Source organism: Athene noctua, chromosome 1, assembly GCF_965140245.1.
Source record: "Athene noctua chromosome 1, bAthNoc1.hap1.1, whole genome shotgun sequence".
Classification (NCBI taxonomy): domain Eukaryota; kingdom Metazoa; phylum Chordata; class Aves; order Strigiformes; family Strigidae; genus Athene; species Athene noctua.
The window spans coordinates 133069954-133194767 of NC_134037.1; the positions used below are offsets into that span (position 1 = coordinate 133069954).

General features: G+C 39.2%; 1 protein-coding gene across 1 annotated transcript; it reads left to right on the forward strand.

Annotated features, from left to right (window-relative positions):
- The first annotated feature begins 2841 nt into the window (after positions 1-2841).
- Positions 2842-119304, forward strand: SPAG17 (sperm associated antigen 17). Its single transcript, XM_074896797.1, has 47 exons — positions 2842-2951; positions 11356-11496; positions 11876-11935; positions 27858-27989; positions 31734-31938; positions 33100-33294; positions 41953-42134; positions 45141-45296; positions 46001-46082; positions 46427-46545; positions 47439-47576; positions 47660-47773; positions 50246-50396; positions 52043-52273; positions 55115-55206; positions 55882-55998; positions 57501-57655; positions 61688-61872; positions 63481-63575; positions 64885-65118; positions 66332-66443; positions 66994-67122; positions 70240-70353; positions 73914-74122; positions 79793-79913; positions 82685-83049; positions 84107-84236; positions 85774-85994; positions 86288-86432; positions 87248-87402; positions 89175-89351; positions 91465-91592; positions 93420-93550; positions 95168-95295; positions 95680-95862; positions 98171-98284; positions 100296-100341; positions 101915-102017; positions 102425-102478; positions 106178-106280; positions 106888-106984; positions 108237-108332; positions 110274-110425; positions 110915-111084; positions 114915-114975; positions 117445-117589; positions 118787-119304. The coding sequence occupies exons 1-47, from the start codon at positions 2856-2858 to the stop codon at positions 118921-118923; spliced, it is 6606 nt and encodes a 2201-aa protein (XP_074752898.1). The 5' UTR covers positions 2842-2855; the 3' UTR covers positions 118924-119304.
- Positions 119305-124814: the final 5510 nt, after the last annotated feature.

The window sequence follows — 124814 nt, forward strand, 5'->3', positions numbered from 1 at the left end:
TTCAAAACCTTTACTAGTTCTTTAGTCAACTGTAGTCTTTCAGGAAATATCAAGTAGAGAAGACATGACTTTTACAACTAGTAATGCCTTTCCACTCTCCAGTGCAAATGTTCTTTAACTCACCCAAAAATAAAAGGCAACCAATGGTTCTTTTTCCTAAAGGAGGTAAAGAGTATATCTTATTTTTAAATATTCCTTTTATATTGTTATTGAAGGTGTGGGCACAGGAACTTGTTATTGTGTCTAGCTACTTTGCAGTATTAATCATGCATGCTTTCCCACCCTGCTCTGTAAGTTCAGAGTATACAGGCTTGTTAACCCTTCTCCCCGGGAAAGTCAAGCTACATTTTATTTACAGAGTATTATTCAGAATTTCAAGTGTATTGTAAATTCATGGCTTTGGTTACTCCAATCATGTATTCACAAACGATGTTTTTTAATAAGCCAGAAAATAAAAGGCTGACTTTATGATTTTTAGGTTGCCACTCTCCCTGAAAATCTCACCATAAATGTTCTCGTCATACACAAAGTCAACACAGACAGGCCCAATAGTTCTTGCACTAGCAGTAGACCCGATTTCATAACATGGAAATATGAGGCTTATATCTGCACCTTCCTTTTTTGTGCAGAAGGTACCACAAACTGAGTATTGGTTCTCTGGATCCTTAATTTGACTATTCCTCTCATCTGCGGCTTATCAATATAGTTGAATTACATTCAGCTTTGCTAATACAAGTTTAAGATTGCAGCAACTTCATCTTTTAGTTGTCAGAAGGAAGGTGAAGGTTTTCAGATGTCTTCGTGACAACTGGCTGTTTTGCAGTCCAGACCATTTGGAGGAAAAAAAGTTTGTTCTTTCCCAATATTTTTGATTAGTCTCTTTTGTTTATTGGAGAATTTAACCAAGAGGGTTTCAGTGATCTGGTTTACAGCTTGGCCTACAAGCATCTTTGGCAGCACAACCGAGTGAACAGGATCAAGCAGCCAAACAGGAGATGTCTTTAGCTGACTTCGCTACTGGAGAACTTATTTTAGGACTATACGCTAGGGCCCTTTGTAATAGGGAATAAGTATAATTTCTTTCTCTCCTTTGTTCAGGAGAGTGGTGGAGGTAATTTTAAATGAGCTCGTATAAGCTCACAGTGATCTGCTGTCCTACTTCTGCTTGACTCACTATCTGCTCCAGCATCTAACAACAAGTTGGAGTAAGCAGTAAGCAGCAGACAAAACAATTTCCGTCAAATAATCCTTACGCATCCAAGCAAACACACCATAGATATAACCAGGCCGGTTCATGGTTGTCACAGCTATTGTTCATGTTCTCAGAGATGTTTGTAGGCTAACATCAGTATTGCTGTTTTTTAACCTTCCTAACGATCCTGACCATACAGATCCAGGTGTGGGCATAATTAAGCAGCTGTCATCTCCCACAGGTATCACAGTAGTGCGTACTTCCAGGCATACCATCAAGATCCGGGTGCAAAACCCTCTCCTGTTGGTCCTCCTGAAGATTACATCCAGCCCTGAAAAACTGAGACATGAAAAACCAGAAGGGTGGTTCTTAGTAAGGATATTTGGCACAATTATTTGTGCATTCTGCCCCATACCTCTGACCTGTTCTGCTGCATCGACTGGTGATTCTGCCCTGCTCCTTCTTCCCGTGCTCTCACAGTGCACCTCAGCAGGCACAGGCTGCATATCCAAGACTTTAATGAAGAGCAAGGGTATGGTGGGAATGTCACACCGGCTGTTTCTGTGAACAATTGAAGTCTGATGTTTTTTTCTGGACAACAAAAGAAAACCTCAAAAAGAGAAAAATGGACACCAGCCAAGAAATGGGGTGGGGGAAAATGTTTATGGGTGTTGGCAAATCTACTGTGCAGCTTTCCCATGTTATAAACTACATCACTGTCTGCAAACCCAGGGAAGACACCCTTCTGCAAACTGAGATGATGAGACTTGCCTGTTACGTCCCCTATGAACCTAAATTCCTACTTCTCCACTAAAACCGTGTAATGAAAGGTGTTTTCTTCGGCACATACGCTATGTCAGCATCAGCCCAGAATGAAACTCTGACTAAAGCAGTCATGCGCTGCACAGCCGGGCTTTAAGGCTCCGATGAAATTAAAATAAAGATCTGGAGGGTCTGAGCAACCCTGGTCGGTATAAGAGGGTGGGGGAAGGACAGCATGTGGTTTGGGATATTTTCACCAAATGTTAAAGCACACAGAATATTTCACTCGTCTCCAGTGTGAGATCACGACATGACTCCTCTGTAATGAATTCTTTATCTTGGCAGCTCTCCTGCTTTCTCCCAACTGTGCCTCCCTCTCCCCTTCTGGTCCCAGGGAGTCAACATATGGTAGTATTTGGCGGGCAGTCCGGCCCTGGGAGCGGGCCCGGCTGCCCACACCTGTGCGCTCCCCCGCCTCGCTGCTCCGCGGGCGGCCGCGCTCGGGTCGCTCCCCCGCCCTCCTCCCCGGGCAGGTCCGGGGCTTCGGGCAGCCCCGGGGATGCGACACTGACTTTGGTGGCTGTGGAACCGCGCACAGCCCGGAACCTTCCTGCCAAGCCTCTCCGTCAGGCCGCCTGGCCCTCCGGCAGCGCCCAGGCCGCAAGGCCGCCGCCGGCACAGGAGGGGCCCGGCCGAAGCACACGCAGAGCCGGCCCCGCCGAGCACGGAGGCTCCCCCCGGGGCGGGGCCCAGGGCCTCCCGGCGGAGGGGCCCGGCCGCTGCCCACGGGACGTACGACACGAACGGCCCCGCTGGTTGAGCGCGGCCGGAAAGCGTCACCCCGCGCGGAAGCCGGTTGCCATGGCGACGCGTGGGGCCCTGCCCGCCATCCCGCACCGCCATGGGCCCGAAGCGGCCCAAGACCGGCGGGGTCGCCTCGGCGGGGGCCGCGGTTAAGAACTGGGAGGCCGCGCTGGTGTCCGCCCCCCTTGAGGAGGTGAAGGCAGCGGAGGGGCAGGGCAGGGGCTGCTCGGGGCTGCCTGAATGTTGGGGTGGGTACGGGGGAACGACACACGGCACCATGCCGGAGGCGGCCCTCACCGCCCCTCTGGCCTGGTTGTCGCAGTGTCACTGCCGGGGGCCCCGCGGGCTCACCAGGGTCGTCCCGCAGAGGGCTGTGAATAGTCTCGAGGGGCGGTGGAGCTGCCCCCACCCCCCTCCACCACCACCACTGAGCCGCAGCCCAGCAGGTTTTTTGCTTTTTCGGCTCGGCACTTTTCTTTCTGGGGCTCTGGGTGCCAAATTTCGGCTCGGAGTGAACTTTTATAAACTGCTGAACAACGAGGTTTGATGGAGGTGCTGACACAGCATTAACTGTAGCGTTGAAAATGTGAGGCTGTAATTTTCCTGCTTGAGTGTGTGCAGCTAAAAGGCACTTTTCTTTTTCGTTTTTTATTTTTTTCTTTTACAGCATGTGAGGATCTAAAGGCATATTTAAGTTTCCAGGTTCTATGTAAGCAATGTAATTCTAATAAATCTTGACTTGCAAGAGAGAATTTGGTTTCAAAATAGGGTAGTAGTTTAGCAAACAATAATATTTATCTAGTGTGTGTTTATCTAGCGCTGTTTCTGCAAGTGAGACAAATTACTTCCGTGGCTTCCTTGTTTGGTGGGTTCCTGTTGTGCCCTGGTAAAAAAACGAACGTGTTTTTTGTTGTTGTTGCTGAGGGTTTGGTTTTTAATAACATGCCAGCTGTTCTGGTTAAGTATGAAGACTTTCAAATTCAGGAGGAGGCTTTGAAACTAGCTAATCAATTTTCCTGAAAACGCCACAGATGTCCAAAAAAATCTCTTAAATACTTGCTTTTACTTGTATTTGGTAGTAACCGTATAGTACAAGTTTAGCCAAACAAAATCACTTTTTGAAGTAAGCTGCTCAGCTAAGGCTGCTGTTTCCCATTTTTCCCTAGAACGTAGATTCTTAGTAGAGTTCAAAGGCACTTGAGCCCTTTCTTACTTGCGAATTTCACCCTGACTCTAGGAGAACCTTCCTGAAGCATGAGAAGGGGGTGGAGGTTCAATCTCCATCACATACTCGGTTCCTGACCTTTCTCCTGTGCTTGCTAGCAAGGTGCCAATTAGTGATTTATTTATTTTTTTATGGTGGAGTTTATTGTGGTTGTGGATATTGTCCATTGAATTCACTGAACGAAGTGCTTTGTTTACTCTGCTGCTTCCACATGTAATTTATTACATTTGTTAAATGCAAACCATTATATTGAAGTATTTTAAAAGGTAGGAAATAAAGTGCTCAAATTTTAGGAAATGCCAGAATTCGGATTGTTCAGGACCACACATTGAGGCAGATGGAAGGAAATGTTGAATATGTTCACTGAATGGGGCAAGAATTCTGTGAGAAAAAAATATGTGATCATCTAATTAAAGATTATCATAATGCCTATACTCATGGGGGCTGAATTAAGATTCCTTGGTTCCTTCATTCAGGTATTGTCCAACTGTTTTCTGTTCCTGTTAAACTAATTCTACTTTCTGTGTCTCGCTGTTAGCAGACAGCCTTAGGAACATGGGAAAAACTGTCTCCCTGCTGCGATCAGCTTGATCTCAGGCTTCTGTGATTCTGGGCAGCCGCTGAAATTTCGTATTGCAGGAAGATTCTTATTCAGTTCTTATAGTCATGGGCAGGAGCATACTCGGTGCAAAACTGTCAAATGCCAACAAATCTCTTTGAGCATGTGTGAATCAAGATTCATCAAGTCTGGCCAAATGTGGGTATACTTAATGTATATAAATGTGCTCTGTAAAAGCACATCTTTGACTCAAGTATGTCTGTGCTGCCAAATTTAGTTCCTTCCTCTTGAACACAGAGGGAATTTAATATCTTAATTACTTAATCACATAGGGTTTTTTATTAAAGGATAAACATGATTTTTAAAAATCAAATCTCATTCTGCAGGTAGTTTAACCACACTGTCCCCACCACCTCCCCAGTAATCTTGTAGCATACAAGATTTAAAGTCAAATATATAAAGGTCAGGAACTGAAAGCAGCCTGTAAAAGAGAGTGTTGAGCAAGTTTAATTGTAAGTGTCACCACACACTGCACAAAATTATTTCTTACTCCTCAATATTGTATGTGATATACCACATCAATCTGAAATTATTTGGGATATGACAGGAACTCCTATCAATTAAATAAATTTCCTTCCTTGTGATCCATATATAAAGAATTTTAAAATTTTTCACTTTTATCAATTTAGAGAATATTCTTTCCCTTTAGTGGAGTCAAAGGGAATTTACTAGAACTGGTTTTAAATTGTACCAGATAGACTGAGCAATGAAATTTCACATTTTAATGTGTGTTTATGACTTATAATATTTTATTAGTCTGATCTATGAAAAGGAGTCATTTTTCCAGTGGTGTTAAGATTTTATGGACGGGTATGCTAACTAAAATATGATTTAAATGGTATTTACTAACCAAATAATTGCTTTTACTAAACACACTGTGAAAACTGGCAAACAGACAACTTAAAAACATGTACAGAGGAAATATGGATTTTGCAGAGCCCCACATTATAGTTTATATACATCGTTTTTGTTTCTGATGTGCTACACAGAAGAACATGGAGCTGCAAGTTGTATTTGCCTTCAGATGTTTTATGAAGATATTTTCATTGGGTTCACCGCAGAATTAAATTGCAGCATATAAATTAAGATTCTTGGTTTTAAACTTTGCATGCTTTAAGTAGTTAAAGGGTACTATTTGCGAAGTGGAAGGTGAATTCTGGGCAAATGGAGCCCTTAATTGAAATAACTGTTATCTATTACATGTTCTTATTAGATAGTATAACTAAGCATAGCAACTGGAAGCCCTGTACTGCTCTGACTTCCCATCTTTATGGTTTCTCTCATTTTACTGGAATCTCAGGGCCTGAAAGTTGAACTGAAATTAAACCTTACAACACTTAAAATGTTCTGAATAGGATGGCTCCACTCTTGATTACTATTCACATTTCTTCTTCCTCGGAGAGGAATTAACATTCAGTTGAGCTTTGATACTCTCTAACCTGCTCATATTATACAGCCAAAGCTCAGGCTCTTAAAATCAGAATCCATTAGTAATATGGGTGTATGTTAATCAACAGATAATGAAAGTGGACTTGCAGATTTCTTAGCAGTGATGCCCTACACAGTCACTATGTCAGGGCTACAAAATTGCTGATGAGCAACCAACCTTTCCCAGTAATGCAGCTGTATTTACTGATTTACAAGCTTCCTCATTGTTGAAAGCAAAGAGTGCTAGAGGTAATACCACTCTAAGTGTTCATAAATCACTAATAAATCTCATTATTTCTGAGGCATTACTTAAAAATCAGGAGATTAAACAAAAAAAAAACAACCAACAAACACCAAAACACCCCAAAACAAACAAACAAACAAAAACCAGAAAAAAACCCGTTAAATACCACAAGAATAAGTGATGGTGCAAAATGACAGATACTGAGATTGCCTGGAAATGGGGCGGGGTGTGTGTGTGAGATGGCTGCTTGGCGCTTTTCCTGGCCAAGGAGATCTAGAAACTGGTACTGCAAAAAAACCTCCAATATACCTGACTTGTTCAAATGTATTCTCTAAAATAGCCCCCCTTTTGCGTCTAGGAAATGCAGCAGAAAAAACGAGGTATGTTTGAAAAGGAAACAAAATTTTGTGAGCTACATCTGCTTTTTCTTCAATGTGAATTGAAGTTAGATATTTTTTAAATATACCTATGTTATTCCAATACTACTGTGACAAAATATATAGTCTGCATGTACTGGTTTTTAATGGTTGGAAAAATCACATTACAGAGGGATGCAATGGAGTCTTGAGAACAAAATCAGAAGATGATGAGATACCTTCTGTGTTTTGTGAAAACAAGGATTTTGGAAAACTGCTAGCTGCTTACAGGGAGCTTTCAGAGTTAGGTGGATGGACTGGTGCCTCTTCACCCATGGGACATACAAGCTTCCCACATAGATGGTTATTTCTAAGAGAGTCTGGTGCATTTCAGCTTTTGTCATGGGCAAGAGTGTTAAAATGGGGGAGAGTGTCATTTGTGACAATGATTGTCACTCGATGTTTTCCAGTGAGAGAGGTCTGGCGTCCACTTAATTGGTACTTGTTTCAGATTGTTTAAGGAGTATTCATTCAGTTACCAATGCTACATTTTCAGTTTCAGGTTGTTTTTTTCATTTATGTTTGAATCAGCATTGTAGATCCTGTGGGCTGTCTGCTCCCTGCATTTTGGTCTTTGTTCACAGTATGTAGCGCTTGCATTATACTCTCAATGACAGCTTCCCTAGACTGTTTCCATGCTTTTCCAGTAGTTATTTTTATGGCTTTCTCTATCCTGTTCTTTAAGCTGGGAACCTCATTTGAGGTAGCCTTAGGGTCACTAATCTATCCTCTTTCAGATCCTTTCTCAGGTCTCACTTCTACAATAACATTTGAAAGAATTAAACTAAGTAGAGGAGCAGTTGTATATTGAGGGAGAAAATATTTTTAAAGTAACCATATACATTTTACTGCTTTTCCTTCTCATTTTTATGTTGTGATTTTAGGTGGTGAGCTGTAGAAGCAGGGTCTGTTTCTTCTCTATCCTTTCAGTGCCTTGAACATTAAGGATAGTGTTACAATATTGATAATATAAGGGCAATATTACAAAAATAATAGATTTTTTGAAGGTCAGAAAACAGCATAGTCAATTAAACACCTTAAACTATATACTAACACTGCACATTCACTGTCCTTACTACTTCAGTTGCTGTTCTCAATGCTCAGCTTTTCTGAAAAATGATCTTCCAGGGCTCCAAAACTGGTCAGTCTAGAAACGGATGACATGCTTTTAATGACACTGGGAGTTCTGGATCATTATTCCCTGTTGAAGTGCATGTGGCTATTTCTGTTATTTATCTAGCTCCAGTTCCCAGGTATTGCACCTTTTTTAGAAAAGGTATATATTTTTCTTCATTTTGCAGCTAGGGAGATATGGGCTATCTTTAATACTGTTTGAATTTTTACGCAAAACACCTTCTATCAAGTTGCATATACTTCTGTAGAATTAAGTTAGGTTGGGCTATAATTTTCTATACCAGTTATCTTGTAGAGGCTCATTCCATGTATTCTGTTTTTGATATATTAGCCTGTGTTTTGCCTGTGCTATAAATATTCTCATAGCTGTTGTGGAAAAGCTGAAGCAGCTTGTTTCTTTGAAGCAGAGAATTTAGGGAAGGGGAGGGATGTGGCACACTGATGTCAAGGGCATACATTTTTTTCTGAGAATGTTTGTGTTTGGATAAATCGAATTTTTTTACTTTGGTACTTTGTTACCGGCTGCTGTGAATGTGGGCACCACAGTGAAAATCAGGAAAATTCTTTGTTGCTTATAGTGTCTTTCCAAGGAATGCAATAAGTATCATGAAGGAGAGTCTTATTGCTCAAACATAACTCTGAAAGTGCCTGGAAGGTATTGGAGGGATGAGAGAGTAAGAGTTTGGAGAAGGGAGTCTGAGGATGGTGAAGACTGGAATGGGATCAGATAATGAAACTAGGGACTAGCTGGACAAGGAGACTGAGGACAAGAGCTAGGGGAGCAAGTAACAGATGTGAGAAGCATTAGAAGTGGTGGAACTCAGATGAGGAACAGAGTGAAAATGGAAGGAGAAATGAGTTAGGGACAGTTGTGACAAGAAGAAACAGGACTATATGGAAGGCAGGTTTCACAGACATCGTTGAAGAATGAGGTTAATCAGCACTAAGCAGGTTTAATTTGTGGGTACCAAGATACCGGCATGTTTTAAGGAGGAGCTGAAGAAGGAGTAGGCAGAAGTTTTAGGATACTCTGATGGAGATTTCTTTGTGTATCTGAAGAACTGCAGGAAGTCGTGGGAGCAGGTTCTATCATGCTGCTGGACTATGCTTCCCCTAGCATCTGCAGTAGTACCTGACATTCCTGAGTCCTGCTGCTCTGGTGCTGTCAGCATCTGTCTGTGGGACTTCTTAGGCCTTGTTCCTCTCTTTTGGTGCTTCTCACTGAACTGGACAGAGTAGTGATATAAATTGCTCCATTAGCTCATGTTGTAGGTATTCTAAAGGCTCCATCTCTGCTGGTGAGCCCTGGAGACACCCACAATACTGTCACATGAAGGCGTTTCAATCTCAATTCTGAAAGCCTAGAAAATTATGCATTTGCACACAGGTATGGACATCTAAATGCTCTCTGTTCAAAGAATGGTGACAACTTTAACTTGAATTCAGTTTAACTGCAACTCCTGTGCACGTATTTTGGCGACAGTATTGGAATACCTAGCTCTTTCATATTGCTGTGCACTGGTAGATACCTTTACAACTTTAGGCAGGAGAAAGTATTGTCCCCTGTCTTCCCCCCAACTAGAAAGGGGAAAAAGAAATTCAATGTACTTGAGGCAGTCTCCACACAGACTGCTGCTGCTGCTGCTTCTCTGTTGAGCAGTGCCTGCTGCCCCGGGTCAGTTGGATACTCCTTTCATAAATTCCATTGTGTTTGCATGCTCCTAGAGCATCAGTGACATGCTTGCACTCTCCTGCATTTTGTAATTTAAAAAAACTTAAGATTTCTTTTGTGCTGCTATAAAACATCAAGGAAGTTTATGGTATGTGGAACTGTAGAGGCCCTTTTGGATTAGGTATCTGTTCTGTAGCTACTTGCAGTTTCAGAAGACTACGCTTAGTGACCTAGGTGATCTTTCCATCTTTTTTGTTTCATGAATATTCTGTGGTTAAAAAAATGAGGCATGTATGTATAATCACGTCATGCCGTATTCATGTGAGGTTATGCTTTGTTACCTTAATAGTATGACAAATTGTTTCCCTCCCTGCAAGCATTTATTAGTTTGAAACTTAGGTCAACTGTTGCTTTCTCCTATTCCAACTATTCATTAGTTACTCAAATTGCATATATTTAGGTAGGCTTTTTTTAATCTAAGAGAAGAAACAAATGAAGAAGGGTACAGTAAAATGGAAAAAGAAGCTTCTTCTTTTACCATTTATATCTAACTTTTTTTTGGAGCCGTCCTTTCCCTCACTGTTTTTGTTCCTCTTTTCCACAAGGACTTTATATATAATATATATAATTATATGTATATATATAATTATATATAATATACACATATGAAAATATTTTCACCAAATTCCTAAAGTTACCACCCTCTCTTGAATTTGTCCTTAAAATCTTTCCTTGCTATGATGCACACTGGACTGGTATGTGACACCACTTAGCCTGGTCCTGATCAGCATGACAGTGTCTCAGGACTTGGTCTTACTGAAGCTCTTTCCTTTTTTACCTCTATGCAGTTTTATTGATGTCCTTGCATTTTACACATGCAGATGTGCAATGAAAAAAAAATATTTGGTGGTTATCCTAAAGAGTGTACAGCACAACCATTGGAAGTGGTTATGGTTCAGGTGCCACTGATGCTGATAGAGAATACTCTGGAGTGAGATGCAGATGTGCTGGAGAGCCACTCATTTTGTGAAAGGGATTCCAGTAGGTTAAATCCAAAGAGATGGGAAGGAAGTGTAACCAGTGAAAGTTGCTTAAATTACATAATTTTGAAGCTTTTGTGGATGTATATCACTAAATAATATGTTCCAGGCTTCTCTTGTTCTACATTTCTTTAATGCCGAAATCAGACTTTTTTTCATAAAAATATGTGTATTTTACTGCAAATGTTTGAAAACCGCTAGTGTTTTTCATTTGTCGATTTGTAGTGAAATGTAACTTGCCACTGATAAATGTTTTTTCTTAGTTTACTTAGTGAAACTGTGTAAGAACCACGGTATGCATAAATATACTCTCATAAAATATAAATATATATACAAATAATGCTACAATTTTCAGAAAATAGTATCTGACCGTTATCTAATTCTTGGGATGAGGGAGCTGAAATCTGGTTGTTTTTTCCTACAGCAAATTATCACAATAATACATGTGTTCAATGACAATAATACATACATTCAAAATTCACTTCTTGTTTGCATATATTGCTGTCAAATCTGCAAATAACATTTGAAAGTTACTTTATCTTTGTGCGCTGCGTTTGCCTGCGAGGAGGTTTGAAGGGGTTGTTGGTAGGCATTTGTGTTTTCCATAGCATGATGCTGCCACCTGATGGCAGAAAGAATTGGGACGAGGTAGCATGTGCTTCGGGTTGTATACGGTTTATTTCAGTGTGATTAATACGGTGATGTTTAATATGTCTTAAAGGGAGTAATCATCTCTACAGGATTACTCCATGAAACTGCAGAGAAGCACTTTTGTTTGCTTGCGTATTAATACATTAAATGTTTTATTTTGGAAAATAGGATGACTGGAAGCCTAGCATTGCTTTTGTTATTGGGACCAAAATTGAGGATGAAATCCACACCAAGGCCCTGTCTCTTGCCGTGCAGGTGCCACAGCGGAAGCTCTTCAGCGTGGTAAAGCGTGAAGACATTTTCAGACAGGTATTCCAAGAAAGGAACTTTTAGTAACAAACCAAACCCTACATCTTACTTTTAGATACTAACTTCTTTGGCCTATGGTAACTATAAAAGTCATACTCAGTGGAAGTTTTAAAACTTACACTAATTCATAGACGTTAAAAATGGAAAAAGAAAAGTTTACTGTGTAAGCTGGTCTGCTCCCTGTAAATAGTGAGGTTTTCTTACAGACTTTTCTTCAAGGTGCTGATCACAAAAGCTTCCTCTGTAAGGTACAAGGGTACCGTAAGATGATTCCTCACTCTTTTGGAGTGAGTGTAGTGTTTGCAAAAGGGAATAACGGGTAAAAGAGCTTGTGTAAACTTAAAATCTTCTCATAATAGAATGCTTTATTTCCTTGCAGATCAGAGAATCTGGGAATCAAAAGGGAAAAAAGGTTAAGAATGTATCTATGTACTCTGAGGTAGGTTAAAACATGTATTGCAGAGTCAGTGTTCTTTTACACTAAAATAAGTAGAGCCGTGTGTTTGTGTTATACATACCTGAGTAAATGCAAATCTATTGGCTGTTGCTGGTAAAAACACTCAAGCATTCAGATATGTAAACTGCTTTATTTTTGTGATACCAACAGTGTTCTGTTTGACTACTAATGAAGTGAGGATCACGATGTCTTAGGGATATAAGTTTTATTATGTTACAAATATGTTTTGTAGTCATATTTTGATGGTGGTGTCACAAATTATACAAAGTGATTGATTAGACTCGGCTCTCTCAGATGCTCAGATAATTTAGAAACTTATACCTTCATTTATGGGAATGCAGTCCCATAAATGAAATACCATCTCTGTGTGCTAGTATCCCTTATAATCTCAGTTTGATGTTAAATTCTAGCCTGGTTCAGCTAGTGGGATGTGTCAGCAGGATTAGGAATCATGCTTAGTACAAAGAGTACTTCCTCCTACCTTGTTAATGTTTTACTTACATCTTGTGAGAGGTTATAAAATCCTGTGATTAATTAGAAGATTGTTTAAAATTTTCTCAGGTAGAGTTTTATGGCTCTACAGACCTGGAGCATAAAGAATTTTGGATCCCTCTAAAAAGATCTTGTTTGCCTTTTAGTCCTGCAATGACTATTAAACTTTTTATGTGTCTCAGGTTTTGGTGTACTTTATAACAGGTCTTTTTACTTGCAGTCTGTTTTTCAGTAATTCCAGACTACTATCTGAACAAGTCCCTTTGGAATTATTTACCACTGACATGACTGTGAATTTTATGCAATTAACCCTCTTCATTTAGGACTAGCCTCCCAGGCAAATTCACCCTTGTGTTACCTGGTATGTAAAACCTCTCCAGTCCTACTGACAGAAAGATTTTGAAGTCTAGCTCTAAGCAGAAGCTTTGTATGATACCTGTGTTTAATTACTAAGAGCAATTTTGCTTGTGAAGTGGATACTTATTAAATTCCAGCTGTCAGTGCTGTGTCTCATTAGCTACTTACTTTACTCCTCAAAGACATTTTTTTCCTCCCCTCCTTTAACAGAGAATATAAAATGCTTGTTCTGACCTTTTGCTTGGACTCAGTTTCCGTTCTGGCTGTAGCAAATTAAAAGATTGATCATGTTGCCACAAGCATTAAGATCCTGCCTCTCTGGGCAACATTTTCTCCTGAGCATTCACTTAAAGTCCATGTGCAGTTTGTGCATTCAGAGCTTTCACTGCAGTAAGGAGTACGAGGTTAGCACAACAGAGGGTTGTGAAATGCTCTTCTGAGAGGAGCATTTCTGTCTTCACTGCATACAGTTCTGTTCTCTGTGGTAGGATTCCATGCACTGGCATTTCCACAAGCGCGTGTTCATTTCGAGGGAGACTGTAAATGAGATTCCTGATGTTTAATGGTCTTTGAATATAAGACATGTTCATGTGTGTGAATTTGGAGCTGATAACATGCATAGTAATGCAGTTATTAATGGTATTTATAGTAAATATTTATGTCATTGATCTTGCACACTGTCTACTGAAATGCAGGGGTTTTAATAAATTTCAGTCTGCAGTGCCTGCAACTCAAGAAACTTTAACTTTTCTTAGTATATTGCAGGCTAATTATATATCATATATATATATTTATAATTAAAGTAATTCCTGTTGTCTAGTCTAAATCATTTCCCTTCAGGGAATTTGCTCTTATTGTACAGAGTGAAGGGTAACAGGGCAGGATTTATGAATATGTAGCTAAAAGATTTCCACATCCAGAATCAGGTGTCTTAACACCTTTTCTGTCTCTTAAGTGACTTGATGGGAGTAGGAGTCCTGACTGGTAATTCTGTGCTAATTCCAGCACATAATTAAATGACGTTAGGGTGAGACTCTCATGCAGATGCTGTGGAAATTTTTTTGTTGTTGTTGTATATGGAAGGGAAGATATTACGCTTCCTGTAAAATATCAACAGAGTTCATAATGAATCAGATTAATTTATCATGTACCATTTTTCCAATAGATAAAACCCAAAACTACAGTATGTTTGAATAAAATATATGCATTTTATAAACAAAGTATGTATCTCTTATTGTTTATGTACCTTTTTTTTTTTCAGCTTTCTATTAAGGTTGGTAATGTCATGTGTAATTAAGGTGCTTTACCACTACTAAATATGAGAGTGTTTGAGTTTCCAAACTTTGAATTTTGAAAATCTATTCAAGGCTAAATTTTCTGTACTGGATTTATTCATTAGGCCGATTTGTTTCTCCCGCCCCCCCCCCTCCCCCCGCCCAAAAATTTCGTCGAGATTGACTTCAGGGGCTCTGTGGATGGAATGATTTTTTTTGGTGTTGTGGGTTTTGTTTCCTCCTAAGAGTTGTTTTCCAGTTTTGTTGGACTTACTGGGATGGGATCAGGAAAGTTGCTTTTATGTTACCTGGGAAATTTTGAGGAGTCTTGTTCCATACTCATAAGGGAACAAGCTGAAGATGGGGAGTAGTACCATGGTGAAAAAAGGCTGTGAAGGAAGATGGAGCCTCATGTGGCCTCTTCATGTGAGAAGACTGGAAGTAGATAGATAGCACTGCTGAAAATGGACAGTTGAGTAAGGGATATGGCCATGAGACAGAGAGGGGTGGGAGGGAAAGAGATGTGGAACAAATTTGTGGTTCTCTCAGATAAGCTGGGATGCCTGGGAAAGATGAAAAAGAACAAGTGGCAGAGAGAAGAGCAGTTTTGTTTGGATGTGGATCCCAGAACGCTGCCTTCAAAATGTGTCCCAATGAAGACACCAAAACTGAAGGCTTGTAACAGCAACACCCTTCCACACTGCTCTGGCTCATCTCCAGGACAAGAAAGCTTAAATGCAATTTAAAATATTAATTCTACTACCTGTCAAGAATCAATATATTAATTCTGGTTTCTCACAGAAAGGCTCCTACCTATAGTTGTCAAACTGAAAATTATAATCAAATCAGGTGCCAAATCCAAATCATGTCCCACTCTCATCCTGGAATTCTGTGAGACTGGATCAAAATAATAAATAAGCTGTAAATAAGTTTTTCCCAGTTGTTAATTACTGTGTTGATAGCTAACTCTACTGATGTCTCCTGCATTTTGAGGGTGGGAGGCAGCATGAGCAGTGCGCACTGCACTCCAGAAATCCTTGCTAGACTTACAATTCCTTGAAGGTGGATACAAGTTAGAAAAGCTCCTAGGCATGGCAGAATTTTACAAATATATATGTAAAAAACCCAAACCGACGAAGTAAGTTAATCTTCTGCTAGGCTGTCTATAGAGCTGTGGAAGAGTGGAAGCATTCTTTAAGTAGAAGAGTTGGGCACAACCCAGGGGAAGAAGCCATTACACAAGTGGAGTGAAGTCTGTGATAGCAGCAAATCCTGTAACGTGCATGGGGTGGGAGGAGGATGTGGTTGGAGAACTGAAATGCTGGGGTTTCAACCCCAAGCCCTAAATTAAGGTTGACGTATGGGTGATTCCCACAGCCCCTCACAAAGGGGGGGTGAGTTTACCTTTAAGCTTCCCTCCAGGGTGCGGCCGGCCTGGCAGGGAGAGCCATTGGGTAAATGAGCTCCAGGTGTCCCGCATGAAGTAACCCAAGGTCAGGTGTCCCACTTAGGGATAAAAGCTGGGACCACTTGCAGGAAGGGGCAGTGTCTGTCTGTGAGGTGGATGCACTTTGCAGAGTTCCCTGTTGGGGAAGGACCTCCTGTGTCCCTGGAACTGGGCTCTAGTCAGGTCTGGCTTTTGTACATGTGGGCTGTGTAGAGATTCAGTATGTGGCTTCCTTGGTCTTATGTGTTTGGCTTGTTGACTTGGTTGTCTCTTGTCCCTTCTATGGGAGACTGCATTTCACCATTTATTCCACCTGTTGTTGGGGTCAGTGGGATTGATGTCAATTATGTATAATCTGACTTGTTTGTACCTCCAGCACTCACCCATGTACTGACCCTTTTGTATCAAATACAGTTTGGTTATTGGTTCATCTTTATACTGGCTGTGTCCTTTATGCTAGGCCTAATAATTGGCAAAACAAGAATACAATCATACTGGAAAGGAGAAGGTAAACAGATTATCTGGGCTTTGGACTTCAAATGTAGTGGAACTGTTTGGTGTAGTTGAGAGTTTCCTGTAAGTGATGATTAAAAAAATTTTTTTTTTTTAAATGCTGTACCCTGTCTTTAATGATTCCCTTTTTCTCCTCTTTGTCTTTCCTTCCCCTCTGAGACACAGCTTTGAAAAGAAGAGTTTTCCTTCTCCTTTCATTGGTTCAGAACTGACACAATGCTCTCTGTGTAGGACTTGGTAAATACCTAGTATCTTAGGCTTACATTGTTATGGTTTACACTGTTGGCTTATAAGAGGATTTAAATGGGAGTTATGTCCCTTCTCTGAGAGCTAACTTTTCTGGTCAGGTTTGAAAACTTCAGACTTGTTTTTCAAGTGCAGATATGATACGGTTTCCCATGAGACCATAGTGAATGCTGCAGAAATAAATAAATGAATATGCACAAAATGAGAGTACTACATCGTTTTGATTCTTTTTTTTTTTTTTTTTTTTGTGAGAAAGGCTATTGACAAGAAAATTTCTGAACACTGTAGCCCAGGAGTTGGATTTCTTACCAATGCTGGCATCACCAGTTTGGTTTATGTTCTGTGAAATTAGTAGAGAGATACATTTGCTTGGCAGAAGAGACTATTGTGAACTGTAGCACGTATCACAGGATTTTTTTCAAAAATCATCTGTGTGTTGACATTTTTAAAATCAAGATTGGGTGTTTTTTCTAAATAATTGGAAACAATTGAGAGTCTGCTACAACTTAATTTGTTTCTGGGGAGGACCTTTCCTGATAAGTTACTTCTAGTTTCAGTGTCAATCTATGTTTCAATGTGTGGCTTACAGCTATATTTACTAAATTAAATAAAATCTTGCAATTAATCTTCTCTGTGTAGAAACTTTGAGATTGTGTTCAAATTGTCCCTTAAGTTTTCTATTTAGCGATGTGTAATAAATTCCTTCATGTTTTTTTTAAATTCTTTAATAATTTCTCTGAATCTTCTCTAGCAAACATTTATGATTCATTAGTTTTATTTGATTGTGGACAGTGAATGGACTTAGTGTTTTTGTTGAATGCATATCAAATACAAGCATAACATAATGCATGTACTCCTTTTGGATAGCTTGCTTTATACAAATCTGAAGGTTGCATAAATTATTTTGGCTGCTGCCTTGACTGAGAGCTACTTCTGATTGATTGGTTCATCCTTGACCAGTGAGTCCTTCCCAAAGTTACCACTTCACAGGTTCTCCATCCTCTAAATTTGGCCTGTTTTCTAAGTCTTGTAATTTAACAAAATCAACTCATGTTGCTTTCTTGCACTATACTAACTACATTAACCAAATTTCTGTTGTATGAATGAGTTTTCCACTACATTCTTTGTATCTCCCATGGTTATAGTATCTTCTGAAGATCTTATAATTGAAGACTTTGTCTTTTCCCAGATCACTGACAAACTTTTAAATAAAATAGTCTTAGCATGTTGTATGCTTCAGACCCTGCAAGAAATTTACCCATTTGATGATGACCCTTTGTAATTGCATTTTTAGATCTGTCAGTTGATGAGTTTTAATCTTTGTTACTACTATCTGGATCAACAGTCAAAAATACTTAGGGAGTTCTGCTTTTCACTGTATCATATTATCTGTTTCAACTACAATTGCAGTCTTACCAGAGAAAGCTATTCCCTCTGTGAAAAGGCCGCCACCTTTTTTTTTTTTTTTTCTCCCAAAAGGAATGAAATTGATAGTAATTATTTCATCTTCCTTTTATTTGTTGTTCATTGAATACTCTGTTAGGACATCAAGGAAATAATACCATCTTTTCTGTTATTCTGCAATGATCAGCTTTACGTTGCCAGTACTTAAAATACTAGTTTCCCTTTCTTAAGCATTAATGTGACATTTGGTTTTATTTTATTTGCTTTAAAACTGCCCTTGTTCTCCAAGAGTTGGTTAAAGTCAGTATTCATCATGTAAAGAACTCCTCAGCTACCTGTTTTTAATACTTCTTTATGTTGTCCAGGTCTACTGGTTTTCAGTATGCTTAGCTTTAAAAACTGACTTTTCGCAGCTTTCTATTGATATGGTATGAAATAACTGCTTATTAATCAAGTGATACAACCATTTTATCTGTTGTTTTTCCAAATATAGAGCAGAACAATCACTGATTAGCCCTGCTTTTCCTGCATCTTTTTTGATTCTTCTACTGTTTCCATTTAATATCAGAACAATGCCATGTTAATGATATTTTGATCTGGCTACAGTTTAAAAAAATGAAATCTATTATCCTTATCTCTGGGGAAATATGTTGTCTTTGTCTTTTTTCTTTCTTTTCTTCCTTAAATCTGAAATAGTGAGAACTCTTATATCAGACTATCCAGGATCTTGTTACCCTTATGATTGGACTGAATGATCTCTATTTGCTTCTTGTATGTGAGAAGCAAGCAAACATTAGCTTGCATGTCACACGCTGGAACTGTTAATATTTCAACAGAAGAGAATATAGAATTTTGATTACAAACTGTTCGGCTGCTTGTCATTACTGGCTGAGCACAGGACCTGTTTGATTCCCCTGTTGACTTCCTTCCAAATGTGTGTGGTAGATGGTTCTCATACAAAACCTCAATTTATTTTACCTCCTTACTAACAGGGAAGTAGAATCAACTCAGATACTTCAAACTTCTGGATTGATAAAAGCAGGACAAGTGCCAGTTTTGCTGTCTGAGTCACGACACATAACTGCCAACCCATATCATCAGGCATTTTGAGATACCAACCTCATTGTGCAGTTTCAACAAACAAACCAAAGAGACCCCCCAGATTAAATCCTTCTACTGCCAAGCATAATATGCACAGTTTTGCCATTAAAATACATGTTCAGTTGAGTGCTTGCATGTAAATCTTAATTAGGTCATGCTTTGTACAGCTTATTTTGAGGACTAAAAGGTTATTGGTTAGAAATAAAATCTTGCATTGTTTTAAAATCTTTTATAAGGTACATGGGATTTCTCTTTGGTTTGGTTTTTTCCCTAAGATTGTACTGTCAGAATCCTTGGGAAATTATGTAATGTTCACAGTACTTCTTGTCTTAACAGGCAATAGGCTGTAACAGAAACAGAAGGATCCTTGGCTTTTCTAGGTGTAAATGACACAGGTTCCTCTCCTGTCACTCCCGACAAAAAATACATAGCCCAAGACATTAAGAAGTTCTGTAGGATAGTAAAAACAATAATAAGCTAAAGTGCAAAAAGGTGAATTAATTTAGCCAGGAAGCAGTGGATCTAAAGCAGTCTTGAAACATTTCTGTGAATTAGTGCTTTGTTAGAAGTGTGTAGAATGTGGACTTAGGAAGTGAGGATTGCTGCTCATAAGACTATTTGAAGTGCGGGTCATGTCATGATGTAAAGACGTCCACTTTAGACTGGAACTGAGCATATCTTACTGTATTATGAACTTTTATTTATGATTATTCATAAATTATTGTATTATGAAATTATATATGCTTTGTGTATAATTATTTGGTATAGAATTATATATAGTTATTTAATAGATACACTTAAAATATATATTAAAAATGTATGTGCATATGCCTAATTACTCAGAATTCTATTACTCACCCCAATAGCATGAATTTCATTGAAGAAATCAGTTAAGAATAGGTATTCTATTTCTAAATAATTTTTATGTCCTTTCTTCAGTAGATCTTAAATACCTCATACCTTTCAATTACCTTATAGTCCCTTTTTCAGACTCTCTCATCATTGTCTCTAAAAATATCTTAATCCCTTTTTTTTAAGCTCTCTCACCATTTGTGGCTTCAGTGTCCTAGGAAAAAAAAGGCAGCACTGGGGACAAGGAGTATGCATTTATTTTTAAGGATGTTATAATAAATTCCTAGGGTAGAAAAATCAAGAGTTTTTGTTTCAGCTTGATGTGAAAACTGAACTCTTAATGTCACAGACATAACACTTAATGGCAAGGAATATTTTCACCCAAGAAGTACAAGCTGTTGTGAGTTTTGTGGAATCTGGAGCAGAGCAAAGACTTGTTAGTAGCCAAGATATGTGTTACTGAAGAAAGGTTTCAGAAATAATGTTAATCAGCAGTATTTTTTTAAGAAACCTTTTGGTTTCTTGTGGAAACATATAATTAAAGATGACATTTTTGTGGAAGTGCATGGATTTTGACAAAACACCATCAGAGAGGTTGTGGTCAAGAACAGGCTTTCTCAAAAGTAGAGACAATCACGTTAAAACGCAACCTTCTCAGTCTAAAAATGCATGTCAATAGAATTCTGTTTTTTTAATAGAAGTTAGATTTTGTTTTCATTGCACTGTAGAACAAAATTACTTTTTAAAGTTATTGTAAAATGGAACAGCTTGGGAGCCAAAATTTGTCTGGTGTCATTGTTTTGATGAAAGGGTTTGATAGTAAAAACAACTTTGGCAGCCATGCTGAATGGTCAGAAGGATAGAAAGATTTAAATTTATTTTTCATTCCAGTACAGAGCAAAATAAATAGTGCAGTCTTAAACGCCATAATAAAAGGAAACAGTTCTCCAGTCAGCCTTTGTCAAGTGCTGTTGTGTGGATGCAAGTTAAGAGAATTTTATTGCAGAAGGACTTGGCCCTTACGCTGTATGGATATGCAGGGGATCAATGCTCAGGAAACAGTTGGCAACTGTTATTAAATTAAGTTGTCTTTTAGGGATGTACTGGCTCCAGGGAAGGGTAAGGGACTTTAAGTCCTGCTGTGGGCACTTATCTACTCATCTGTTTTCAGCTCTGCTCTATCTGTTACCAAGTTCCTACCAGGTACATCATGGTACAGAATGCAGTATGTTTTGTAAATGATCACACCACATGAGATGGTACATTTACCCAGGATATTTATTGTCTTCTGAGGAGAGTTTAACTACTCTGCCTCCTGGGTCTAAGTATTTAGGTCAGTTTACTTAAAAGGATGCTAAAAAAACCATTAGCTTAGGTTTAGCAATTTTCACATCTCCCACTGGTCTTCAGCAGTTTGTAAATACCAATATGAGTGAGCCTTATGAAAGACTACCAGTGTCTGTGTTATCAGCTGAGGTTAGATTTACCCCCCTCTTTATCTCACAGGAGACCTTTACAGGCAATTCAGTTTGCTCTGCTGCCAATTTATGGCTATGCCAAACTATTCCAAACAGATAGTGTCACACCTCAGGTCACTAATCTTTGGCATCTTCAGATGAACTTCAAACTTGCGTTATCCACATTCCTCCTAGATAATGTTCAGGTAGTCCAAGGTTTCCTACATCTTGAAGATTTTACTAGAACTCACTGAGAAAAAGTTATGTGAGCTTCCATCTGTCCTTCTCACCTTAGTTCTAACTTCATGATTCCTTTTACTGGTGGACTTCTTAGTGTTTGCTAAATTGCTTGGATAGACAATTGCCTTGCTAGCACAAATATCCAAGACAGTAGAATATCTTGTCAAATGCTTTCTCATAACTCAGCCAAACTGAAACAAAAGAAAATGTCCTGACCAAAGAAAAAGCATTCACCTGGATTCAGCTGCCTTTCCAGAACAATAAAGAGCAGCTTAGTCCTGTGTTCCATATGCCAGTCCAGTACAGATGTCTTCATGACCTAGATCATCCTAGAGGCATTGGAGGGGTCTGTGTAAGATCAGGTAAGTAGTTCTAAGCCTCAGATAATGGCAAAGGGATTTTTATTTCAAATATAGGAAACCCATGCCACATAAAAGGAATAAAATACTGCTCAGAGTAAAGACATACCATCATGTCTTTGCATCAGGCTTTGCCATTGTCAGAGCATCTAATGCCACTTAATGATAAATAGTGGCCTGTGTAGTCCTTTGAGTTACTAAATTATATGCCTTCCCTCTGGCATTTATTTATTCTATGAGACTGAACTGTTGTTGCTATGAACCAGTCAGTCCTAGAAATTGTAGTCAACCCATTGCTAAAGTCTCTCCAGTATCCCTTTTCAGGGACCTCTCAAAGGTCAATATGTCATGTTAAGTACCACCAGGATTTCTAAATTCTGAAACTGAGGCAAAAAGTCTTGAGCTCCTGCAGGAAAACAATCCATGTCTTCTAATTTTCCATTTTCTAAAATCTGAGAGATCAGGTTCTATTATTTACATCGGACAATTGAACAGGTTAATCTTTTCTTTCCATTTCAGAATAGCAACTCTTCTTCATAATCCTGATTCTAGAAGCAATGCCCTCTCCATGTATTATTATTTTACTACTGTTAGTTGTAATTATTTGGGATGAGGTCATTCTTAAAACTTAAAATTGTTGATGATTTATTTTCTAGGAAGGAAACTTGATACCTTTTGAAATTCATCTGTCTGTTTAAAACCTGCTTTAGAACACTGGTGAGACCTTGGTTTTTTTACTTCCTTGATTAAAAGGTTTCCTGCATGCATGCAGCTTGGTATAAAATCTCCTGCTTTTTCTGTACACGGTTTGTTGAAATTTCTGTGTAACTAGAGCAAACAGCAATTATGTCTGTAGGAATGTCATCCTTAAATTGGTAGAGGCACCCTCTGGAGTAACCAGAGGAAATGCTATTCTCTGTTTTGTTGCCTTCAAAAATTGCAGATGACTAGAACTGGTTGATTAAGGGCAATAGTGAAAGACGTTTTTCTCAAGTAGAGGAACTAATCCCAAAATTGTTTGTTACCAAAGGAAATAAAAAAAAAAAAAAAATGCCCAAAGCTCTGTTGCAAAGCTGGACCAAGGTGGAAAGATCCTGTCTAGGAGTTTTGTGGTGTGAAGCCTGCAAGACCATTGGGACTTTGAGGCTCATGAGTTCAGAGGTGGCTTAGGAAACTCTGGCAAGATACAGATAGACAGGTTCTGCCAGCACAAGGGTTGATGAGACAACTTTGCTTCTTAAATCTTTTTGTTACCCTCTGATTGGGTTCTCTTCCTAGCCAGATGCAATGTTAGAAGCGTGACTAAATCCATTAGCTTTGTAATGTTCATTGTACGGATCCAGTTGGCTGGAATTCCTAGAGACAATTTGCTTCTTGGAAGCATAAAATATTCTACTCCATAATGGAAAGACTTGCTGGGCAGTTTCATACCACTGAAATGTAAACATTTCAAGATTTGATCATAGCAATATAACTTTTCTTCTGAGCACAGATCACAGTGAACTGGTCTGTCCTCTCTTTGTAAAAAGGTCTGGATTCTGTAGGAGTTCTTCAGAAATCACTTAAATCCTATTTCAACTATCTCCCCCAATTGGAGTGTTAAAAGAAAACAGGTATCTGAAGGGTCACATGAGAACCTCTGTGCATAAAACTCCTTCTAGAGATCGCAATGCTAGAGGCTGATCTTTGGAATCACTGGATATTTGTATTGTATTTTGTCCTCCCTTAAAACAATTCATTTTGATTGCAGTTAGGTGGCCATAGGAGATACATGTCATAGATGGTGAGAGCTCTTTGATAAAGCCAAGGTGAAACATCATCCTAATTTATATGTAATGTATTTTTTTATTTTTACTTCCCTTAAAGCATTTAAGTACTTGTAACACCAAGACACATATGCTGAACCCAGGTCTTAGAAAGTTCTCATTCTGCATTGCTGAGATTAAATGCCCTCAGGTTGCACATTTTCTGTAGAGAGAGGTTTAAAGAGCAAATGTTCTTGCAGTGGATATTTCTAAATAGGTTTCTGCTGACCAGAACATGGTGTGTTGTGCTTTGGCAAAAAAACAGACTCACTCGTATGAGCACCAAGACATTTTTCTAGGGCACAAGCAGCCATTGCTGCTGCTTTCAGAAGTGTTCTCACAACTGAAAAGCAATTATTTACTACATAAACAATATGTAATTGCTCAGTGCTGCTCAATAGTGAAAGTGTCCTATTCTTATTTTAGTGGGTTTGTTCAAAAAGGACTCTGAGGGGCAGGAGGAGTCATCAAATTCACTTTAATTTTTAGTTCTCTGGAATACATGTTGGTAGTCTTCACTGATTAATGAAGATGATTCACTGGCTTAGCTTAAGTTTTACAGTCTACCTTGTTGGGTATGTAAGTTCTATATGGAGCTCTGTTCAGATATGCAACTGATTTACATGAGTCCTTAAGCTCAACTCAGATTGTGAGTCATTGATTCACCAGTGAAGGATAATGATTAAGCAAGTGATCTTTTAACATCATAGTTGGGAAGAGGTTCTGAGAGGACAAATGAAAGTAGGTGAATGGTCTGATAGCGGAGACTAAATTGCCTTTCAACACACTGCAAGTGTGATCTGAAAGAAGTTGTTTCAGTTAAATCAGTGCCTGCCTGGTATTCTTTCAAAATAATTGATCTATATGCTATGGTCAGTGAAATGAAATCAGCAGATTCAGAAATATTTAATAGTATGTGTAAAGTCTTCTTTGGACAAAAGAGATTTGTCGGTATGACACATGCAGCTTTTGTTCCCTAGTCTGTCTTGAAAGCTGCTTGTGAGGGATTCATGATACTGATGGCAGATTGTAATAAGTGAAAATCACTTTTTTTCCCCCCTGCTTTTATTAGCTTGCTCAGGAAAGTACATCTGAACAGTAAATAATAACTTGTTTGGTACGTATAGCCTCTTGACTGATAGTTCTTCTGCTTCAAATTGACTTGAACTGTGTCAGTTACTAAGGGATTTGAATTACTGAGAAGTTCTTCTAGGAACCATTATGTTTCTTTTAGGAAGTGTTATGTGAGAGAGATATATGTGGTGGCCTGCATTTCTTATTGTTTCAAGAACAAGAGGGAAGACAGGGCTTTAGAAAGCTCACCCTGGATATGGGAGAACTACACTGTGAAGTGGGCTGACCACTATTCATAGCCAGTGATGTTACTGTTTCCAAGTAGTGATAAAGCTGTGGAAGTTGGTAATGCAATTTATCACTTTGAAAGCTATTATGATTTAGCAGCCACAGTGTTTATATTGAAAAGGAGGCATTTCAAAGGATACCATAAAGACTTTGACTTTAAATGTTTCCCCAACTTTTAAGACCTGTCTCCTATCTGGTGCTAGCATCTGCCAATAGTATAGTGTCGCTTACAAGCACTCGTGCAGTGTTTGAATGGCTTGAAATCTATGCCCTTTGCACCAGGCAGCTAAATCTCTGCGTGGTTCATGCTGCCACCATATGAGACCAAATACTGCACCACTGAAGACTTTCTGCACTTCACAAATGTGACCCCTGCTGTGTGAGGAATGCTAAGTTTCCTCTTCCTTTAAAGGAAAAGAGGCCCTACCTAACTGAGTTTGTCCATCCAAGTTTCCATGGTTTCTCACACAAGTAAAAGGTCATCACTGGCGGGATGAAGTATAGCCAATCTGAAATGAATCCACTTTGTAGTATCTGAAAAAATTCCCTCTGTACTCCTACCAAGTCTTTGTCTTCAGCTTTTTTTTTATTGAGGCTCTCTGGGTTCTTAACTGTTTATGCCAGGTGCCTTCATAATTCACAGGACCACAGATGAAGTAAACATGCATAAATGTACTAAATTTAATTTATTTACAGTGCATGGATAGATCCATGTTCTGTCTCTAAACTAGCAGCGATGAAGGATTGCTTTTTATTTGCTTATGCATAAAACAGATTTTACATTGCTTTCTTCGTATTGCCAAATGTCGTGTGCTCATTTTGTTGTGTCTTATTTGTCTGACCTCTCTCTGCAGTCATGGAATGTACTCCTGTTAAATAGTTTGGTGTATGCCTCTCTAATGCCTCATGTAAGAAAATTTGTCCTTCCCACCCACTCAGAGTTGTCCAGCTCACTATAGACTTTGGACAAGTCTCTTCATTTCTGCATTCTCTCTCTACAAAATAGGAATAGTCATGATGCATTGCTTTTGACTGGTAAAATGCTTTGAACTTCTCAGGAAGAATGGGTTGTAAAAGAGCCTAAACGTTCCTTCCTTCTTCCATGAACAATAAATCAGCAGCTGCCATCAAGCCAGGTTACTATGTATATGCTTCTCAGGAATCCTTCCAGAATCCCTCCATTTTCCCTCTATTGTGTTTCAAGAAATGTGTAACTTGTCTAATTAGACAATTGGGAAGCATTGCTTCCCATAGGCTGTTAATACCACTTCTGGAAAAAAAAAGAGAATTTTTCTCTCTAAGGGAAATTACTGTGATATTTCTACCTAAGTCTCTGTCTTTCAGAGGGCAGGTTTGTGTAGCTAGCTCTGGGTGACTATTTTTTGTTGGAATAGCTAGTAGTTTCTAGTGTGCCTACGATCTTTGGGAGTTTTTAAGTCTGTTCTTATCATACCCTTGATTTTCTGCTGTGACTCTGAAGTCAATGGGGGTCTTTACAGAAGCCACCTATGGATGGCTTGTTGAGATAGTGACCAGTAAGTAATCTTAGTCTGAATATGAAAGATGCAGAGTAGAACTGAGTTTAACCATGATGTATTTTCCTGTGTGTATGTTAAGATCATCAGGTTTATTAGTGTTGGAGGGGCAGGTTTGTTTTGGGAGGATTTATAAATGCAAATATTTTGGTGGTTTTGTCTCCCTGTTACATGATTCAGAAAAATCTGAATTTTAAGAGATTACTTTTTCTGCACTTTGCTTTCATTTGTATGAAACAGTGATTTGGCATATAATAGTCTGGATTCATTTTGCCTTGATTCAGAGAAGCATTTTTAGTGGCTGTGTTTGCTTGCCTAGGTTTTACTTGAGAAGTGAAAAATTTCTAAGCTGGCCAAGAAGCTATGAAAGCTCAAAGCTAATGGTGGTGTTTGCATTAGACAAGACACAGTTCAGTGAGATGCAGTGTACACCTTCATTGTCTGAATGTTAGCAAGCAAAATTGACACCATATGTGCCCAACTGTAATTGCTCCAAGAGGGGAAAAGAGAAACATGTCAGAATATTTGAGCAACACCTAATTCAGTCCATGGTTATAAATAAAGCTGATGGTCGCTTAAAAACAAAAGTAGGAAAATATTATGGTTATATTATTCCTCAACATCCCTTCCTACATAGGTGAACTTTATTACAGAGACAACACAAGTGAAAAGAAACATATAACAACTTTTTATGGTATTTTTATGTTATTTTATTTTTTTCGCAGTAAATAAAGTGGTTATGAGGCTCCAAGGAAAACGGCCCAGATGTTAGTGAGTTGTATGAATTTTAGTGGAAACAAGCTGTAAAAAACATAGTCATAAAACAGCCTGTCAATGCCACACATCTGGACAATGCAGCTGTATGTTCCCGCTGCTGTCATCACCCTAAGAAAACTCAATAGCCTTATTTCACCCCAATTAGGCTGCATACCAACAGAATCAGAATTACACAGGGAGGGGGGGTATATTTTCACCAGGAGAGACCCTCTCAGATTCCCTTCAAGTAGTTTTTATCTTTCATTCAGGGCTGGTGCCTCAGACACTAGTCACTTTGTAAACAGGACTCCAAACTATTCCCCTTGATTTGCTATCTGTTAAATGCTTTTAAATTTATTACTTTATAATAAGTAGTTGCTTAATATTGCTTCTTTGTTTAAAACCTAAAAAAATGACATTTTACTCTGAGAATTGTGTGTCTGTTGGCCTTTACATAAATCAGAGACATTTTCTCCATTATAGTTTTATCTCATAATACAGCAGATATAACTTCATTAGAGGTCCTAGGAACCAAAGAATAGCTATTCATCTTACTGATATGTTGTTTTTCTGAAAGTGTGGCCTTTTTGACCCATGGATTGTACAATGTGAGATAGCCCTTCCTCATTTCAGCATGCAAAATATGTCAAATGCAATATTAAAAGTATACAGTAGTTATTTTTGTCTTTTTTTTTCCTCTGCAGGTGATAGAAGTAGCCAAAGCCATTCTGGATAGTGGTGAAGAAATTCCTGTAACACTAACTGGAAAGCTGTTGAAATTTCAACTGCTTTGTCTCAAACAGAAGGACCTTCAGAGAAGAGAAGCTGAAAAGAAGGTACTACAGTATGCCTTGGAGAGGATGTTTAATTAACTTTGTGAAGACACTTCTCTTCTAGTGTTGTTTACATAAATTCATCTTTCTCCTCATGCTTGACTTCCTAGATCTGTAATTGAAAAGAACTGTGAATAGAAATTTATCTTTTTGAGTTAGATTTTGGGGAAGAAGTTCTCAATTACTCAAATGCAGGTGAGACAGGGAAAGAAAAATTAAAATAAAAAATACTGTGCAAGAACTGTTTGCTAGAGTGAGTAGTAGTAATGTCTTAGCTGAGTCTTAGGACTAATAGGAAATAGAGCTAGAAACTTGCTTCACCTGAATATATCTCTGCTGAAGTAAAGGTAGGAGAGGTATCAAGGATAGATGCAGAGCAGCACTGGGAAGAAGTTATTACCATGAATCACCTCTCTGGAGGAAATTTGGAGAAGTTATCTATTCTATCCTCTGGCACTAAGGCAGGATATAATTTACATAAACTGTTCCTGGCAGATGTTTGAACCTCTGCTTAAAACCTTACATTGCTGTACTTCCGCTTTTCTGCAGCAACCAGTATTACTGCTCAACTATCTCTGCAAATTAGCCATTTGGAAAAGTTTTCTAACTTTATCAATATGGCTTTAACTTAAACTGCTTCACTTCTCACTGTGTGTGGGATAACAGTTCTTACCCTCCATTCTACAGAAATCTATTACATATTTAACTAAACAAACTCAAATATATGCCATGGTTTCTAGTTTTTGATTATGCTTGTTCCTCTACTCTGAACTATCTCCAAATAGTTCATATCTTGAAGTCTGCTTTTCAGAACCGAGTACTACATTTTTGAGTGTTCCCAAAACTCACTTTCACATATTCTCCAAGATTGTCACTACTAGCTCCAAGATTGCCTTGGTCAGATTGCTAGGAATAATTTCACCAAGCTTGCACAGAATCACAATCAGATCAGAACTTGCTGTCTAACATCTGTAATTAAAAAAAAAGTTGTCAGTGGTACATTTCAGCAACTTACTGAATAATGGGTCTTTGCTATAGTCCTTTTCCAGCAAATGTACGTGCAGCTGAAAACCATTGTCAGAAATTCATATAATTGCTGCAATAACTTACCCTGTTAGTTGATCAAAAACTATAAGGCAGAACGTGATGGTATGAAGACCTAAGCAGTCTATGCATGTAAAAGAAACAAGAAGAGAACAGTTTCATGAGTTTCTTGTAGTTTAAAAGTCTGTAAATTTCTTTATCAATAATTTTATTTGTGGGAATAATTGGTAGATGAAGTATAGCACACAAGCACAAGAGCATTAAGTGCTAGGTAGTAAATTAAAGTTTTATCTTCTTCCCATATAAGTCAGTTACAAAATTGATTATCAAATGATAACATGAGCCACGGAAATACATGAAGAATCTTAGGGAAAAAAAGCTTTTTCAACCTGAAAGGGAATTGAAAGGCTGAAGCTACAGAGCAGATGTTTTGTAGTGAATGGAGAAAAAATGGCTTCTCTTAGATATCAGTCAATGCTGATAAGTAAATTGTAAAACAAGGATTTGAAGTTTAAAGATTAGGCCCTTCAATATTCAAATGGAGCCTTTAGCTTTGATTTGGTGAGGTTACTCTTATAACTATAATTTTATTTCCCTGAAGAATCTGAAGATGGTCGATATGGAAGGTTGAAGAATCTCTGGAACTTATAATTTCTGCTCTGTTTTAGCCAAGAACTCTGGACTAAGTTGTCACCTCCTCTCAATTATATCTACATCAAAGCATGACAGGCAAATATGAGAGCAGCAGCTGAAGGACAAAGACAGAGTCAAGATTTGGGAAAGCTTTTGATTATGAGATGCTCTGTAGTACAGAATGGGCAGAAACTGGCTTTTAATTTAGAATTCTAATTCTAAAATTGTCTGCCATAACATTTTTAATACTTTCCAACTAGCTTGTACAGTACAAGTTTGATTGCCAACAACTCAGGGGTTGAAACCAGGATTTTACTAGCAGATTAGTTCTCAGAAAGCCCATGTAACTGTTGTTTTTTAGAATAGACACTGGTTAATACAATGTATTGGCAGAAGAAAAAGAGCAAGTGAATAAACAAAAATAATTATGAAATTTCTGTAGTTCGTTAGGAGCAGAAGCTTGTCCTAAATTGACAGGTGTATGCATTTAAATTAATATGAAGATGACAAATATGTCTGAATTGGAAAACTGAGGTAGTAAGATTCTGTAACATGAAGCTTAAAATAACAAAATTACAGAATGTAAAGCTAATAGAAGATTAGAAACTCCACAGAAAGCTGTACCTTGTAGGGAAGGAGAAATACGACACTGAAAGGAAAATGAAAGAATTCTAGGAAGGAGAGGCTTTTACTTCCCGAGGTATTAAGGTCAACTAGTCATCTTCGTTGGAATCTTGGCAAGTTCAGAAATGTCTCTGCTTACCTGAGACTTATTTACATAAAATGATGCAGATGCAATAGATAAAGCTTGTTGTGAATTTTGTAGCCTGATGATTGTATCATCTGTTTTGATGTGTTCATCAGCTTAGAATTCAGAGTAGTACTATCAAAATCTTTGGTTTGAAATGTCCAAAGACAAATAACTTTGAAATAAAATAATGAAAACATCCAATTCTCCCATTTCACAGCACAAATAGTTTTAAGAATCTCTTTAAGTTGCTTCTAAATTTTTCAGAAAGAAAGGTATGATGAAGGGAGAAGCAGGAAAATATTTTCTGCTTGGTTTTGAATTTGTACTAAACACAACTTCTACAGCTGGGAAGTCTACTTTTCCAGCTGGATGTAGGGAAAGCAACTCTGTAGAGTCAACTGCCTTGTCTCATTTGCATGGAGAGCTTTTCTCCTTGCTTTAATAGCCTTTAAAGTGACACCAGCAGGATGGCAACAGTAAGTTAAGTTAATATCATTTTATTGTATTTAATTTAGCTTTACAACCCTTAAATGTCATTCTTGCATAGTTAGTGTATAGTACTGCTGCTGGGTAAAAAATAATGTGGAGGCTTTCCTGCTCTTACAGCACCTTGCTTTACCTTAATATAGTTTGGATTATTTTAATTTTAGACTGGCTCTGAGCTTTCTGGATTTATAGTGTGAGGCTTTGGGATACCTACAAAATCTTTTTTCATTCTTTACTTTTAAATTACTGAGCAGGACTTAATGTAGGTGTTTTTGTTTGAAAATAATGAGAATGGCTGAGTAATATCCTGTGTGAAATGAGCACAAGACTCCTGGTTTAAGTTTATAGTAGACAGATATTTACATCAAAGAAAAATAATGCTGGTACCATTTTACACCATACTCAAGAGTGCTAACAGAGATGCTAAAGACTTAATAGAAATTGAATTTTTGTCTTATTTTCCTTCAGTCCAGTGAAGGTTTCTGGCTGATGCAAGTGCTGCAGTGGTAGTAACTGAAACGCAGGGATTCTTTACTCGTCTTTCTACCAGTATGCGTTTCATTAGTTTTGTAGATATAATGTCTACCTACATCTCAAAGTTCCTTTTTAATGTGAAGTCTTAACACTATGATTTATAAGAATATAATAAACTGAATGGTGTGTTTGAGAAGGATAAAGCAGAGTGTTCAAGACAGCTTTGCCACATCAACATTATAGTGGCTGAAAGGGAAATGTATTCAAATAAAAAAAATTGAACTACTAAAATTTTCCAGCAGTCTGCCCCTTGTTCTGCATAAAGGCTACAATGAGAACCTAGTTTATTTATCTGTCAGGCCAAAGAAGAGCAACGAAAGGAAAAATATGGAGGGAAAGAGAAAGCTAAAACCCCTGACAAGAAGAACACCCATAGTGCTACAACAGCCGAGAAAGAGAAGAAAGGAAAAAAGATGGAAGGAGGCCCTCTAGTACCAGTCATTGTTAAAAAGGACACCCAACTGAAGCGACGAGGAGAAGTGGAAGAGGAAGACAAATACATTAGTATGTAAAAAAAGCAGATATACTCCTGGTAATCTTGCTAGAAATCTTGCAACCTAGCTTCAGAGTACTTTGTTTTGTTCCGTGTTGAAAAGCCAAGATCTGTTTGGCAATATTAAGGCATTGCCACTTTGCATTTGCAGAGGGCGCTGTGTTCTGTTCAGTATTAGGATTGTACAAGCCAAGAAATAAAATACAGATGTGGTATATGTAGCATGTCAACATATTTTAGCATGTTTAAGACTAAAAGAAGGTGGCTAAACAAATCCTACATAAAACCTTTCTACAGAAAGATTTCAGAGTAATTAAATTCATTTGTGTCAGTATCCAAAGGTGTCTTTCTCCTTGTATTACCTGCATTCCTCTATGGGCTGTAGAGGGGATCTATACAATTAACTTAGACTAGAGTTCTGGAGGACTCGTTTTTCCTTACATAATGCTTAACCTTTTGCTTTGGTTCTGAAATAATGCTATGCATATTTCTACAGAACTAATAAGACCATAAGGCAGGCACTCAATGAAACATCTTATCTGCACTTTAGGATGAATTTGGATAGGCCCCTTGCCAACTGAAAGGGCTAGGGGGAGCTGGTATTACCAGCTGATGAGGATTTTGACAGGGAGTCCATCTAGCAAACATGAACCTGTTGGGCAGGGAGCAGTCAGCAGTGAGTCAGGTCATACCTGCAGCTTAATCCTTCAGAATTATTACAGATAATGTAATCTCTCATCTAAAACACAGTAACTTTGTGTGTGCTCCCTGGCCAGTTTTATGCAGGATGAAATAGGATAGCTTAAACTATCATTAGAGCATGTGAATATGTCCTGACACTAACACGAACTCCTCCTTAAAGAGAAGCAATTACAGAAATGCTGCTACAGCTAGCATTCTGGTTATAATCAGCTTCTCCAGTTTTTCTTTGGTGCTTTTCCAAGCAATTATTACTTCTGACTTGTATTCTTCCTGCTGAGTTCTAGGTGGTTTCCTACAGAAGACTTCAGTCTAATGCACATAATGTTTTGAAACTTGTAATTATCCCAATGAAGTTATAAAAGGACTGTTTCTCTGACCTTAATTTGCAGCATCCTATACAATCAAGAAAAAAATCTTGTTTAGCTGTTGAATGTCCTTGCTCTAATCTGGTTTTGTTGTGTTTTGAGCAGATGATGAACCAGATGATGGTGCCCATCATTACTTTATAATTTTGGATTTCCACAACCCTCAGCTGTTGCCTGTGATGTCTGATCTTGGGATTAATGTTTCAAGTGTAATTAGAATTTCTTCTGAGAATTATAAACCGTTGCAGACATACCTGGAAGCAACTAAACTTCAAGGAGAATCTTTACTTTCACGTGAAGGTAATCTGGTCATAAGAACAAAATTTGTGCGGAAAAGACTCTTTTATATCCAAGTAAAGACTATTCCTGCTGTATTCTTCTCCCTCTCTGTGCCTTGTGTTTGTGCATATTACCTGTGAGCATCTGTGTTTGTCAGTGCAGAAATGATAATGCCCTTGGCAGTCACCAAACCAAATGGTTTGCCAGTGTTTGAGAAAGCCAGCTCCTCTCTCTACTTTCTAGCTGAGACAAGTTAAGCAGGCAGTGGTTGCAGCCATAGCTTACTGCAGCAGCCACCAAAGAGCAATGTTTATCAAATGTATACTTATATGAATTGTTAGCCAGGAAGGTGTATTGCTAAGCAAACTTTGCTCATTTGGTAACTTCAAGGGAAGTGCACAGGTGGCTACTTGGGGACTGTGGCCCCAGCCAGAGAAGAATACACCACAGAATAACACCCTGTAATTGTAGTCAGTTGTCCCCAGGCTGTAACACCTCTCTTGAACTGGGATCCTAGTGAACAGCAAGCTAAATAGGAGTCATCAGTGAAGGCTAACCATACTGAGCTGTAGTAGTAACACAGCCAGTAGGTTGAGGGAAGTAGTTATTTCCTGTTACTTGGCTCTCATAAGAACAGAGTTCTGGGCTCTATAGTACGAGAAAGATACTAATAAACTTGACTGAGTCCAGCAGATAGCCACCCTATAAGGAGTGACTGAAGAACCTTGGCTTGCTTGATCTGGAGACAAGAGGGCTTACAGGACACCTAACAGCATCCTTCTAACACCTCTGAGAAGGTTATCAAGAACACAGAGCAAGACTCTTCATTTTGAGGTACATGGAAGAAGAAAGTTGTGATCGTGAACAGCCTTTGGAAATCCCAGGCCCAGAGACAAGGGGAAAGTCTGGAGCAAGGAAGATAAACCCTTGGTGGAAGAGGATCAAGTCAGGGAACACTTAAGCAAATGACATGTGTATGTCCATGGAGCTTGATGGGATGCACTCACTAATACTGAGGGACCTGGCTGTGATGTCACATTGAGGCCACTCAGTAACTTTTTGAACAATCATGGCAATTGGAAAAGGTGCCTGAGAACTGGAGGAAGGCAAGTGTCACTTCTTTCTTCAGAAATGGTAGGAAGGAGGACTCATGGAACTAAAGGCTGCTCAGACTCACCTCAGTCCCTGGGAATATGGTAGAACAACTAATCCTGAAAGCGATTTCCAAGCACATGAAGGACAAAAGGTTGGTCAGTCAGCATAGGTTCACAAGGGGAAGTCATTCTTAACCAACCTGATAGCCTTCTGTGATACCATGACTGGCTTGGTAGATGAGGGGAGAGCAGTGAATATTGTCTGCCTTGACTTCAATAAGGCCTTTGGCAGTGTCTTTTCATAAAGAAACTAATGGAGTATGGGCTGGGTTAGCAAACACTGAGGTGGATTGAAAACTGGCTGAGTGGCCTGGCCCAGAGCCTAGTGATCAGTGATATGAGTCCTGCTCAACATCTTCATTAATAATTAGGATAGTGGGGCAGAATATACCGTCGGCAAGTACTCTGATACAAAACTATGAGGAGTGGCTGACACACCAGAGGGTTGTGTTGCTGTTCAGAGGGACCTTGACAGGCTAGAGAAATTGGCTGGCAGGAACCTCATAAAATTCAACCAGGGCAAGAGCAAAGTCCTGCACCTGAGGAGGAATAACCCAGTGCAGCAGTTCATGGTGGAGGCTGACCAGCTGCAAAACAGCTTGGCAGAAAAGAACATCAGGGTGGTGGCACTAAATTGAACATGAGCCAGCAATGTGCCTTTGTAGCAAACTAGCTAATGGTATCCTGGGCTGCATCAGGTCAAGGGAGTTGATCCTTCCTTTCTCCTCAGCACTGGTGAGGCCACACCTGGAGATCTGTCCCCATTTCTGGCTTCCCAGTACAGAAGAGATATGGAGCTACTGGAGAGACTCCATCAAACAACCACAAAGATGTTTAAGGGATTGGAGCATCTTTCATATGAGCAGAGGCTAAGAGAGCTGGGAATGTTTACCCTGGAGAAAAGGAAGCCCAGAGGGATCTCCTCAATGTGTATAAATGCCTGAAGTGAGGGTGCAAAGTAGAGGAAGCCAGGCTCTTTTCAGTGGTGTTCAGTGACAGGACAAAAGGCCGTGGCAAAAACTGAAACATGGGAGGTTTTACCTGAACACAAGGAAAGACTTTTTTACTGTGAGGGTGACTGAACACTGGCACAGGTTGGCCAGAGAGGTCCTGGAGTCTTCAGAAGTCATCTGGACATGATCCTGGGCAGCCTGCTCGAGGTGATCCTGCATGAGCTGAGGCGTTGGACCAGATGACCCCCAGAGGTCCCTTTCAACATCAACCATTCTGTGATTTTATAACCGGAATAGAAGAATCCGGCAACATGGAGGGGGGGAGGAGTATGGGGATGTGGGTGGATAGACTGATGGACAGAAATTACCCCAGAGGCAGTCAAGCATTGCAACAGGTTGTAGGATCTCTGTCTTTGGAGGCTTTCAAGACTGAGCTGGATAAAGCCTTGAGCCTGTTGTCTGAATTTCCTGTTGACCATGCTTTGAGTAAGAGTTTGAGGTCCCTTCTGCCCTTAATTATTTTAAATATAAGTCAAAGTATGGTGATAAATAAGCATAAGTGAAAAAACTAAGTTGGTAGCTGTCCTGGTTTGCGTAGGTGGTGGGGGTTTTGGTAGCAGGGGAGTGGGCTACAGCAGTGGCCTCTGTGAGAAGCTTCTCAAAAATCCTGTGGCTCCAAGGCAGACCTACCTCTGCACCAAGGCCAAGCCAGTTAACAATGGTGGCTGCACCTCTGCGATAACGTATTTAAACAGAAGAACCTGGGAGGGGGAGTTGGAGTTGTGAGGAAGTGTTATGAGGGGGACACCTATGCAAACACTGAGGTCAGTGGAAGAAAGGAGAAGTGGGGGGGAGAGTGCCAGAGCAGAGGTTCCCCTGCAGCCCATGATGAGACAGCAGGGCTGCCCCCCCTGCCACCCGTGGAGGTCTGCAGTGGAGCAGAGACTGACCTGCAGCCCATGGAGGGCCCCACACTGAAGCAGGTGACTGCGTCTGGAGAAGGCCAAGACACACTGGGAAGCCCCTGCTATTGTAGTTTGGCACTGGGAGGATTGTAACACGCAGGGGTGACCCACGTGCCTGTGGAAGGGACTGATGTGGGTTTGTGGAGGACCGTCTCCTGTAAGAGAGGGACCACGCTGTAACAGGGAAGGAATGCCAGAAATTTCCCTTCCCTGAGGTGGAAGAAGCAGCAGGACAGAACATACCCCCCATTCCCTGCCTCCGGGCTGCTGGAGGGGAGGTGGAGAAATTGGGAGCAAAGCTGAGACCGGGAAGAAGGGGGAGGGGTGGGGGAAAGTGCTTTCAAGATGTGGTAATGCTTCTCATGGCCCTACTATAAGTATTGTCATTGTTAGCCTTTATGTTCTTTTTTAAATTATTCTAACGAGTCTGTCTTTTGCTTGTGCCTTAAAGTATGAGATCATCCCTCTTTGTCCTTACCTCAAGTTCCTGGATCTTTTGTTTCCCTCCTTCTCAGCACTGGAGAAAAAGGGGGAGTGAGTGGCATCTCTGCTTATTTTCTCCTTCTCAGTGCTGAGGGGAAAGGGGAATGTGAGCAGCTGTGTGGTGCTCAGTTGCCCTCTGAGCTCAAACCCAGACAGTAGCTGTGATTGTTCATACGTGTGGTTTTTACTAATAATTATGGTTCCAATTGTAACTGTGCATACCGACATTCTGCAATGTTCTCTGTGGTGCTGGGAAATCCCTTGTGATGGATTCTGACAATGTTGAGATGGCACAAGCAACCCAGTAAATAAAGACATGATATGGGACGGTGTGACTCACTTCTGACTGCTGATGAATAACAAACCATTTACTTGAGTGTTGTGAAGGCTGAACTATCTTGGTGTGCTGTTCCTTCCTTCCCGTTCATATTGACCAACTGAGATACTCATATTGCCTCAGGGCAAATGCTACAGGTTACACTGTGTGGACTCTAGGGAATCTGCACCCCAAAGGTGCAGAGGTGAGCCAACATCAGTCATAGAGGAGGTTAAGACTTAGGCAATCAACACCAACTGATAGACTCAAGAAGTAATGTCATGTTTGAATTCATATGAGCAATCTTATCTCTGGGAAAAGAATGAGAGGCAAATATTATTTTCAGCTTCTTGTAGTTTTGTTAGAACTTGTAAAATTTAAAGGTAGTATCTTACTAGAAAATAGTGGGAAGTGCAGAGAGCAGAAAGCATAAGCTGGTTTATTTTCATTTTAGTTAGAAATACCTGCTGGTGTTGAAGGTTTCCCCAAATATGTCCAAAATTGTATTATCTTTTTGTCATGTATGTGTAATAGCAGGAAGACTTTAGTAAACTTAGATAATTAGTAAGTAAAATTTGTTAGGAAACTTTTAGAAGGGGAAAAAATTTAAATATAGATGATAGTATTTTGTGAAAGTAGTGTTATAGGTAGTAAAGTAAGTTTTCCTCATTAGTAAAAAAAAGATAGGTTGCATAGTAAGAAAACATCTTGACTAAACCATGCATTCTTTGTGGACCTCAGATAGAAGGAAGCATTTAAGAATTAGAAATAGGTCAGATCACTAGGAATAAGAATATATGTTTATTATGAGCCTATTAACACAAAATCAGAAACACCAAGATACAAAACAGGATGCAGGAGGAGGACCAAGAGAAACGTTTGTCTGTTGCTCAACAGAGAGGAAGAACTGTCAGGAGGTGATCCTAGGAAGGCTGGCTGTGGGTAGTGTTTTGGGCAGCTTTTTGTACTTGTTGGCATGTGTGTTGTGGGGGGACTTATCTGTTCACTACAAATACCATTGCAGACAGGTGATAGTTATAACTAACCACAATTAATGCTGGTAGCAAAAACATTCAGCTTCAACAAATTGTGGAGGAATAGGTAAAACGACTGAATGCTGATCAGGTAAGCTAGAAAACTTTTCAGATCAGCTGATTCAGATTAACTTAAATTGTATTCTATTTAAAGAATTGCCTGCCATTCTCATTTATATTTGAGAACTCATAGAGAACACGTAAGATAGTGGAAAAAGAGCTGTGAGGAAGAAGGAAAGGAACACAAATAGCCAAGACACCATAATCTGCTTAATTTCTGTTTCTGGAAAAATACGGGAACAAATAATTTATAACCACTTAAAAGAAAAATGAGGACATGAGTAACAGCTAGTGTACGCTGTTCAAGGGAAAACCATGCCAGACAAGTTCAATTTCCTTATAAAATGAAGTACTGACCTTCTGAGCAGAGGAATAGTCTGTATTGTATATTTGGATTTTAATAAGGCTATTTCACATGGCCTATGCTGAGAAAGGTAGGTCTAGATGAAAATATATAGTAGGCGCAGTCTTATTCAAAACTCTTAGCCTCTGTAGAGTAACTGTTAAAGGCTTGCTATCAAATAGAAGGATACATGAAGTGGACTCAAGGGGAGTTTGTGCTGGGTCTGGTATTATTTGGTATTGTTGTGGGTGTTGGAATAAAGCGGTGTGATTCAAATACAAAATATTCTTGGAAGAATAGAGAATGATCTGGAAAAAAGACTATTCTGTTTAATATGGACAATACAGTATGCTTATATAAGAATAATTAAATGTACAAATAAAGACTAGGAAACATGGCTAGAGAACAGGTTTGAAAGATAAGCTGTCATGCTAACTTCACAAATGAACATAACTCAGCAATATCACTATGCCACAAAAAACCAAATACCATCTCCAGATTATATATGAGAATATATCCTTAAAAGTACCTGATCCAGATTATATATGAGAATATATCCTTAAAAGTACCTGATCCAGATTATATATGAGAATATATCCTTAAAAGTACCTGAAGTAATCTTATCATGCAAATCAACAGTGATGTAAGGCCTTGTAAGAAATGTGTGCCAATCAGGAAAATTCCAAATGGTGGTGAAGAGAATTATTAGGGTTCTATAAAATTTTATCTATGAGGAAAAAAATGAGAAGAGTAGGCTTAACGATGTAGTGGAGTAATTATAAATGTTTTCAAGTCTGTAAAAGGCTAGGACAGAAAAAGAGTTTAAGTTGCAATGGAGAAAATATAATGTAGCAGGTAGAAACTTTCCACAGGTGAGGTTAGTGAAGTACTGAAGTACACTGGGTAGGAATTATTGAGTCTTTGAGGCTTTTAAGGTTGTATTAAGACAAACATCTGTCAGCAGCGATACAGGTATAGTTAATTGTGCCTTGGAGTAGGAATTAACTCAAGTATTTCATAGCTGAATGACTTAAAAAATAGATTGTGGTTGATCATTTCAGTAATGTACAGAGAAACTTTTAGACAGGAAGACATTAGCCTGTAAGTGCAATTATGTTAGTGTTTCTGTTCTTAGCATGAATACACATGAATCATGGATTAGGGACCACAGCTTTCATGTTCTTTTCCTTCCCAGGTGTTTGCATCCCCTAGTGACTTTTATTTTGTGAAGTTACCAAGTCACGAGCTTAGTACCCTTTCATACTGTTTTTCTTCTGTTCCTCTAATCACCCTCATAACTGTGCTACTACTAATTCAGCTTTTCTGAGAGCTAATGAGAGAACTCAGACCAATCTCTGAGCCTGACAAAATGGAATTAATTTTTCTCCGTTTCTGCTGGAAAAATGTGACTTGGGCACATCCTAGTGATTCTAGGATTTCTGTTTTCACAGTGGCTTGAATTTGCTATTCAGTGTATTAGTATATACTAGATGTTTTTCTTCCACTGTTATATGGTGATAACGTTTTTTTTTTTGTTGATGTTTTTCCAAAATCATGTAATGTACTGCTGGGTACAGTCTTATTTCTATTATTGATGATTTCAAGGTAATTCAGTTCCTCTGTGGGGATGTGCAAAATCTCTTCTGTATTGACAGTGTCTCCCAGCTCCTGCACTTTTTTGGGGGGTTACTCATGAAAACTTTAATGCATTCTGAGACGGTTTACATGTTGAAAATATACTTGAGGAAAGAAAAGCCCTAGGATTGCAGACAAAAAATGGAGGAGGCAGTCAAGGGTAAAGCATCTCATGGTTGATCCTGGCAAACTGTGGTGTTTCTGTGAAAGGGGAGGCCTAAGTGTTATACACATTTTTGTGTTGTTTATTATTAAACTATAGGACAGAGTTAGTAAAATGTTATTACTATTCTATTGTAAAACAGGAATGTCTAGCTACAATGTTATTAGAACAGTGCCATTCACCTTTCATTCAAAAATGCAGAGGTGAATCCATTGACAGAGCAGCCCTAGATGCTGTTACACTGTTGAGATGTATCTTCAAAGCTGAGTTTGTTAGGGGAACATTGCCATGGGTGAGGAGTTATCCTGAGTTAGAGGATATCTTTCATGAGCAGATGAAAAACTAAGAGAAAGGATGGTCCTGTGACTGAGATGAGCTCTTATGAGCATAGAACAGATCAAGGGACCATCCAGTCAAGAAGTGATCTATCTCCAGAAGTGCTCATAAATTAATACCCAAGGAAAAGGAGATGAAAGGAATGGAAGGAAAAGGGTAATAAAACATGTATGAAACTTCTCAATACATACATCACTTAGCCACCAGTTATTTTCAAGTCAGTGAATTTTCCTAATCCTGATGTGTTTTGTCTTTTTGGTAAATGTCAGTGGATTTAGTTTGTTTGTTTTCTAAGTACTTCTTTAGTCTTGCCTTGAACTCATGAGAATGTCTTATGCCTACAGAATCTTTTGGCAGAGAGTTCCCAGGTTTTCTACCCAGTTTCTCAATGGGACATATCTTCCAAATCATGATAAAACCATTTTATAGGTTAATTGGCAAACATTTCTGATGGCTGCTGTAGGAGGTGTATGTAACTTGGAAAACCTTAAGGAGATCAGCATTTTTTGAAGAGTCCACAGTCTCACCGAGTTGTTTTGTTTTAAACCTGTGGGATCACTAGAATTATACAATTGAGGTATTTGGCCTTCATACTTAGGTTTTAGAAGTGCTGAGCACCCATAAATCCAAATGAAAGGAAGTCACTGCAGGGTTAGTGTCTTTATATCTCTTAAATTAGGTTATAAAAAGTATGGTTGATCTTAGATTCCAGAGTGTGATTATAAGAGAGAACTTCTTTTCATTGTAACTAGAATATCTTCAAAAGTTGATCATTACTATGCAGTAAAAATGGAAACAACCATAGTCATACTGTACCTTAATCTCCTTTTGCCTCGATTTCCACACCAATAAAATTTGTTATAATAAGGATTGCTTACCCTATAATTAAAGAACAGGTTTGTCTGTCAGTGTATGTTCTGGTAGCTTTGGAAAAGTGCAACCTGGAATTTTTATATTTCCTGGGTTTCAAACATTCACTGCTGTTGTTTAGTTTGGGGGGGGAGGGGTAGGGGTGTGGTGTTGGTTTTGATTTTTATTTCATCTGAAGGAACTACCATGTTTTACTGAGGATTTATCTTCCTGGACATTTTTAATCGCAAAGTTGGGTGTCAGATTTTGCTGAGACTTTCAGGATAAGAATATTTTAACAGTGCTTATGGAAGGCTAACGTATGATTTGTGCCTTTTGTAAAAGGGAGACATTGTATCATGCTTTACCTAATACTTATAAATGTTAGTTGTAGAAGCAGAGAAAAGAAAGAAAGACGAAGCTATCAAAGACCTGGAAACATTTTGGAAATACCTGGAGCCAGTTTTGAACAGTGGAAAGCATGGATCGAGTCTCTTTGATGTTGCCATACTTCATCACTTAGTTAAGGAGAGTGCCTTTCCCCTGGATTGGTCTGATGGAGAAATGCTGGTCAGTAGATTCTGCTTTCACAATCCATGGCATGCTTTGGGGTTTGTAACATAGACCAATATAGAAATGACAGGACTTTTAGCTTAGTCTTCTATGAAACAGAACAAGAGTAGTTAGTATATTTGTAATCTTAAAAAAAAAAAAAAAAAATTTCCTATATATCCAGCAAGTTTATTCAGCATGTATTTGCAAGGAGTCCTTTGTATAAAAATACCTGACTTTAAGTTTCTTATATCGTAGGCCACGGCAGCTGGCTTTTAAAACAGTTTGTGATATTAAATTTATTCAGCATCTTTACATAGATGCAGTTTGGATCTCATTAGAGAGTCAGATGTCCATATGAAATAACAGAAAAATTAGATTTTTGTGCTCATAACAGCAGGTCTACTTACTGTATCTCAGAACAGTCACATGAGAACAAATTAAATGAATGCAAGAATACTTTTTGATATAAAATTTTGTTTTATCATATGCAGTACTGCCTCTTTTTGTCCAACCCAAAGCATGGCTTAGGCTTATTACTCATTATAGCCTGCTGGGTCAGGACTGTTAACTGGGCACTGCAGAGAAAGTGAACCATTAGAAAATTCTTTCAGCCTCAGATCTCAAGTATAGTGAGGTGAAAGGGTTCAGTATTTTTCAGTCCACAATGGCAGCAGTAAAAATATAAACTGCTAAATCAAAATAAAGCAACATTCCATAATTTAGCCTGCTGTATTTGTGGTCTATATTATTAGGGTTAACAGACTACATCCTCATAATGCCTATTTTTAGTACACTAAATCCTGTATATAAACAATCAGGTGAGCTAGGAAGTACCCTTGATCCTGAAGGGATCAGAACTGAGTTTGGCTAAATCCACAGTGGTTTCCAAACCATCCACTAAAAATGCCTCAAATTGTGGAAACATGTAGGCTTGCTACTTACAACATTACTTATCATTATACTCTTGATCTAATCTTATAATATTAAGCCTATTTGGAAAAAAAGGTTTTTTTATCTTGTGTATCTTCCCCATAATCACATCTTGTAGGGGACTGTTGCCATTCATGAATATCCTACTAGCAGCTATATTATAGCTGAAATAGAAGAAAAATGATCTGTCGCTGAAAGTATTCCAGCAGACTGTAGCTGTAATTTCACATTCTTCAGTATCTCAGAATTCAGCAGTGCTCTAAAGAAGTAGGAATATTTGTAAGCTTTCAAAGAAACAGATGGCAGGAATGTATGTTGTGAAATCATAGGTGGATAGAGTAAGTCTGTTCTGGTGGACTTGCTGGAGAGTCTCCAAGTCCTAGCTTGCTGCATCTCTAAAGTCCAAGAGACACAGAATAAAAACTCTTGTGGCAAATTGTTAGACATCAGTATAAAAATGGAGTATTACATACAGCAAGTAGTCTCCAATTTCAGATATCTAGGAAGGAAAATACTTTCAAAAATATTTTTCTTGTTCAAGAGGCACTAATGGTTAGACTCAGAAAACTTTTGATAAGCATCTGTGTCTGTCCTGAGAAGAGGAGAGAGCAAGCAAATTGTAATTATACTAAACTTTGCATGTGTCCCATTAAGTAGTGTCAGGTATTGTTACTTGTAACTTTGTAAAAGATCTTTTTTTGTTTAAAATATTGCTCATTCAAAACAATCCAGTATTTTAATCAAAATGTTCATGTGCTCTAGTGATCTCTTAAGTAATATATGAATGAAATGCTTTTATACTAACCCATTTTTCAGAAGAGTATTGAACTGGAAAAACAAAGATGCAGGAATATTAACTCTGAAAATTCTCTTTTCACGAATAGAAATTCTCTCCCAAATATCTCACCAAGTCTTTAAATGTTATGAAAACTGAGACAAGTATTCCATAACTGATGTAACAATGATTTGGGGTTCTTGTTTTGAAGTGCCATAAAGAGGGTCTGAGTTGAAGAAAACAGATGCTTAATACTTCTTAAGGGTCAGTGCTGATTGACACTTGTCATCCCTTATCCTCACTGTGTTTTCTTTTAAGAAACTTAAAATTGGGACATCCAATTTTGATAGCCACCTGTTAGAGGCAAACTTCTTCATATGACACTTCCCCTACTTTCACAAAAGTGAAAGAATCACTCAGAAAAGGGTTGATGTCAGAAATTGTTTAAAAATTAGAATAATTTAATCTATTCCACAATGTGTAGGGTGTACAAGGGAAGACTGTGTCCATTAAAGCCACTGAAACTTGAGTGTGTGGCATGTGGCCTCAGACGGGGTTTTGGTATTTGTACAAAAGCATTTCACATCTCAGATAACAGTTGCTGCTATTCTTTTTATTCCTCCCAAGCTTCAGTGAAAACCATAGTACAATACCTCAAGAACCTTGACTCTTTCCTTGTCAAACTTTTGCAGGTACAGCACTCTGCCTTCAGACATTTGGGCCAGTATGCTGATACTCCTTTGCTTGCACAGCTATGGATCTCAGAGTTCAGTTCTTGAGCCTTTCTTTGTTTTAAAAGGGCATCAGAAAGGAAGAAAATAATATGATATTACATTTATTACTTGGTCAGGGTTTTATTTTTTGATTTTTATTCTTCAAGGGCAGGAGAATGGTTGACATTGTAAATATGCTGCGGGTTGATCACCAGGAGAAACATACACATATGATATAGAACAGTTATTTTAAGTTACCTCTCCTGTTCCTTTCCATCCAAAAAAATGACCTAAATTCCAGTTGCAGGAGAGCAGACCTGTTAAGACAAGTTAGACTTTATAACAACTGAAGCAGTTAGTTAGGCAGTACTCAGTCAGTCCATACTGTGGTGTGGGAGTGTTTACGCAAACAAAAATGAGGAGGCCTTGTTTTCTTAGAATAATTCTATAAAACATTTTGAATTAGTGGAGAAAAAAATCCCTTGGAAGTTTTTTTTAAACAGCTGTAGATCTGCTCAGTAGAGAGGTAATGACTCATGTGGCAAAGTTACATGACACTTTTGTATGCAAACTTCACCCTTTGTATCTGATTTTCTGTCTTAGCTTGCATTTGGCACTGCATTGTTTGAAAGCATTGCTTGTTTGATGTATGACTGTCTGGACTGGAGAAGACAGCACTATAACTACTTGGAAAACACCAAGTTTATTAATGTGCCCATATTATCGGAGAGCAATTCAACGCAACCACCTGTAACTGAGGCAAGGATCCTTCTCTTCTTATAGAGAATGATTAGTTATAGGCTAGAATTGCCTGTCTGTAATTCTGCACTCAAAAATTCACCTTGAACTGTCACTCCACGTGTGATTTTCTGTGAATGAAAATGGAATTTTTATCTTCAGCATTTAAAACCTCAAAAATGGAAAAAAAATTAGCAAAGCATTGGGGAAATAGAAAACAGAAAATTTAAAGGATCATACAGGCATAAAGTATGACAAGTGTAAAAATTCCTTGAATAGCTCCTGATGACACCTTCTTGTGTCTGAAAAACCAATATGCATAAACAGCTACTGTTTCTTGTTGCAGATCTGTGAACTGTCAAAAAAAGATTATTAGTTCCATGTAAGATCAATTGCTTTATTCATGGTAGTCAAAACCTTAAGTGATCAGAAGAAAGTGGCTTATTAGGACATGTACTAGTGACAAGGGGGAAAAAATGGGCTTACTCCCATCTGTAGCAGTATTACTGAATGCTCATTTAAAGCATTCATAAAACTGCGTTCTTACTATCTTGTTCCATTCAGAGTTGGGTGGGATTTCCCTCCCCTAATACCAGCCATTTAAATGTTTAGCATCTAGGGTAAGTAACCAGACGTAAATGAAATTAACTTCTCCCACCTATTTGTGCAATCCTCACTTGTCTTACTGTTTCTCAGGTTTTTTATCTTTATTTTTGTTCCTTTAGGTACAATCAACATCACAGATTACACCTTCAAAGAAAAAAGGGCAAACAGAAGAAATTCTGCCAACAGTAATATTACCACAGGGTATGTCTGAAGGATTAAAGCATTTGTCTGTAGGTGTTCACTCTGTCGTACCATTCATTCATCTGACAGCACAAATCCATGAAATTATTTACACAGTAAGCTGAAGATGTGATTTGTGTTGTAGGAGTAGTCTCTTGGTGAATACATTGTGAAAGTCTCTGGAAACTGTAGTGGTGATAATTAAGTCCTTTAGAAAATAATTATGTCTGTTTCTAGTGACAGTCATATTTAAGAGCTCTACAGTAATGGACTTTGTTAGTCTTTTTAAGAAAAATTGTCTGAAGGCTGAACTGCTGGTAATATAAATTGACATTTCAGAAGAAATTGATCTTTTATTATAACAGGGGAAGAAGATTTTTTTTTGGCTCCTTTCGTGGAAATGAGGTATTACAATGACTTGCTGAGTCAGATTCCTGAGGAATACTTTTCTGTACCCTTAATGCTGAACTGCATGTTGGAACAGGTGGGAATATTCTCTTTATAATTTCTGTGGCTAATTCGTCTTAGACCTGGTATGATGAATTGATCAAAGATCAATAAATCCATCTGTTTCAGCCTAAAATAAGAGACTGTATGGAGGCACTGATCAAGGAGATTCCAAAAAATAATTTTGGAATAACATTGTATATACAGGAAAAATGCTGCACTTTTCGTGTATATACTATGTTATTCCAAAATTATTGTTTTGAGACTACAGATCCAGTATAATCAAATGAGGAAAAAGGTGTCATTCTTAGTTAAGTCAATAACAAGTTTTCGTGTCCTGCAATAATATTTTGATACTGAACTTTACTGTTTTACTTGGTACAAAGGTCTTAGGGCAAGCCTAATATAAAAATGGCATAGACTGATGCTAGTGCTAGACGGATCTGACTTGTGTTGAGCTCAGGCACAATCTATGAATTAGCAGACACCCACAGTATGATTTGGAATCCTCCTTCTTTCAGAAATAGAATTTCAGCACAATCTTCTTTTTTTACTTTTGGCAATTTAGTCTGAAAATAGACTCAGCAAAAATACTCAAAATAAGATCTGACACCTGATACACAGTCAGTTTTTAATTATCTGTGTTCACCAGCAGTTCGTAACATTGAAAATATTTTTCTTCTCATCCTTCCAAAAGTGAATAATAGGAGAAAACATTTAATTCTGTTTTCCATAATTTTTGTTTTGGGCAGGGAACTAACATGGAAATAGCATTTTTGCTACTTCTAGAAAAAAGTTATGGTTTTCTTTCCTGAAAAAATTTATGGATGTGTGTTTAACTTATAGCAGGATCTGCTTGGCAGATTATTATTAATAGAGTTAAGCAGCAGTCATACTGTAATGAAAGCTAATGTATATCATGTTTGGCAGGTTATTGCAAGTGAAGAAGACCTTATACCTCCTAGTCTGGTGGTACCAGAGCCTCGGGCAGATGGGCTACATCACACCATTGCAGATCATATAGCCTCTGTCCTTCCTTCTCTTTCACTTTCTGAGAGTGAAAAAAAGGTTTGTGTTGTCTTTTGTTCATTTCCGAAAATGACAAATAAATGTGATTTTGGAGGGTTTAATACATCTTTCTTTTTTAACAGAATCTATATGACTACTTTTCTCCTGAATACAGTGAAAAAGAGACTGTCACTCCCAAGTATCCTCTGTTATTTAACTACCATGATACCCTGGCTCAGCGGTTGCACCTGCTGAAGGTATAGTGCTACCTATTAGATCTAAACAGTTCTAAAGTCCACAGGCAGTGAATACTCAGTGCACTAGAAAGGATGGAGCGGTATTTCTACAAAGCAGAACAATATAGCCTAGTTTTTTTCCTACTGAGATACACACAAACGTGTGTTTAGTCTGCTTAAGAAGCAGTGAGTTACCTCTGCTGACAGAGAACACATCACAAACGTAGAGCATTATATTGATTTCAGTGATCTGTTTGCATTATTAATAAGAATGTTTAGCCTTTGGCATAGATGAGAGATATTACAGAACCCTGTTGATTTACTGTAGTCAAACACTGATGTAAAACTGGAAAATGAGTTACTAACTTGATAACAGTGATTTAGCATGTAGACTAGATTAAATACTAAGATGCAGAGAAGTATAAGAAAATACAGAGAGGCTTTTAGCGAGCACAAGAAGTATATTCAGGTTGGCTAAATAGTTGGAGCATAGTGTATAACCAAGACATTGCCAAATTTTGACAAAGGCAGAAAGGTTCAGAGACTGCAAGGTTTGGGGTTATTGCAAAGTAACAGTTCCCAGACTTTCTGAACTGAAAGACCACTGTGAATTTCTTAGATTTTTTCCAAAGCCAAGATATAGTTTTACCACTGAACTTTGAAAATACTCTGAAGGCAATACAAGTGATAATACAGTTTTAGATTTCACAGCTAAGGTATGTCTGCCTGGCTTCATGAATTATGATTGGTCTGTGGAATACTTTGACAACCATTGATTAAAACAGTATTCAGAAGCAAAATGAACTTGACACATTGGAGGTATTTGAGCACAAGACAGGACTGAGTAATCACTGAGAAAGATGCTCTTAGCAGGCATATGCTTGATGTATATGATGTACTTGCTGAAACGGAAATGTAGCGTATAGTACAATGTTTGAGGAATGGATAGAGGAAAAAAAATTCTAAGATGAGGTCCAAGAAAAAGGTACTGTAAGTGCGTAATACTAATAAGATTGTTGTGGTTTAAGCCCAGAGGGCAACTGAGCATGATGCAGCTGCTCATTTGTTCCTTCCCCCTCAGGAATAGGGAGGAGAAAATAAAGCAAAAGTCTTGGGAATGGAGAGAAGGACAGGGAGGGATGACTCAACAGGTATGGTCACAGGTGAAAGACCAACTCCATTGGGGAAGAAAAAGAACATCTAAGTAATTTGAACACCACCAGCACCAATGCTTCATTTACCAGTCAGAGTGAGACATTGAGAAATACTCCCACATGTTAAAAACACCTTCCTCCCACCCCTCCCTTCTTCCTGGGCTCAGATTTTTCCCTGTTTCTCTACCTTCTCTCCCCCCCACCCCAGGGCAGGCAGGGAATGAGGGTTGTGATCAGTTCATCACCCATTGTTTCTGCTACTCCTTCCTCCTCAGGGAGAGGACTCCTCACACTCTTCCCCTGCTCCAACATGGGGTCCCTCCCATGGGAGACAATCCTGCATGAACTTTCTCCTACATGGGTCCTTCCCACGGGCTGCAGCTCTTCACAAACATCTCTAGTGTGGATCCCTGCCACATGTTTCAGTCCTCCCAGCAACAGACTGCACCAGCATGGGCTTCCCTCAGAGTCCTGACTTTCTTTGGGTGCAGCCACCTGACCTGGCATCGAGTGCTCCAAGGGCTGCAGAGGGGCATCTGCTCCACCAATGACCTCCATGGGTGCAGGGCACAGCCAGCCCTTCACCAGGGGCTGCAGGGGGGTCTCTGCTCCAGTGCATTTCCCCCACCTTCTCCTTTCTTCCACTGACCTTGGTGTTTGCAGAAGTATCGCCCTCACCCCTCATCCTAGGTTCCCCTTCTTAAATACATTATCACAGAAGTGCAGCCACCATCATTAATTGGCTCAGCCTTGGCCAGCGGTGAGTCAGACTTGGACCCAGGGGAGCTTTGAGAAGCTTCTCACAGGGGCCACCTCTGTAGCCCCCTCCTCTGCTACCAAAAACCCCATCACACAAACCCAGCACAAGAGAAAATCTTTAAAATTCTCAAAAAAGTCTCAAAGATAAATCCTTAAATATATAGGGATGCTGCTGGCACAGATTGATCAATGAGTTTACAGGCGTCATTACTATGAGAAGTAGCACAGACCAGCTAAAAGATACATGGAAGGTACCTGCTGCCTGCCTGAGTAGATCAGTACATGTTTCTGCATTCCAGAATTTTTGAATCAAGCTAGCACAGGCACATATTTTCTAACAAGTGTCTGTTGTTATGCTGTCAGTTATTCTCTTATGGATCTGATTTTTTTTCTGCCTAAAGTATCTGACACCATCATTCAAAAACACACTGTGGGCACATGCTCAAATTTAAGTTTATATCCAGCTGACTTAATCACATGGTTATGTCTTTTGCTATAAAAAACCCTTCTTTATTCAGACATAATTTTTAGAAATCTACTGGTGTGGAAGTTTACTTTGGTACTTTCATTTTTGTTCCAGGTCCAGGAGAACTTAAATCCAGAAAAGATTGAATGTGAAATGATGGATAAGCTGCCTCTTAGAGAACTTATCCATTTCACCTTTCCTTTAACTGAAAACAACACTAAATGCTTGGCCAGAGTTCATGAGCTCATGCATTATTGTACCAGTGGTAAAGTGATTTTCATTTATATCGGTTCCATTTTTTTTTCTTGTGGTTGACGATCCTATTAAAGAGAAGTGATTTTGGGACAAGTTTCTTAAGCTGCCTAAAACCTTTGCAGAACTTCCCATTTTCACATTCTTGCTTATACCTTTAGCCTACTATACAAGTTAGGGTTAACTTTAGACCTCAGTTTTATAGTTAATGGGAAAGGCTATACAAGTATTAAATATTGCATGACTAAGAGCTGGAAGTATGTTAGAACTCATTTATTTATATTCATAAACATACAAACATTTACTAAATCTGAAAAAAAAATAATTGTACAAATTGTTATTTTGATCCTAGGTTGCAGAATGCATTTTAGGAGACACTGATATAGACTGTATGTTTATTTACCAACAGTGTTTTGGTGGAGGACCACACAGAAGATTTTTATTGGACAATAAATGGCTTTCAGAATGTATTCTGTGTAAGCTGTTGGTGTTAATAATGAAATGGCTTCTATAATAGTCCCTTTATCAAACCAAGAATACATTCAGTTCTTCAACCATGATCACTTCTACGGTTACCTTTTCTTGGAGTGTGCATACCACCATGACATACACTGTGAAACAATCCCAAAAGCTAAATAAATACCCTTAAGTAGTTTTGGAGGTTTACTCTAGACTGCTGAAAAATACAAATATCCAAATCCCTTTGGTTACATTATACCATCATATAAGGCATAAAATTTGAAAGTACTTTCCTTTTCAGTCCTGAAATTCCATGTACTGGATTAATTTACACTCACTGCATTGTTTCTAGTTGTTGTTATGTTCGTTTTGGACACTAAGCTATTAAGGTATCCTGTATTGCTGGAGAATTCCAGCTGATGGGTATCAAATTTGATGGTCTTCACTGGACCATACTAAACTATCAAACTCTCCCAACTGTTAACTTCGCTAGCAATGTTTTCACTTATATCAAGAAGGTGATTCATTTGAACAGGAGATGAGATATCCAACATTTTCAAGATGGGTGACATGCTTGGGTCTTCAACTACTGTAGAGAGAATACATTTCAAGATACTCTTTGTATGATTTGGGCACCAAACTACCTGTCTTAAAATTCAGTCCTTGTCGTGATTATTGTTGTTATGTGAATACCAATGCACACAACCATAAAGAGGATCTATTAATGGCTTTGCACCTTGTGTACTTCTGTGTAAATTTCTTGTAAAATTTTGTCTGAAGAGAAAAAAAACATTTGATACATGGTTTGAGAAGCTACAGATAGTAAAAATGTTTATGATAATGAAAGCCTTTTCAAAAACTGGAAATAACTACTTAACTGGCTTGATAAAGTCCACTCAGTATTTTAAAATCAGTATCATTTATATAAAGTTAATGAGCCAGGACGTATTCAGATGTAGTAAGCACTTCATTTAAACTGAATTAATAGTTAGGCATATGACTTTGCAATTTAGAAGCATTCAACTTCGAAGCTCACATAATGTAGCTCCATGTAGCTCACATAATTTGATCCAATACCATTAAGGAAATTGTTGTTGGCTTTTGCAGAATTGCCAAGAACAATACACTTGCATAGTCTTCTATTTATCTTCTGCTGAGCTGTAAGGACACTGTCAGTTAATTATTGTAATTCTTTTATAGAATTTCTGAGCTGGACTGAAGTAGAAAGAGCCTTCAGAGTGTTTACTTTTGAAAGCCTGAGGCTGACTGGGCTGAGTGACTCTGGTCTCCTGCAGAGCTCTGGATCTATGGTTGAAGGCGATTCTGAAGTGTCTTCTATCCCTTGGGATAATCCAGCCAAGTTTGCAAGACAGCTGAGACAACTCTTCCTTATGGAAAAGAAGCTTAAGAGGAAATCTCCAAGAGGCTCTGGTAAAAACCTCTCAATTTACATTACTCCTGAAGAATTTGAAACCACTATTTATGTTACCATATAGCATTTGCTATTGCAGGGCTGTGATTTTTCTTCCTTCTACAAATCACTGAATTTTCAAGTATTGTAAAGTCTGTTCATTAAGTATCTTTGTAGGAATACTAGATAAAGACAAAGGCTAGCTATTTTGTATGACAACATAAACAGTTTATTTAAGCAACTATTTAAAATATCGGTAAAAATGTCTAGAAAACTGTTTTATTGCTTATGACATCAAATATATTTTATAGGCAGAAATTACTGAAGACGTGATTCCATATGTTTCTGAATACAGGCTCTTTTGAGTTACTGATGGCAGACAAGTCTTTACAAAGCCAGTAGCAACCATAGAGTGAAATCAAAAGTGATATTAGATGATCACCAGTTAATGGTTGCATCCTGGCTTGCATCGGCAAGATCATGGCCAGCAGGGACAGGGAAGGGATCTTACCCCTGGACTTGGCACTGGTGAGGCTGCACCTTGATTACTGGGTTCAGTTTTGAGCCCCTCACTACAAAAAGGCCATTGAATGACTCAAGTATGTCCAGAGAAGGGCAGTGGAGCTGGTGCAGGGTCTGGAGCACAGGTCTGATGGGGAGCGGCTGAGGGAACTGGGGGGGTTTAGTCTGGAGAAGAGGAGGCTGAGGGGAGACCTCATGGCCCTCTACAGCTCCCTGAAAGGAAGGTGCAGATAGGGGGAATGAGTCTCTTGAGCCAAGGAACAAGTGATAGGACAAGAAGGAATGGCCTCAAGCTGTGCCAGGGCAGGGTCAGAGTGGCTCTTAGGAAGTATTTCTTTGCAGAAGGGGTTGTTGGGTGTTGGAATGAGCTGCCCAGGGCAGGGAGGGAGTCCCCATCCCTGGAGGGGTTGAAGAGTCGGGTTGACCCAGCGCTGAGGGATCTGGTGGAGTTGGGAACGGTCAGTGTGAGGTTAATGGTTGGACTGGATGATCTTCAAGGTCTTTTCCAACCGAGATGATTCTGTGAATGAGTATTAGGAAATGCAAAAAAAATATTTTATATGAGGACTCTAGAAGGTGATATAAAAAGCTGAAGATTAAAAACCGGTGTGCTATACATTATAATTACACGTGCATACATACCTTTTCCCCTTAAAGTTTTTTCTTCCAGGCTTCCCTCAACTTTCACATCCAGGTTAATCCAGCATAGAGTTTTGACATTTAAAATTTTGGGCCAAATTCAGAAGTAACAGGGAAAGAGGAACTTATCTGTTAGGTGCTGAAGAAAGTGAGATGAATGAAAAGAAATCAGAGTAAGGCAAATATAGTAAAACTGATGTCATAAGGTAAAAGTTTAAACATCCAGTTTTCATAGTCACATTAGACTCTGTATTTGGCCAGAAATATGTGAAAACCCTCAAGTTAAAATAATAAAGAATGTCTGAGCTATGTTCCAACTTCATCAGCTTCTCTTAATTCATTCCAGCCTGTGCAATTAATATATCTTTAGCAGGTTACTATGTGGCATTTGAGCCATTATAACATTCTCATTCATATTAGAATGGGAACATTTTAGAGATCAGGAACAGAGAATGGAGAAGACCTCTTGTAGACAATGCAGAGTGACTTTTCTGAAATTTCTGAATTTTCTCCTGCAGTTTCTAACATAATGCAAAGTTGTTGCCCTGGTTAAAGGAGGTTGGCCAAGAAGCAACATTAAAAACGTGATTATTTTTCTGGGATGCAAGAAAAATAGAAATTAAGTCAATTTAAGCAGCTATACCTTTAGGTTCATGATGTTGCCCATGCTTTCATAATGTAGATATCTAGACAACCAGCTTAGATGGGATCCTTTCCTTAGAAGGTTGGAACAGAGAAAAATGTATCCTGCTTATCTGCCTCTCTCCTGAATTTTGGGTGTTAGTTTATTTTACTTTATAATAGTCACAGTACTAGCTATTGCAGTTACAAACATAGCCATCAAAATTCCAACACTTCTGCAGCACAAAAGCAGATACCAGGAAGAGAAAACATTTGCTTTCAGATTTCTTAAGTCTTCTCAAGGCAGTCAGTAAACAGGTCTAATATCCTAGAGAAGCAGGGTTCTGTTTTCTCCCAGGAAGTGTATTTTTCTTGTACATGTGAATTTTGATCAAACATTAGTGATCTGTGCTCTAACTCAGGTCATAAAGAATTCTATTAAAATGAGATTATTTCAAAAAATTATGAGAATATAGATGTTAAAGCCTGCATGTGATCCTGTTCATACCAGGTGCCCATTATAACAATGGAATGACTGGTAAGATCCTCAGCAGAAGTATTTTGTCAGTAGCTTATAAAACTCTATAAATCCAATTAATTTAAAGTTTAAAATATTCATTTTTCAAAAATATGTGAAAACAGTTGATTTTGCCTTCTTTTTTAATGCCATCTCTGCAAAGGAATGCTTGTTGTTGTTTGTTAGTATGCAGATAAAAAGGTTCTTTATGTATAAATGTGGAGGACACTTAGAGTATTTTTAATGGTTTTGACAATGCAAAGCCAGCATAGGACAGATAAAGAGGGTGAGTTGAGGGAGTCTTATAAAGCAACGTTTTTGGTGGGGTTTTTGTAAATTATTTGACTGTCTGACACTTGCTCTCCCCTGGATTTTAAAGTGCTCTTTTATGAAAGAAGTATAGAAGAGCTGATCATGTATTTATAGCACTAGTGTCATATAAGGAAGCTTCAATTTGATGGCAATCTCATCAGGGAGGCTAAGGAAATTGCATCACTCCAACCTTAGTGTTTAGGGCTGAAATTTCTGGAACACTTCTTAAAATTCTGCTTTCAATTTCCAGGACATACAGAAATGAATAGCAAAGGTGGAAGAGATGGTCTGGCCAATGCCGTTTTGAATGAAGAATCGGATCTTATTTCTGATATGACAAATGTGAGGAATAGAATAAACTGTGCTCTATAGCATGAAACAGCAAAAGATATTGTTCAAAATACTGTTACCGGGGATTCCTTTGCAGTGCTGCGTGCACATGTTAATTTTGTGGTGTTTGGCAAATAGTGCCAAAACTTTTAAGCACTATGAAATCACTTTCTTTGAATTCTAAGGTGATGGGTCTTGGTGATGCTACTAATGACAATTCTATTCTGGTTTCACTGAATACCAGGGGTCTAATATTAGCATGAGAGTTTGAGAGAAAATTGCCAAACTGTGTCACACTAATAAACTGTGTAGTCTGGCATCTTGAAAAACACCTGCCTGCCATACAATCCTGGATAAATATAGCAATTTTTAAATTACTTCACAGGACATGTTTAAAAATTCATGATTGCTTACAGAATTCAAAAACATCTAACCTAATAATAAAAATATTTAGATTATGTTTGCCATAAAAAAGCCAAGACCAAAAACCTTTGGGAGTAATTGTGTTTTTTATTAAATAGTGCCATACGGGTCTACACATGTGCAGCATTATGCAATTAAGTGTGATGCAATTAAGTGTGGTGCAACATGGGATGCTGTCTATTAAGTCACCAAGATTACAGTTAATTTAATACAACTGACATTGAAATGTTGATACTCATTATTTTGTTTTGGTGTATTTTTGAGGTGAGTCTGGAAAATTATGGCCTAGGACCAAACTTAGAAGAAATAAAAAAGACACAGAGGCGTTGTTTGACAGACTGGAGTTTTGCTGAGCATTTTCAACCCCATGTTCTTCTTCAGGTATCTGTGAATGACAATATTAAACATACAGGCACCCCTCAGAATGCTGTACAGAGAATTAGTAGCAGAGTACAGGGTATTTTCTTGCTAGATAATTGAGTCAGTTTTATCCCTTTTACATTTCTACCAAAACCTGTTGTTCTTCATCTGCTTTTCAGTTTCTTGTATGAAATTTAGCTGGTAATGGGTTTTTATTTCCTGGTTTGGCCAAACTGCAGCTGTCGGTTTTTGTAGTGAGCCTTTTAGCTAAATGTGTGATATGAACAAAATAATCTTGCCCTTTGGGGTGATCCTCCCTGGCAATTATGGGACTCATTAGTGCAGTGGATGTGAAAGCATGCTTTGCAAATACCTATGCAGTATATATTTTATGGGCAAATAGAAAATTTTCTTGTAGTGGTACTTCACCGTTTCAGGGCTACATGCTTCATTTATAGAGATCTCGCAACCTAAATCTTGCAGCAAGACAGAATGACAAATGGGAAAGAAATTCAAGTGTAGATGGCTTGTGTTGATAGACATTCTCTTGGGAGGAATGGACTATTGGTTCCTCTGCTGCCTTGAGCTTCATATACTACAATTTTTATTTGATCCTGACACACACTGTACATGGGTGAAGGAAAGGCTGCTTGGACTTTTAGCACCACTTCAGTATCACAGCTTTAAAGTCTGGTCATACATGTCAGTACATGGCGAATTCCTTCTTAGGCAATATAAATAGCCAGTACTAACTGACCTGTCAATAATTAGCAAATCTAGTCAGAAGATACTGATGGAAAATAACTGCAACAGAAAATAACATTTTCTAAGAATATTTCCTTATACTTCATGTGACATCTGAGCATAATTTTTAGACCAGCTGCTATTAATGTTTTTTATGTTCAAAGAGAATATTTGTTGATACAGAATTATTTTAGTTGTACTTCAGTTACATAGTTCTGTAAAAATAATAGTTTAGAAGAAGAATTTCTTCTAGCTATAAAATAAGTTTCAGCCTGAAGACAATGTAAACATTGAAAATGATGAGGCAGTATAGAACAGAGTGGGATCATGTAGAACATAGTAAATCTCAGAGATGCACAGGTCATAGTACAGCAAACTGAATACCATATAAATTGAACTGAGCTAAAAAAATATTTTCTTTCTTTTTACCTGGTATATGGTAGTTCTGCTTCTATTTACTATTTATTTATTTAAATACTTTAAACTTGTTTAAGTATTTAATATTTAGATTTATGTGTTTATTATTTAGCCAAACTTTTTCATTCATGGTCAGTCTGTGAAGGTGGAGCATAGTGACTACCTCTTCTGGATATGGTAGCAGTGGAGTTTAAAATTCCACCTTCCTGAACACTTCAGATTGCTGGAATCCAAATGCTTTGCGTACGTCTTGCAGGAGGGTGAAGTTCTGAAGGACCTTTTGCTGAAAGCTGTGCTGTGTAGCATCTGTACATATGCTGCTGTCTGCAGGAAGGATGTACCTTTATTTCTTTCCTTTTCAGGTTCTTCATACTGCATCCCAAGAATATAGATGTATTGATTCCTTTCATCGTACCCAAGATAACTCTTTGCTAATGGTTCTTCACAATCCTATGAATCCGTATCGTTTGTGCCAAGAGACTTGGGATATTGCATTGCACTCTAATGTTGGATTCAGGTAATTAATTTTTATCTTTCATGTCTCATTCACAGTCATTTTCAATTAAAGTCTGGATGGCCATGCTTGGGGCAAAGCTTTGAAAATAAAAGATATTGCAGTGTAACACATTTATGAGAAAGCAAGTCATGCAGGTGGAAACAGTGCTATATCAGAAGAATTCTGTTGAGACGAAGCTTTTCTGACTAAGAACCATGCAGTAACTGTATGTGACTCTATATTGCAAACTATAAAAATATATATAATGCACACACAAAGTTATATTAGGATATCCACAGCAAGGAAATTACTGAGGACACATAGGTGAGGGAGGTTAAAAAGAAAATTCTAAGAATATACTTATCATGTTTTTCAACTATGTGTATATAAATTGGGTGAGTGTCACCGTGAAATTTTTTTGAGAAAAGCTAGAAGCCTTTTGTTAATATTAAAATAATGATTTCACAGAATAATCCATTTTTCTAATTTCTTGTCACTATCTGATCACCAGTTGGAGTCATGTAAGTGGTCGATGTGTTCACTATTAGAGCTTTTGTCAGTGGACCTACTAATTTTTTAATACATTTTTGCACTGAAACAGTGATATAAATAATTGACCAAAAATAAAATGTGTCCATGTACTGATATGTAAAGAGGTTACAATGTCATGGAGAGTCAGCTGGGCTGTCTTCAACCATGTAACTCTGGTGCTCTATGGATTAATTAGATTTGATTTATCAAATAGAATTTCAAGCAAATTACCCAATGGACACACCACAACCACCCCTAGTTTGTCCCCAGGAATCTCTAAGTGCCATGCCTCATTTATCAGAATATGGGAATCTTTTAATGGAGACTTTTGTTGGTACCTATATATTTGTACAGGTTTGAATGCTGAATAGGCAAAGTGTGCCTTCCTGAAGACATACTTTGTATTGTAAGTTGTATCTTTGCTCTCAGTCAAGGAACTCTGTGTGAGTCCATCTCAGCTTTTCAGGCACCTGGATTTAAATTATTCGCCATGAAAAGAGGCTGCTGTGAAATCTCAGAAGAGATTTACCAACAGAAACACAAAGTTCCTTGAAGAAAATGCTGTCTGTTTTGTGGTTGTTGGGCAAATCTGCTAAATATCTGGTCAATCATTTTTTTTGCATGTATATGACAGTTGAAGTCTTCTCCAAAATACAGTGAAAGTTGGTGTGTTCAAGTAAGCCTGGGTCTTGCATTCAGATAGACCCAGGTAGAGCATCAGTAGTCTCGAAGTCTGTTACACAAAAGTCTATTGGAGCCCAAGAGCTGTTTACCTCACTAGCTATTCTTACTCTTTGGGGAACTGGACATTGATACCTGCAAAACACAAGTTGCTAATTTTGCATCCAGAGAAGGGATGAAAGATGTTCTCTGTAGATGCATTATAATTCAATTGAAGATGGATTAACTATTTGCTTCCTCCTTACTCTTCCACATACACTGGAAACAAGGCTTAGCGATTAAAGATAGATGCTTCTTGGGGCATGCCATCTTTGTTCAGCGACACTTTGTTGGGTTCTCTTTCAAAGCAGCAAGGAGTTCCTGAAGAAACTGTTATGAGAGCTAACAAGAAGGTTTGGCTTTGCTCTTGTTTCGTAGAAATACCTTACTGCTATGTATGCTACTTAATATCTTTGAAGAGATATGGGCTCTTATTTGGTTGTATTACATGGCATCTATACCTGTCTTTTCTCTGCAGATAATCAGCATATTTTCAGACCTTATTCAGCCTTTTTGCAAAAGATCATTTCAGATTTCCAGAGTTGCATAAATATTTGCTAGTATATGTTTCCAAGCAACTTAACACTCTAAGATAGTCTCTAAATACCTAGAGTGCTTCAAGCTGTTGCCTGCAGTTAGTTTCCAGATCCTGCTGAGCTGCTAGAAACAGGCACAAACCCTCCTTATTAATTAAGCAATAGTATTACTCGTTTTTACCTGTGTATGAAATAACTGCCTCCTCATGAGTTTAGTAACGATTTTTTGGTTTTCCTTTTATTAAAATTACTATCATTCTAATTTGAGGGGTATATTTAAGAGTCACGCTTTCACCACAGGAGAGTTACAAACACACAACAGACACTGTGCTTGACTATCGCTTTGTTAGGAGTTCTTTACCTGTGTTTACTTGTGCTTCTTTATTGTGACATCTTACAGACCACAGACCCATTTTGTAGGGTTGTTCCATAGTTGCTGTCTGGAATATACTTCTGTTACATGCTAATCAATTAGTTTCAGTGAGTCCTGTTACAGCAAATTCTCATGCAAGGGGGAAATGAAATTTCTGATGTTGTAGCAGCTTTTTCTCCTGGAGATCCCAGTTACCCTTCCTTCTTCTCTATGGATATCAGGTCCTGTAGTTCATGTAGAACGTCCAGAAGTTCAGAAATTGTCCTGTTCAAAGGGTAGGGCATATAAAATCCAATGGATGCTACTGACCAAGGGGATCCAAAGGCCTGGGCACATGTACCTGCAGGGATACATGTGTATAAAACATTTTATCTCTGATTAGGATAAGTGGCCTCTCTATCAGGAAGCCAGATGTATTCAGACGTTATCAAAACTATTTTTCTGCTCAAAGTTAATGACATTTGTTTACTGTTTCATAGTAAACACATTACACAAGTTACTGGAAAAGAATTATCCTTTCTGAGAAATGATTCTGAGTCAGACATTGGAAGTAGTGACATCAGAATACATATTAATAGAATGTGTATTTTTGACTTTGAATGATTGTTTCATTGCCCTAAAATATTTTCCATGCGAATAATCTCTTTTTATTTATAACGTATATTCATCTTCAAGTTATTCCAGTACTGGCAACTCTAGATTCCAGCCTGGTTTTGCCTTTTGTTTTCAACACCTTTGTTTTTATAGCTTGTACTCTTTTCTTCAGATACAAGCAGAGTCACCTTGTCCCTGCTGAGTATATGATCAATACTTTATACAAGTTTCCCCAAGCAGTCTCCTCCTACACTGCAGGAGCTGGGACAGATGTGTATCTTTAAGCTGTTCATGAATTGTATACTTCCCCAGTCTGTGTAGATAGCCTACGTATTAATTGTCTTGGACATAAAATGTAGTGCTGTGATAAGAACTTTAAACTGTCATGAGGTCAAGAATTGGTTGTGCCACCTACATGTTCACAACAAAAAATTGTAACGCGTGCAGTTCATCTGTACAATCATCTTGGACTTATAAATACCAAACACAACAACTGAATCGCATGCACTCTTTAAAAGCCCCTTTTAGTTGTGCCCATGGGAAGAATTTTACTTTAAACAATTACGGTAGTACTCAAATCAAGGAGTTGAGTGGCAACTGCACATAAGACTTCCAGACTTCATCCTACCTTAAAAGCAGTAGTTGTTTCAGATGCATTGTCTCATTTTCCAAAGGTAACTACTGATAACAGCTGCAAACTCTGGATCAGTTTGTCGTTCAGTGCACACTTCAACTGTTAATTGTGAATATTCTTAATTTACACCAGGCTACATCCAATCTGGATTTGGATGACAATTTCCAAGCACCTTTCTTGTCACAACAATGAAGAAGATCTAGAAATTAAATAGACTAGCACTTCCTCAGTTGCTGAATAAACGAATGAAATGTATTCTAAATGACAATATAGATCAAGAGCAGCTAAGAAAATAAGTTATCCTAGTGGTAAAACAGTGAGGAGGAGGAAGAGAACTAGTCTCAGCCTTTCTTAAATTGAATGTCTCTGTTTTCTGCCTTTCTGGATTTTCTTTGAGGGCAGGCATTCTTTGGAAGACAAGTTTCTAATATCCCTGCAGAAAGGAGGAGGAAAATCCCAAATGTAAGATATATTATGCAAATACCAGCCAGGCACAACTACCAGCTCCTCTAAAAACTGAGCAAAATTGTTTCAAATGTAAGCCTTCTCTCAAAGGTTATAGAATAATTGTATAAGAAACTGAGAAGCCAAGTGATTTTGTTTGACCTCAAAACATGTTGGTGAAAACTGTATTATGGTAAATAGAGGAATGTCATGCTTTTCAGGAGCTATCTTGATCTGGTGGCAAACTCAGTTGGAGACTGGGTGAAAGGGGAGGAAGTCAAATACCAAGAAGAGAAGATGGCTAAGAAAATAGAATCTCTTAAACTGGAAAAAGCCATGGCAGAAGGACCTTTGGGATTGTCTGCATGTGCTGTCAAAACACCTGACTTCCCTAAGAAAGCCAACAGTGCGTATCTTTTTGTTTTATCCTAGAAAATTAATTTTTCATGTTGAGTGCTGAGACCCAAAGTTGTTCAGAGAGAATTGCATGTATTTTTTTCATGTGTACAGACATGTTTTGAAAATAAATACACCTATTTACATATTCTGCATCATTCTCTGTCCTGAGAACTGAGACCTTTAATGTCAATTTACATTTACAATAGCCGTGTTTATTTAATGGAGTGACTTTAAGGATTGCATAAAAATATGAGTGTTTAGATGACTGAACACATGAAACGATGAGCAGTAGTTGAAGTTGGCAACACAGTTCAGGAAAATTCCTTTTTAAAAGGGCAGGATAAAAGCTGGAAGTCAGAAGCTGTGAGCTAGAAGCTAAAACTGGAAACTGGAATTGACTAGACTGCAAAGCAAACTTTAACTACAAACAACTCTTTGGATAATGAAAATTGTAAGCAGTTCATACAGTAACTGCTGAGCAGGCAGCAAAATCTGAAAAGCCCTTTTGAACAAAAGAGAACTATCTAAATTGTCTATTTGTATATTGAACAGTGGTTTGTTGATATTTAGCCTTTGCTTTGCTCACCTTCTTTGAGAATGCACTTTGAACCTTCATAGTATAATAACAATTAGCATTTGCAAAAGTAGGAATGTTATTCCTCAACCCACTTAACACTTCTGATTATAGTTTGGAAACCGAAAGGACAGTTATGATTTCTAAACATAATTTGTACCTATCTAGCTGTCACAGGAGCTAGACTGAGTCTTGCCCATCTAGCACCTCATAACAGGTATGATTCATAGAGAAGTTCACTTACTGAAAGTTAATAATCACTTGTAGCTGGGACATGCAGATGGGCAACAACAGTATCTTTAGGTGATTTCAATTTCACTGGCACTTCTGTAACCCACACTGCAATTTTTACTTTTTAATACAAAGTAATGTAACTAGAAGTTTCTCATAGTGTATTTAAATTTACCTCTTCTAGCAGGTAAATACTGGATATCCAAGTACAATATAAAACCACGTACCTAGAGAGATACCCTTTTCATAAGTCATAGGTACTATAAAGCCCTAATAGTAAACAGGAGATATGGTGTTTCTTCAGTGAAGGTTTGAAGGTTCAGACAGTATTTGTTCACTTTTTTGACTAGAAAGGTTGTAATATCTATTATTTTGGTATTAAGCTTGTTCTAGTGTTTGTGAGCTGCTTAAAGCACTGGGTCTGAATTCTGGAACAGTGGTAGTAACAAAAGTAAAAAATACTGCTTATCATTTCTACAGCATTGTTCATCTGCATAAAAAAAATGTTGCAGGAGCAAAGCCTTCAATAGCAGGAAGCAGAGAGTCAGTCTTTAAAATGTTGATATATTGTTTAGCATATTTGGTCTGCAGTTATGACTAATATTGACAGATAAATTTCTTCTAAGATGAACAGTGTTTCTGTTTATCCCTAAAAATATTTAATGTTTTCTTTATTCTACTTTTGTACTTTTACTATTTACAAATGTTTTTTGTTTACTTGCACTTACTTATTTGTATTTTTTAATTTTTAAAAATTACTTCATTTTCATATATTTATAATCTCATTTATTCCCTTTTCATTTCTCAAAGGTGACACGTCAAGACCTGAGAGCGTTACAGAGACTATTCCAGAATCTCAGTCCAATAATAAAGAAAATCCTTTTATCAGAGAAGGTTCTCTAAAGGTGAGACAAAAATCTCTGTGTTTTTGAAATGGACTAAATAACACTGTTTTCTCAGGAAGGTAAGCTTTTGTTCTTACATAGACTTGACTCAGTCCTCTTAGTTTTTCTGCTCTTGGCTATTTTTTATATACTTTATTTCTTGTTTTCTTTAATTTATTCCCTATTGGTTCAGTTATGTTATGTTATTTTGTTAAGGGAAGACTGTTTGCAGTTAGACTAGGCATTCCAAAAGCAATTCCTAACTGCAGTACTAGGAAATGAGTTATGGATAATATCCTACTTCTTGTTGAAGATTGCTGGTTTCATCATAAAATCCAGATTCATTGAAGTACTTATATACCCAACTCCTACTTTCATTATCTACATCTCTTTGAAATTAAGGCATGTAAATATGGTACCTCAGAGTTCTTATGACAGAGAATCCCATTTTATAGATGTAGACCATGGTCATGCACAATGGATGAATTGACTTGCCTAGGCTCACACAGTAAGTTCTGGCTGAAGTAGGAGTTAAGCAAATGTAAGATGTTAATTCTTAGCATTGGCACTATCCATTACATTGCATAAATCTAGCTTAATTGATGTTGTATTCCTCTGCTTTTTTTTGACTCCTCACAGCCATAGTATGTCTCATCATTCTTGTAGCATGTAATGCTCTACACTTGTAGTACTGATATTGGAATGTAGATATGAAATCATGTTAACTAATTCCTGGGTACTCAACTTGAGATGGCATGGCTCAAGTGAGGCTAATGCCTAACTTGTAACTGTCAGTGCTTACCATTTCTTCCACAGAAATGCTTGTGCTTTGGTATGCTTAGAATATAAAATGCTATAAAGCCCTAAATACTCTGGGAAATCTTGGATATGTCTTCATGTCTTCCTGATAGAAGTTGGTAGTTCTGGCATTGATACCTTATTCCTTTCTGTAAAAGCATAAAATAATTTTATTACAGTTGCTTTTTAAACTAATACCAGTGATGCATTCTGATTTGGTGATGAACATTGTGGAAAAGTGCACAACAAAATAATTATGACTGAACGTGTAAGATACAAATAATCATCCAATATATCTCCTGTGGTCAAGAATGATTGATCCTGTGGATTGAATGAGTCAGTAATTTTATGCAAAATATAATGTGCAATATTGTAAAACTGTACATTTGGAAAATATGTGAGTGACTTAGAGTGACTTAGAACATTGGTTCCTTTGAGTTCATTTACTTGTACTCTTTTCGGCATGCACATATGAAATATCCTATAATACAAAGAGGACCACAGTCATTTGAATTCCTAACATTTAATGTAGGCATGGAAGAAAGAGCAGGACCGATTACTAGAGGAAGCAAAACTTAAGGAAGAAAACAAAGGAAAAAAAGAAAATTTGGGGGGTAAAAAGAAAGGACAGCAGGTAATAGATGAAGAAAGTAAAGGTTCCAACAAGGAATCTTCCAAAGAGAAGTTTAAAGATGAACCAGCAAAAGCCCCTGAACTTGAGGAGGACCCCAGCATCCCAGAACCACATTCTGAGAAAGTTTATAAGGTAAGGAGTCATATTACTGCACCATGTTAGGAAAGTGCTATTTATATAGAGAGTCAAGATCACAGCAAAGCTACTATCCATTGTGAAACTGGAGTTCAGGGCAAATTAAGCCTAAGTAGGTTTTGTTTAACTCCATCATTTTAGCAGCAGATCCTTTCCTAAAACTTTTGGAAAGCTGTTTATGATGTTTAAGGTTATATCCTACACAAGACTACCACTTTACAATTAACCGGAATGGTTTTTATTGTATATGACATGAACACAAAGATAAGTTGATCATGGTTTTGTGCCCAGGGAAAATATGTTTATGGGACGAATTTTGTCTGAAAATGTGGTTTTCGTGGGAGAGAATAGGAAATGGGAACACAAAGACCTGTTCCAACTCCCATATTCAGAGACAGCTAGACCTAGTTGAGGTTTTTGCTGTCCACATTGGAAATCGAGTAAAAGGAATTCACTGTTTGTTCCATTTCATGTTTCAAAATTCATGTTCTTGGAGTGCTCTAATACAAGGTATTCTGCCTGTTAGTATAACAGAGAGGTATTTCTTACAGAGGGAACTCTTCACTAGTTGCATCCAAACAGTTTTTAAGCAGTTTGCATTGCTTTATATTTGCGGAGTCTAAGCCGTGCATGTGAAACTTGTCAATAGTCAATATATTTTAGTCCAAACTTACTTGAGTACAGACTTCAAACTCAGAGCTATATAACGTTTCAGTCTGAACTTCAGTACACTCACCTAATCTTTGCCAGTTTGTAGCTCTTTGGAATGCACAGCAATCTGAGAATCAAGATTTACAGTGTCTGAATTCCAAAATCTAGAGGGTGGAAAGCTGAATCTTTATTTGCCCTTTATCTGATTGCATGCCATTGAACGTTGTCCCTTTATAATTGGCCAGAATTTTTCTTTACTTTCCATTATATGTTAAGCCACCAGTCTGCTTGCTACTCTTCAGTTTCCATGATGGCTCCATACCACTGAAGGACCAGATTCTGCTCTCATGTGAAACAAGTTACTTCAGTTCGTAACAGGAATTAATTGGATATGAGAATAACATGCTATGTATTTGCTCGAGTTGTTATTGCATTAGTTAAATATCTAAGAAAAATGTTGCCAGGGACAGTGGGATTCTGAGGATCTGTACTTCATTTGCCTCTTTCCATAGCTTCTGCCTTTCTTATTTATGCATAACCTAAAACTTTGTTTTTCCAGTTTCTTGGCTACAACACAGGGGAGGATCTCATTCATGTATCAGGAACCAATCAATATCTTTTCCCATCTGATGGAGGACAGATTCAAGTAGAGAAGATAGAGTTTGTAAGAGGTGATCCTTTATTTCTTTATGCTTTGCTTTGACTCAGTTACTAAGTGATGGCATAGTTGTTAATCCATAAATGCTTTTTCATGTCTCAGTAGTAGAAATGCAGTTAAAGACATTGTGAGAGTATCATGTAATTCCATATTAGCCTCTATCACTACTAATGTTTACATTTTCCTGTAGGTTAATAATTGATAAAGTACCAGAAAATTAGAAATGGAGAAAAATTATCTTATATTTATCTGTTCACTGGCAACCAATGCATGGTATTTCAAGAATGCTTGTTCCAATAATTTGTCCAGTCAAATGCCATACATCTAAGCAATAGGGTTATTCTGCAGCCTCTCAGATCTAGCTGTCATTAAGTTTTTGAACATTTATTCTAAACTCAGCTAACCTTAATTTTGTTTTCTTGGTCTGCTACTAAGCAATTCAGTCCACTTCTGAGTAATTTTCTTTTTTGTGTGCTTTATAGTTGTAGGTGTGGGGGGTTTTCTGGGGTGGGGGCAGTTCTGCAGCCTGGTGGGTGGAATAATAGTATTCTGTTGCTTTGCAGGTCTAACTTTGGTAAAGGTGAAAGTAATAAAAGACAACCACAATTTCTTCATTCATATCACAGACCCCAAGAAAAACTTAAAAGAAATTGAAGTGCAAGCAATTAATGAAGAACAGAAAATTAGATCAGGTGAGTGGATTGACATCACTGATAGAAAGAAGTAATAGTTTGACATATTTAGTAAATGGATGCAGATCTTATAAACTAAAATAAATTCCTGCTACTGGCAGAGGGTAAATAAGATCAGTGTTCTGTAAATAGAAGTAAAAATCCGGTTGGCTGACTTAGGCACCATGTAGAGAGATCTTACCAAAATGTAGAAGCACAGTACAAACCAGTCTCTTTTCCAAAGCAAGGAAATCAATGAAAAGGTCATCATTCCTTAAGGAAAAAATTTTCTTCTTTAGTGGAGGACTCCTTCAGATCTTAATGTGTCCTGGGAAAGCTGGAGAAGCTGCAAACTGAATCATGTTGATTGTGACTATAATAAATGTCTGCCCTTCAAAGGGAAGATTTCCCCCTTTCAACTGGACCTTCTTTTGTGTGTCAGATGACCATAGCATTAGTGCCTCCTCAAGACCTTTGCTGTGGAAACAGATCTTTCTGCACTTTGGCAGCTGCTAATGCTGGTTGACATGTTGCTAACACTCAGAAAGCATTGAATCCAAATTCTTTCTGAACCCAGATGAGGGTGTTTCCAAGAAGGAAGACAGTCTGTAACAATTTGTGTGTATGTTGCCAAAAGCACTATGGAATTGCTCTCACTGAACTGAAAGAGTGTTGTATAACTTCTGGTAGTTGTGTTAGCTCTTTTAATCTTCATCGGTGTTTGAAAGCATCCTGCCCTTGTTCCTCTCCTTGGCTTCAGCTGCCACTAGTGATTTAATTGTAGGTTGTCTGAATAGAAAATTTGCAGCCCTTCCACAGATGAGATGTTTCTTGTCAGCACTTCTGAAGGTAGACATGTATCAGGGAAAATCCTGCCTGACAAATTTGCTGACCTTTTGTGATGGAGTGAGAGCATCAATAGATAAGGGAAGAGCAACTGATGTAATTTACCTGGACTTGTGCAAGGCCTTTGACACTGTCCTGCATGACATCCTGGTCTCCAAGCTGGAAAGACATGGATTTGATGGATGGACCACTCAGTGGATAAGGAATTGGTTGGAAGGCTGCACTCAAAGTTTGGCTCAATGTGGTCAATGGTTCAGTGTCCAAGTGGAGACCGATGACAAGTGGTGTCCCTCAAGGATCGGTACTGGGACTGGTACTGTTTAATATCTTTGGTGATATGGATAGAGAGATGGAATGCACCCTCAGCAAGTTTGCCGATGAAGTCAAGCTGTGTGGTGTGGTTGACACACTGGAGGGAAGGGATGGGCCATCCAGAGGCACCCAGACAGGCTGGAGAGGTGAGCCCAGGCCAACTTCATGGAGTTCAACAAGGCCAAGTGTAAGTCGTGCACATGGGCTGGGGCAATTCCAAGCACAAACACAGGCTGGGTGATGAGCGGGTTGAGAACAGTTCTGGGGAGAAGGACTTGGGCGTATTAGTGAATAAGATCACCATGAGCCAACAGTGTGCATTTGCAACCCAAAAAGCCAACCAGATTCTGGGCTGCATCAAAAGAAGTGTGGTCAGTAGGTCAAAGGAGGTGATGCTGCCCCTCTGCTCTCATGAGGCACCACCTGGAATACTGGGTCCAACTCTGGAGCCCCCGACACAAGAAGGATATAGAGCTATTAGAACAAGTCCAGAGGAGGGCTACCAAGGTGATCAGAGGGCTGGAACACCTCTCCTGTGAGGACAGGCTTAGAGAGTTGAGCTTGTTCAACCTAGAAAAGAGAAGGCTTCGGGGAGTCTGATACCTGAAGAGCACCTACAAGAAGGCTGGGGGGGACTTTTTACAACGGACTGTAATGATAGGGTAGGGGGTAATGGGTAGAAGCTGAGGGAGGGGAGATTTAGACTAAATATAAGGAAAAAGTTTTTTTACCGTGAGGGTGGTGAGACACTGGAACAGGTTGCCCAAGGTGGCTGTGGATGCTCCATCCCTGGAAGTGTTCAGAGCCAGGTTGGATGGAGCCTTGAGCAACCTGATCTAGTGGGAGGTATCCCTGCCATAGCAGGGGGGTTGAGGTCCCTTCCAACCCAAACCATTCTATGATTCTAGGGTCTTCCAATTACTGGTGTGCTAGCACCTGAGGCAAGTTGTATTCACAGCATGAGTGGGAGGCTTTCCTCCTGTGTAAACAGGAGTACCTTATAGAAGGGCAGTAGGGAAGAGAGTTCTAATACTTAGCAGTAGCTGAATGGCACAATGGTAAGCTTTTAATGCAGTCAAGAGGGCAAAACAGGATCCTGCAGATGGTAGTCATAAATGAACATTTCGGTGACAGACAGTAAATCGGAGCAGGCGAGGTCTCAGTATGTGTGCCTTCTTGATGAAAGAACTGGAAGATGGTTAGATGTTGGGTACCAGCATTAACCACCTTTTGTAGTCTTCTCTGCTCCTCACAGTTTTAAGAAGCTGTTCCCTGTATTGGAAATCCCAAAGACTTTCTCTTACCAGCAGAATGTTTCTTTAAGGCAGTAGGAGTTGCACTTGAGGCAAGGTAGGATCCAGTGTCACTGTCTCAGAGGAGTTACCTTGCATAGCTCGCATGGTTTTCAAGGAGGACGTACTCATCACATGACATCTTGTCCTGCACCTCTAAGTGAGCTTGTCTCATGATCCACTTTCACAAAAGCCAAACATATCTTTGGATCTCATTTCTCAACTTTCTCCTTTCTTTTACTTTCTCCTCCAGGTATGGTACCTGTGACAATATCTGAGTGACTTTTATTAGTGCATAGGCCACATGTGATAGAAATGAGCAGTTTAGCGTTCTTGTCAACCAAACAGGGAACAGAAGCAAGAATCCTTGACTCCAGAACTAGGTTCTTTTGCTGTTTAAATTCACAAAGACTTTTCACTAGGTGTTGCTATTAAACCTGTTTTCACACCTAGCTAAGTTAGAATGAAGTTTCGAGATGAAAAATCACAGGTGTATTACACAGAACTGACTATTATATACTACTCCATGAATGGAATTATAAACTTTTCCCCATCCTATATTAATCTGTTTTACAGGTTAGTCATCCACCTTGAGTTGCCACTGTTCACACCAGTCATTGGTTTGCAGGTCAGGTGGTTCTAGTATGTGTTGCTATCTTTAAAATTAATTCTAATTTTTTTTTTAAAGGAAAATTGGAAAATCAAAAGAAAGCTGTGAGCAAGTTTGGATCTTTTTCAGCCACCTTGGAAAATGGAATCCAGCTGTCCCTGAGTTATTACGGACCTACAGGGAAGACAGCAGGTAAAGTAAGCAAATAGAAGTGGATATTTGAGAACCATAGAGGGAATTTTTTCTTTTTTTTTCTTCATACACTCCTTAACCCAATAATTTGTTGCATGCAATTCTGCCTTTCTCAGCAGCTGTGACTACATGGTGGAGAATTTTCAGTAAAGCTTGAGATGAGATTACATTGTCAAGAATATTCTATGATTCGGATTTCAAAATGGACAGAGGTCTCCATGCTTTTTTACTTACTGTGAAAACAGAACAGTGCAGGGAGAAACTTGCAAGTATTGTTATTAAGTAGCCCAGCAAAATCAGCCAATTAATGTGAGCCAAAGAAAATGTAATTTGCTGAGGACTCTTCTTAGTTTTCCAAGAAATAATATTTTTGTAAACTTATATATGTGATTATGGAACTTTCATTTTACGTTAGGAGTTGGACTTTAGGTTACAGTTGTGCAGACATAATGAGGGATTTCTCTCAACCTTTCAATAAACACATTCACCAACTGGAAGCAATTGCTTCACAAAACCACAGGGAAAATAGCGTCTGCTTTTACCAAGAACTTTTTGTTTCCATTACATTTGAAAGGCCACTGAAACCATCATACGGATAAAAGTGAAACCCTCCTCTGATCAGAAAATAATCCCAGCGTTTTTCAGCTCTTAAAATATGAAAACATTTAATTGAATGCATCTTGTGTGGACTGTGGTAAACCATTCAGCTATAACCTCAGTTTTAATTATTCAAATACATTTTATAAACTAATTACTAAAAAAGAACTTTTAAAATTTGGGCTAAGAGAGCATCCACAGTGTAACAGACTGTGAAAAATTTTATTTTGGCATAAGAAAGACATGTCTAATTAAACACCTACACGTCAGCTGTGATATTCAGGATTTTTCACCACATACCATAAGCATCCTATTCTACATTAGAATAATCCTAGCCATGTTGAGCTTTAGTGCAGCACTGCTGACTGGCATTCTTTGATTGCTTTCAGGTTTTTTATAATCACTTACTTATGGCTCATTCCCCTTGTGGGTGTTTGTATCGTAAGTGCTCAGAAAAATTCTGACCAGAAATATTCTGGTTTAGACTATTCTTGTATGCCATCCATCCGTGATGTAGGATGGTATGCCATGTAATCCACAGTTTCTCTCCACTGATTGGTTAAATTGGGTGCAAATTACTCATTTTTCCTGCATTACTGACATAATTTTCTGGAACCTAATTCTCATTTTTCTTATTTTTTACTTCTTCCTTCTTCCTTTTAGGGAAGCTAAAATGACAACAGGCCTCAGGCTGTTTGCCAGCTTTATACATCTTTTTTATTTCTTGGTTAAATGTTAGTATTTGTTTAAGTTTTGAATTATTATTTGTTTTCTGTAGCATGACCAAAATCTTAACTTCAGACCACCTTACAACCAGACTTAGAAGTAAGCTACTCGTGGCTTTGTGAACCTGGCACTGCTTGAGCCCTTGCACGGCTTTTGCCACTGGGTATTACTGAACCTTTGCACTTGCTCTTTGTGCCATGATGAAATCATGAGGGTACAACTTGAAGTGCTAGAGATCTGTATGAGTGTTCAGGAGGAAGGAAACCTTCCTTAATCTGACAGTCCTCTGGAATTTTGCATCTCTCAAGATTTCTGAAGACATTTTTCCTCAGTTCCACTCTTTTTCATTGTTGCCCTCAGACACTGTGTTCTCATTTTTCTGGGCAACCAAAGTAAAGGGGCAGGTGAAATTTTCTTATGTGTCAAGAGCCTATAACAGCTTCTATTCCTAAATTCAGCACTTAGAAAGTAGTGTCATCTGAAACTGAGCATGTTCCAATTCATAGCATGGGTAGCTGTGAAGGATAGCTCCACTCACTGTATGGAAGAGCTTGCTTATACCCAGTTTGCAGTGTTCACATAGATATTTATACTCACCTGACAAGATGGATTACATTTGTTAATGATTTTATTGGACAGTTGCCTCAGAATCCTTCATTTTGCCTATCCTACTTCTCTGTGGAGCACTAGCTCTTGCAAAGTTTTAGTCAACTCTTTCTTCTCACCATCCACGTGGAGATGGGTGGTACTACTTGTTTATTCCACAGCCATGCTGTCTAATAAATGTGTATCAGAATGGACCCCATGGAGAATTTGAAACTTTCCTATTTTATATAATTACCTGAGAATTTATCTCTAGCATATTACAAGTAAAACAGATTTGTTCACCTTTCATCAAACTTCCAATAAGCTGTAGAAGCCACACAACATAAATTTCAATACTTGAAAGCAGAGCCACCTAACAAAGCGTCAGATTCTTATGCATCAGGCATGTATCAGCTAATGAAAATGGGGATTTCAAAAATCTTTGTGGTGATCTAAATTTTCCATTCAGGCTAAAGGTTATGGATATATTCAGATATCTGTGTGTTTACCTAAGGCTTGCACCAAGATAAAAACTGAGATTGAAGGCTTAAAAACTAAGGTGGAAGGCCTGTTATCCATCGACTCCTAAATAGGACTTTATCACCAGATGATCTAATAGTTTCTTCTAGCCTTAAATTCTTAAATTGTGGGTCACCTTTGCATAAATCCAGAATCATCCATTTCTGGATGCAGACAGCCTTTCTAATACTTTAGAACTTTGTTTTTAAGGTGGCCTCTGCATTTTGTTATCTGCAGAGCTAAAACCATCTATGCCAAAACCTTTCAGGAAACAGCGGACACAATAGCACTTAGGCCTATCTTTTATCTTTTTCAGAAAAAAATATGCTAACACTTCATCTGCATTACAGGAAATGCTATGATCTCAAACCAGAATGGTTCTATTAGCATACTTCCAATGCATTTCATTCCTTCTTTGTTTGAATGTGATCTGGCTTGGAGTCTGTCAATGAGTTATTTAACTTTTCTTTCCTTGATGTATTGGTTTTCACATTAAGTAATACTGTTCATTGGAAGAAACAATTAAAATGTAATTTTACAAAAACAAAAAAAGGATTTTTGGAAGTCTTCCTAACAACATTCTTGAAATGACTGACTTGTTAAACTTCCTACTTTGTAGAAACTACTAAGCAAATTCAGCTTGCTTCATTTATTTAAGAACTGGGAGAATCTTAGCAATCAGGTCATCAGAATCTTTCTGAATCATTATAGCAAAGCAAAGCTATGCAGTGCAATACTGTTGGAGTCAGTCCATGCTGGATCAGCCCATGATAAAGCATAACAACAGTGATCATTTCCGAGATACTAAACTCAAAATGTCTCCACCTACCTAAGTATTCTGGAGGTAAAAGAGAATTTTAAAAATCTGTATTTTCTATTTTTGAGAGGCAAGTGATAACCTGTGGGAAACAATAGTTTCAAGATGTCTTTTAGGCTGATGAGTATTCAGTCTGTGGAAAGAGTCTCTAAATTTCATATATTCAGTCCCTCTATCTGAAATAATGAACTCCCCCACCAAGGTTATTGTTTGAAAGGTAAAATTCAGTATACAAAATCTTGTTAAGAAATAAAATGTGGCCATTTACATCTATGAAACCTAAATGCATTAAAAATACTGTTTTTCTCTTCCTTAGATGATGAAACAGATCCTGTTCTTTCAAGAATTCTGAACATCCCTTCTGTTCACATTCCGACTGTAATTTCTCCTGTTACATCAGCTTCAGGGAAAAAAGATAAGTCCATCAAGCAAAAATCAGGAAAATCTCTATCATCTACAAAATCAACTCATAGCAAAATAGACCCTCCACCACCTGATGACCTGGTAGAGAAAAAAAATGGAAAGGTGAGAAAATAGACACTATCCAGTGAACACAGAAAAGATACAAAAAATCCAAATACATAAACTTACAGAAGAGAAGCATATATTATTCTCAGAGGACTTTGGGCTGTGCCTTAACAAATTCGTAACAATTTATGGTTCTTCCAGGATATGTTTTACTCTTCCAGTCGTTCAGATGTACATATTGGCAGCTGCTAATGAAGTCAGCCTTTACAACTCCATCACGTAGAGCAGTGTGTCTTCCATGGTCCACATACTTTTGTCAATTTTGGCTTTACAGTTACACCTGTTATATTATCACATAACTCAGTGACTCAAACCGTTCTAGAAATTAATTTTTAGTTTAACCAAGTAAGATAATTTTTCTGTGCTTTCCAGAACCTGTATTGCCAAGTCTAACCAAGCAGTAAATTAGCAGAGACAGTTTTGCAAAAGCTTGCTCTGCAGTTTGGTCTTTCCAACTGATCACAAGCCAGGGACCAGCCACTTGAGGAAGTTACTTTTGCCTATAACTGAAGTACTTCTATCACAGGATGGGTCTATGGGGATGGGATGACATTTCTGTTATGGAATACTTAGGAGAGAGTAATACAGGAATTACAGGACCATGTGCCTCAGAAATGCACAGCATTTGATTTTGAATATAAGAAGCTTTTTGGCATTAAAACATGTGAGTGGGGGAGGCCATATCAGTTCAGAACTGGGTCACAGTTCCCCTCTGCAAAATGACTAACCTAGATTATTTCAGGTTGTTAGCAAACTATTGGCAGAATATTGTAGGTAAACACAGGAGGCTTGTTTGGTCCAGTGATCTCACAGATCATCCAGAGTATGAGTTAAATGAAAAGTTCGCAAAGAAATATGGAAGGAGATATTAGCAGGATGGTGGGAGAGGGTGCAGGAGTTTTCTATTTGAGATGATTTAACCTCTTTTTTTGACACTGTTTTCTCTAACCAGCAGTGTCCTAGAAATGAATACAAATAAAATACAAAATTCTGAGACAAGGACAGAAATAAACATGAATAGTATTGAGAACCAATTTAGTTACCACCTTCAGTTTAGAAAAGGACAGCCTTCTGAAAATAGGCATAATCAGAACACAAAGCAATGAGGTCCATAAACAGTTTAATTTAACACTAATGCTCTAAAATATACTGTCTGGGATAATTCTTTACTGATGGTTATGATAAAAAGCTATCCCTTTTAACCTGATCAAGTTACAAAATAGTATCATTTCCAGATAATGTGCTTGTTAAATGTGATTCTTGATATCTTTCCAGACTAACTACAAAAGTATTTAAAGCATGTAGTAGTGTGTTTTAATTTTCCCCCTACTTGGTTCCATCTTTGATCAAGTATGACTGAAATGATGCAAAAAGAACTGCTAATAGAATGTCCCAGTTCTCACCCTGAGCCAAAGTCCAATCTACTTCATATAATACTCTTCATGACCAATTTTCATTCCATTAACCCAGTCATTCCTCCATCTTATGTTCTGCTGCTTCTATAGACTGGTGGGGGATATGTAAAGAACATGAGTGGCACCAGGTCTACCATCTTTTCCTCCACTGTTTTGCTTTTGTCCTGTTCTTCAGAATTTCTCCATGGAAAATTAACAATAGTTCATCCAACTGTGGTGGCTTCCAATTCCAGAGGCATTTCGTGAAATTCTAATTCACTACTTCTTACCATTTTGTAGGGCATTGCCCTGAAAAGGTTCACCACCTTCTGGTCTGAAGATCTGAATGTTCCTTTTTCAGAACTATTGTCGTGGTTTAAGCCCAGAGGGAAACAACACCATGCAGCCACTCACTCACTCCTTCCCCCCACTGGTGGAATGGGGAGGAGAAAATATAACAAAAGGCTTGGGGATTGAGACAAGGATGGTGGGGATGAATCACTAATTATGGTCATGGGCAAAAGACAGACATGACTTGGGAAGAAAGAACATCAATTTAATTTGAACACCACCACCAATTTACCAATCAAATCAGAGAAGGATAGTGAAAAATACAACATCTTAAAAACACCTTTGCCCCATCCCTCCCTTCTTCCTGTGCTAAGCTTTGTTCCTGGTTTCTCTACCTCCTCCCCTGCAGTGCTGCCAGGGGGGCAGGGGTTGGGGGTTGTATTTGGTTCATCAGCTGTTGCCTCTGCTGCTCCTCACACACTTTCCGTCCTTCAGTGTGGGGTCCCTCCCATGGGAGACAGCCCTCCATGAACTTTCTCCTACATGGGTCCTTCCCACAGGCTGCAGCTCTTCACAAGCTGCTCCAGCATGGGTCCCTGCCACGTGTTTCAATCCTCCCAGCCACAGACTGCACCATTGTGGGCTTCCCTCAGAGTCCTGGCTTTCTTTGGGTGCAGCCACCTGCTCTGGCATGATGTCCTCCACTGGCTGCAGTTTGGCATCTGCTCCACTGGTGACCTCCATAGGTGCAGGGGCACAGCCAGCCCCTCACCAGGGGCTGCAAGGGGGTCTCTGCTTCAGTGCACTTCCCCTGCCGCCTCCTTTCTTCCACTGACCTCGGTGTTTGCAGAAATATTGCCCTCACCCCTCCTCCCAGGTTCCTCTTCTTAAATATGTTATTGCAGAGGTGCAGCCACTGCCACTAATTGGCTCAGCCTTGGCCAGCAGTGGGTCTTACTTGGAGCTGGGAGAGTTTCGAGAAGCTTCTCACAGGAGCCACCTCTATAGTCTCCTCCCCTGCTACCAAAACCCCGCCACACCGAAATCCAATACAACTGTCTTGGAAAGCTGGTCTTTTGTCTACTCTTGTTACTTTTGGCCACCTCTCCCAGAATCACTCTTGCTCTGCCCTCACCAGAGGCTTATAAGGTATCTTCTCAGTTTCCTTGGCAATAGAGATCACGATTCTTTTGACAGAACTGGGCTGAACTGTTCAAAGATGTAGAATGGGCAATATGGAAATGAAGGGTTAAATGCAGTGCAGGTTTATTAAACAGAAGATAGCTTCCATTACAAAACAAATGAGAGGAGAGAGTAATAAGACAGACAAGATGAACACCTACTTAGAGTTGTAAGAATAGCCTTGGAACACTCTCTAAATACAACATACTTATGCTGCTTCCATGGTACCTGGTGAATGAAGTAATGCTGTGGCTCTTGTTTCAACATGGATTATGTCCAGAAAAAGTCCAGCTGACCTAATTTCAACAAGTTTAGGTATTTAAAGAACATGAGTATGGAAAGTGGTGTTAGAGAGTTGCCAAACAGCACTCAGCACAACATACAGCAATTTTGTGGCACAAATGAAGCCTGTACAAACAAATACCCCTACCATTAAAATTCTGTCAGGAGGACATCTAAGTTCATCCCCTTCTTCCAAAAGGCTTTTTACTCTTTGGTTTAGAATGTCTTCAGACAGGGAGTATTCCTATTAGTGCATACAGCAATCGGGTGTGTGAGTCTGCAAGTATTTTGGAGGACAGGATTAGATTCCAAAGTGAACTTGACAAGTCACATGGACATGGTCTGTAAAATAGGACGCAATTCAGTAAGAATAAGAGCTAGGTTGTAAAATAACATATAAATAATCAATATGTATCTATAGAATGGTTAACAGTTATATCAATAACAGTTTTACAGAGAAAGGTCTGGGAGTTGCAACGGATAAAGCTATACATAAGTCAACGATGCCATCTTGCTGTGAGAAGGGCAAAGACCACATTAAGGTGAACAAACAGGAGTGTAGCCTGCTAAATATGTGAAGTTATTTTCTATTCAGAACTGGTAGGGCGTCAGCTGAAGTACTGTGTCCAGTTATGGATACTGCGCTGCAGGAAAAATATGTGCCACACTGAAGAGTTTTAAGGAAAGCACCAAGAAATATTAGATGTCTAGAAAACTTGTCTGGTAGGGAAAGATTAAAAGATTTGGCTTGGGTTTGTTTGATGTAGAGTTCAGAGGCAGAACAGCCTTTTGTAGAGAGCTTAAGGGACACCATTATCTCTTACGCTAGCTCAAATAATCAGAAGTAAACTAATTTTCTGCAAGAGAAATTCAGGGTAACAGATAAGAAAATGTCAGTAAGGTTAATCAAGGTTAAGCACTGGAATAGATTGCCAGGAAACCTCCAGCCCTGAAAATTTTTAGAATAGGTGACATTAACAGTTTTCTCTAATGATATAGGTATACTTGATATTTTTTTTTTTTTTTTTAACCATTAGACAGGGAGAAGTAGATGACAACTGAGGGTTACTTCTGCTGTTTTCTGTGACTTCTGCCTCAATCCTGTGACTATGATCTTAGGGTACTGATACTAGCCTTAATTACCCAGTAATACTATGTAAAGTAACCATAAAACATCTGTAGAACATCCTTTATGCTGAAAAACAGGTGGCAAAACATCTGCCAATTTTTCCTTATAATTTATTCCTGAAAATCAAGAATATGGGGTAATACCAGGACAGGTTTTGTCTGTTACCTCTGTCTGCAACCCAAAACTGTTTTTGTCTTGTGACTGCAGGCATAGTGTAGTTCATTGTCATGGTAATGGTTTAAGCCAGCAGACAGCTAAACACCACAGAGCTGTTGCTCACTCCCTGCTCCCTGGCAGTGGGATGAGGGAGAGAATTGGGAAAAAGAAAAGTCGAATTCATGGTTGAGATAAAGACAGTTTAATAGAACAGAAAAGCAAGGGAAAATAATAGTAATAATAATGATAAAAGAATTAGAATATACAAAACAGGTGGTGCACAACACAATTTCTTGCCACCCGCCAGTTCCCAAGCAGTGGCCCTCAGCCAGCTCTCCCCCTGGTTTATGTACTGAGCATGATGTCATATGGTGTGGAATGTGCCTTCAGCCAGTTTGGGTCAGCTGTCCTGGCTGTGTCTTCTCCCAGCTTCCTGTACACCCAGTCTACTCGCTGGTGGGGTGATATGAGACGCTGAAAAGTCCATGACTTAGTGTAAATGCTGCTTAGCAACAACTAAAACATTGGTATGTTATCAGTATTATTCTCATCTTAAATCCGAAACACAGCACTGTACCAGGCTACTAGGAAGGAAATAACTCTACCCCAATCAGGACAGTCACATAGGTTTTGGGGGCATGACATCAAAGGGGCCAGTGCTGTATTTTTCCCAAGTGTTCCAAGGTCTTCAGACATTCCTTAGGTAAACCTAATCTTTTCTACTCACCAGAACAGTTTCCACTACAGAGCAGTGCAAAGAGGATTACATGTTTTGACTGTCAAATATTTCTTCCCATCCTCTTCTCAAGTCAGCGCTGTATTTGCAGACTGGAAGTACTGCTCTGCTTACCTTTGTGCTCTTTTAATGATTATAGGTAAAAAAACTGATGTGCAACTTCAAGAATTATTTGATGCTTTTCTGATTCACGTGATCCATTTATTGTCATCTCATCTTGACATTATGCACAAGATAGCATAAAGACTCAGTGAAATGAATAAAGTTGGGAAGGGTTGTTTTTCAATGGTTAATAAAAAGGAATGAAAGAAGATAGCATAATCAAAGATGATAAGCTAATGTTTCCACTTCGGAATCCATATACTCTCAAAATGTTAAAAATCAGTGGTAGAAAGCACTTTTTAAAAAAAGTTTTGTAGCAACTGAAATCTGTAGTCTAATTTTTTCTTTATTCTTTTAAAACATGGAATAAAACTAATTCATGTTTCATTCTGTAGATGGAAATGGAGGAATCAGCTTTACAAACACAAGTGATGTCAAAAGCTCTCACTTTCCCAAGTTTGAACGTCTCCTGTCCCAATGGACTAGTATTAACTTTCCTTGGTGAAAATTTCAGAGGTTAGTTTTCTGAGCCACTGCAAAATAAGGAATTTAAAAGTTAAAATTACAGAAGAAAATTATTTCTGCCTTGATGGGTTTAGATGTAACAGTATGAATTTTTTTAATGTCTCAGATTAAGTCTGTCATAGTGTCTATTTAATATTTTCAACGTGAATAAAATGTTTTAATTAAAAAAAATATAAAATCTAGAAGTTCTTAGACATAACAGATTGGAGGCAGGGAAGCAGCAACCCTAAAAAGCTCTTGGGAGTCATGTTGGGTAATCAGTTGAATATGCATGCATATTGGAATGCTGAAGAAAAATGAACAAATTCAATTCATAAATGCATGTATATCAAGGAATCTTGAGTGATAACAGGAATGTTACGTTACTTATATCTGTACCTCCTTTGGAATGGTATGTATTGTTTGTAAGTCCACAAGATGTTCATATTTTGAAAGAGTGACAAGAATGATCAAAGCATTGGGAGATGATTCTTACAGTGATCTCATGTCACTAGAGAACTCCATCTAATAGTCAAAGAAAAGGCCAAAGGAGTGACTGGTGCCAGTCTGGAAGTACAAGGAAACAGAATTTTGGTGGTAGCTTGTAAACACAGCACACAAAAGTATTAGAAATTTCAGGGACTTGAAACTGAATAGTACTTTATACTAGATGTAAGTACTCATTTCTTTACTAATTTTTTAATGGTAAGAATGATTAACAAAACTAATCTATGCTTTGGTGGACTCTGCTACTGGGTATTTTACAATGAGGTTTTCTTGCCTTTCTAAAAGACACAATCAGTTTCAAACAGGAATTATTTCATATAAGTCCTTTGGTTTATGCCACCTAGTACATACAAAGAAGATGGTTATAATAAGCCTTTCTGCCCTTATTGTTGAATTTCCTTCAGAAGACAGTTAGGGTTAATAGATACTTTCTAAAAAGAAAAAAAACTAAAAGTTTCTGTGTTTGGCATATCCTTCTGTAATGATTCAGTTTCCCAGTGTTTTTGAAAACCAGCATGAGGTTCATCTTTGTATACTGTAAACTGTAGTAATTCTTGAGGTTTTGTAGTCATGCCATTAGGTTTTGAAGCAAACAAGTGTGAATTTTGTTGTTGTCATCTGGTCAGTTTTAAAAACAGCCACCTATAGATGTCACCTAATACCTACATACAACAAATCTGTCCAGTCCAGGCTGTATTGGAGATACTGAGCATGTTAAAATAGATCAGCACAACTGCAGAGATGCCCATATCCAGGAATAAACCAGATATATCACACACCAATTATGTGCAAGCAGTAATTCCAACACATCCTATGTGTGAGCTGTTTGTTGCATAAAAAACAGCAAAATCATTTGTCTTCCTGGCAACTGATGAAACAACATACCTTTTAGAAACCACCCAAGTGTATATAAATTAATAAAAATTATAAATTTGTATTAAATGGTATTAATAAATTTAGTATGGTACACAAGAATCCAGCACAACTTTATAATCATGCAAGAATGCAATGTCTTGATTTTTTTTTTTTTTGGCCCCATAGACCTGAATTGCTAGTGAAAGATACACTCATTTTTTCTTCTCAGACATCTCTTTACTTTTCATGACAAAATCATAGAATCATTGAACAACCTAGGTTGAAAGGGACCTCAAAAGATCATCTGGTCCAACCTTTTGTGAGAAAGGGAGCCTAGATGAGATTATCTAGAACCTTGTCCAGTCACATCTTGAAAGCCTCCAGCAGTGGGGTCTCTACCATGCTCCTGGGGAGGTTGTTCCAGTAAATGATTGTTCTCACTGTAAAAAATTTCTTTCTTCTATCAAGATGAAACCTCTCCCAGTTGTCCTTTGTCTTCTCCATGTGGCTGCTTGTGCAGAGAGATCTTCTGCCCTCTCTCTTCTTAAAGCTGCCCTTTAAGTACTGGAATACTGTGATGAAGTTCCCTCTGAGCCTTCTTCAGGGAGAAGAGACCTAACTCCTTCAGTCTTTCCTCACAGGACAGGTTCTCCAGTCCTTCAGTCATCCCTGTGGCTCTCCTTTGGACCTTCTCCAGTCTGTCTGCATCTTTCTTGAATTGTGAGGTCCAGAACTGGACATGGTACTCCCAAGTGTGGTTTCACAAGCACTGAGTGCTATGATCACATCTCTGTCTCTGTGGATATTTTTCCAGTTTAGGGTAAATGTGCTCTGATCGCATTGGGTATGAAGTAAAGAGGATGCAGAGGGTTTTCAAATGTGTACATAGTTTGGCAAGTAGCTGATAGTTGAGGTGAACAGAGCGCTTACGGACACATGTAGTCTGTTGACACAACTACCATAATTATACTCATTAGCACACTCAATACTGCCATAATTCAATATAAAAACCTTAGTTGTTCAAGTAGATAAAATATGTAACTTCAGTTTCCGTACAAACTCAAACTTGGTGAAACTCAGTAACTTTTTTCATCTGTATGGGCAGTTAGGAAATTCCTCTCACCTAATGTCAGTCTTCCAAAAGTTCAACATACATAATAAATCCATTTTCAGATCTCCCTTATTTTCATTTGGAATGACAGACACCTCCACAGAAGGATGCAGACTTTCTGAGTAGATGACTGCTTTGAATTTTTCTTTGAAAAACAGAGTCTGTCTCTTACTCTGTGGATTATAGTGGAATCAGGGGAGGGTTCTTCTTACTCAAAGTTGCATACCTTCTGTAGACACCATGCTGATGGGTGTTTAGCACTGTTTGAATGTTTGCTATGCAGTATTAAGTAATTTTTCAAATTTGAAAGGTGAAGCCGCTACAGCTGAAGCTGAGGAAAAGGTCATAAAGAAAAGCAAGTCCAAAGCAGAAGAAGCCAAGGATGAGGAGGTTGAGAAAAGTGAGGGCAGAGCAAATGAAACAAAGGCGGAAGAGGTGATGGAAAGTGGAGAGAAGGCACATGAGGTTACAGAAGGTGAAATAAAGCACAAAGACACCCAAAGAGAACAGGCCAAGCAGCCTACTCTGGAAATTCTGGTTAGGCAAAGTTATCCCCAAAAGGTAAAGAACTGTCATCTGTATACATCTGTGGCAAGGCAAACAGAACAAGAGGTGTCAAGAGTCATCACCAGTCAAGGAACTGTCATAAAGTACATGATGGATGGATCTAGCCAGGTATGTTTAGTAGAACTCTTTGAAAGCACCCTGCATATGGGATTACCCTTGAAGTTGTGCTTGTCAACTGAGGTAGAGAAGTGTCCAGTTTGTAGATGAAGGAGTTCAGTTACCACTGAGTTATGCAGTCATGTCAAGACTAAAATGCTCTCAGCTTTTCTCAGAATCAGAACTTCAGGCACATAGGGAGCTTTAATGATGAAAATTTTAGGCATGTGAAGTTTTTAGGCAACTTTGGGATTAGGTGATAGTTGAATATGGTTTTGAGAACTTCATTCCTGGATTTAAACATCTGAAGCATAGATTAATTGGGCTTTGGGTATTTTTAGCAACACAAAAGCATACAGCTATTTTTTTCGGTCATCTAAACTGGGATCCAGAAAAGACCTGAATGTATTGCATATAGATAAGTATTCAAAAAAGAAGAAATAATTACCTTACAGTAACTGTAGCTCTTGAGATGTTTATGTTGTCCATTTGTTTTCCACATTGTACTGTCTTCTCCCTAGAACATCTGTAATGTATCTGTAAATTAGTTCAGGGACAACTGTTGGCTGCCACACAGGGAACATACATATCAAGAGTTAAATGTAATGGACAGCAGATCTCCGAAGCCAGCTATAATAAGAAAAATAACCATGACTTCTTTTTGTTAGCTGTCTTGATGGCTATAAAATGAACAGTAATCCTAGACATGTGGAATACCTGAATACAGATCAATATGACAATACAGATGCATTACCACTGCTACCAAAAAAAAAAAAGGCATCAACCTTTGATCACTTAAACATTCAAAGAATAATCTTTATTGTTTACTTTTATAGTGCCTGTTTGTTAATAAATAGTCTCTCCATTAATTATATGAGTGAATTGCAGCAATTAGCAGTCCTTTCTTTTTGAGATAACTTCTTTATTTCTTGTATTCATTTTTAGAGTATTTTACTTTTTTCCCCTCCGTCACCTCCAATATTCTAGTGACTCTTGCATTTGCGACACATTCTTTTGAGACTTTTTATTGGTGTTTGAAGTGATTTTAGTATGTCCTTGATTGCTGTAGATTCTGTTTGCTGATGGCACAACGAGTAGGAGTCCTGATTCTGGCCCTGTTCTACCACCACCTACAATTTCAGATAACATGCAACTGTTACCGGAATCAGAGCCTTCACCTGAGACCAGTGCTAATAAAGGTAACATTTCCAGTGTTTGGGACAGATTTAAAGTTAGCAGGGCTGATGAAACTTGATAAAGGGGTTATTTCTTTAGTCTGATAATTCTGCCAGTATGAAAATACAATTTTATCTGTACTCAGCTGCTGCATACTGCTAATTTGTTGCCTTCACATCAAATCCTTTTTCTCCTACTCAGTAAAAGGGTGTATAAGAACTACATCGGCAGCAGTGATTCAACACAAAGCGTTTTAAAAGAAATCCTCATAAATATAGCTGTGTCAAAACATTGCTTATGTGTTACACAGTTTTAGTCTTGGTACTGAGAAATGCTTCTCTTACAGAGGACTTGCTATATTTTTCTTTCTCACTGCATGTACCCCAAGGCACCTGCTTTGGTCATTATTAATTGGTTGTCTGTCCCAATATAACCATTCTTAACATTATTTTGTTTGACTAAGAAAAAAACAAATAAAAGTTTACTTCATACCTCAGAGTGTAGTCCGAGATCATTGTCAGCACTCCTTAATGCAAAGAATAATCATGACCTCTCATTAACATATAATTTATTGAAAGTATGTGAATAAAAATTGCTGCCAGAGAGAAAAATCTCTCAGAAACAGACTTTCAAGTCATCAAGTCCAGTCCTTGTTCTTAGGATATTCCTTAGGATAACTAGAAGGAAGTATGAGAAATTCCCTGACAAACCATCTTCTAATTCTCAGTCTCAGTATCTGTGACCAGTGTTTATCCTTTATTCTTTATCTTTTAGTTATGATCACTTTTCCTCCCCGCCTTTTCTCTCCACTGCTTAGTCTTGACAGATTTATAGTGTAAGTTTCATCTCTTTTTGGCTTTTTTTTTTTTTTTTGCTAGGATGTACACACTGTGAGACTTTTAGACTCCTTTCTGGACTATGCTGCTGTCTTTTGCATACACTTAGTTAGAGTTCCTTTTCTTGAATATTGGAGACCAGAGTTCTCTATCAAATTCTTAATATGATCTTTCCATTAGCTTTCATAATGGAATCTCCATCTCTTTTCTTCTGATGCACTATAGGATTGTGTTTGCCTTTTTTTGTCACCATATTTTCACACTGGTAACTTTTAGTCATTCTGTATGAATGATACCTCCATGTTTTTCTTTTCTTTTACTGTTGCAAACTTGTCTGAAGCATAAATTATTCCTTTTTGCATTCAATTTAATTCTAATAGGCTGTATCGATTTCCTATTACTTGTCATGGGACAGCTTTGGATTGCTTTTTTTCATGTAATCTATTCAGATTTTCTTCTGCATTGGTAGTTCCTTCCAAAGTCACATCATATTCAGATGTCATTAGCATGCTATTTACTTTTTCTGTGTCATTAATGAACACATTAAGTAAGATTAGTTCAAGGGCACACCTTTGAGTAACAGTGCTTGTAATTTTCCTCCAGCCTGATAAACAGTTCTTTCAATTCTGTCAAAACCAGTACTCACAGAAACTCTTCACTTTATTAATTTTGTCTTTTGCCTTAAAGAATACCAAGTCTAATACAGAAATTTTTGTTTCTGCAGGAAGAGGCAGTGACAGAAACAGCATATCACACCCAAACAAGGACAAGTTGTTTCAAAATACAGTGCAGAGTTCAGTTAATTATGAGCAACCTAAGGAGAACCGGGCAGGAACCTGGATAACAACAACTCCATCAGGCATTCGAGTGGGCACTGAAGGAGCAAAGAGAATGGATCTGAAGCCACTCTTAGTCTATCAGGCAACTGACCCAGCTGATGGAACGGTATTACTATTTTTGTGTTACTATAGCACTGTCCACTAATTTAAGAGACAGGGTGGCTATCATATCAGTTGTAGGATTTGTTCTTTGAACATATGTCCTACAGATTGTATTATTACACTATTACTAATACATTTTCTTCAAAATCTTCAGCTTTTGTATGTCCTTGGTCTCTGAAGTAGATAAAGCTTGCAGTAGTCTAGCTTCATCAGAGTTTCAGTACATAATGCCTGTTTTACTGTTGTTGCTGTTACAAGTATCACAGAACTGATGTAAATGAGTATTCATTCTTTCAGGTTATGACTGTACGAGATGATGAAGTGATAATTGTTGAGAAGCTGGATGGCAGCAGAGTGGTAGATCATGCTGATGGTACTAGGATCACAACTTTTTATCAAAACTGTGAAGAACTTTTTGTACCAGAGGATAGTGAGAAAACAGGTAAAATCAAAAGGGAGCATTTATCTCTGTTGTATCTTGAGTCAAATAATTTTCACAATATACTAAAGAGGCTAATGCCAGTAGCCTAGATAATAAATCTACTAGTGCTGTCTAGGCATAGTTTGTCTGCTTGGTCTTTTTTTCATCAGTATTCAGTGCAAAAATTATATTGCAGCAAACAAGCAAATTTCTTTCTTTCTATGGATATACTTACATGACCCTGGGTAAGTTGTGTAACTAACATGAAGTGTATATTTATTTTGGGGGTGTCAGGACAGTTGCGTTCAAACACAGTAGAAAGTTCTGGTTGTGGAACACCTCTCTCTGAGATTTTGAAAACCAAACTAATGATCTTAAACGGGTCTCTCTATTCGATGGAAAGGCAATGGCCAAATTAACTTACCAGTTTGATTTGTTTTCCCTGGCTTCTGATGCTGAAAGGGAATTTCTTCACATCTTAGAGCTTGTATTACAGGCATTAAAAATTTCAGTGGTCCAACTTGTATGATACAAATATCCAGATCATTGCAGTTAGTACTCAATAAATTATAGAGTACTCTCCTGACCACACCAGCCAGATGGTTACAGACATGTTTTGCTTTTGGATTTTCTTGTATTCAATTCACGGTCCAAAAATTTGAAGGCTGCATATTGTTTACCTAACATAAAATTGTGTGGCATAGGATGATATGAAGTGTGAGGGTCTTTCACTGAGGAGATAAAGGTCCAGCCTTGTGAGAGAAAAAGCAAATTGAATCCTAAGACTCTTCCAGGGTTCATGTGCTCTTATCTAGCTGTTCTGTATTACTTCTTAGATAAACCCTTGGAAGCCATCACAAGGAAGGTGAAATGTGTACAAGTAGAGAATCCTGAGTTTGCTACTGTGACAACAAATTGTGAGGATGGTACCTGTTGTACCATCTTTGGAGATGGGACATCTGTTATAGCAAAGCCACAGGGAACATATCAGGTGGGAATTATTTTTAGTTTGTGACAGTGGAATTTATCTTTGTGTTCCAGGTTCCCTGACATCGGTGTCTCTCACCTTGGCTATTTTAACTCCCTTCTCTATAGTCTTCACAAATCTTATGATTCCATCTTTTTTATACTCTGCCAATTTTTAGATATTAGAGGTCCCAGTTGAATGGAAATGGGCAAATGTTGTCTCAGTTTTCAGCAAGGGAAAGAAGGAAAACCCTGATAATTACAGGCCTGTCAGTCCCACTTCAGTGTCTGGTAAAATTATGGAGAAGGTTATTCTGGGAGTTACTGAAAAACACCTGAGAGACAATACAGTCATTGGTCATAGCCAGCATGGGTTCACAATGGGAAAGTCCTGCTTAACTAACTTAAATTCCTTTCATGACAGTGTCATCCATGTAGTTGACCAAAGGAGGCCAGTGGATGTGGGTTTTTTTTATTTTAACAAAGCTTTTGTTACTGTCTCTCACAGTATCCTTCTGGACAGCACACAGCAAGACAAGTCCATAATACGTTGCGTGAGCAATTGGCTGATGGGTCAGGGTCAGAGAGTTACAGTAAATGGGATTACATCAGTCTGGCAGCCTGTGGGGTTCCCCAGGGCTCAATTTTAGGGCCAGTGCTCTTTAATGGTTTTATAAACGATCTGGATGCAAGAATCAAATGTACATTAAGTTTGATGATAATACTAAACTAGGAGGAGCTGTGGACTCCCTCAAGGTTAGAGAGGCCTATCTGGATGGACTAGGCAGTCATCACCTGTATGAAATTAACAAGAGCAAGTGCCAGATTCTCCTCCTGAGACAGGGTAATCCTGGTTACACATATAAACTGGGGTATGAGAGACTGGAGAGCAGCCCCATGGAAAGTGATGTAGGGGTTTGGGTGGATGATGCAAGTTGAATATGAGTCAACAGTGTGCCCTGGCAGCAAAAAGGGCCAGCTGTGTCCTGGAGTGCATCAAGCACAGTATAGCTAGCCTATTGATGGAGGTGATCGTCCCACTCTACACTGCACTGGTGTGGCCCCACCTCAAGCACTGTCTGCAGTTTTGGGTGCTTCAATATAAGGACGTCAAACTATTAGACTGTGTCCAGAGGAGGGTGACCAAGATGGTGAAAGGTCTCAAAGGCAAGACTTACGAGCTGCTGAAGTGACTTCGTTTATTCATCTTGGAGAAGTGAAGGCTGAGGAGTGACCTCATCACAGTCTACAACTTCCTTAAGGAGGGGGACATGCTGATCTCTCTCTGGTGACCAGCGATAGGACATGAGGAAAGTGTCAGGGGAAGTTCAGACTGGACATTAGGAAAAGGTTCTTCACTGAGAGAGTGGTCAGTCACTAGAACAGGCTCCCCAGGGGTCATGGCACCAAGCCTGCCAGAGTTCAAGGAGCATCTAGATGAAGCTCTTGTCATATGGTTTAGTTTTAGGTAGTGCTGCAAGGAGCAGAGAGTTGGGCTCGATGAGCCTTATGGGTCCCTTCCAACTTGAGATATTCTATGATATTTCCTCACAACTGTTTGAATGTATGTTTAAATCACAAGCTTAAATTTAAAGTATTACAGAGACTAACATCGGCCTGACTCCTTGACCTCAACTTCCTTCTTTCTCTCCCCCTAGTCCCTCAAAACTGGATGATTCACTAGCAAAGGTCCGAGAGCTCTCCTCTTGATTTGCATCTGTTCTTCATTTTCATGGTACTTCTAAACTGAAGAGCTCACCATTCAGGACTGAACCTCTTCTCCTCTTACTGTGATAGGTCTTACCTGTCAAGGCAGGTTCTCTTTTCATTGATGAAGACTGCTCAGTAGTTTATACCCATGAAGTTTACGGTTTCATCAACAAAAAAGAAGAGAAACAAGCAGGGAGATACATTATGAAACACACTTCCAGCACTATTTGTGAGATGATGGATCCTGAAGGAAATCTTTTCAAGGTAAGATACATGGAAGGAAACAAGTTTCTGCATTTCAAGTAATTTTATCTTATAAACATCTCTCAGAGTCAGCTTGTAGCCTTGTAGTACTTTTTCTTAAAGTAACCCAGCTAACCAGAAGGAAAAGCTTCTGAATCAGGTCTCTGAAATGTTCTTGAGGATGTGATAGGTTTCCCTTTTTTGTTATTTCTACCTTTTTAGAGAGACTGAAATAAAACATATAATCTAGAGTTTACTTTACCTGTAAAGCTACTTTAATTAACATGACTTGTCTTAAAGCAAAAAATTATCTCTGCAAATGAGAATTAAAAATGAGATAGGATACTGACTTTTCAGAAGCCCACAGAAACACTCTAATCTGCCTGATAAAGCAAATATTGTAAAAGTAATGATTCAGTCTTTAAAGTCAAACCGATTGTGCTGTGATCCTTTCACATCTAAGGGAGATTTTTGAGCTAGGTTAATACTTACTTTTGAGTTCAGGAAACATCATCTAAGTGTCTGTGATGTACATACTGTTTTCTAATTAAAGATTGTAAATGTGACATCTTCAGCGTATACTTTCTATTGTTGCAATTGTTATCATTACCATTTTCCCAGATACCTGTGAAACGGCACTGAGATTCAGCTGGACACGTGTATTATAATACAGTTTTTAACCTGGTTTCCTAGGCTGAAGAAAGTGCTTGTATCGATCTATGCTATCTGTCAGTCTCTCCTTAACAAATTTTGAACTGATTAACAGAGTGGAAGAAATTTTAAAGATATAAAATCGATGCAATTCAAAAGAACTTCTGTAGCACATCCTTCCTTTTCTCAGCTGATACTTTGGAGGCTGAGGAGGCTGTGGGGCAGTTGAAGGTATTGTGGGAACACTAATCACAGGGAATATGGAGAGTGTAGAAAGAAAGGTACAATTAATGTTGGTAGAGATGGCAACTGGGTGCAGGTATAATAGGAATGGTTTTCCCTCTGTCCTAGTCACATCTGAGACTACAGCGAAATGGTCATGGACTGGGTGTGACAGATTCAGTTCATGCGGCCACCCTTTGCATCACTCTGGTTTAAATTATCTTCCAAAGGCATCTGTCCTTAACTGACTATACTAAGAATTAAAGGCATTATTATACCTTGTGTGCATATGTTAATGGCATATAAGTTAATAATCACAAGAAGGAAATAACTGTAGAAATTCACTTAGTATTATCATATTTTTAAAGTGAGTAATGCCTAACAAGGGACCCCTCTATACATATATCCTACATATATCTATAAGCATATACAGGTAAATAGAATAAAATCTGTATCTATATCTAACTATATGTCTTCATATATCAACATGTATATAGATGTGTATATATTTAGACATATATATACACATATATACATATACGTATGTACATATATGTGTACGTATATATACATATGTACATATATATACACCAGCTATATATAGGTAAATATATATAATGCATATATATAATTTATATCTCTTCATATGTCAACGTGTATATAAATGTGTGTATATATGGGGTATATATTAATACATTTACTTACATCTATATATAGATGAATATATACACATACTTGTATGTATATACACATTTATAAATATAGACATGTATATTTATATGTATACCTTTATATAGGTATGTACCATGTAATTATTAACCGACGTATTAGCATATAGACATATATAATTATGTATATATTTGTATATATCTCTGTGTGTAGGTGTATATACATAGATACATATATACCTCACAGAGGTACATCAGTACCTGTCTGAGTATACAGTTACCTGACTTGACCAGTGAGTATTTTTGTGTGAAGTTGCCTGTTGATGCCTGCAGATATATATGCTGAAGAAGGAATGTAAGCATGAATTGCCCCATTTGACAGCTAACACTCCTTGAGCATTCATTAAATATCAGCATGTGATATTAGCATAGTTTTCTTCTTCATTTCTTTTTCCTGTGAATTCTGGGTTGCTTAACCTGAAATATGGTTCTTCTGTCTCTTTCACTGAGCTAGGTCATATTACAGTTCAGCACCAAGTTACTGTTTAAAGGTATCATGTAACTCAAGTCATTTTATGTAATTTCTGGTACAGGTCATGGCTGATGGCAGCACATCTGTGTGTGTTCCTGGCATTAGCTCTGATGACAAGGAAGACAGAAGTTCAGCATCAGTAATCCCAGAAGTTAACATACCTATCACTTATGATGAACATGTTCCCAGGTAAACTGCACTGGATTCATAGGTTTACACTTTATTTCTTCACCACACTGTAGGTACAGGGTTTGTATATTTGTGCTTCCTTTGTGCAGTACTCTGTATTTGTACATTTGACATCATCATCTTGGAGTTCCACTTTCTTGTCATGTCATCACAGTACTTTTTGATTTTTGTCATCAAGAAAGGAATGCAATTTGAAAGCCATTGAGTTTGATCAGTGTGGTGGGCTGCCAAACATCCACCCAGCCGCTCTCTCACTCCCCCTCTTCAATGGCACAAGGTGGGAAAATAAGATGAAAAAGGTCAAGATAAAGACAGAGAGATCACTTTCCAATTACTGTCACATGCAAAACAGATTCAACTTGGGGAAAATTAATTTAATTCATTGCTAATTAAAATAAAGTTGGATGGTGAGAAACAAGGACGAAAACACCTTTCCCTATCCCCTCTTTTTCTCAGACTCAACATCTCTGCCTCATTCCAGACCACTCTACCTCCTCCCCATCCCAGCAGCACAGGGGATGGGAGGTTGTGATCAGTCTGTAGCAGCTCCTCTCTGCTTCTCCTTCCTCCTCACACTTTTACCCTGCTCTATTGTGGGTCCTTCCCATGAGCTGCAGTCCTTTTGGTTAAACCTGCTCCAGCATGGGCTTTCTGTGTGCTGCAGTTCCTTCAGGAAATACCCATCTGCACTGCCATGGTCCTGTCTACAGGCTGCAGGGAAATACCTCCTCTGGCACCAGGAGTACCTCCTCCTTCTCTGACCTTGGTGTCTGCAGGACTGTTTCTCATAGTTTTTCCCTCACTCGTCACTGCCTGTGCAGCATTTTGCTGTTTCGCAGAATCACAGAACCACAGAATCATCTAGGTTGGAAAAGACCTTGAAGATCATCCAGTCCAACCATTAACCTCACACTGACCGTTCCCAACTCCACTAGATCCCTCAGCGCTGGGTCAACCCGACTCTTCAACCCCTCCAGGGATGGGGACTCCCCCCCTGCCCTGGGCAGCCCATTCCAACGCCCAACAACCCCTTCTGCAAAGAAATACTTCCTAAGAGCCACTCTGACCCTGCCCTGGTGCAGCTTGAGGCCATTCCCTCTTGTCCTATGGCTTGTTCCTTGGTTCAAGAGATTCACCCCCATCTCTCTGCACCCTCTTTTCAGGGAGCTGTAGAGGGCAGTGAGGTCTCCCCTCAGCCTCCTCTTCTCCAGACTAAACCCCCCCAGTTCCCTCAGCCGCTCCCCATCAGACCTGTGCTCCAGACCCTGCACCAGCTCCGTTGCCCTTCTCTGGACACGCTCGAGTCATTCAATGGCCTTTTTGGAGTGAGGGGCCCAAAACTGAACCCACTCATCGAGGAGCGGCCTCACCAGTGCCGAGCACAGGGGTCAGATCCCTTCCCTGTCCCTGCTGGCCACGCTATTGCTGACACAAGCCAGGATGCCATTGGCCTTCTTGGCCACCTGGGCACACTGCTGGCTCCTGTTCAACTGGGTGTCAATCACCCACCCCAGGTCCCTCTCTGACTGGCAGCTCTCCAGCCACTCCTCCCCAAGCCTGTAGCACTGCTGGGGGTTGTTGTGGCCCAAGTGCAGAACCTGGCATTTGGCCTTACTGATTTCTTACACATTTTCCCTGAGGTGCCACCATTTTGTCTGCGGGTCTCAGCTGTGTTCTGCAGGGAAACTTGGAGCTGGCTGGGACCATCTTTGTCCAGCAAAGGGCAGCCCCTGGCCTCTCCTCGCAGGGGCCGCCCTGCAGATCCCCACTGCCAACACCTTGCCTCCTGTGCCCAATACAATCCAATGTGTGTGACTGGCTGTGTAGGTTCTTCGTCGTCTACGCAGATGGTTCTGGAACTGAGCTCCTGCGGAGCAGGGATGTACACAAGTATCTTGCTGAAGTCTCTGGTGATCCTGCTGCTGCTGTCTTGCAGGATCCTGTACAAGAATGTCCAGGTAGGAAAATTTTATTTCTTTTCTGTCAACTAATAACAGAAATAATTACAAAGGTGAAGTCAGACATTTTAAAACTCTTATTTGGATGGGAAATTTGAAAATGTTTTTCCATACGAAGAGAGGTGCCCACATTTCTGACAGTGAAGCAGGGGGAGGAAGGAGCTTGTGGAAAACTCTGGGAAGCAGAGAATTAACTGAATGACGCTGCGAAGGGATAAGTGAACAAACAACTGGCATGTCTTAATCTGCTCTCAGACATGCAAACAAAAGTGATTACCATATGCATAGATTCTCTGTGTATTTACCATCGAAACCATTGAATGTGTCCAGTCTTCATTAATCCTCTAGCTCTATTTATCAGAAAAGACAATGATACTCTGATGTTGACTCTCAGGCTGTCTGTTGGAAATGATACGGTTACTAAGAATCTGGAAAAATATGACTGAAATGGGGGATGCTGGTAGTGCCTGACACCAACCACCTCACAGTAGCAATCCAAGAAGTTACATCCTGAAATACTGGTTATCATTGTCAAGTTAGTTGGAGTTACTGTGTTGCTATAAAATACATTGTGGCCTAAGAAAACAAATACATCTTTAAAAAGGCAGAAACATATGGGTATCCTGATGTGTGATAAGGATAGTTTGTTTCAAGCTGTAAAGTACTAAGACATTCTTATCAAAGATGGAGAACAGCTATCCTACCTACTACTCTTACTAGGTTTTGCACATTTTTAAAGGCTACTTCTATGCACAATAATGACTGGTTCCCCATTGTATAAACTGAATGAAATAATTTTTTGCTATGGTAAAAGGAAAAGAGAAAAAGCTCTGAGGGAGACAGAAACATGGGGAAGGTGGAAAGATCAGGAAGGTGGAGAAGATACATACCCGCTGAAAATCCCAGTCAAGAAAACTTGCTCACAACCAGCAGTCATTTATAATAGTAGCACGTCTGCTTTTCCAGACTTCATACTCTACTTTTCTTAATGCTGGCTCTATTTGCCTTGTCACTAAAGCTCAAAAAATTTGTGTTATTGTGACAAAGTACCTCACTAGTCATACCCATTTTGAAGGCCACCTATGGGGTACATAGCAGTAGATTAAGTAGATTTGAGGGTTGGAAAAAAATATTTTGAAGAACATTAAAATTAATTAGAACGATAGAAAGAGATAATAAATCATCTCTAATGGAATCCAATCAGTGATCAGATTGTGAAGAATTGTGTGTATTCTGTATGTGAAGTACTTCTGAGATTAGTATTCAATAAACATGGGTCAATGGTCTGTTCTTCCTTGTTTAGGATACTCCACACACTATACAACTGAGCCATTGCCCAAGACTCAAAGCAAGTAGTTAAACATGGTCTGAGTAATCTGAACCTCTCCAACTATTCTATAATCACCTCAGTGATCCAAGCACATCCATCTATTCTGTAATCACCTTAGTGATCCCGTATTATCTGTAGCCATGAGTATTGCATTTTCACATGGTGATTTACCACTTGATAATAAGGGGTTTTATACTTAGGTAAGTATATTTTTATCTGGAGGTTTGAGACACTTGTCCATCATTTTTGAATTTGAACTGATTCTTAGCAAAATGTGTCTGAACCAGGTGTTTTAAGTATTACTATCCTCCGCCCTTTGGCTGAAGCCTCCCCCTGGGTAATGAAGAAAGAACCAGAAAGTATTGTTCCTCCAAATCTTCAGTCAAGGACCCGAGACACATTTTCTCCTCCCGAGGTATAATTGTTTCAGAACTGTCTTTTGATGCTTATGCAATAGATATTTGTCATGGGGAGGGAAATGCATTTCTAAACAACGTGACATTGTCCAGTTCTTAAGCAGGTAGAGCAAGGGATAGGGGATGAAAAATGTAGTCACCTTGGTTGTCTTCTACTCTTTGTAGGGTGATATAGCAATTTTAGGGGGAGTTCATCTTGCCAGATGGATAAGTTTTAGAATAGGTAATTTGTGCCCAAGAATCTACTGACTTTATAGCACCACAGATCTAGACAATAAGGACAGTATGTGCTTTTCAGCTGAGACACATGTTGCTGATATCTGCATTTAGTCACTTAAATAAGTAGATTCTTCCTCTTTTTGCTTGTTCTTGTCTATGTTCAGAGAAAGACGACAGGTCCCTCAGTCAGAACATGGACTTGGAGGGGTCTCTGCATTGGATCCAAAGAGCAGACGTGCTTGCCAGCACCTGTGCGAAAATGTCCTAATAAACTCCAAATCCGTCAGCTATTCCAGTATGAGCCACTCAGTGATGAACTAAGAGAAAAGCTGCAGCTTTCCCTTAAGGTAATACAATAACATTTATTCATTCTTTCAGTGAGCAACAGAGAATAGACAAATTAGGTGACATGAAATTGCAGCACATGCCTGAGACAAAATTTCTGCTACTTTGAAGAACAATCAGCATTTCATATGTAGATGGGTGCTCTGAGAAAAGTGTATTTTTGAAGCAGCTCAACTGTATTCATTTATATCTTGTGGAACCTACTTTTCTGTGCAAATATGTGGGATCCAGAACTAACAAGTAGTTTGCTTTCTGTCAGTATTGATATATTACTTTGCGTAGGGTTTGTTTTCCTTTACAAAGCCTTAAAAACTTAAATGTATAAAGTTGTACAAGAATTGCTAACCCACCATAATTCTACAGTTAACTTGGTGATAGGGTTACTGAGACACACTCTGGTTTTGGTTATGTATTTGTTTTCATAAATCAGTACAGAACATTTCCAGGTTCAAGTCTGAGTTCTAAACTCTATCAATGTCTAACAAATAGCTCTGTAGCCTTCTAACAGTGTGTGCCCATCCCTCATGAGTAAGTGGTTCATAACAAGGTGCAAGCTACACCTCATGTGCAAGTGTCCTGAGATGGAAACTGAAAGTTCTGCAGTTGATCCTTGTCAGCATCTTCATAGTTCTCAGCTTTGGTAGAAAACTTCGATTTATTTAATTCACATTATGAAGATGCTCTTGGAAGATATTTTAGAGTTAAAAACTCATTCTTACTTATCAAATAGAAAATAACAAAATACATGTGTTCTATAATTTATTCATTTAACATATACTGATAGCATCATTGCAGACTAAATTTGAAAGTTAACAGCATGTGAAATTTTTGAAGGTAGTAGCATGTTGTAGCCAGTCAGGGTTGGGTTTTTTTTGCATTACATTTCAAAGAAGACATGCTTACAATAAAAAAACATTGACAGCTGTTCAGCTGTGGGATGTTTGGGATGTGCTAGTCTATTAGAATTAATTTTTACCCTTTTACAGTCTATAAATATATAAAAATTATTCTTTAATGTGCATACTGGTCTTTCAAAGGCAACACTGTAAAAAAAATTCCACACCAAAATCCCAAGGTAAGTCTATTAACCAGATATGTTGTTAGAGAAAGAAGAATGCTGTTTGTTACATTGGGAAGGAAGAATTGTAATTATTGTCACTGAGAAAAATTTGTAATCATTGTGTTAATGTGCAATGGAAATATCCTCATTGCTCATATATCAGTATTAATCAATGGATTTTTCCAAAAAGAGATATCTTCAATCTTTAGTCAAATATACACTTTGTCAAAATTAAATCAGGATCTAAAGAAAAAGGTATTCTTGCTTTCTCCATCTCCTTTAAGATTTAAGAGCTATAAAGGAATGAAGAACTGGAACTGGAAACAGATTGCTTCTGCAAACCTTGTCTATTCACTAAGCTTGATACTGCATATAGCTTTCTAGCAGAGTTGTGTGTTAGGACAACCTTCTGTAAGAACCCTTTTTTTCCATCCAACTGATCTTCTAAAGCATAAAGAAGTCTGGGAAAATAAAAGCACTTAGTGTGATTCTGACAAAGTAAACACTTGTCTAAAAGCAGAGCTTCCAATTTTTTTCTGAATGTAATTTTTCAATTATGATGTTGTAAATTTCCTTTTCCCTAATAGGAGATCAAACAGGAGGGAGATATAGATCACAAACAATCCTGGAACACCTTTTATTCATAAACTGATCTTAATAATATAATTGATTATTATTAATAGCAGCTATTTACTCAACACATTCCTTTATTCACTCACATGGTTTACTCAGACACTTGCACGCTCACTCATAGTTGCCTGGCTGGTGCAGGGAGGCCAAATCTACCTGCCTTGGAAGCAGGGGGTCACACTGATGGGCCAGGGGCACCTAGACAGCTGGTGGATGTGGTCCAAGTCACACGGTTCATTGTGGAATCTAGTGTGTGCTAGTGGCTTGCTAGAGATTCAAGAGACTCTTGATGTCCTTAGCATATTAGTTTTTGCAGATTCAACAGTGTTGTTAGTCTTCAGAGTTGATTAGTCCTTGGTCAGCTTTCACCTGATACCTACTCAGCATGTACCCCTCTCTTTGATGCGTTGGATTTTCTAAAAACTATTTCTCTATGCAAACCTTTAGATATCTATATAACCCATTCACACAAATTCACAGAAAGGGCCTTTATGACATTGAGAGGAAGCATATACGTCCATTACTTCTACAAACTCTTTTCTCTGTATATGTTACCCCTAAGTCTGCCTCTGGAAAGAAAACATCTGCATCTTTCTTGTTCTTTCTCATTATTCTACCAGGAATATATAGACAATATTTTAAAGCAGGAAAATGAGCTGGAAGAGATGAATGTAAAAGAACCAAGAACAGAAGAGGAAAAGCAGAATGCTGCAAGTCTGCTTGAACTGCTTACGGTGAGAAAAATACAATTTTTAACTACTTTTTCAAATAAAACCATAGTATTGCACTGGAAGTGTCAGCCTTAAAACACATCATTATCCATTAATAAAACAGCAAAACATCCATTAGGATGAGAATGTTTCCAGTCTGTTGTCATTGCAGCTGAAAGATTTGTATCTCAACCACAGCCTCTTCCATAGTGAGAGTTTAAACCCTGCTTTTGGGATAATCCCAAAACAGTCTGGAGGAATATTGTTGTTACTGCTGAGCAGCATTTTTTATTTTTTGTAAAATGTACTCTGTTAATTTGCACAGATAATTAGAGCATGAAAAGAAAAGGGAGCAGAATAGGTAGTGGAAAAGGTGGGTAAATAGGGGAAGAGGGACTTGGGGTAGCAGTCCGGAAGCAGTGAGGTTAGCAGAAGATGAGTGGTAAAAAAAAGTAGTAAAGTTCGAGCAGCAGAAGTGGGTGGAATAAATTAGGATGAATGAGAGAAAGACTACTTACATCTTATGTAAAGAGTGATCAGTTTTCTCTATTTCAGTTCTTTAACTTGTTTCCTACAGCTTTCTTTAAATTGGGTACCTTGCATGATGCGAATTCACACACTAGATTTTTAGTAGTTATTAAACACTGTTTTCTTTTTAGTCTCATTTAGGAAATACTTTTATTTCCATTTAATCAAATAACATGCAGATAGTAAATTGAAACATACGGAACTAAAAAGATCTGGCATTTGAGAAATAAAATCTAAACATGTTAGCTTAAATATTCACTCCCGGATGATCTATCAAGCTTTCGAAAGTGAATGTATTCTAGGAAACAAACATCATCCTAGCTTCAGATTCTAAATTTTAAACCTTGTCGCAACTTGCAAAACATTAAGAATGAGATCTTTCCAGTTTTAAATGTCGTTAATTTCCTTTTCCTAGCTTTCTGGGTAGATCTATAACTTTACTTTTTTTTTTTTTTTCTCCTGTACAAGCTTAATAAAACCCCATGTAATTCTAGAATTTGTCTCTGAACTTTTTAGCCAAGTTGGCATTTTCATTTGCTGAAACTAAGGCCTAATTTTTGATATTACAAGCTTTCATATATATATTTTTGCTCGGTACTTTCTAGTGACATACAAGTCTAAAAAGAGACTAAATATCTAGAAAAAAAAAAATCAACAAAAAACAAACAAACAAAAAAATGGAAGGAACTCAAACTTTTCTGGAAAGAGGAACATAGAGAAGTGATCTATCCATAACTCCATCTGCCTCTATCCTCTAGGCAGGTACTTATTTGCTCTGATGAGATCCAGGTGCTGAATCTCACATGCTGCTCAGTTCAAATGAACTTGTCTAGTGACTAATTATTGTTGATTGTACCATCTACCATGAGCACATTTCCAGATTTCACATTGGACAACTCTTTCCTGAGCAGTAGAGTCTCACTGTGGATCTGCTGTGACTCAGGAATTGGTGTCACACTCCTCTCAAGTCTCCACCGTTCCCCAGCTCTGTTACAACCTAGACTGCCTGGTCACAGGAACTCTGGTTTACAGGTAACTGCTTCAGGGACAGCATGAGAATAAAAGAAACAGCTTAGTTTAGAGTCTCTTACCCCTCAGACACTTTACTGTAAACCAACCACAAGAGAGCTCCTACAAATTTCTGAATATTTGACTTCTTGCTGTGACCATGAGTTTTAGATCTGGTTCAAATCTTTTGCGGAAGGATTTGAGTTTGATTATGAATTGGCTTAGCTGATTTAGTAAGCAGCAACCATATAAAATAAAAAGCCATCTGTGAAGTAGGTCATCAAGAAGGAAACTAATACCTGTTTAGACCAGCGAAATCGTACTTCATTTCATTTTTTCCCAGCTCATGTTTTCTAACACAGTGAAATACCTCCATTCTTGTAGTCACATTTTCAGGCAACAAGATAACACTTGTTTAGGATGGGAACCCTTTGAACGAGATGCTGTTTGTGTGAGGTCTGTTTCTCATGTGATCACAGTTATTCCTTCTTCATTGCAGTCCTTCCCTAACTGGGAGAAGTCAACTGAAAATCTCAGTGACAGAGGTAATAAAAATTGAGTATCTGTCTTCTAAAATTGTAAAATATCATAGTAAGTTTTAAAGTACTGCAGTATTATTTTTAAAGAGGGAACATAAAGGTGAATTCATCTATGTGCTATCTATGAGCTTCTGTATGATCTTCACAGGTGATTAGACATTGTTAGTATCAATGGTTCAGTACCTCTGAAAACCAATTCCAGTGTTTAGGCACGTGTATTTGGGATTTTGACACACATTTCCACATGCATTGAGTTTTCTTAGGTATAAGAAATATGACAAGTATCAACTTCCGTACAAGTTTTTTCAAAGCAACTAGATAAACCCTGGTTATTTATTACACTTGAAAATCTGATCTCAAACAATCATGTGTTTTGCTTACGTTAACCTTGCCTAAGGGAAAAGATGGAATGGAGTATTAGCTTTCCCTTATAAATTTATGTCAAAGTTTTTATAAGATATTTGTTAACATTTATTAGTGTTTTCAATATGTACAAAAAAATTAAGATGTTTGTTTCTTTTAAAAATCCATAAGCCTTTTCCAGAAGAAAAATTTCATAGTATTCAATCCCCTAGTGATGCTAGCCTTTTAGTGTTATTTTTCTGCCCTTCCTGCCTTGTCAAGAGTATTTCTACTGTTAAAAAAAGCATATTGTGCAAAATAAATAGAAACTGTTGCAAGAAATGCTTGCTACACAGTTTTCTGATTTAAGTGGAGGTGCAATTTTAACATAACATTAATGAAGAAGATAGTGGGAAAGAAAAAAGTGGGAAGGTAAAAACAGAAAAAGCAGAAAAATAAAAGTATATTTTATAGTGAAAAAGCTGACCAAAAAACCAAAATTTTAAGTTTGCAATTACATAATTCTTGAAACACTAGGAGATATTGCCATAGTCAAATATCTCTCAAATACTCAAGTTTTGCAAAATAAATTTGTTTTCTTTGGACCCACAGTTTAGGTTCAAGGCATGAACAACACATTTTATAAAAGATGTCAGAGAACAAGAAAACACTTCATTAAAGCCCCAGAGCTGGTCACAATCTTAAATATGGAAAGATTGGCTTTTCTCCATTATACATATTGAAGTAGTAGTTCCTTCCATGAGAATGTTGATTATGGCTGCTTCACAGCCACAATTAAGCACAACTTAAGTAAGCTGAAAGTAATAAAAGTCCCTGAAAGCCCACATTATTTTCTTCAGCTGGAGATAGAGACCTGGAACACTGTTCTGTAGTCAGAAAGTGTCTGAACATCAGCAACTTTTCCTCTTCACAGGTATTTGATTTGTATCTTGAAAGAACAAAAAGATATTTCAAGAAATACAGGTGGGGATATGAACTCAATCTGCTTCTTGTGCTTTCTACATTGAACTGAATTAATTTCCTATATGTTAACATTCTGAACTTGACTTTGGAATGAAGTTATTCTGCCTTTTCTCTCACAGTAATAAAGAATGATAGGTTTTCATCAAGTGACAAAAAAGATGCATTAAAAATATATCCTTTTATGGTTTTTATTCATAACACTCAGCAGTGCTTAGTAGAACATACACATTCATTAATACTCTTTACCTTGCAGCTCACGTAACTGAGCTGTATGAACAGGCAGTGGCTTCTCAGCACCAGTATCACACAGAGAAGACAATCACTGTGCAAAGAGAGGACCAACAGCAGAGGTTCAGGTAGGACAGACTAGTGAGAACTGATGCAAATGTAAATAACACGAGATGGAACCAAGCACACAGGCAAGGCAGTGTGCTTTAGTGACTGTCATTAAGGACCAGGACCTAGATCTCTGATACATATCACATTTTACTAGCTTTTCCTATGATTATTTTGTCCCTCTGTGCCTCTCTTTCCTTATCTGAAAGGTACTTTAAAGTTTGTTGGAAAAGGATTTTGAGGGTTTGTTTGATTGAATAATATAATAAAAACGCAGATATGAGCAAACAATTTTGTGCAAACATAACATACTCTCATAAAGAGCATTTGCTTTCCAGCATTACAAAAATATTTATTTACAAGATACTTATAGAACATAATGCTAGTTTTCTCATTTTCACTACATTTTTCTTTCCTGTTTATTCAGCCCAGAAGGAGTAACACCAGTGTCTAAGTGGCAGAGCAGACTAGAAGAGCACAGGTAATAGTATTAGTAGGACAGAAAATTATTTATGAGCCTACTTAAGTCTGCTTTTGGAAAGACTGTTACTGATTTCACCAGGTCGTGGGTAATGGTCCAGTGGTTTGCTAGCAAATAATGGGGTGTTCTCTGCAACAGAAAAGCTGAATGGATGGCTTGAGTGTCATTTTTTTCAAAACCTAGCAGTGCTACTGTTAACATGCTATTCAAAACAAGGCTGAAGCCTGAAGCTCTGTATTCTGTTTTCTGGTTCTGCCACCAGTGTGGAAAATAATTTATATTTTCAAATGCTGATGCTTTAGTTTAAGATTCAGGTATTCCACAAATCCCAGCTGATTTTCCAAATAGAACCCCAGACACATATCTATCACATCTATCAGCTTCAAAGCATCTCAAGGCAAAACTGTCCCAGCTCTCTCAGCCTCTCCTCATATGAAATATCCTCCAAGCCCTAAATCTTGTGGCCCTTCTGTGTATCAGAGGGCTCAGAAACAGACACAGTACTCCACATGTAGTTTCACCAGTGCTGAGCAGAAGGGAAAAATTCACATCCCTGGACCTCTTGAGATCATTCCTCCCCACGCAGCCCAGGATTCTGATGGTGGTATTTTCCACAAGGCCACACTGTTGATTCATGTTCAATGTGGTGTCCAGCAGCACTCCCAGGTCCTTCTCCACAGAGCTGCTTTACACTGGTGGGCAGGGTGGCTTAAGTTCCCCATGAGGACCAGGTATTATGAACCTCATTGCCCTCTACAACTACCTAAAAGGAGGTTGCAGAGAGCTGGGGATGAGGTTCTTGTCCTATCACTTGTTACTTGGTTCAAGAGGGAATGGCCTCAAGCTGCACCAGGGCAGGGTCAGAGTGGCTCTTAGGAAGTATTTCTTTGCAGAAGGGGTTGTTGGGCGTTGGAATGGGCTGCCCAGGGCAGGGGGGGAGTCCCCATCCCTGGAGGGGTTGAAGAGTCGGGTTGATCCAGTGCTGAGGGATCTGGTGGAGTTGGGAACTGTCAGTGTGAGGTTAATGGTTGGACTGGAGGACCTTCAAGGTCTTTTTCAACCAAGATGATTCTGCGTTTCTGTGAACATGAGGCTTCTTCCAGTTGTCTGAAGAAAGCCACACCTACTACTTCTTCCTGATCAGCTGTTCTGTAGCAGAGAGACACTCACAACAACGTCATCCATGTTGGTCTGCCCGCTAATCCTAACCTCTCAGCTGGCTCATCACCCATCCCCAGGCAGAGTTCCACACTTCCCAGCTGCACTCTTAAGCACAGGCCAAGTTCCCCTCCTTACCTTCTTGGCCTGCCCTTCTAAAGAGCTTGTACCTATCCACACACACTCCATTCGTGTGAGCTATCCATCCACTTCTCTGGGATAGCAGGAAGGTCATCACCCCATAGAGTGCACACAGACTTAGAATTCTTCCTGTTTGTTACCTGTGCTGCACAAAGTAGCATACATTTCAGAGAGGAACCAAGCCCTGCTGATTGCCCAAAAAAGGTCTGAAAGCTTTCCCCACAGTGCCATCCCATACACATTTCCTTATTTACATGCATATGCTTGGTGTGACCCCACTTCAGCCCTGTTTAGTTGATTGTGAAGTCCCTTCTGTTCACATCACCCCAGGCCCTTTGCTTGCCTACCACATCCACTGCCTCCTCACTTGATTGTTGAGGCTTCTCTCCCTCCCCACCTCATTGTGGAGCACACTATAAAGGGCAGGATACAGTCATGGTTTACAACTTGGAAACGCAGCTGCATTTCTAAGTACATTTTAAGAGGTAAAACGTGTGGACAGTAGGTAAACTCATCTTTAAGAAGAACTTTAAGATTAGGGTCATCTTAAAAATCAATGCTGCACTAAAGCAAGGCCTGTTTTGCCACATTTGAATGTTCTACGTTTGGAATTACCTGTATCTCAGTTTCCTGTTTGTAAAGTATTTCTCATGGGAGTTCTGAGGCAGGTGCTATATTCTTCAGATCAGAAGTGCTTTTACAGGAGGAAATGTGTGTGCATGTGTGTATGTATATAAATGTAAAAATCTTTGTAACACTGAAAGTTGTATTTAAGGCTGAACTTCAATTTTAATTCTTAATCCCCTTGATTTCACTGGCCCCAAATTTGTAAAAAACTGCGCTTTATCTCCTGCTGATAAATGGTGAAGCTCTTTGATGAGATCAAGAAAAAAATCTATATAGATGCTTGAAACAGCATATATTGCTAAAATTCTATTGCTGAAAATGTACATTTCATAATCAGATGAATTTTCATGAGATTTTCTGATCAGGTATAAATCAAAAGTCACTGGATTTCAGTCTGCAGATATGGTAATTCACAAAAGCATTTGAAAAAAATAGGAGTGATCTCAAAGCCTCTATTAACTGAAAGAAAAATACTATTTTGGGAAAGGAAATTTACAGACTTTTATTCTGTGGAGAAACATAATTATATTGCTGCATTATACATTTCTTTAGTACCACACAAAAACTTCTAATTTAAGCACTGTGCATTAAAACCTTTATCATTTTCAGTTCTAGAGGAAAGGGCATTGTGAACCTGATAAAATGTCAAATTCCGCAGTGTAATCGGGCAGGACTGCTTAAGTTTGAAGAATTAAAAATATGTATTTCATTTATGTTGAAATAGAAAACCTGAAACATGAGCTAGGATTAATATGGAGAAAGTTATCAGTAATATACCTTCATTCACAATGGAATTAAAATAATTATAGTGACAGCTATGTAGGTCATTCACTATTTCTTACATTAAACAGAATAACTTGAAATGGTGGTGAGCTAATATTATGATCAGAAACTTGTTTGTTCTTTCTTATTTTTGTGAAAGGTTAAATAGAAATTGAAAACTAAGTTCTTTTCTGTGCTGCTTCTTACTTGATTTCTGACTTGCCTAAGATTAAAAAAACTTACAATTTCAGATTTGTATTTCAATATAGCATTTTACACTGGTTTGCATACTATTTAAAGAATGACTTTAAATACATATATCTGAGTAGCCAGCACCCAAGAACATTGTGTAATTCTGGCTCTAAAGCCGGTGTCAAAACTCTCAGTATGATTAAGAATGATAATTTCAGAGCTGATCTTAAGCCCTGCAAGTCAGTGTAACTATAGTAGTGCAAAACTGGACTAAATCAAGCTGAAAATATCACTGGTCTTTACTCTGGTGAATCTTACCTTCAGAAGTTTGAACAGCTTTTTCTGTATCCATCAAGTTTTTCTGCGATAAAATAAAGAAATTAGATTAGTTTTGTATTACAAATTTTATCAGTGCGTCTGAAGTACCAGTTCTCAGATTAAATGTTTGTTGGAAGGTTGGAAAGAAGCTATTGGCAGTCTCAGACATATTCCACGAGATTTAGAGAACTGGAGGAGCTCTTCCTAGTAGCCAACCCACTGTCCATATGCATTTTGGCCAGCCCCTCCATAAATCATATCCTCCATATCTGAGGAGGACACTGTCTGTGTGTGCCGGACCAGCCTGTTCTTGATCTATCACTGAGAAAATTGCCAATTACAAGAATATCGCTTGATGTGATTAACCAGGGGAGAAAATACCACTTGCCTTTATTAATTCCATTCCTCAATGTTTTAAACTTAATACTGAAAACCAGAGTGAACTCAGTTATAATGCTTTTTTCTTTGTTTTCCTTACCAATGATGTCAAAACTTACTTAGGAAAAAACTTGATGAAGAAAAGAAGTCTTTAATGGCAATGAGAAACAAAATAATCCCTCCATATTTTGAATCAGAATTCAGCAAGGAGTTTTTCCTAAAAAAGGTAATGTAATAGCTGAAAACTGTATGAGTTTGTGTTAGGCCAGGTAGTTTCTGCGATACTCCCACAAAGACAGTTGTGGGTTTACATGCCAGCCTCAATTTATCTCAAGAAACCATTACAGAGTGTAGTCATGGTAGAATTAATACTGGGAATTACATGCCTTTGTCAAAGGAAACATATCTTGGAGATGGTATAGAGTACAAACTGTGGATTCTTTACATAAACTCTGGAGAGACTCTGATTCAGAGCAGGAGCTGAACCTCAGGTCTTTGCACTTACTCCTCAAAAACCTCTTTCTGCTAACTAGAAAGGGAATTAGTAAAACTAACCCTCCTGATTTAAAGGTGGCTTTGGGATCTTTCCTGTCATAATCTCACTTGACAAGTGATGTAAGTACATAAAGCATACTAAAAAATGTACTTTGGAATCTGAGGTATACTTCTGTATAACTATTTTATAATTACCACTTTGGTTCTGGTTATTGGTTTCCTTTGCAATTTTTTTTTTTTTTTTTTTTTTTTTTTTCAGGAGGGTTGGGGCTGTCTGCTGGGATTTTTTCTAAATGTTTAGTTGGGAGACCTAAGCCCTCTTTCTTACTTTTCTGTAGTTTCCTGATGTGGAAGCACTGTCTATGGAACTTCCTCCAGTTCAAAAAAAAGAAAGTGGGAATTTCCCTCTAGAGATGAGCAAAAAACCCAGTAGAGGTAATCTACTGTCTGGCAACATTTTAGTATCTTACTTCATTGTTTTATCCAGTTATCTTATTTCATATTGCAGTTAAATTTAAGATTACACTCTCTGACCCCACATATTCCCAATCATTTTGACACAGGAACTACCTGGCTATATCTATTCTGATACATGACACGTACCCAGCAGCACTCCCTGACATTGAGATCCACCAGTATGGAGTAGGCTGTGTAAATTCAGTTTCCCAGAACAAGATGGCCTTTTCCCTGGCCAAAACTAGTGTACCCAAGAGCATTTTTGGGGAGACTGCTAAGTTGCGCAGTCAGTGTCATACCAGTGCTCTTAACAAGTTAACAGTATAGATTAGCATGTTCCAGTATCTGGGAATGTTCCTATTAAATCCATTAATATAAATGTGGTCTATGAAACTTCTATATTTATTGTTTTAAAGGAGCCTTTGCAGACATCACTGAATGTGAAAGCGCCATCAGCTTTGGATGAATGAGCGGTGGATGGATGCAAAATGTGCAAGAAAAACTTAAATGAAATAAACAGTAGTTAAGGGTGGATGAGCAAGAACCAACAAGGCCAAGTTTAGAAAAAGACCAGTATGATTGTAGGAAAAAAATATGGGAGATGGAATTCTGAAATTCAGTGGTAAGAAGGGCTGCTTGAGGACTGCGGCAAAAGCGATATGGAAGAGGAAACGTGCAGGCTAAAGATAATTTGAAGGATATAGGAAGAGTGTAGTGACTGGATGACAGGAAGCAGTGAAAGAGTGAACCACCATCTTAGGTTTGAGCTTTACAGCACTGAGAGGAATCCTTCAGTTCTGTTTGAAAAGCAGCCTTGAGAAGTTACTGAAATCACACAGTGAAATTAAAAGTTATACACAACAAAGGATCAGATCAGGAAAGCCGTCCTCTGTGGGGCTTTATCAGACCCCACTAATTCCCATATTTCCTCATTTTGCAATCACCAGAAGACCTGTGTTGGATTGTCCGTTAGCCCTCTATGACTTATTGCTCAGTTAGCCGGAGAGTAAACAGTGACTGATCACAGGAGACACATTTTTTATTTTTGTTGCCCAGTGGAGTAAAAATGTGGCATGCAAAATTTACCTAGCCTCTCATGGCTACATAGCTTTCAAAGACTGTCTAAATGAAAGTGCTAAAGACTTTGTGATTTTTTTTTTTTCGTATGTTTATGAAAATGGTAACAATCATGAAAACCACTTGTCACAGTATGCTGTTATTTTTCCTTTAGCATCTGAATGTCTCAATACCATGAGTGATTCCTCACCATCTGGCCTTCTGCTGCAGGCTCCTTCCAAACAAAATGAAGGTTCCAGCAGCACAACAGGTAAAGCTGCCTTCCAGAATGTTGTTCGGAGAAGGTTAATAACTATCTTCTTATAACTTTTTGCAAAATATTTACAATAGAAATTTAAAACCACTTATCTCTGTTCAGCATTCTGAATACACCTGAGTGCAAGACTGGAAGAAAGGGAGAGAGGTATAAAACTAATGGGAGAGATTCTCTCCTTCACCCTAGGAGACTGCTGTAGCAACATGGGGACAATGGAGATGGCAGAACTGCAGACAAAGCCAATAAGTAATTTCTCTACTAAAAAAATTTGCACAAGCCGATTTTTCCTACTCATTAAGGCCTGTGACAGAAGACTCCAGTACAGTTTGCTGTGGTTACATGATCTTTGCCTTTTAAACATCCCAGTTCAGTTTTGTTTTCCTTGCTATGTCTACTGTTTTCACTTAATTTATGCATCTGCATGTGGTGACAGCCCTGGATGATCACCCACTGGAGAGCCACCAGTCTGCTTTAATTAGCCCCAACCTTTGGTTCTCACATAATGCCACACCAGCTGAGCTTTGGCAGTGCGTACTTGCAAAATCTATCATTGCATCCCATAGTTAGAGCTTCCCTTCTCCCCTCCTTTCCTTCCCACAATACCAATACCCTTTCTTAGTAACGGGACTCTGCAAGAGCTGTTGCCTTCCAACTTCCTAAATTTCCACTGTTATTTATGCATAATCCATAGACCTCAGGGCAGATGTACTAACCTGTACTTCCAGAGCCACCGGGTGGGTACAAATGGAACAGCAGCTTGGGGGGGGGGGGGGAATGGGGGGAGGGTGTATGTGGAGAGAGAGATGCCAAAACTGCAGAAACTTATAATATCAGAGCATAAATGTCGCTTATCTTTAGGCAAGAAAAAGAAATGCTAGTGTTTTTTCCATCATGTCCATGCTTAGCTTTTTTTTTTATAAGATCTGGGCATTTGCTGTGTAGATGGGAAGCCCCTCTCTGCCACCTGCAGTTCTGTTGTTTGGAATTAAGAGGGGAATCTAGAGAAGATGCTATTTTCAACATTTCTGCCTCCTCACAATGACTAACTGACCAGACTTAGCTTTCCAGCTAGACAGTGCCTGCAGTCCAAACTGAGTAAAAACCATTCTCTTCCATACAAAATGCTGATCTAGAGATTGACCTGTGGTGAGAAGACAGCCACCATAATTGTCTTGTGTTTTCCCTTCAGAGATTATCAGACTTCACAACAAATTACATGATCCTTAGGCCATCAAGCAAAAGAAGTTGTATTTAGATCTGAGTTGGTCTGCCCATCCCTGTGCTCAGTATATCTCCATTACGCAGTAGAGCACAGTTCAAAGATGAAAAGATAGCTAAGATCATCTCAACCCCAGAGTCAGAAGCATACACGTCATCCATACAAATGAATTGTTGCATTCAAGACAACAAATCATGCTCAGAGACAGGGCTTCCTAGTGGGTTGTGGTGGCAGAGCTGTACTGCTTTGGGGCCTGGGCTGGAATTTGTTGTTAAATGAACACATAGATTTGAGTTGACCAGCCTGGGTATTTCTGCACAACTGGTGGTTGTGCTGTGCAGGCATGCCTTTGCCTTTGGAACAGTAATGTCCTCAAGTTTGATTTTAGTGCTTGGGGTTTTGTACCCCCTCTTCTGTTTTTAATCACTTTCACAGGTATTTATATCTTCATTGCAAGTTTCCACTGAGATGCTTCCAACTAATTAGTTCTAATAATTACAGTACAACTTATTAGTTATATTTTAATTACTTGCTACTATTAGGGGGTTTCTTAATGCATTTCTTGACCTCTTAAATAAAAATGAGACCAATTCTTCTGTCCTTGTGCTAATCAAATGCTTTTACAGAAAATAAAAATCTTATCTGATCAAGAACTTTAGGATTAGGGTGAATATGATGCTTAGTTTTTCATGCTTTTGGAAATCTTTCCTTTCCAGACCTAAGCAATGCTGCAAGATCACAAGAGACACCCTTTCAATGTAAAGTTCAGAGTCTGCTGGTGAATGCTGCAGGACAGCCAAGGAAAGAGAAAGTGAAATTACCATCATCCCTTCAAGGGAGAAAACCAAACTCCATACCAAATAAAAAGGTAAAACAATATATTTGTTATTAATATTAATATCCTCTCAATCATCTCTTTTGCATAAAATCTTCACTCCGGAGTAATACTGGAAAGTATTTTGAATCTGTTTACTGAAACATAGTGGTTGCAATTTATGTATAAGTTTAATGGCAATTCTAAAAGTACCTTTCCTCTCAGCTGCTAGGACAAACTCATATGCCAAAAACATAGTTCTGCACCAAGCACCCGTATAAAGGCGCTGATATAGAAAAGAGACAAGCTTCCCCCGCTCCCCTGGGACATCTTAATGGCTTAAAAATGTCTGAAAATTAAGACCATTATAAATTTGCAGACAACATTCAAAGTGCCTCTTCAGGTTTTTCTCAAATTAGGATGCCTTTTTGTAATTCTTCAGGATGAGTGGACAGAGGTAAAATGTAGGTTAAGTAACTCTGAACTTAACTTGATGGCCACCAGCTTTCTCTGTCGTCTAATATTTTAATTCTGTTTGCAAAGACAGAAGATCCTGCTGCAGGAAAGGTCAACACATCTTCTCTTGCAACAGCAAGACAGCATCTTAGTGGCTTCCATCTCATTCCAACCAGAGTGACACTCGGAGTCCTAAAGGAAGGCTGTACCTATGCAACCACTGTGATCCTTAAGAATGTTGGCGTGAACTTCTCAAGGTTAGTTTGAATTTTTAGTACCTTGGTTTTTACCTGTCCAAACATGCACTGCTTGTTAATTGTCAACTTTCTGATCTGCTTAACTTTGATAACAAATGGTATTTTTATATGTGGAGTCATTTGATAATGACTTGCATAGAGGAGAGGAGATGACATTAGAAATACTTCAACATTATTTGTATATTAGTGTTACTAGGAAAATAGAAAGCAGTAAGAAATAGCAGGTCCTGTATGCATAGTCCTGGCCCATTGCAGATGATTGACTGTTTTTTATTGAAGCTCTTCCCTTCAAGGAACAAAGTCTTTCACAGTAACCAGCACTACATTTGGCTTTGGGAAATGCAGCTGTATTCAGGCAGACACATGTCTTTAGCTGCACTGAGAACCAGCTCCAGTGATGACACTGGGAACAAGGAGAGGTCGAGGACGAAATAAAGCATTTATTTGTGCATTTCCCTTACTGTTACCCCTGTCAGTGCGTGGGACAAAATAGCATTGCACTGCCTTCCAGTGGGGTGTGGACAAGTAAATCCATTTCTAGGTCTGCAGTCCAGCAGATTGTCTTGTGCCCTGCATGACAAATCCCAGGGAATTATCATATTTACTCAGCTCTGGTTTAAAGAATATATAAATACAGTAAGAAAATGCTTGTGATTGCTCTTCTCTACTTAGAATTCCCCTGTTGAGTGACTGCATATACATTCATTCAGTCAGTCCCGCACCAGCACAGTTCCAGTGGTTTTACTTTAGCATTATTCAGGCAGGTGTGCTTATGACCATTGTCCTCTCAGGTGCCATAAATGTGACAAAAAAGAGGGAAAAACATATTCCTCCCACTCAGTTTGCTCAACTGCACTTGCCTTAGCAGTGCTATATATATCTTGCTTTTTAGCTTAGAGGAGAGCCTGCAACACAGTCTCTTAAGTCCTTACAGCTTCTGGGCTTTCACTTAAGGTTTGTCTCTTTAAAAAAGCTTCATTTGAATGGTTATAATCCCTCCAGATGGTTTCAAGAATTGCAGTACTCAGTAGGAAGCTTTCATTTCACATGGCTCAAAAGCCTCAGGAGCCAAAAAACCAAGCTTTTTAAATTCCTGTGCTCTAAGATAGCAATTTCCACTGAAGTTTTCCAATGTCAGCCTCTCACTCCCAGCTATTCTCCATTACCTCCTGCAGCTGGAGAGGTTGTTAGTATATTTACTGAAAGTTGCTATTTAGGCCAACCTCATCCATTTGTCCTAATGGTCAGTTACATACAGTTCTTTCAGAAACTTAAGAGTAAGCCAGGCTTGGACCACTCCTGTTATTATATGGACCCTTTTTCTGCTAGACCCACAGATCCCAGGAGAGGGAGGCTAACTGAATGCATGGAAATAAACGTACTACTATCATGCTGGTCATCCATTCAAAAGCTGGTTCTTCTTCTCAGCACTGGTGATAAATAGTCTTTGTTTTTTCCTGCAACATTAGCACTGGTTTAAGGAAAACAGTAATGAGGGCATGAAACATTCTTGGGCTTGAGTGTGCAAGTCTCATGGCCCTGACATGCTGCAGCTTCTGGATCCTGTTTCTTCAGAGCATTCTTCACATGAGTAAGCACCTGCCAAACTTAACTTTTCTGGATGCAGGTGACCTACAGTTTGATGTCCTCTTTAAGAGAGTGGAAAGAGGTGTCACAGTGACACTATCTCAGCAGTCACAGCATCCCTTTACTACGGTACCTGTCTGGTCCCACATGGTGGGTTATGAGGGGGGTGAATCTTTTGAATTCCCCAGAGCCTGCATGCTGGTGGAAGAGCCAGTCTCTGCTCGGCAGAGCTGCAGGGCAGGCTGAGTCACCACGATGATTCAGAGGAAAAACTGTGCTGGTGACTTCATTAACTGACCACTTTACTAAGTGAATGGAGACAGTTTGGCAACAATAAACTGATAACCCTTCTGAGAATAAATAAAGGTGCTTTGGCAATGAGACCCATCAATGACCAACCGATCGCAGTTCAACTCCTACAAAACTTATGCACATAAATATGTGTAAGAGAGAGAGAGAGTAGAAAGAGGAAAGAGAAGAGGAGGGGATACAAAAATCACCACCCTTGGATCCCATGTTGTCACAGAGTAGCCAGCATGGTCCATAGGTGGCAGGTCAACAAAGACACAAGTGGGGTATTGCCTTTATATAGTCTTTTTTATGCCTGCCCAATAGGCTGTTTCAGAAAGTTCTTGTTTTCTCTGGCTGTTACCTGCACAGTGAAGCAAGTTCTGTCTCTGGCAAACACCAGGAGGGAGAAGGAGAGAAATGGCCCACTGCCCCATCTCTGCAGAGCTTGCTGGGCCCTCCCGCCCCCGGCCGAGGGCAACCCACTTGAGTTTGAGACATCCTCTTTACCAACAGGTTCTTGCTTATGAACAGTATGTGACACTACCATAGTGCTGGAGTGAAATAAACATTTATTGTTCTTCTTCCTTGGGTAACTAATTATCATCAAAAGAGGACCTCATAGGAGACTTACCCTGCTGGGATCATCATTATCTCTTGCGAGTACTCAGCCAACTAGATGCTTTAGCAATCTATTCAAGACTAGCTGAGAGACTACTGTACAGCTTCTTCCACCAGGATGGATGGCAGATTACTTTTTTTTTAATCAGACTAGTTGGATACAGCCTCCAAGAAACATTTTTTACTTTAATGCACGTTTAAGTGTCACGGCACATGCCATGATAAATCAGCAGATCACAGACCAACATCCTAGAGCTGAAGATCTGCACATTACATTTTATTTTATTTTTCATGTCAGGGCACTATATGTAGACAGTCAAGGAAAATACCACCATGATTCTGATAAATCCAACTTATCTTTTAAGCCTTTTGAGAAGAAAACTACGTGTCTGGCTGCTGAATGACATCAGAAAATGCTGAGGGCAGGAGTAGGGCCAAGGGTGGGCAATTCTGAGCCCTGTCTGCCTCATGCTGAAGCCAAAACTTTTTCCATGACAGGGGCAGTAGTTAACTATGCACCTTCCAAACTATCCATGCAATAGCCTGAACTTGTTGGACATCCTGACAAAAATCAAGCCCGGTTTCTCATAACAGTCAGCACTCCAGAGAAAGCACGGTAATTCTGAGAGCCTGTTTGTAAGTCTGCCAGAGCTTTCCGTATCCTAGGAATGCCTCTTCTCCTGCCTTTCCTTTAACAGCTTCTGGTGCATGTGCATGCTGGTAACTGTTCTTCAGGTGGAAATGAAAACCACAGAATAAAGTCCAGAGCCTTGCAAAAGTAGAGGTCATACCTGCTCTAATGATCTTTAGAGATTTTAACAGGGAAAGTTGTGGGCACAGAAGGACTGCACAGATGTGAAACAATCAGAAATGAAGAAGTGGACGTACTGCCTCAGTGGGTACTGTGAAATTAAAGACAGTTTACACAAAATTTATACCAGTATCATCCCTTCTGCAATAGAATCATATCAAAGCACATGAAATAAAGATCATTAAGGACTTCTGGGTGTGCAACACACAGGTGTTTGCCAAGAAGACATAGTTTGTCCTTCAGCTTCCTTTGTGTATGCGGGCTTAGAATGCTGATCTTTCATAGTCTGTTGTAAGGACCAGACAGTGTAACAAGCTCTTCAGAGACTTTGTTTGGCCCATTAATCTGCTCCTTTGGGGTTTTTTTGTTAGAAACCTGAGCCTTGGTGAGAAGCCCGCTGTAGCCCAAGCTGTACAGGAAGGATGAGCTAACAAATTCTGCTGTTGTTTGCATGCTTCCCAGCACTGCCTTCTGCCTGCCTGAGACATTTTCTGGAAAACTGATTCTCTTCTCTTTCTGACAGGTTTCGGGTGAAGCAATCACCTCCACACACAGGACTGAGAGTGAAGTACACACCAGGACCTGTACGTTACACAGATCTTTTGGGTTTTGCTAGACTTAGCTGGCCCTCAGGCCATTGAGAATAGTCAGTGTGAGGTTAATGGTTGGACTAGATGATCTTCAAGGTCTTTTCTAACCTAGATGATTCTGTGATCTAGGGGTTTTCTCACACCAGCTGCCTGGGAATAGAGCTGGCAGGGTACATGATTTGTTTAAAATTATTTGAAGTGATGCTGCCTTCCACTGTCCCTCTGCTGCCTTCAACCAAGCACCCCACGTGCTTTGAGTCTCAGAGCCTGCACCAGAATGCAGAGGGATAAACACATTTAAGTTCAGTGGAAAATAGCAGGTCAAGCACTGAGGTTAAAGAGAGCTTTTTTTGAAGTAAACAGGATACTTGACCACTACCTCTGAGTTTTCCCATCCTTCAGGGTATCTATCTGCTCTGTCTTAGGCCTAGACTTTATCTCCTGTCTTGATACCTTCAAGAGTTGAACCTAGTAAACTCTTCCATCAACCATTTCTTCTCCTGCTTGCAACTATTCTCCACCTTACATCTTTTATCTAGCAAAGCACCATAGCACATGAAATCGCCCTAGTAAGTAGGAAGCTTTCACAGTTACTGCTTTTATTCAGTCTCTCTCTTCACCTCTGCACTGTATCTGAATAAATATCATGCTGGCCAGTATCCTCACAGCATCCAGGTAATACCAAGCAATATCCTTGCCACTGTTTTTACATACATGGAATCAAAAAGCACTGGCTTTTGCAAGGAGGCAGAGTCAGAATGCAAGTTAAACCTCCTACTCCAGAGCCCTACCCACAACTCAGTACTTAAAATCACAGAATCATAGAATAGTTTGGGTTGGAAGGGACCTTTAAAGGCCATCTAGTCCAACCCCCCTGCAACGAGCAGGGACATCTTCAACCAGATCAGGTTGCTCAGAGCCCCGTCTGACCTGACATGGAATGTTTCCAGGGATGGAAACATCTACCATCTCTCTGGGCAACCTGTGCCAGTGTTTCACTGCCCTCACATTAAAGAATTTCTTATATCTAGCCTAAATCTACTCTCTTTTAGTTTAAAACTGTTACTCCTTGTCCTATCACAACAGTCCCTACTAAAAAAGTTTGTTCCATCTTTCTTATAAGCCCCCTTTAAGTACTGAAAGGCTGCAATAAGGTCTCCCCGGAGCCTTCTCTTCTCCAGGCTGAACTCCCTTTCTCCACAGGAGAGGTGTTCCATCCCTCTGATCATTTTTGTGGCCTCCTCTGGACCTGCTCCATCAGGTCCATGTCTTCCCTGTGCTGAGGATCCCAGAACTGGACACAGTACTCGAGGTTGTGTCTCACCAGAGCAGAGTAGAGGGGCAGAATCCCCTCCCTTGCCCTGCTGGCCATGCTGCTTTTTGTGCAGCCCAGGATACGGTTGGCTTTCTGGGCTGTGAGGGCATGTTGTTGGCTCATATCTGGATTTTCATCCACCAGTACCCCCAGGTCCTCCTCCACAGGGCTGCTCTCAATCCCTTCATCCCTCAGCTTGTATTGATACTGGAGGTTGCCTTGACCCATGTGCAGGACCTTGCACTTGGCCTTCTTGAACCTTATGATGTTCACATGGTCCCACCTCTCCAGCCTGTCCAGGTTCCTCTGGATGGCACATCCCATCCCTCAGGCGTGTCAACAGCACCACTCAGCTTGGTGTCATCAGCAGATGTGCTGAGGGTGTGCTCAGTCCCACTGTCTGTGTCATTGATGAAGATATTAAACAGCACTAGTCCCAGTACAGACCGCTGAGGGGTCAGGGGCCACTTGTCACCAGTCTTCATCTGGAGACTGAGCCGTTGACCACTACCCTCTGGATGTGACCATCTAACCAACTGCTATAGTAATCCAGAGTCCACCCATCAAATCCATATCTCTCCAATTTAGAGAGGAGGATGCTGGGGAGATGGTGTCAAAGGCCTCAGGAGTCCAGACAGATGGCTAGAATAACTTAAATTCTTTCTCTCCACAATTCCATCCTTTTTGTATCTTCCTTTTCTCCATACCTCTATATTCTTTTTAGAGTAGAAGAGAATGGACTATTTCAGTTGGAAGGGACCTACAACAATCATCTAGTCCAACTGCCTGACCAATTCAGGGCTGACCAAAGTTAAACCATGTTACCAAGGGCATTGTCCAAGTGCCTCTTAAACAGTGACTGGCTTGGGGCATAGACCTCTCTATGATTCTCCCCCAGCTGTCCCAATTCCCCTTATTCCCTCTGGAACCTAAAAGGAAATTTAAGGCAAAAAAATGCAAACACTTGGCAGTTTTCTTTCAGACTGTAATGTAAAGAGACACTGTTTTGTACAGACCTTTCTAGTGAAACAAATACTAGGTAACTGGCCACACAATCACGTGTGATGGCCACTAAGCCTTTCATTTACTGGAAGGGACTATGTATGGAACATGCACCAGACCTGTGAGTAATCTCCTATCTCTCCTAGGTGGCAGCAGGCTTGCAGGTGGAACTGGAGATAGAGATTTTTGCCATGGTAACTGGAGGGGAAGATACCGGTGGCCTTGAAGAAGTTTCCCATGATATTGAAATATTAACAGAAACAGAGACTCTTCTCCTGCCTGTGAGAGCAAATATCCTTTGTTGTCTTACTTCCCACACACATACACCTTCTAGCATCAACCCTGGGGACCATCCACCTCCTCAGGAGCCTTAAGCACTGTTTCCATTGCAGGCTGCTGAGGTAGCAAGTTTTACTGTCCTTTTCTGTGACACACAGATGGGTATTTTCAAAAGCACAACAAATGATTCTGACGCCAAAAACAACTTACACCACAGTAACAAGGGTTTGAAAAATGGGGAAAGGAACAATGGTAAGCTCAGCAAGATGTGTTGTTTTAAAAAGAAATGAAAGTATAATAATAGGAACTCTTTCCCACCACCCCCAATGGAAATCCTTTATAATATTTTTGAACCTGTAGTAGCATCTGACAGTGCAACCTCATGAGCAACAAAATCCTGTATCATCCTGGATACTAAAGACACAATTCCTGCTCCAGCAGACACACAAGCACAGAAATGCATGAATGCTGTCAGAAACCAGCCCAGTGTGGGTTCAGTGGGATTTTCAGCTGTTTAATTGAGGACAGAGATAGAGTAAAATAAAATAATGCAAGTCAAGAACCATTATTTCTCTCTCCCTTGTGCTCCAGAAACTATTTTTTACATAAAATTACAGGCTCATTTTTTAAGGACAAGTTCAGAAAAAAGGGTGAAGCTCTGTTTTGACTTTCAATCAGATTTACACTTAAAAGCCTGGGAGAAGAGGTCTTCTTTAAACCTGCAAATGAAATAGCAAGACAAGGTGCATGCAAACACACCAGACACTCCATTCTGGTAAGCACCACCCTTACCAAAGAAGGGAGAACTTCAGGGTCCTCTGAGCCTGACCAAAGTACTAGCTAACAGCAACTCCACTGAGGCTTTTTATGCCCTGAAGTGACACTGAAACTCCCAAATTTACTTCACAGTCACCCAGAAAAGTCTTTCAAGCCCATTACTGAAGAGCTGAGCTAGACAGGACTGCTGACATAGCAGCAAAAGCAACTCCTGCTCTGTTCCCATTCACCCAGCCCTCAGACACAGTTGCAGACCAGCCTCCAAAACATGTGCCCTTCTCCAATACTTTATCTGGTCTTTGAGCTGAGGGGAGTAGTCCAGATTCAAGCCGTTTCACAGCCTTATTTCTAGAATCCATTCCAGCCTTGACACATACTATTAAAGTTACATCAATGTACAGAAATGGTTAGATCCTTAACATGATATTCCACCTGTGTTAACCAGTGATGTTTATGAGTGCCGCCCACACGGATTCCCCCAGGGTGGGATGGCCACAACAGTCCGGGTAGTTCCTACAAGCCCCAGGCCACGGTTCCGGATCACACTACCCCAAAAGCTTTCTAGTTAATGTAAGTACTGGATGCAGTAATACCAGCTGTAAATTAAAATACAGTTGTTTGACCTCCTCTTTGTTTCTGATCCACATCATCAAACCTCATGCAAATGACAGCAAAGCTGTCATGCACATATCACACAGACTGACATTTGACACTGTCCTACATAACATCCTTGTCTCTAAACTGGAGATACGTGAGTTTGATGGATGGACCACTTGATGAATAAGGAATTGTCTGGATGGTTGCACTCATAGAGCCATTGACCACAACTCTTTGTCCAAGTGGAGAGCAGTGACCAGTGCCATTCCTCAGGGGTGGGTGTTGGGACCGGCACTGTTTAACATCTTTGCTGACAGTGGGATCGAAGCACCCTCAGCAGTTTGCTGATGACACTGAGCTGTGTGGTGCGACTGACACACTGGAGGGAAGGGATGTGCCATCCAGAGGGACCTGGACAGGCTGGAGAGGTGGGACCATGCTGACCTCATGGAGTTCAACAAGGCCAAGTGCAAGGTCCTGAACATGGGTCAGGGCAATCCCAAGCACAAACACAGGCTGGGCGAGGAGTGGATTGAGAGCAGCCCTGAGGAGAAGGACTTGGGGGTATTAGTGGATGGAAAACTGACCATGAGCCAGCAATGTGCACTCGCAGCCCAGAAAGCCAACCATGTCCTGGGCTGCATCCAGAGCAGTGTGGCCAGCAGGGCGAGGGAGGGGATTCTCCCCCTCTAGTCCACTCTCATGAGACCCTCCCCTGCAGTGTGTGTCCAGCTCTGGGGGCACCAACATCAGAAGGACACAGACCTGCTCAAGCAGGTCCAGAGGAGGCCATAAAGATGACCTGGAGCACCTCCCCTGCGAGAACAAGCTGAGAGAGTTGGGGGTGTTCAGCTGGAGAAGGCTCCAGATCTTATAGCGGCGTCCCAGTACTTAAAGGGGCTACAGGAAAGCTGGGGACTCTTGATCAGAGGGTGTAGGGATAGGATGAGGGGTAATGGTTTTAAACTGAAAGAAAGTAGATTTAGATTAGATCTAAGGAAGAAATTCTTTACTGTGGGTGGTGAGGCCCTGGCAGAGGTTGCCCAGAGATGCTGTGGCTGCCCCCTCCCTGGCAGTGTTCAAGGCCAGGTTGGATGGGGCTTTGGACAACCTGGGCTAGTGGAAGGTGTCCCTGCCCATAGCAAGGGGGGTGGATCGAGATGGTCTTTAAGGTCTCTTCTAACCCAAATCATTCTTTCATTCTATGACAACCTGACACAAGAAAAGGGAAACACTGGATGGCGTTAACCATAAGGACTCACTGCAAGAGATTCACAGAGGACTACCACTGCCCAGCCCAGCAGAGCCTCCCCAGTCTCAAATCCTTCACTTAACCATCTCCACATTAAACAAGTCATTAAGCCTCCTGGCAGCAGGAGGCTGGCTTTATCGCAGTTAAGCCCTCATAAATCAGCTTCTATTTAACACTCTTTACCTTCTAAAACCAAGTCCTACTGCTGACCCTTTTACACTGGCAGCAAGTCTAATAAGGGATGGGAGTCTTACAGATAAGACAGGGCAACCTTAACATAAGTTCATGCACATACAACCCTCTGCACACATCATTTCACGCAGCACATTTCTGTAACCTTAGAGAATCAGGCTATACAGAGAATGGGTAAGTCTTCCCTGCCAACAAAAGCAGCCTATTGGGAATTTCTCCTCAAACCATCAGCCAACAATTTAACATTAGGGTGGTGTTTCGCCTCACCCATATCAACTCAGGCACCCTACAATACATTGATGGTGACAGTTCATAAACAGGAACCCTGTGGATGTTTCTTCTCTCCTCAGCTCAAGAATCCCCATTTGCCTCATATGTGTAACACTGACATCATCTTTTTCTTTCAACTTTAACATCTGTAAGTTGGCCATGCTATCTAACAAGTCAGTAAAGAAATCCCAGCTGTGTATCATTTCCTCTCCTCTGGAGGAAAAAAGTGACCACATCACTCAGTTCTTAAAAGAAACTTCACAGAGACACGCACCTCTGCTGCATCTGCTCTAGGACTGCCCAGAGTACATCAAACATAGTTTGGGTTTTTTTTTCCTGTTTAAGTATCTTCTTACATTTTCCAGTATGGAATTCTACCCCCAAAGTAACATGCAATTATAGGCTAGAAGAACAGCAAATTTAATGCCTTCCAGGTTAGGGGCTTACAACCTGGAGCTCACCAGTGAAGGCAATTTAGACAAACTTCTCTCACTTTGTGTTGAAATGGAAGAGAAGTACTCACCCAGTCAGTTCACAATTCAGTGAGACACCTCCCCTGTCCCAACGGGCTCAACTGAAATTCTCATCAGTGTCACCTCTCATCAAATCTCCAAGTGGAGAGAAAAAAAAAAAAATTAACTCCATGGTATTCTCCTCCCACATGGCTAATCCAGTTAATCATAGTTGCTGCTGCCACAGCCAAATCTCCCTTCTGCTCTGACAAAATTTTTGCGAATTGGTTGATAATTCCTACTGAAGCTACCCCATGCTACCCAAGCAATGGTACGAAATGCCTCTTTGAACATTCCTCCCCACAAAATCTCCTGGACTCAAAACCATATCCACCTCAAACAGGTCAAGGAACCCTGGACTGGTTGGGGACACGTGAAACATGAGACACTGGCACTCCTAGGTTAAGTCCAGTCCTGTATTTGGCTAAATAGTCTTGTTCAACCATCCAGAACAGAAATAGTTAAGTCCTTGCAGAGGCACCGTGACAAACTTTTGAGTTCACATCGCCTTTCCCAGGTGGTTATCACCAGAGCCAGAGATTCTCTCCACTCAGACCTAGAAACTTCCCTGCAACATTAGGCTTGATCACACATTTGCCACACCTCCTAGTGGAGACCAACAAGCAAGAATCACTGATGAAGCATCACCTAACCAAACTTAAGTCATATCTCATTTGTATTTCCTTAGTTAGTTCTCATTTAAATGTAAAATGTTTCACAAAGGTTCCCTTGGTTTACTCAAAATTAAATCCTGCACAGGAAGCTGCCCGTGAAAGCCTTCAGTATTCCTGCCCATTCTGAACTCATTGTCACAATTTTTATGCCACTCATTTGTGAAATAAAAGCAAACTCAATCTAATTGAAGCCTGTGTGAGAACCCTTGCTCATGTTGTTCCCTTGCAACAGCAAGAGCAGAGTCCAGTTCTGCTGAAGCCAGCCCATAGCAATCACAGTGCTCACACAACACCTGCAAAGGATGTGGACGTAATTGCTGGGTTTCCTTCAAAATTGTACAAAGGTAGAGGTGGAGTTAGGGTTTTTTTTCTTTCATGTTAATTTTCTCTCTTTCACTACAGGTCAGAGCCCTAGAATAACCTGAAGACCAGCAATACTGAAATACTGAATTTTAGTGCGTTATGGAAACATCCCAATGTAACTTTTTCATTTATTTAATCTGATTAACATGAATACATATTTTGTCTGTCCCCAGTCAAAAGGAAAAGTGGTCCAAAAGTTGCACAGCCTTCTGACATGGCTCTCTGAAATGCAAACAGTGGAAAGATTACTATATTTCAACACCAATGTCTGATACTCTGTCAGAAGTGCCAAATGGTTCCCAACAGCTTTACTTTGTTTCTAAAGGGGTTTAGGTTTCTATAATCTGTGCTGAGGCACCTGAAATCTTTAAGTACTAAGCATGCAGCAGGTTTCACTGAAGTCAACTGATTCTTCAAGAAAGAGCTGCTGATCTGCTCTGGTCTTCTAAGTTAGCTTGGTTTCACAATCATAGGCTTAATTTTCTGTGTGTTCACCTGCTTTTAATTAGCTGCAGACACCAGATGGGGATTATGAGTACACAGTTATACTTGACAGAGAGGGATTGACAGGGATTCTGCTTATATCCTCTTCTTCATCATCAGACTTGATCATCTTCAAATACTCATCAGCACATCTCTTCATAGTAGAGGACTGAGCCACTTAGATATGGCCTTTTTTCCCCCCTTTGTTCCTGCTTACATAGTAGTGACTAAAAGAAAACATCTCAGTCTCTTTGCGAGACACCATATTTGTATATCTAATTGCCAGCAGTGCACTTTCCTGTGCTTCATCCTTTTTCCAGCATGTGATATCCTGAGAGATGGGGAATTTTCCTTGACACATGCAAATGACTTCTCTCAACACTTTACAGTGTCTGAGAATCCCACGATTGGGTATTAAACAATAGCTTACACCACTGCGAGCTCAGGTTTGTAAATCCAGGGAGTTTCACTAAGAAAGGGCAAGGTGAGGTGCCCAAGGATATCAGAATTCTAATGTATCAGTGGGCACAGGGCAGACCTCTTCCACTTAAAGCAGATGCTGAGCTCCCTCAGTATCCGTCTGAGTACTGCACTGATGTTTTCCACTGCCCCACCAGACATGGCTGTTTGTCCATCAAGCCATTTGAGTCAGATCTAACCTACTAACCAAGGCTAAAAGCCAGCTCAGGAAGGTGCTGAACCAGATACCTAGCTGTGGATGTTCTTTAAGCCCTGCCCACAGACGAGAAACCACCACAAGAAGCAGTGTCAAGCTTGATCCAGAATTCCCCAATGCCCAAATGCTTTTCAGTTTTCTGTAGGCACAACCAGCAGCCCTCCAGCAGTCCCCCTGGGAGCTCATTCTGGGCACTGAGGCGACCCAGTGCTGCCAGACACAAATCAGAGAACCAGATGGAAATTTCACTGGGGATGCCTGTGTCAGCACCTATGGAAAGAGGACAACCAACCTTCCACACCTCAAAGACATTTTCTTCCAAGAATTCTTCCTAAATTGCAGAGACAGGGCACAAAGGTGAAGGAATCCCAACTCTTCCCAACTTTGATGATCAAAGGAGACACCTGTCATCATCATGGGATGACGACTCTGCATCCCAAGCCACTCTTGTATACCACCATCTACATCCTTGTCACCAGTCCCTGAGTTCACATGCACCTGTGGCTGTGTTTCTTCTCCCAGGTCTCCCCAAGGATCATCAAAACAGCAGCTTATTACGTAGGTTCCATAACATTTCTCTCCCTGGCATTAAGGTAAATGGCGCACATCACATGTAGGTGTACGACTCAGCCTTCCCCTTTTGGTACCTGGTTTTGGGGTCTCTCTCCTCAAGTCATCCCTGCTGGAGGTGCACTATGGTGTCACCAGCCACCCCTCCATTCGTAAGACTTCTGTTTCTTTACTTCCCCAGCGGACCAGAGCATTTCAGCAGCAGCTCATGTGGATACAGGATGTCCACTAAGGTTACCAACACCACTCATCATCCCACAGTGCCTCCTTTCCCTCCCATTGCAGTAATCCCTCTCATGAGGAGCAGTAAAGGAAAAGAACAGAGTAAGATGAAATAGAACAGAGTAATTCAGGATGGAGACTGTTTGAGTGGAGCTGTTTGATCACAAGTTTCATCCGTATCTGGACAAATACAAAGTTATAGAGGCAACTAGAAACAACTGGCAGAGCTGTATGAAGACTGCAATTTCCATAATCTGAGACCCACCTCCTGGAACTGGAGCACCAAGTGCTGCTGTGAATTACCCAGACTCTGAAGAAGCAAGTGAACCAACAGACCCCTGACAAAGTTATTTACTAACAACACTTACTCTAAGAGAAGTGGTTACTGCACCTGAGGTACTGCCAAAGAGTGACCAGCTGAACCATTTGCCTTGTGCATAATTGCTAGTAATAGAGAACCTAAGTCAAAGACAGTCCTCAGTGACAACTGGGTTGCAATTAAAACTCCATATGAAGCTTAAGTTAGAAAGAAGCCCAGCTTTGGAGTACCCAAGTCAGACCTATAAGTCCAACAGTCAGCAAAAGCAGCCCCCACCACATCCATCAAACCTGTGATTACTAGTAAAAAAGACAACACATACTACAAACT

Excerpts from the sequence above, each read along its gene's own strand:
- SPAG17 (XM_074896797.1), top strand. The coding sequence starts at position 2,856 with ATGGGCCCGAAGCGGCCCAAGACCGGCGGGGTCGCCTCGGCGGGGGCC. Across the intron at positions 57,656-61,687 it reads CACTCTAATGTTGGATTCAG|GAGCTATCTTGATCTGGTGG; the intron begins GTAATTAATTTT and ends CATGCTTTTCAG. Across the intron at positions 117,590-118,786 it reads TCTCCTGCCTGTGAGAGCAA|CTGTGTTAACCAGTGATGTT; the intron begins ATATCCTTTGTT and ends ATGATATTCCAC.